The sequence below is a fragment of the Lissotriton helveticus genome, chromosome 2_1, assembly GCF_964261635.1.
Source record: "Lissotriton helveticus chromosome 2_1, aLisHel1.1, whole genome shotgun sequence".
Lineage (NCBI taxonomy): Eukaryota > Metazoa > Chordata > Amphibia > Caudata > Salamandridae > Lissotriton > Lissotriton helveticus.
Window position 1 is genome coordinate 335,115,254 of NC_136059.1, and position 112,456 is coordinate 335,227,709.

The 112,456-nt window shown below is 44.5% G+C and overlaps 1 protein-coding gene across 1 annotated transcript; it reads left to right on the plus strand.

Moving 5' to 3' along the window:
• The first annotated feature begins 12,433 nt into the window (after window positions 1-12,433).
• On the plus strand, window positions 12,434-109,337 carry TTC23L (tetratricopeptide repeat domain 23 like). Its single transcript, XM_078674930.1, has 11 exons — window positions 12,434-12,553; window positions 32,831-33,020; window positions 37,561-37,684; window positions 63,512-63,668; window positions 67,271-67,396; window positions 71,237-71,414; window positions 74,524-74,632; window positions 81,377-81,504; window positions 83,596-83,745; window positions 100,190-100,272; window positions 108,057-109,337. The coding sequence occupies exons 1-11, from the start codon at window positions 12,489-12,491 to the stop codon at window positions 108,091-108,093; spliced, it is 1,347 nt and encodes a 448-aa protein (XP_078531056.1). The 5' UTR covers window positions 12,434-12,488; the 3' UTR covers window positions 108,094-109,337.
• The last annotated feature ends 3,119 nt before the right edge of the window (window positions 109,338-112,456 follow it).

A 112,456-nucleotide genomic window follows, 5' to 3' on the forward strand; every position in this document is an offset into this window, starting at 1 on the left:
AATGGAGGTACCAATGGGTGAGGTGGACTGGCCTCAAGGGTCTTGTGACCTCAGCGACAGTCACAGTTGATCTAGGGTGTGCTTTTTCGGATGCCTGCTCGCAAGACTGGAGGTGAACTGCAGTATGGATTGTGGTGGAAAGGCCTTCAAGGTTAACTCACTGTTAGGGTCCACCTGCGGGTGCTAAGACACCAGGTCTTCTAAGGTTGATTGGGCCTTCTAAGGTCTAGCATCGGAAAGAGCTCTGCCAGGAGAGTGGTCTGGTCATGAAGGCTGAACATGGTTCTCCAGTTCCAAATTCAGCATCCCTGGCCAGAGTGCCACATCCTCTCCCACACTGAACACCATACTGCGCCACTGAGAGAAACTCGCACTGTTTTCAGCTACAACTCAATTGTGCTGCGACTAAATTCAAATTATGCACTAGACAACAGTAAAATGCTGCCTGAAAAAAAATGAATAACACCCTGGAAAAACCAAACACTCATAGAGAATACAAGAATAAGCAAAGTATGTGAACTGTAATCAGTAACAACATTGTTACCTTAACTGTTTAAAACTCATTATTCAGAAATCAGTAAGCAATTTTGACTGAAAAGTATAGGACATGGCTAAAGGACCAGGAAGGGACCCGTTTCAATGTCCATTGCTTATATCCTTACAAAATATAAGCAGTTTGGTTTAAAAAAGACCACATCTCCGAACACAGAGCCGCATGTTATAAGCTAAAATAATTAAAACAGTTGCAAACGATCATTTTAAACGTTTCCACTCCACCCATCAACATGGAACATCCTTTACAACGCAACTTTTACTCCGCACTGCCATTACGACGCAGCTATTGCAACGCAAGTCGTTACAACGACTTGCGCTGGAGGGCGCTGTAGCATAGGGAATAGTTTCATTTTCTATCCAACACCTTCCCTACTATCCACGGGGACTGGAGTTGGAATAGAAACTTAAACTATTCTACTATCCAGCGCCCCCCAACGCAAGTCGTTGTAACGACTTGCGTTGCAAAAGCTGCGTTGTAATGGCATGCAGAGTAAAAGCATGTGTTGTGATGTCATACATCCCCCATCAACCAGGTATTGCAGTCCCTTTAGGAATGGTGCACTTCCCCACCCTGGGAAAACAATGTTGTTCAAAGAAAGTAGCGCTTTCACTAGCAAACTGTAAAGTGGCGCTAATATGTGTGGGTGTAAATAACAATCTGGCCTGTCTGCTGACCACTCTGTATTGCTTTACTTGGGTAGTTAACTATTTTTCTCTCAGTCCTGAGGTTTTTCTTTTGAATAGAAAATGGTCAGAAAATGAGTGCATTTCAAGGCAAAGTGTTCCGCTCTGGTTTTTTTGGATCCATTTCACAGGGGAACAAATAAAAGAAAGGGAGAGGCAAGAGAGAGTACACGAGCTGTCTCTTTAAATCTAACGTAAGGAGGAGCGAGACAGAGACAGAACGAGATGGAGGAATAAAGAAAGAGAGAGGGGAGGAGGACGCAGACCAGGAGAAGTTGACACAGTCCTTGCCTTCTCTGGGCATGAAAGAAAAGAGACAAGGTTTTTTTCCTTCTCTGCCCTTCCCAGAACGCAGAGCCTTCCTGCAGCATAACAAAGGGCAGAGGGCGGGTGGCCTCTTTTACTCCAGGCAGGTTAAATGGAGGGCCATTAGGAAGCGCTTTCGCGTGCCCCTGCGACTAACAAAAGGGAGAGCGGAAATTCTTTTGTCCCCTCGTCACCCCCACCCTTGTCCCCGTGTCCCCCCACTCCAAAATCTGGGGGGATATGTCCCCCGCGTCCCCACACTTCCTTCGCCCATGCTCTAGCTCATGAGCAGCGCTCACTCGCCTTTCTTAGCACATAGTCCCGTTGCAGGCTAAAAAGCCCACATAGTCTCTCACCGTTCTTTTCCCTTTAGGCTTTGAGTCGCGATAGGCCTCCCGCAGGCGCGTGGAGGGCTCGTGCTGCTCAGTACCGGCTTGTGTCAGTCCTGCTTTGATGAGTTGGTGTAGGCCCATGGTGAGACTTCAGTGGGTGGTGGGAGGAGTGGTGATTTCTGGTATCGTCTCTTTTCTGGGCTCCAGCGGTTTCTCTGTGCTGAAGGGCTTTGTGGGCCTGCCAGGCTGAATCCTCCGGTGAGTGCATTTTCAGTTGCTCTGGGGAGTCCTGGGGACGGGTAGAGGCGGTTTCGAAGTCTTCTTCTCCAGATACGGACTCTAGTAACAACCGTCTTCTTCTAGGTGCAGTTGAGAGAATAATTGCAGCAGTTGAATCGGGCTCTGGCATCTTCAGCGCCTTCGTTCCTAAGGCACTAATTCAGCAGATAGTGTCTTGAGGCTGTGGCCTTGATCTTTAGAGCAGCGTAGTCGTCTCAGTGCCAAGCTAGGTATTTACTGGGGAGCACCCTTGGTTGGCACCGTAAGTTTGCAGTTTTCACTGGAGCCGCACAGAGTTGGCAGTGTCATGACCATGCCGTTCGGGGTTGCAGGCACACAGAGGGTGCCATCCAGATGGGCAAATTCTGATCCCTGCTTCAGTTGGGCCAACCAGTCAGGCACACTTCCTCATGTGCCACAACAGCGATGGAAGGGATGACACAGGAAGGCCGATGGGAACGCTTCAGAAGCACTGTGATAATCCAAGGATCCCTAGGACTGGACCTCTGCCAATGAGTCTCTGAATTGATGGGTCCTTGCACCAGGGCCAGCTGCTTCTAGGCCTTTCCAGCTGCACGGTCTGCTCACTCCTTTCCCCTCCCCCAGGCACGGTTACTTCAGTTCCGAGGACAAGTCAGGCAGTTCTTCCTCCAATTCAGACTCCAGGTGAAGTCCCCTCACCTCTGAGAACTGGCTGTCAGGCAGACCCCAGACCTGGTTGTCATCTGGATACTTTTTGGAGCACTCTCTTGGTCAGAGAGAACTTGGAACTGGAACAACAAGTGGGTCAGCATCTCCTACTTTTATATGGAGTTAGCTGACAACAATGTGGGTTCTCTGTCTGCCTTTGCAGAACCGGTTTGAGTCTGTTCCCATGTCATATATTCTTCTCAGGCTGCCCCCAAGCCTTCGCCTGTGTCTTGAGTGATTCAGTTCAGTGTAAGGTTGTCTCCAGGTTAGAGCACCCACATGAGAGGCACAAAGAGGTGTAAGTACTCTCCACCTGACTATCAACAGCAACGTCTGATAGTGATCAGAAAGAGAGACAGAGGGATTCTCTCCTGAAATAGAAACTATGGCCTAAACCCCCTCTCTTCTGTCATCCACCAAATAGCAGGTTCAGGAAGACATAAGCAGCAGCCCCCTGTATCATAAAGGACCTAATGGTATTTCAGAGGGGAAGCCTGTCTCCTCTTTCCCCACATGACTGACTGAGTTCCCTTCTTTTAAGCTAAGGAATGTCAGAAATAGGGTCCCACTTTCTGGCAAAGCAAACTCACTTCCTTCTTATGTAGATGTATAGATCAGGGGCTTCCAAAATTGTACCAAAAGGCCTGTGTCACTCTGGTTCACTCAGGCATTCATGAAATGCATACCAGACCACAGTAGCATAAATCCAGATGTATGGGATCTTGGCGCAAGTAGTTAAAGTTCATCATTAGCAGCGAAACCGTACCTAAATGGGTTACTATGCTTCAATGTACAATGCATAGGTAAAAAGGCCTTGTCTTGCAACATGGTCTGCTGCCACCTCTGCACTGAATGTGTGAACCCATGACAAGGCCAGTAGTCCTTTTGACATTACAGAGGGTTTGCTTGGTGTCTCCCATTAGGTCCAGGACCACTCATAAATCAAGGGCTGCACTAACCCATCGTGTGTATGCTGATTAGCTTCAAGCTAGAACCAAACACCTGAAAGCCATGACACCAGATACTTGCAGTTGGGTATGCAAGGTTGGGGTCACACCTGTACTCCTTGCAGGGAACATTCCCGTCCCAATAGATGCCCCTCGTTGATCAAACTACCAAGCACCTTACTCTATTGTTGGAGCGATTGAGTAGTCGGATCTGTAAAACTGAAGGAAAATTCCATCTTCATTCCAGTTGTTCATTCTGCCTTTGTGCTTCACTGCGAAATCTAGGCCTTGCAACCAGATTGACCATTTCACCAGTTTGGGATTCCCACACTTCAATGCCGTCAACATCTTGAGTGGTTTGTGATCTCTTTGGACCACAAACCTAGCAAAAAAACAGATTCAAATGGAACCTTCTCAAAGCCCACACTAAGTCAAAGCACTCATTCTCAATCGTTGCTCAGTTATGATCCCTGGGTAGTAAGGGGCACAGGATACTGTCACCCCTTTTCACCATGTTTAAACAGTACAGCTTCAACTTCTTTGTCTGAGACATCTGTCTGTACAATGAATGGGTGACTCCACCTAGGGGCATTGCTTAGTGCTCTCTTCAGTTCCACAAATACCCTTTGACATCCCTCAGTTCAGATCAACTTCTTAGGCTGTTACTTGGATCTCAAGGCTATCAAAGGCACCACTGCAGTTACATAATTATCTACAAAGTTCCTGTAGTACCCGTAACCAGTTCATCCTCAAAGGCTCTCCCCTCCATCTGAGTAGTGGGCACCTCCCACACCAACAGACTGTACCTTTGCATACAACATTGCTTACAACAAGCAAATCTTCATACTCCTTACCTTATGCCCAAGGTAGACTACAGTGGACTGCTCCACACTGTACATTGTTGCCTTGATAGTCAGTTTTGTCCCCTGTATCCTGACAAACACATGTCCTAGATGTTTCAGGTGGCCCTCACATGAATTGCTAAACACCACAATATAATTTTGGTAGGAAACACATAATGCATCCAGCTAAGTAGAACATGGTTCACCAGGTGCTGGAAAGTGGCATAAGCATTTTTCAACCCAAAGGGCATTAAACTGGAGTTACCTCTCTAGTGTAGAAAATACAGGCTACTCGTTGTCATTAGGCGCTAACACTACCCGCCAGTATCCTCCGGTCAGATCAAGGGTGCTCAAGTATCTTGCAGCAGCCAGCCTGTTCACAAGCTTGTCAGCTCTGCGGCTCATATAAGCATATGTCTTGGTGACTTTGTTGAGGCCACAGCAGTCTACATAAAAGTGCAAGTCATTAGGTCCTTGCATGGACACCAACACAACTGGGATGGTCCAAGTGCTCCCCGAATGCTCAATCACCCCCAAGTCCAACATCTTGGCCACTTCGGCCTTAATGTATCACTGGACTCTGTGAGACATGCAGGAAGTCTTAATTTTCAAAAGTCTATCTCCTGTGTCAAGCTCATGGATACAGGTGGGTGTCAAGCCAAGAGTTAGTGAGAAATGGTGGAAAAAACGTCCCAAAACGGCTCTACATTCTCTCTGTTGTTCATGTGCCAACTCAGGGGCCAGCTGTAGCCCTTCCACAGACCCATCCCTCAAGTCACTATTCAAGAAGTCAGAAAGAAGCTCACTGTCTTTCTCAATTTCCTCTGGCACAGCACTGATTTTTGTGAAAGGAAGCATACGCTTGGGAAAGATCATAGAAGTCTAATGTATATTTAATGCAAAAATAGCCAGCAATCAACAAAAATATTCTAAGTGCAGATTACAATTTCAATTGTCCAGTTGGAACTCATAATGCTTAAATCTATACACTTCCACTCTAAATGTATGCACATTTCGTCAATGCAAGTAGCTGCAAACAGAACATGTATTCAAATAGAAGTCTCTGATAGACACTAATAAGCAGGTGCTTAGTTCTTCTCGAAGGAAGAATGTGCGAAGACCTTGAACAAAGATACATCAAGCTACTGAAAAGGCTGACTTTACTAACGCTGCAGTTTCTCACTTGGTTACGCCAACTTCAGTGCGAAGGTATGCTTATTTGGAAAGTCAGACAACATGTGTAACATACAACACGGGATAACAAAATGGCAGAACATTAAAAATGTGTGTTAATGTGCAACCGGGCATAAGACTCTGGTGGTACAATAAACATATATCAAAACAAATTCACAAATGTTATTACAGACAGCTGGGTACTCATATGTGTAAAAATATATACTCTTAGTCCCGCCTATTTCGCCATAAGGTGAAAACGCACAACAACTGTTTTCCAGCGGGTTTATCTCGATACCTTTTGTTTTTTGGCCTCCTGTTTTGGACCCTGTTTTGTTGGTTTCATGACTCTGGGCGCTTTACCACTGCTGATCAGTGCTAAAGTGCATATGCTCTCCCTGTAAATTGTATTTATGGATTGGTGATTCTATGATCGGCATATATGATTTACTGGTAAGTCTCTAGAACAGTGCACTGTATGTGCCCAGGATATGTAAATCAAATGCTGCTAGTGGGCCTGCAGCACTGATTGTGCCATCCACTTAAGCAGCCTATAATTGTAACTCAGATCTGCCACTGTGGTGTCTGTGCGCAGTATGGTACTGCCATGTCGACCTGGCAAGTGCACCCACTTGCCCGGCCCTAACCTTCCCTTTTCTTACATTTGAGTCACCCCTCAGGTAGGCCCAAGTTACCCCTGGAGGCAGGGGGCAGGGTGCAGTGTATGTGAAAGGTATGACATGCCCTGATGTGTGTGGCATGTCCCGATAGTGAAATCCTGCCAATTTAGTTTTTCACTATTGAAAGGCTATGTATCCTACAGGATAGAATGGGAGTATATTCATAACATCTTATAAATATAACTTCCCATTGGGACAAGATAGAAAGAGAGAGTTTAGTATGCCTGAACTCAGAATATAAAAATGTATATTTTAGTAAAGATGATTTTTATATTGTGTATTTGAAAATATCCCTTTTAGAAAGTGGGTATGTTCTTGCTTAGCCCTCCTGTGTGCCTCTGATTGGTTGTGGTTTGACTGTCTGGCTGTGGAGTGACAGGGGCTAGGGATGTGCATTCTCTCAGACAGCCACTGCGGGGCGGGGGATTGATGTGTGTCCTGCCTTTCCTAAATGAGTCAGGGCTGGGCTGAATAGATCTGGGCTGCATTTAGAATAGGGGGAGGAGATGTTTTTCACACCTGAATGGGCCTGGTCTGCCCTGGACAATGCTGTCTCCACCTCCTGCCAGGAAGCTGCACCAGAGAGGACAGAACGGGTTTTGGACGGGAAAAGAGCTTCTCTACCACTAGAGAACAAAGGATTTTGTGCTATAAAAAGTGGGGCCCAGACCCCAGACTATTAGATTACTGCTGAACTAAGCAACCTGCCAGGAAAGCTTAGGAGAACTACTGCCCCTGTACTGTGTGCTGTTAGTGTTAGCCTGCAGTGGTTGCTTCTGTCTTGGGGAAGGAAAGGACTGGACTGTACGTTCATTATCCTGCTATTAGAGATTTCTCTAAGGGCTTGAAGTAGAGCTTACCTTCTGTTGGAAGTCTCAGGGTGAGAAAATAATTCATAGATCACTTCTGGAATTCAAGAGGAACCTTTGCCAAGGAGAAGACCTGGAGAAACTGAAGGAGAAGTACTGCACCATTGCTGTGTGCTTTCTGGGGTTGGCCTGCAGTGGCTGATTCTGCCAAGGAAAGGACAAGGACTTTGCTGTGTCCCTTGCCTGAGAAAGATCTCCAAGGGCTTGAAGTAGAGCTTGCCTCCTGTTTCGAAGTCCCAGGGATGCAACGACTCTAGCCCCAGCTCCCCTGAACTTCCTTGCTGGGAATTCTGACCTGCCAAGAGGTGGCTCTTGCTGTTCTGGGCCTCTGGAGGTTGTTCCTGCTGTTGGGAACTTGGAAAAGTAACGCAACAAAGAGAAGCACGACGCACCCGCACCTGTTTCCGATGCATCGGCAAAGAAACTGACGCAGTGCCTGCCTGCGGTGGGAGAAATCGCCGATCTACGAAGTCAGAGATCACCATACCAATTCTGACGCAGGCCCTCGTGTGTGACTGCAAGAACCAATGCATCATGGCGCCGCGGCTGGTAAAACCAACGCAGTGCTGTTGTTGCCGCCGCATCTAGAACTAATGCATTTCCGATCCTCACACATTGCACCGGGGCGCCAAGTCTACATCAACGCAGGGGCTGCAGTAAGAAACCGCCGCATCACCTCCTCGCACAGTAAGAAACCGACACATCACCTCCCCTTCAGTAAGGAATCGACGCATCACTTTCTGGAGTAAGGAACCGACGCATCACCTTCCCTGTGCATAAGGAACCGACGCATCACCTTCCCTACGGCTGTTTTTGTTTATGATTTTGACTCAGCCAAGGTACTTTGTGTTGAAAGTGTCACATCTATAGTTTGCTATGGACAGAACGGGATCTACCTTTTAAAAGTCATATTTTATTTACTGTATTGTGGATTTTTGTTGTTTTGGTCTTGTTTGGTTTAGATAAAGATACATTGTTTTTCTAAACTGGTGTGGTGTGCATTAGCAGTGTGTTCACTGTATTTCTGTATGTGTGCACACATGTTTACACACTGCCAATGAGATAGGCCTGTCTGTTCGTATCAAGCTGCCAATGGGCTGTTTTAGGAGTGTATCCCCCTTACTCTGACTAGGAAGAAGGGTCTCTACTTGGACAAAGGCAAACCATTGCCAACTAGAAACCTCCATTTCTAAGAACAACTCTATAGCATGTAGCCTGATTACTTCAGTTTTGAATTCTTTATTGCTACATTCTTCATCATCACCAATAATGTTTTATAAAGCACATAAGCATGGGCAAAACCTTTACTTTTGCAAGCACATTGGATGATGCATAGGCTCACTTTAATTGGAACATAAAGGTTAGTATGACAACAGTCACTGCTATAACTATTTTGAAAATTGTCATTCCCCATATCCAACAAATTCCAGATATCCAAGGTCAGTTGTCTCTTCTGTTTATGTCCAAGCCACTTTTAATTTTGTCCAATTACTTTATGCTAATTTTATTGTGATCCATCTGTTCACGAATACTGAGAAAGGTGTTAGAGATGAGGTGCAACATTCTAACACTAATATAGCACAAACCCTCTGTTTGGCCATGAAGAAATAACGCGGGGCTTTTCTGTTCTGCAAAATAATTGTTTACTCAGTGTCTGTCCTCTATCAGGCTTAAGGAATTACTGTATCATTGGCTGTTTTTCTAGCATTTGGGCATTGTGTCTAGTTTGTATCATATCATGCTTTACACTATAGTTGGAAAATAACATAGAGAACAATACTGAGTCACCACCATTGATGAAAAGAGTGTTCTGTGATGTATCGGATGACATGGACTACATAACCTGAATCACAAAGCCCAATCTTGTAGAGCCCAGGAATAAGACTTCTTGCCACATATGAAATGTGCATTCTCCTTATGAAACACCATGTCAGTGGGGAAATAGCGTTTAAAGGGGGTGGTGTGGTTAGATACAGCTAGCCTCAACCACAGTCTCACACTTCGCTTTGTCTCACAAATATGCTCCAGTCACTTGATTTTCGATGTCCGCAAAATGGTCACTGTTAGAAAAGGCAAGATGTATATTGTTAGATAAATAATAGCTTTTCAGATTATGTCTTGGAGTACTCAGGTTAGGTGCCTGTGCATTCAGGCAGAGGGTGCCAATAGTAGAACAAATCAAGGGTAATTTTGTTTTTGCTGATGGTCACTCTGATCAAAAGCAAATCCCCCAGACCTCGGTGGGCAAGAGAGTGCAACTCCTGCAGAAGGAGGGATTTATCATTTAGTGGTACTTCTATAGCAACAGCAAGTTGGAGTATTTATCATACACAGAATGAGGTCTCTATTCAAGGATAGGTGTAGTACAGTTTGAATTTCCAGCACCTCCCCATTCCACAACCAAGAGGTATTCTACCAAGAATTAGAGACTGAGGGCTCCTGAAGAGAGAGCAGGCCAGACCCACACATCCATCCAGTATCCAGAAGACAATAGCTCACCTCAGACAGAAGTGGTAATAATGGGAGGCAGGTTGGGTGGGCTGTCTCTTTTCAGGAATCAGAGTTGGCTGGTCTCAGGCTTTTAGTCCAGCTGCAGAAGAAGAGGCAGATGCAGGAGCAGCTCTAGCGGGTAATCCCAAACTGTCACCCGAAGCAGGTCCAGAGATGGGCACAGGTGGCCTGGAATCTCAAGGGGTTGCAGCATGCTTACAATGGAAGAAATTGACCCACGCTGTCAGTCCGTCACACTTCACAGCTGTGTTGTTAATGAATAGCACAAGTTACGGTCCTCAGCAATGAGTTGCGGCCCAGTATCCCCTCTAACAAAGTCTTACACAAACCATTGGTGTAATTGGCATTCAGGAGCATAGTAAAAGGGACATAAATCAATGATTCTGTGTCAGGATTGCATTTAGTTTATAGAACAAGAGATAAGGAGAAGGCATGAGGTTCAAGGATGGATCCTGAGCAGGAACATTGACCAGCGTTTTATTCCAATGCCCATCCAGGGCAAACCAATTAAGTCACCATACAGAGTTGCCCTTAATGTCTTCTCCCTTACCCTGGATGTATTGACCAGATGGCCTGGCAGCAAAGGTCCATTAGTAGAAAAGAACCAAGGGGAAAAGGGGGCAGCGTACTTCAGTCCTGTGATCTTCAAGGCAACTTGAGGCAACAAGCCGAGATTGGCTAAAGTAACCCCAAGCAGCCTGCAAGGGAAGAGAGCAGCAGACAACACAAAAACCCCATTGTGCCTGTGGGGAAGGAAAAACTCATCCAGCTAGATATGGATAGTTGGGGGAATGCTGAGATGTTTTAGAAAGTATGAGGGAGGCAGTTGATGAAAATCTCACCACTACCCACACTGGAAAAACCTTTTTTGTGTGTGTCCGTCTTCTAGTATCTAAGCACAGTGAGGGATTTTCTTATCCAGTCAGTACTTCAAGTGGCATACAATAGGCTAACAGGTTAATAAGGTTGGTCAGAAGGTGTTGAATGCTATTGGGCCTCCATGTCTGGACTAGACTTGAGATTTGTATCTGGTGCAGTATTACACATAATACATCCGGTGCACTTACTGCATTCAATGATCGTTGTGCAAGGGCACGTGTGTGCTTGATATTGATGTACATGCATGTCTCCCCTTGCTCTCAAATGGTATGGGCAACCCAAAACTACCAGGCACCTCACGCCTCCTCAGAGAGAAGTGTTGACGCGTGCTCAACTCCATTTTGGGTTCTCCAGACTGTGGATACTGTTCAGTCTTGGAATCCGCTGGTTCAATATTACCACAATTTGTTAATCTTTTCTTCACAAATGTTCTGGTTTTCCAGTAGCGAGGGCAGGGTCCTGAAGAATATCCATGACACCTCATTTGAGTGCATTTAGAAGGGCAGAAACATGCTAACCTTCCACATGGTCCGAGCTGTTCACCTGATTTATAAACCTACCCACTGGGAGGACCATAAATCCTTTGGTCCAGGAGATTAGTTTCCCCCTCTGCCTTTATTCTATCAACCCACAGGATTGTAGGCCACACTGATAGCAAACGGGTTCATGCGAGTACCTTCACTTACATACTAGCTGTACCAAACCCCAATCCTCTACATCGTAACATTTTCAGAGCTTTCCAGTTACTGGGATCCCTAATCTGGTACACCTCTGGAACCAGGTAAGAGTTGATTCTCATTTACTGACGTTTACTAGGAGCGGAAAGCTCATTTTTAACAAACTCAATAGCTCTGTCACTTGATGACAGCCTCAAATTTTCATTCATACTCAAGTAACTCATCTCACCACCTGTACTCTTATACCAGTTGGTGGTCGCCAATCACTGCTCTAAAAATACCTTGTGGAACCATCCACCTGACTTCATGACCCTTGTTCTGGTATCCCACTGCCTGAGAGTCGCACAGACGCAGCAAGTGATCTGGCCAACGGGGCCATGGTGATTCTTGCAAAAAGGTCTTTTAAAATAAGGCGAGAAAGTCCACCCCCTTCTTAGCAGCCTTCACATACTTAGATTGACTAACTTTGTTGTAATTTACGCCATTTGTTTATCAGGTCTGCAGTGTCATCTACATAGGTTTTACTATACCCTCCCTCCGGTGAACCTGGAAATTCTTAAATAATTTCCATTTGGCCAATGGAATCACAGTCAATACTTCTTGATCTGGAAGCTGCATCTTGCTGTTGGTTGCACCTTTACTGCTTCTAAGTAGAGTGTCTTTTCAGTTACCTGCAAACCTCATAGACTGTAGTTTAACTCATCAATTTTTGGAAGCTACATGTTCCTGGAGGATGCTCTTCCTCAGCTCTAGATGTGTCACATAGTCCATAGGTCACCCAGAGGTTAGAAGCTTCTTCCTCCAGGAGGCCCCACCAGGCAATTGCTACTAAAATGGTGGTAACTACTAACCTACATCATCCCAGCATGTTCCCCATCCCCTATACACTACCTCTTCCTGGTCTCACTACTGCCACAACTTACCTACTACCTATTTACTATAATCTACAACTCCACCTACCTTAACTTAACTTCTCATTTGTCCTTTTTTTAATCTTTTACTCTTCTTCAATCTCCTTAGCTAGATAATAAGAAAATGTTCTTTCTCTTTCTATCAGGGGAAAGATGCAGGCCCATCCAATTTATATCCCCACGGAGACAATGAACTTGGAAGCAGACTCGCCGACCATGTAAGTTTTCAGCCAGCTATACATTGTGGGGATGGCTAAATATCAACTGAATGTCTCCATTTTTTTTATCTATGTCTTTGCATATTTACATGATGATGATGAAGATGATGATGAGTGATTTATAAAGCACAACAAATACCCTGAGGTGTCTAGGCGCTGCCTTTGGTATATGTTACTCGGGGCAAACACAGAGGTACAGTTAAGCTGAGAACAACCAAGACTGGGCTTTTTTTTCAGCAAGATGGGTAGAGAGTTCCATAGGCTGGCAGTTGTAGCCGTAAAGCTCTTGCTGCCCCATCTGGCCCTGCTGACTCTAGGAACAAGTAGATATCCCAGGTTGGTGGATCTGAGGGCTCTGGCAGGTGAAAAGGTTTTAAAAATGTTGCCGGATGGGTTGGCCTCCTGTTATTGAGGGATTTAGATGCAATGCACAAAGATTTAAATTGAATCCTCTGAGCTACAGGTAACCAGTGGAGTCGGGCCAAGGACGAGGAGATTGAATCAAAGTTGGAGATGCCCAGCAATATTCTAGCTGCCACATTCTGTACCGTCTGTAGCTTATTAATGCTATGCTTTGGGGCGCTGGATAAACGGGAATTACAGTAGTCCAGTCTTGAAGCTATAAGCACTGTTACCACCATCTTTCTTAAGTCTAAGGGTATTGCCGGAAGTATTTTCCTCTGCATTATCAAGATGAAAAAGCATGCTGAGGTGGTTGAATTGATTTATGCCTCAAATAACAGCTTGGTGTCAAAAATTACACAAAGATTTTTGGCTTTAAGCACTGGTTTGGGCAGGGTTCCATATTGAACTGGCCACCAGCTATCTGTCGAGAAAGTTGGATTGTTCCCCAGCAACAAGACCTCAGTCTTAGCTGAGTTTAACTTCAGGCCATTATCTGACATCCAGCTGGTGATGCGGCTCATACAATTGTGAAACCTAGTGACTGCCTGATTGGCTGGGCTGCTTACTGTGACGATGATCTGAGTGTTGTCTGATTATGACACATGGGTAAATCAAAAGCTTCTAACTAGTCTGGCCAAAGGGGTGACATAAAGATTAAAAAGGGTTGGGCTCAGAGAAGAGCTCAGTGGGACTCCACAGGTCAGTATAAAGGGAGCTGATACAATGTTACCCAGGCCCACCTCCTTGGAATGTTCCGACAGGAAGGAGCCCAACAGGGACAGCGCTTTTCCCCTGATCCCAATGGAAGTGATTCGCTCCCGCAGCACCCCATGATTAACCATATCAAAGGCTGCTGACCGGTCCAGAAGGATCAGAGCTGCGTTCCCCCCACCATCTAGTATCAGCCTGAGTTCCTCCGTGCAGTTATAAGGGCCAGCTTAGTACTATGCTAGGCACGAAAGCCGAACTGAGAGGAATCAAGAATGCTGTTATCATTGATAAAGACCAAATGTTCAGTGTTCATCGCCTTTTCAATCACTTTTGTAGGGAACAGGAGTCTAGATATCGGCCTGTCATTAAGAGTCTCCTTGGCGACCAGGTTCAGTCTCTTTAAAAGAAGAAGAACAGAGGCTTTCTTCCATTCCATGGGAAATTTACCAGTTAAGAACATTGAATTAAAAATCGCTGTTAGTGGGATGACGATGATTTCAGGTGATATGTGCATGATTTTAGGAGGGCATGGGTCTAATGGGGAGCCCGATTTGGTCATCGCGATGTGTTTAGCGGTTTGTTCCACAGTTGACGTAGAGAAGGAGTAAAGAGTCAGGGTGACTGATTCAAGGGAGTTTTGTGTTAAGTCCTGATGGACTGCTTGCATTTGTGTTAAGCTGGGCCAATGTCTGGGCCGACTTCTTGTCCTGTTGTGCAAACAAGTCGAACTGAACTTTATGCTGAAAGGAATCTGTTAGTGAATTGCAGAATTCTTGACTGATATTGATGTCTGGCGCTTTCGGCAACTTTGCAAGTTTTTTTACAGTGCTGAACAGCGCTTTTAGGCAGTTATTAGCCGCTGGGATTTCCTCCGCGAAGTATGCGGCCATTTCCCTGAGAATGAGTTTCTTATAGTTTTAAGCGGGAGGTCTTATATTCCATTCTGGTCTTTGTATTATTTTCAAGTCTCCACTTCCTCTCTGATTTGCGACAGAGTCGTTTGTGGGCTTTCAATGTGTCATTATTGAACCAGGGTTCTGATGGTAACCTCCTGGATTGGAGACATTGTTTTGGGGGGCGCTAGTTGTATCATGGCCGAGTCAAGCCATGTGTGATATTGAGCTGTGGCCTGATCGGGGTCAGAGGACAGGTCAGGTAAGATTTCTGAAAGAGTAAGGTTAAGGGAGTTAGCTACAACTTTTTTCCAAGGGCGACTGACATAGGGTTCTCTAGGAGTTTTGAGGTAATTTTTGAGCGGCAATGAAATGTCAAATATGACTGCTTTATGGCCTGACCAGACCAAGCGCAACACTCCAGTCGAATTTAGAGATGGATTATCTGAAAAGACACCATCTAAACAGTACCCAGCTATGTGAGTTGGTCCTTTAACCAATTGGCGTAATTCTGCACTGTCCATATGGTCTAAGAGTGCTTTTGTCTCAGTGTCGGCAACTTTTTCCAAATGGAAGTTAAAATCCCCTACCACTGTGAAATTCTGGTGCTCTGCTTTATGTGCTAGCAAGGTGCCTAAGTTGTCAAGAAAAATTACCTTGAATTTGGGCGGTCGATAAAGTCAAATCCCGCTAACAGAGTGTTGGCCATTCAATTCAATTTTAAAATTAAACGATTCACAGTCCTTAATGTCCAAATTTGTTTTAATAGAAGACTTAAAACTGGATTTAAGAATGAGGACAATGCCCCCACCTTTTTTCTCTAACCGGTCTAGCTTGTGAGTTTATATCCTAAAGGTAGGGCCAATAAAAGATCTGAGTCCGATGAGGCCTCTGTCCAGGTCTCTGTGACAAAGGCTATTTCGATCCGGTTTGATTCCAGAAGTTTTCGAAAAGCAACAGCATTCTTTATTAGTGATATGGCATTGATGATGATATACACATTCTCTTTCATTTGGCATTCAGTGTTTGAAAGGAAATTGCACTTTGGATTGAGAAAGAGTACCTTGACATTTTTGATAGATGAATTGAAGAGAATGAGTTAGAGATGAGTACGCTTTTTCAATAAATTATTTCTAGTTACCCTTTTTATCAGTCACTGATTGCTGAAGATCTTACTCCCCAGATTTTAATTTCCTTGCCAAACAGTTAACACCGAAATGTGTTGTCCATCTTTTTTTTCAGTATGCAGTTGAATGTTTATTGCTGTTTAAAAAGTACTCTCTTCTTTTAGTGTCAAGTGTTTGGCGCTGCAAATCTTTTGATTATATTTGAGGATGCAGTCGTGGGTTTGGGTTTGTCCCTAAATAATGCATCTTCTCTCAATTAATACAATGTTACGAAGAAATGGCCAAAAAATGAATAATACCAAATATGACTGTAAACTAGGTTTCTCTCTGGGGCTCTATCTCTGTCAAGATGCCTCTTTGGTGGTAATCTATGGAAACCGGTAAAGGATTCAGTCTGAACTGAAGCTGAGAGAGATTACCACAAATCTAACTATATCTGATTCTTCCAATATGATTGTCAGATATCTTTCTACATAAGATAATTGAGTCAGCTGTTAATACACAGTTTAAAGAATTGCTTTTTAAATTGTGCTTTATTTACTTTATAATATTGTCAATTGTCTCCATTAAACATCCACATTACATGCATGATTGTTAGTTCTTATGACTATCAAAAAGGTCCATCTAGTAAAGTAATATCACAGATATATATATTTTAATGATAAACAAGGTTTTATTGTTTTCTACAGACAACAACAAGTCACATCATTAGTCCATAACACGCTCCATTTCGTGACAAGTATAAGTAACAGTAAGCCCATCCTAGCTTCCAATCTAGCATACACAAGAATAAAAGACATAATAATTGTTGTGTTCTTAGTCTGGATCGGCATCCTCACCTGATATCCCTAGCCATTTACCCCAAATCTTAGCACGTTTTGCAGGATATTCCCTGCTTAACACACAGGTTTTGTCTTGTTGTGAGCACCAGTAAGTAGATCATATATATATATCGCCATTGGGACGAAATCTGGAATGTTCATGGCACCCTAAGATGGCGTTTGGCTGGTTTGACACTCCATGGAGCAGGATTGATTTGGATCTGCCATTCATATGTCATCCAATGGGAGCGCTTCAGTCCCTTTAAAAAGTGAACATGTCATGTGGTGATTTACGCGCTTCATCGCCATTCAGAAAGGCAGCTTCTGCCGGAACGCGTCTTGCTAAAGAAATAATAAATCAAGAACCTACTTACCTGTGAGTGCTCCATTCCATTGTGAGATTTGATGGTGAATATATGCATGGTGTGTCCACTGCCATGGCGGAAGCACCCGTTCTACGGTGTTCGGCAGCAAGTGGCATTTGGTGGAACATTAGTATAACTGCCAGAACTGCCGCAGCCCAAGAAAAGTAAATACCAGCCAAAATGGGAAATTATAGAATGTAGAGATGTATGCTACTAAGCCAACACCTCCTGGATGTTTACATACATGGAAGGTTGTTTGCGGTAACAAAGGTAAAGAGGTCAAAATGTGAAGATTACTTCCAAATACATATCTACATGACTACTGACTAGTAAAATAGAGAAAAATCAATTGTAAGACTTGTGCCTAATATAGCTTAAAGAGCAACTAAAGCCTGAATGAACTCACGAGTATCGCCATCGGGACGAAATTTGACCTGTTCATGACACCCAACGATGACGTTAGGCTGGTTTAACACCCCATGAAGGCGTATTGATTTGGATGTGCCATTCATGATATATCAGCCAATGGGAGGACTTCAGTCCCTTTAAAAAGTGAACAGCTCATGTGATGATTTACGTGTTTCATCACCATTGAGAAAGGCAGCTTTAGCCAAAAAGCGTCTGGCCAAAGAAATAATAAATCAAGAACCTACTGTCATGTGAGTGCTCCAATCTTTTGGCATTTTAATGGTGAATATATGCTTGGTGTGCCACTGCCACGACGGAGTGCTCCGCAAACAAATGATGGACAGAATGCTACATAAATCATACATTCACCCTCAGTCAAGAGATCTAGGTTAAATCTATTGTTCTTTTGCTCACCATGCCACCCCAGTTTAGACCCAGCCATATGCAAATCAGCCTTGACCCTGTTCTTCATGGGAACAGTCCAGACCAAACTGCCAAGCCAGGTCCTCACTGGACCGTAAACAAGCATCCTGGGACCAGTTTCCGGGCATTACCCTTCATCAGCCAGGCTAGCTTGAATCCAGTGGCACAGTGAGCAAGGGACCCACGTCTGAGCATTCCCATCCAACTCAGGGTGGAAAGTGCTATGCAAACAAATGATGGACGGAATGCTGAATAAATCATATATTCACCCCCAGTCAAGAGATCTGGGTGTAATCCATCGTTCTTTTACTCACCATGCCACCTCAGTTTAGACCCAGCCATATACAAATCCTGGCTGATGAGGGCTGAAAGCCCGAAACCGTTCCTAGGATGCTTGTTTCCAGTCCAGGGAGGACCTGGCCTGGCAGTTCAGGCTGGACTTTTCCTATTGGGCGCAGGGCCAGGTCTGATTTGCATATGGCTTGGTCCAAACTGGAATGGCATGGTGAGCAAAAAAACTATGGATTTAGTCCCAGATCTCTGTACTGGGGGAATGTATGACATTGTCCTGCATCCTGTCCATCAATTGTTCTTTTTGCAATTGTCACCCCGAGTGGGATGGGTATGCCCAGACGTGGGTCCCGTGCATTGGGCGCAGGGTCAAGACTGATTTGCATATGGCTGGGTCCAAACTGGAATGGCGTTGTGAGCAAAAAAAAACGATGGATTTAGGCCCAGATCTCTGTACTGGGGTGAATGTATGTTCTGCATTCTGTCCATCAATTGTTCTTTTTGCAACTGCCATGACGGAAGCACCCGATCTATGGTGTTAGGAAGCAAGTGGCATCTGGTGGAATATATATATATCTATATATATATCTATATATATATATATATATATCTATATATAGATATATATATATCTATATATATATCTATATATATATATATATATATCTATATATAGATATATATATATCTATATATATCTATATATAGATATATATATATCTATATATAGATATATATATAGATATATATATGGCGGTCGCCAGTAGGTATATATAGTTAGGATTTTTTCTCTATGGGATTTTTGAAAATTCTATGTCTAATACCTTTGGCGTTTGTGGACGGAATTGGCTGAAATTTTCAGGAAAATGGAAAATTTTGGGGGGGTTCGTCAAGGGGGGGCCGAGAAAAAAGGGGGGTCCCAAAACGCGTTTTTCCCATGTTAATTTCCATAGGGCGGTTGGCCTCACTTTTAGCCCGAACGGCTGAATGGATTTGCACGAAACTTGGCAAAATTGTAGGGACTGTAAGCCCGATGTGCCTTTGCTAGGTCTCAATATATGTGCTCCAGTGGATTTTGAGAAATTAACGTTCAAAAAAAGATATATATCTGTAACAGCGCTCCGGGCAGCGATCCGGTTCGCGTACTTTTCGCGTTACGGAGCTTTGCGAAACGAAGCTGATTGGCTCTCCGGTGTCTGTAAACATTCCAAACAGTCCGTAGCGGCCGCCATCTTGTCTCTCGGTAGGATCGAGAGACAAGAGGAGGCCAAAGCGAAGGGGCAAATGACCATAAGGGGGCATAGTAGATCCTCCCTGACCCCCTAGGTTTGATGTGGAGGCTTTAAAAGGGACCCGCGGGGCAAAAAAAAAACAACAAAAAAAAAACGTTTTTTATCGTGGGGTGCGCCCGGTACGCGTAACGGAAAGCGGACTGGGGAGCGTACTACAAGGAAACAAGAATGATTGACTTTTAACTTATTGTATGTTTATAGACTTTTTTTTTTTTTTTGCTGAGTGACGTCTCGGCCTATCTCCACGGGATGCAGTCCCTACCATCTCGGCGTTTAAGCCCAGGGGGACCGGTAGTGTGGGAGAGATAACGTCTGTTAACGTTCAATTCGAAGGAAATCAGGAAGTGTTGATAAACATTGTCTGCGCCATCTTGCCTTTTTTCAAATGCCACACTTTTGTCGTGCACGGCAGCCATTTTAGATGCCTTGACCAGACCCACTCTCTGCACGCTGTCGATCCTTAGCATGGGTCCCCACCCTCGCAAGCATCTCCCCCAGGCACTGGTCACCCCCGCTCTCTGTCTTATGCATGGGCAATAAACCTCCCCCCATCTGCGCTGCTCTTCCTTGAGAATCACACCCTGTGCCCGCCCGACACCTCCCTTTCGCCCTATTCACTACCGCACCCTCTGACACTCCTCTTCCTCTGTGTCCGATTGTCCAGGCCGGTCCCAGGCTATCACCTAGCCATGCAGATGTAGTTTATGGCCCCAGCTGTAAAGAATCACCCCTCTTCAAAGGAGTTACAGTAGATCAAGGCCCCCACCCGATGAGATCCGTCACACCACACGCGTTCCTACTATCTGAAAACCATCCTGTATTGTGATTGGGGAGGGGACCGAGCCTGAAGCGGAAGATTCCAGGGTTGCCTCTTTGTACATCAAAGTTTTTACAATTATGTGTCACATTAAAAATATATAGCACTCCAACAAAGTAGTAGGATTATAAAACTTTAATAACTTATAAATATATACAACGCAACAAAAACAGTAAATACATTTAAACATTTTTTTTTAAAAAGAAGCAACAATGGTCAGTAGCTGTGTTTTGTGCGAATAGTCCCAAGGCAGCACAACGTGCTGAGTTTTGGACGGCACCCAGGTGATGTTACCTTGGTGCCGCACTGGTTTTTGGTATCCTCCGAAAAACGGCGTGGGGCGTCCCGGGGGGTGCGGGGGGAGGCCTCGTCAGTAGCGGTCTGTTGTGCGAATAGTCCCAAGGCAGCAGAACGCGCTGAGATGTGGATGGCACCCAGGTGATGTCCAGTAAGTTGCCGCACTGGTTTTGGTATCCTACAATGCTGCTCCGAATAACGGCGTGGGGCGCCCGGGGGCGGGGGGGCGTGAACGGGCCTCCCCAGGTGGAGGCTCGTCTGCTGTAGTGGGGCGCCCCTTTACCGTTTCAGTTGCCATTCCGCCCGCTTTTGGTACACTGTGCCAAATCCGCCATTCACATAGTCTTGCACTCTCGCCTGTGCAAATTGAGGAGGGGGCATGGGTAGAAGCTGCAGCCCCACAGCCTCCTGGGGAGCGGCGAGGTCTCCTGCCCCAGGCCAATCCAAGTACTGCTTTAGCAGTACCTGGATTGGGCCTGAATTGGCTGCTTGTCTCTAGGCAGTCAGAGGGGGCATGTCCAGGAGCATGGGGCATTTTGACCAATCACTGCATGACTTTATTGTAAAGCAGTGCAGTGATTGGTCATGGTCATCATTTGCTGCCTGCCACCTGCCTGCCCTCAAGCCCACTCAGCCCCGCTCTGCTGCTCTCTCTGCGGGCCGACCGACACATCCCCGCAGGGGACACTCATAAGAGGGCGGCCCATTAGTGCCACAAGATGGCACACGGGGCAGCCCAGTGCTCCATGACCCTAAGGGGTCCTGGTCGTCACTTCCGGCCGTGGTGGGAGGCGGGGAGAGGTATATATTCCTCCTCGCCCACCTGGCGGCCTCTTTGTCCCCTTACCCTGACGCCGTTTGGGTGCTCTCTGGTCGCTCCGTCCAGAGGCCTGGTCTGGCGTCGGGGTAATGTTTTCGTCTGGTCGTCGGGTAGTCTCGCTTGCGGTGAATCGTCCCCTCTCGGGGATGGGTTCTGCTGTCTTTGTTTTCTGGCGAGGGGACTGTGGGGGTGCAGAGGCATAGTCGCATGCGCAAAGCCCCTTCCACGGCCTCGGTTATCTTTGGGGGCATGTGGGGTCGCACGTGTGATCCACTTTTAGTGACGTGGTTTTCGCTTCTCAGAGAGGCCGTGGGACCGCTGGAGGTTATAAATTATTCTGTTTCTGGCATCGTTCGTGGAGGGGGCGGTCGCGGGACTGCTGCCCGTGTTTCGGCTCCACGTGTGAGTGGATCAGAGGCAGGCTTTTTCGGTGGCTTTTGGACGTGAATACTTGGGACCCTTTCGTCTCTAGCATCATTTATTTGTGTTGTGTTGCCACTTTATGCGTGTTAAGTGTTTGAAGTTAACATTTTGAGGGAGGGAAGACAATTACACCCCCCCGCCCCCCCCAAAAAATGGTATAAGCGGCTTGGCTGACTTTTGGGGGGGTACGCCGGAAGAGGCACTTAGCGTGTGGGAGGCCCTGGGCCCCAACCACCTGTAGCACTAGGAAATTAGCAGGCGTCCTGGGGGCAGGGCTGAGGAGGTCTTGAGTTGAACGAGGACAAGTGTCGGGGTATTGAGCGCCACTGTTGCGGCTGGCATACCGTGAGAGATGAATGTATTATCATCAGAGGCGCATGTTGCTCCAAGCTCTTCGGCGAGTTCGCGATACTCAATCTTGGGGTGTTATATATGTCCCTGCATTAGGTTAATGCAGAGAGCGGCAACCTTTGTCTATAGGTTCCCGGTTCGTTCCCGGGTGCAGGAACGGTTGCTCATATAAGTGCTCCGAGGTCTTACAGTCTAGTTCGCACCTTCCTATCTGGGAGTCATCTGTTTGTAAATATCGTATTACCCCGTGCCTGTTGGGATAAGCAACCGTTGCCCATGTAATCGCGCCAAGACTTTCGGTCGAGCTCGTGCTATATATTTTCTATTGATTGGGAAGCTGATTAGAGGCCCGAGTTCGCAGAGGAGCTGGCCAACAGCTAGGGCGCTCGACCTCGGAAGTGGGGGAACTGGGTTCGTATCTCGGTAATGACGCTAATACATCCTGTGATTTTGGGCATATCACTTATCTCCCAGGGCCGGGTGGCATGGCCCGGTTTCCCGGCGGTTTGTGAGGTTAGTGTTGAGGCAGGAGGGCAGCATACTGGGGCAGAGCAATGCTCCACTTTGTCGGGCAGCCAGTTCCTGGAGCCCGCGTTGGTAGGTGTGTGGAGATAGATGCCTTGGGTGGAGAGCGTGTGCGGGGGCCTTCCCATTCATCGGGCTTGTGCCTCGTAATTAGTGGCTGGCCTCGTCGGCGTGGTTGCGGTCTCCTTTGTTCGCGGGACACTCTGTCCACATCGTGCTGTAAGGCACGTTTCCCTGGTATCGCCTGGAGCGAGCCGTAGGGGGCAGCGAGAGACGCGATGCAGTGGCCCTATTCAACAAGCCAGCATTTGCGTGGAGCGTGCCACGACAGACTTTTCCCCCTCCCCCCCGCGCCACTAACAGGATGCGCCCGCCCCAGCTTCATCACGCTGGGGCGTAGCAGAGTATCAGTTACGGTTTTGCGGGTGGCAGGTTGAGGCAGCTGAGTGATATTATCACCATCAAGCCTAGCGCGACGGGCATGTGACGAGTGGAGTCCAATGGGGCCCATTCAGACCCGCACTGAGGGCTGTATATAGAGACTATTTGAGGCAACAGTTACGCTCCGGAATTAGCCCCTGTCGGTGTTGTGGCGCGGCGAGCCCGGGTGTTACTCTGACGCGCCGGGTATTTCAGTCAAAATGTCATTAACGATGAGGCGCACATTGCTGGTTGCGACCCCACCCGCCGGTACATTAGCTAATAGCCTGCTGCTCGACTGAGAAATGGCGATGTGAGTTTGGTGCAAGCAGCAATGGGGGTCAGAACTTTGATATCTTGCGGCGCACATGGCTGCTCGCAGTTCACCTGAAGCAGGAAACTTCAGACCGCTTTAAAGGTGCGGGGTCACGGTACTGGGAGGCCCACACCAGCCGCCTCAGCGCTGACTGGCAATCATAACAATACCCGGCACAGTGCATTTTACAATTTTAGGAAAGTTGTTCACCTTGTTATCGGCTATTCGAAACATTGTATGTCGGTTTCTGCGTTCTCACATACTGAGGTCTATTTAAACCGAGTCTTCGTTGCTTCTCACCTATGAGGGAGCTCAAGCGGTTGGAATGTGGCACTTAGAATAGCCAGGTTTGCCGGTTCGAGCCACAGGTGGGTCATGTAGGGCTACAAGTCTGTTGTTATTGGGTTGTTTTACAGTCTTAAAGTCGCTTGAGAGTAGCAACAAGTTATTCAAGTCCCACCTGACAAATGATATTCAAACCATTTTATTAGTTTGTTTGTGCCTGGTCAAAGTCAGAATTATTACCCTTTTGTTCTCATTGGCTCTGGGGGATACAATGGTGCGATATAAACAAGTTTACAGGTTCGACCCTCTGTCGGAGCGGTCATCGATGGTGACACAGTTACATACTACAGTCATGTTAGTACTTCTAAGGCTGTCTCGATGTTATGGCAAGTTTGGTGTTAATGTCTTAGGATAATATTTTGAAATGTTTCAATTGAAAGCTCAGATCCCTCCACATGCCTGCCATTTACATATTTAGGCCGGGATAGCAATGCTACTGTTTTTGAACCATTATCACAGACAAAGCAGATCACATGTTATACAGGTTCACAAGTCCTCGTTTGCACGACTCCAATGTCATTCGTGAAGGAACCGGGGGGGACTTTGGCCTGCGCTTAAGCTAAAGTATGTATACACGTGTCACAACTGGTTGCAAAAGCAATTTAGTTTTTTTGTCCGGTGAATAAAGGGATTATGCCTGCTCTCAAATGTCTCTTAGGCTGGTGAGTATTTGGCTTGAATTTGTGTTTTGTTTCACACAGGTAGTAGCACAAATGGTTACAGTGTGGCGCCAAGACAGTGGTATTAATCACAAGTGGCTTTTACAGGGGCATTAGTAGACCTACGAGGAAGGCCTTGACACGTAGCGGTGTGCACTTCCATTTCTACCAATTCTTTATAATTTACAGGGTTGTTTTGATGCACTGTGAGGGGTAAGCCCCAATCCTCGAGGGGGTGCTGTATCACCAGGTGGCACTATCCCATGGTTTGTGTTTTACGTTCGGTCAAAGGTGTTAACTGCTTGCCATGTTGGAGCTTAGTGATCCTAGTGGGGCAAACCGCAGCAGGAAACTACGGAGTCAGGCGTGATCTGATTAGCCCACCTAAGTGCAGTGGCACAATTTAGAGGCTTTCCGGCAAAGGTAGTGTGGATTTGTGCCATAGCCAAAGCAGTAACAAAGGACACCCAATTCCCCCGGTGTGCCTCAGCAATTGGTTTAATTGTTAGGGTTTTCGCGTTGCCCAGGCACAGAGTGGCGCAGGACAGGCAACGTCATTCGGATGTACTGGGAGCATTTTGCTTACAAACACGTGCCCACTTGCCAATGGATACTCATGGGTCATTTGTATGTTTTCCCTCATGCAGACTTTATTTAACTGGTTTTCCAGGCACAGGATAGTGCAGAACAGGTAGCATCCCAGTATATGGACGGCGGGTCAGGTGCCTGGGGGTGTGATCTGCGCAGTGGATTGGTTGGTGGGTGCTTTTCCTTGGAGTTGGGATACTCTGTACAAACCTCGGCTTGTCCCGTTGGTGCCTATGAGGGCATGTCTCGTAAACTAAGTGGTTTCGCTTTATTGCATTGTGTGAATACTTCGCTGGTTGGCCAACAAAGTCCTCGTGCCACCAAAGGTTGTGAAACACGTGTCCTTTGCATAAGGTCTAATGGGTGTCAGTACAGTTACTGGCGGCGGTGGGCAGAAAGGTCTGCTTGTTGCATTTGTGGTTGGGTGCAAGCATTGATTTCAGAGCTGCACATCACTTTATTGTTGCACCGGCGCTTGTGACAGTCTGCCACGAGTTGGGCGCTTTCAGTCTAATTTAGAGATGACCAGAACAGGCCTTGATTATTTCAAGTTACATTAGAATTTCTGTTGCCTGCTGCCGAAGCCATTCCTAGCTCTGTGGGATCGGAATAGGCGGAATTGCATGCGTGCATGAGTGTCAGGGTTTGTAGTTTTAGCAGTTCGGCATCAGTAGATTTGGGTTGCGCCCGACCGTTTCCTGCGTAAGGGCTGTGACTCCCGGTTTAATTTTGAGTCCATAGTCCTGCTTGCGGTAACTGGAATAATGCGTGTTGATTACATAACTGGATGCGATGACTGAGGAGGATCCTGGTGAATTGTTTTGGTCCAACGCCGAAGTGAGCCGCTAGTGCAGGGCCAGAATCATTAGGTGACTGCAGCGCGACAAAGGTCTTCTAAAGGCACAGCTACAAAAATGGTGCAAGAGAAGTAGTCCATAAGGACCACCCCTCGCAAGGAGAGCTAGCAGGGGTATCACTCAGGGTACCAAGCTATTAGCTGCCAGTGTTTTGAGCAAATAACCAGCAGGCAAAGTTTGAGGGAAGCTGTTGAGTTGCCTGAGATTGTTGCTCTTCCCGGGGCTAGTGATGGTGACTTTTCAGGGTAAGGTTCGAATTATTAGTTGCGTTTGGATACGTTGACAGGTTGCTCTTACTCGTGCAACACAGCGATAAAGTTGCAATTTTGTGGAGTGTTGAACTAGGTTGGACTTGGAGCAGTAGGACTGTGGCCCGATTGACTTAGTGAATTATGTATTCCAGAGTAGTTAAATACCCTGGATTGGAGTCCCTCTAGTGTGCGGTTAGCACTTTTCAGATACACTGCCCCTGGGCTAAGTCAAAAGCTCTGCCTAGCCACCTAGGGGGTGGGCTGGGTTCAGCTTAAGAGTGTACTCCCTTCTCCTGACTAGAGAGGTGGGGTCAGCCAGGCTCAGGCACTTTCCCTAGCCTACCAGAAACTCCATTTACAACATTGGTAGAGAATGCCTAGGATTTGTTTGCAGTCCATTTGCAACCAGCCCACAGGGCGAATGTTTTAGGCCACTAGATTTGTGGAGGGTTCTGGTGTTGGAGTCTGTTGAATAGCTACGGTCAGGCTAGGATGTCTCGCGATTTCGCTGCACGGTTGAGTCCCAGCCACGAATAGATTGTATTAGGGTTAGCTGGCTGTGGGTCAGTAAGCGCTGAGGCATCAGTAGCACTTAGCGGTTACAGCCAGATGTGGTTTCCGATATATGTGGCATCTGTTAGACTAGAGCCCTACTCGGAGGTATTGCCTTAAGCGCTTGGAGGTCTGTTGCCATCGTCTTTCAATGGAAGCCATTGTCTAGCGGGCTGCTCTGAGTCAGATTATGTTAGTTGTCATTCTGGATCTAAGGTGGAGAGATCGTAGGCAGTATCTCCACGCCGGGAAGTACGCAGTGTGAAAATAGTAGTGTCCCAAATTGCCCAGCTTGATATATACAGCTGTCAATAGCCGCCTTAGGTCCAACGAGTGCCTTATCGGGATAACTAGTCAAGAGACAGACATTAATAGTTACTCGGCACGGTGTCTAGAAAGGTGATTGCCTAAGAAGCCCCAACTTGCCTCATACGCATGTTGGAGACAATTAGGGCCATGCCTAAGAGGTAAGCCTTGTGTTGTAGGGACGGGATGCCAAGGGAGGTAGCTTGGTCGGCCTACACAGGCAGGGGATTTCCGCAGTAGCTTGGCTAAGTTTGCGGCTAGGCAGGGACCTACACAACCAAGGTGATCACATTAAGGGCAAGCACGCACCAAGTGATGGATGCTCAAGTCCATTCGAGACAGACAATAACACCTGGCAAATGCCAGGGAACTAGGCAGTGGTGGTAGCTGCCAGTTAAATTGTGGGATGCGGTGCGAGAACAGGAGGAAAACGTGGGGTCAACATATTTTGGCATTTAGGTCTCCCTCCTCGCCCTGCTGACTCTGCCAAAAGCCTTGGGGTGGTCATCTGTAAAGATTTATCGATGAAACCCCAAATCAACGCGGTGGTTTCATCCATTTTTTTTCACTTATGCAAAATCCGTAAGATAGCTCGATTTCTCACTACAGAGGCCCTCACCCTGGCTCTACTGGCCTTTGTAATTTCCAGGCTAGACTACGCCAACTCCCTCTATGTGGGCATTCCCGCCTATCAGCTGAATCGATTACAGCTGGTTCAGAACCAGGCGGCTCGACTGATCTTTAAACAGCCCAGACACCAACATGTCCGTCCGCTGTTAAAGGCCCTTCATTGGCACCCTGTGATCGAACGGTGTAATTTCAAGCTGGGCTGCACCATCTTCAAGGCATTGGCTTGCCTTGGTCCAGCCTTTATTTCCTCCCTTCTCCATCATTACGCCCCCCCCGGAATCTCCGGTCCTCCCATCTTGCTCTACTCAAAACTCCTACGTTCAAACGCAAGAAACACGGAGGGCTCAAATTCTAGTTCCTTGCCCCCTCCTTTTGGAATGCACTTCCTCTTGAGCTTAGGCTCACCACTTCCTATCATCACTTCAGGTCTCTCCTGAAAACACATCAGTTCCGCAGGGCACATAACTAGTTTCCTCTTCCGTTGCATTTGCCTTGTCCTTCCGGTCTCCCTACTGCCAATAGCGCCATGAAACCGCTGGGTGTAAGCGCGCTCTATAAGAATTTTTTACATTACATTACAATGTTTGTAGAAGGTTGTTTTGGCGGTCCGACTGCCCATCAAAGGGTCAAGTGTTTGCCTTCATGTGGTTCCCCCTTTCTACGACAAGGACACATGGAAACCCGTTTCTATGTCACTTATCCCATGGCAGGAGAGTCCCCAGGTGGGAAATGTCCGTGTTGCGCCTTGCCAGGACAGGGATAGCCGCTCACACTAGCTGGAGCCTTTTTAAGGAGATATAGGTTAGTAACATAGAAGGACTATGCTTGGCCCTAAACCCCCTCACAAAGTCAGCTGGGGATTTCAGGTTGTAAGGTGTCTTTGAGGGACGGGCTAGGGCAGTTAGAGCTGAAGTGGGGGAAACAGCTTTGGCAGGGACACAGATGGGTCCCAGCGAATCCACCAAAAAGGACTATAGCGAAACAGGTGACAAACCATCTGGTAGTTTGACTCCTTTACTGGTATAGGTATCAAGGGTCACAGGTGGATAACAGGGTCCGGGCAATTGTAGGTTGGCACTTCACAAAGTGATGCAGTGTCTAGTGATGGACACCTTACACTTATTTCCTCGAACCTGTTGTGACACCATTGCTATGGGCACCAGGGATAATTTGTAAATACCCATGAAGTTGTCTGGTCAATGTGGCAAAGTATGAACCGGGGATGAAGACCACAATGACCACACGGGGCAAATTCGCAACCAGTGGGCGATAGGTAATCCTCAGTGGTCGGAAATCACCCCTGGCTTCGGTGGCAGGGAGCTTGGCACGGGAGGCGATGGAGCCTGCGCGCAGGAAGTTCTGCGCTATGCGTAAATTCGCTGGGCAGAGGAGACTTTGCTGCATAAGCATGGGTGCTACACGCCAAAATCACAGGGTATTTGGTGAAGTCTGTGCGGTGGACCATGGGGTGCGACGGCGCCCCGTCTATCCTACGGGTGGTTGGAAACCTGAACAACCGTGGGTTGCTTGAACGCTCTGCCCCTCGTAGGGGGGGGGGGGCGTGAGCAAGAGGGTGGACTGATGGTTCACCGGAAGTGGGAGTGGCTATCCCCTCCCACAACCGCTAAGCACCGATTGGCTAAGGCCACGATGCGAGTTGGCCAATCATGTGGTAGGCCGCGAGGGGCGGCTTGCCTTTGGATCGTCTGTAAGATAACCCACCTTGTTGGCATTTGTTATGCTAATAAACCTGCAGCTATTTTATCCCAACAAAAAGTTGTCTTGTCTGCTTCTTTATGATACATGCATGTTGCTGCGGGAGGGCTGGTGAGTGGGCCGATATTGGCACTATGCTCCGGGTTCTCCCCTCTGCCCTCTGTGCGTGCCCGCCAGCCACACGCAGAACAGGGAGTGGCTGAGTGAGAGAGAGACAGGACTAGAGCACTTCCACTGAGTCAGTCATGCTCTGCTGCCCTGACCTCGTTGCCCCTCGGAACGAGGCGTCCAGTCCCTTTCGTAGTAGTTTCTCTGAGCTGAGCAGAGCTGCCTGCCGGTGCCATGGACATCGAGTCAGTAGTCGTTGGTCTAACTCGTGGAAAAACTAAAAAGGATCGACACGCAGTGAGTTAGTCGTACTACTACTGTCTATATTAGCTGTTTATATTATTGTTGACTGTGCGTGGGTTGGTGGTTTTGCATTCAGCCCCAGCCATTCATTGCATGTGACTAGACTGACCAGCAGGCAGTCACTGAAACCTGTTGTGCCCGCGCCCGGCCCCCCAGGCCCAACCATGACCGACCAGTACTGTATTAAACTGTGTGGCCAGCCAGAGCAGACCACAGCAGTTAGGAGCTGTGGGCTTGGCTGCTGTGCACTGCTCTCTTTCTTTAGTTGGGAACTTGGGACTCGGGAGACGCGACGCGAGAGTCGAGACTGCTGCGTCACGTCACTGGAGCTGGTTGAGGCCTGGGCCTGCTGCATAATTTGTCGACGGGGCGGCTGAGACGTTCCAGACCTGTGCCAGACAGTGCCAAATCAGCACCAAATGACCACGGTCTCATCCGCACCGTTCACCGTCAACGAATTATGCAGGCCCAGGCCAGGGCCTCAACCACTGCCAGTGATGTGACGCAGCAGTGCAACAGACAGCAGATCATCATGCATTGCCAGCCAGGGCCTGGGTGCCGTGCTACTATCAGTATCATCATACAGTATGATGCCTGTCTTGTTCTAATTGTTTGTTGTTTCTGTTTTTATTGCGACAGTGTTTTGCGTGTTTTCCTGAGCCTTTATGGATGCGGCCCTGGTTCTCTGCTGCTGCTTCATGAAATAGAAATAAAATAAATGCTGTGTGCTTTTGCATCACACTTGTGAAATACATTTTGGATGTGCAAACTCTGGCTGCTGCTTTTTGTGGCCCGCGCGTTCCCGTGGAGACGCGAGACTCGAGAGTGCTGCGTCACGTCACTGTGACTGGTTGAGGTCCTGGCCTGGGCCTGCTCGCCATGGAGCTCACCCACAAAGTTTACGCGCCACCACTTTCAAATGTCACCAGCCACCACTGCTCAGGTGAACTGGCATTCACATAGAGGGGGCCCCCAGTCATCCTCTCACACCATGACGGAGAATGGCGTCACTAACTCTTAATGGGATCAACACATACTACAACCCACCTCTCAGTCGATATCCCATATGATAGGTGACAGCCTTGACTTGCCCTCGCTTAATTGGGATGCCCTACATTATGTCATTGCATTATTGGATTTGCTTTTGGCTCTTCGGATCCAGTGCCTGATGCTTTGCTATATGCGTCTGCTGAAATGTGTGCTTTATTTTTATTGTTCATTGTATAATGTACTAGGCAAATGGCGCCATTGAAATACCAAATAAAGGGTGGTTACATTTTTTTTTTAAAGAACTCGCTTCTGGGCATACCCATCAGTTTTGGCTTTCCTCACTGTGCCACATGACTCAAGCTAGACCTCAGTGACAGGTGTAACAAGGCCACAGCCGGTCTGGGGATGCTTGGGTCCTTTTTAGAAGACACCTAACTTGGCTGATCGAGGTAGACTGCTCCCATGGAGCAGGGCCAAGGCTTATTTGTATGTGGTGCTTTGCTTCTCAGGTGGAATGGTGGACAAAATATTGATGGTCTTGGATGTGGCCAAGATTAATTCTAGCATTCCGCCCATCACTTTATGTCCCTCTTCACTGGGCATTAAGCACTGGGTGGCTTTGGTTTAAGTCATTGTTTTCTTCAAGCTCTCCTATTGCATGGTGGCCTGTCTCAATGTTTATCAGTTTTTTATCCATCGGGATTGTGCATTGGCTGTGGAAGTATGATCTATACAGTATTTTTTATATATTCCAACAGCTACATCAGCTGTCTGGCAGTGTGCTCTAAAGAAACAATGCTGAAGGAGAACTGTAACAGGCTGCCCTGCATCACACCTGGACCCATGGAAGTAAGCAGTGCCTTTCTTAGCCCAGCAGCCTGCTCTGCACCGTCCACTCTGCATAGACACATGCATGCCAGAGCCAGGAAGAGACACAGGACGTCTGTTATGCTTGATAGAAAACACTCGAATAAAACCAATCAAGGAAACGTGTTTAACCAGGTGGAAAGTGTGATTTGGGGATGGGCGTGGACACTGCAACCCTGGGGACAAACTGTGAACACACTGGTGTGCGTAAGAAAAGGCAAGCACTTGAGAGCACCGGTGCATACAACTTCATGTCATCAGCACAGTTACTCTTTTACTGCTGCTCACTTCACGCTAGAGAATCCGCTCACGCGGCTGCTGCTTGTTCTGTCCTAGTAAAACCATCAACAGGCAAGGATTGTCTGCCTAAAGGCACGCCCTCTGTCCATGTCTATCAGATGTTTTAGTGGCTTTCTTTTGAAACACGCAGAATCATGTAATCCTCTTTTTAGGCACACCTATGCAAAATACAAAATGCAGTGGGTGCTCTCAAAATGTGACGGACAACTCAGCAAGCCAATCACATAAAGGGGGTGGACCCAAACCACCTGATGGCTAGCAGGGACTGACACAAAGCCCCTCTCAGTGTGTTATGTTGAGTGTTGTGCTGACATTAGCACTGGCAAAGAGCACAATAGCAGAATAGCAACCCTGGCCCAAAAAGATCTACACACTTAGAAAGGATATCATATCTTCAATTCACTTTGGAAAAGTCACACCTCATTGGTTCTCCATTTTTAAATAACATAATGTCCTTGAATTGATCCTCTAATTAAGGAGTGTAGCTTCCTTAAAGAAAAGCAGCTCAGAAGTTACTATGCAAATGTATCCAACCTCTATAAGTTAGCTGTTTAAGAGTAGACACAGGAGTGTGCTACCGCCAGAACAATTACTTAGTATTTTTGAGGTACTTGAATTAGCCATAGAAGTTTGGCCAGAGGTCTAATGAATTTCCTGGAACCTATGAAACTTAACAGTTCCTGTCTAACATTAGGGAGTGCTCACATGGTTTTCTGAAATTCTGTGATCTGTTAGCAAGAGAAAGACTGCCATGCTTCAGGAGAGTTCTGTAAAATCATTTTGTAAATTATCTTCCTGCATCTAAGCTCTGAATGAAGTATACAAATATTCCACAAACAGTTACGTCGCATGACCACTACGGGCAGGCCTTCACACAATGGGGCTACTTTCTTATTTTCATTATATGGTACCTTTATAATGTATAGTGATCATCTTAAAATGCTCAACAGTGATTTCCATGCCAAGTTTAAGAGTCTTAAAGCTATGTGCCCCTCATGTGTCTGTATTTATTAATAAACATCAGGTGCCCTAATCTCTCTATTGGTATCCGACGCGTGTAGAAAAGAGACAGCCAACCAATTATGTGTCTGTTTTTTTAGGTTGCATCGTATAAATACATCTTCCACTGAAAATCTGAATGAATCTGTGGATGGTAGTACATCAAGAGAAAGTTGGCGCGAGACCAAACAATCAAGCAGAAGAAAACAGTATATCGACGGGGATTCTGGACCAGAAGAAAAATTAACTCATGCACTTTCAATGGTAGAAGAGTTTGTTAAAGAAAAAGAGGTATACACAGTGTTTAAAGTATATTCCCTACATCTGTTACATTTACTCTCCTTCCTGCCTGCTGGATTTGCAGTAGAAGTAATGTGCATGATGGCCATTTTTCACATGGCTAGGCACAAACTGTACACCAAAAGGCATAATGGTAGCAAAATGTATAGCTCACCTCTCCATTATAGGCCTCCCTACCCCCCAGAAGGGGTTGTTTAACTCACTCTGCAGGGCAGTGTCACTATTCCCACTTATGTGTAAATCCAGACTGGAGATATTTGTTTTATTGAAATTCTCATGTTATGTTTTTCTTGGCAGCTCATTGGTGTTTAATGATTTAAAGGACCATGGATGATGCAAAGTGTTACAACGCTATCTCCAGTGTTTTGTTGTCCAGTTGACATCTGAAAGCTATGGTCTCTTTATCAAGTCTCCTTGTAACGTCCACTACTACCCTGAGCTCTTCGCAGCTCTCTCAGACTTCCACCAGCCATGCACTTCTGAGATCATGCTTACTCTACTTTCCATGTTGCAGCACCCTTTCAGGGCTGCAGCCCTTTGATTCAGGGCTGAGTGGGTACCAGAAGCATCTCTGAAAAAACCTTTCATACAAAGCTCTGATTGTGCTGAGCAAGTACATCAAGCAACTCTGATGCTGTCCTGGCGGATGGCGGAAGATCCTCCTACCACACCCAGTACTATCTTTCATTGACCTATTGCTGTCTCAACAGCCCCCAAAAATCGTAGCAAAAATGCACATATCTATTGAGCACATATTTAGGTATATATGTTGATCACATCACCCCATCCAGATGGGACTCCATTGGCTCCTTTACCAGTCTGCGCAATATTTAATACTAGCTGCATTACTTAGAAAGCCACCATGACCAGCACACACCTGCCCCGTTTTATTCCAGACAACCTCACCACCTCTGTGCACACACAGCCAGGACATCATCAGACTGCAGATTAGGAAGTGTAAAACAAAAACAAGGCATGTGAGTACCTAGGATCAGGAACAATATCGCTATATCCATCAAGACTTGCCCAATTCTGCTTGAATTTAGGAAAGAGTTGAAGACTTGACTCTTTAAAACACACTACATCACAATGCATTAACCATCAAAAACTCAGCTTCCTCCCCAAAGTTCTTGCTGTTGAGCAGCAGCTGTTGAGCCTTTTGGATAGGTTTGCGCTATGTAGATAGATAGATAAATAGATAGATAGATAGATAGATAGATAGATAGATAGATAGATAGATAGATAGATAGATAGATAGATAGATAGATAGATAGATAGATAGATAGATATTAGAGGGCTTCTTGGTGAGCTCTCTTCATCAATTGCCTTGCTCAAGTGTTATTTCTCTTTTCCTTCAGCCCACCAGAGCATGCAGGCTGGGGTAGTGTATCAGCTGACTTCACCATTGGCTCTGTTCACTGTGAGTGACTACAATTGAAAACATTTGGCAATAAGATGGATGTAAGGACGGTCAGATGAACATTGGGGGACAATGATGGTTGAGACCGCGTTTCGTTGTCTTGATTGTTCTTCTCTTGAATGTCAAGTTAATGATGTTCGTAAAATAGGGGCTTAAGTGATGAGTTTCATACATGTTGTGTAATGTTCTTTTGTCTCCTGAAAATCATTTTCTAGTGCTGTCATCACTTCTCCTGCTCTGGCTGGCTCACTTGTTGTCTGAGAACTCTTTAGTGTATCGGGACTTAGAGCATGAAGAGGGTGGATCACATGCAGTTCCAGCATGAATTTAAAGCTATGTGGTTTCTGTGGATGGTTAGCGGTAGCTGTTATGGTGATCAGATTCTACTAGGTTTCAGTTTGATTGTGAAATGGACATTCAAATCCCATTCTAAAGGCAGGTGGCAGGGTTGACCTGGTTGAGTAATGACGGCCTGAGTGTTGCCTTTGAGATAATACCATGTTGTGAGATGTTAGTGTTCTCTAGCTGGTCAAGGTTTTTTCCTTCAGGGACCTGGTGGTGGTGTTTCCTGAGAATGTGAAGTCAACAGGCAAGATGTTTAAGTAGTTGGAGGATGCTGTACTTATTATATGCTTAAATGAGACATAGTTTGCCCTGGTATGACATCTGGTCTAAGATGCCGTGTGAGATCTGTAATAATAGAATTATGGTTTAAGCCTAGTGCAGCTTCTCAATGACTGCCGGGGGAGGACATATTAGGACACATTAGGTCCTACCATAGTGACTGCTGATGCTTGTCAGGCTTCTCATGGCTTTTGGCAGAGGTCCTGGTTGTATCTTGGTGAAGTATCCGATGGTGGCAGCCAAGTGATGGCACCTGACCTCCTTCCATAATGGCTGCTGGAAGATTTCTGCATAACAGCCTATCAGCAACAATATGATATACCTATCTAGACCTCTACTGCTCAACTTTATCTTCCTTTCTTCTTGAGGACCCTGTAATCCTCTTCTCCAGTAGGTGCTGTTTCTGAAGTGGAACCTATTTTGTTTGACAGTTTGCCACTGTTGTGCTGCTAACACATGCCGCAGTCATAATTTCCCCCTGGCTTTCTTACAAGAAAAGTATATCTGAGATGGATCCTTTTTAATTAGAGTTCATCAATTATAATTATTTCTGATGTTCAATGAAATTCACCCTCCTCGAAATACACCAGCCCAGCAGCAGAGGGAGTTAGGATGTGTCTACCAGATGTGGAAAATAAAATATGCTTCTCCAATCATCAGCATTCATAGTGCATATTGTATACGTGTGATGTATGGATGTGGCAGTTTGGTCTTGGGAGGATCAGCATGTTCATGCAGATTTTCCTCAAAGTAAAATTGTACATGCCCTTCCCTTTACTAGAAGAGGTCAGTCAAATTTCCAATCCGTTGATTCAAGCATCAACCGATTTATCTAATTTGTTTCTCAGCTTTCAGGGCCATTGTATCTGACCTCATATTATATCTTGTTATAACATTCTTTCCACTCTTCAACGGAAGGTTTGTGACTATTTGAAATATGGACTGATATACTGCATGACAACAACTCTGAAAATGTGTCCCTCTAATCCATTTGGGCGATAGAAGAACATCAACACAAAGTGACTATGAATGGCACTTCTGGACAGCTTACTATGCTATTAAATTTTTTTTGTAGCATTTAGATGACGCTTGAGTGGTTTAAAGATGCCATTAGGTCATGGTTTTCAGGAAGGAAAAGGGGGGCTTCTGATCATAGCATGCAGTATGGGACCTGGGGAGATGTGGGCAAAGGGGACTAGATAAGGGAATATTGAAGAAGAATTGGTAAAAAGGTACTTTTTCAGTTTCTAGCACAGAGGCATGGAAAATGGCTTTGATGGCCATGTGGTAGCAGGATGTCCTTTGGATGGTATGCTGGCTTGCAATGTATTCCCCTCACCGCTCTAGTTTCTTCAAACATAGGCAATAAACCTGGAAACTCTACTTAGACCGTAAGTTTCTTTCTGAGACCTGTTTGTGGAATATTTTCTGAAGTTAGGTGGATATTCTTTATACACATTTGCAGTTGAAGGGTAGGATATTTAATTGGATATGTTGCTTTGTAATGATCTTCTGGGGAACTTTGGGGCAGGACACATGTAGTCAGATCAGCAACAAAAAAGCATTGTTGCTGAAATGAGATACAGTTATAACTTGTTAAATAGAGTGTGAGAGATCAGTAGTGCATCGAGGATACCATGCAGAAGTTGGTTACTGACACATTTAGCAGTTGTTTTTTTCAGTGAGTAGAGCTTGAATGTGGTGGTTGTTGTGTAAACATTGTGTACATGAGGGATGACTGAGATATGTTAGTCATATATCATTTGAAGATTGTGATTCTGAACCAGAGGTTGGATAAGCTCATGGTGACCCTTCAGCTACTGTCCAGTCCTCAAGCTCCCATCTTAATTGTGCACAGTGGCTCTTTAGCACCACTATGTGGCATATATTACATCGGGTTTAGCCGAAGAGGGTTAAAGTGTTCTGCCTTCATTCATGAGTGCGCCCATGCACAGTGCATAGTGGTGTGAGCGTGGCACATGATCATCTTCTATGTCAATGGAGGTGATCCCCTTATCTTTGGCTGCAGAATTTAAGGAGAGGCTTTGTGAAAGGCCCACTCACATGGCCACTAATCCCTTCTGCCAAAACCAAACCTGTTTGAAGCAGTAGCTGGGTAAGCTGTTTTAAACACCAAGCAGAAGAGTGCAACTGCAGCTCAGGAAGCTAGACTGTAAAGTGCAGAGCTATGTAGAATATCCCTAAAGGAGGCAAACACAATGCTACCTTAAAACATGCAGAGCAAGTGTGGGCAAGTGTGGGCTCATGAGTTGGCTTGGTGATGTAATTTGCTAAAAGCCCAACCTGTGCTCTAGTGCATAGGAAGTCAGGGATAGGGGAGGGGTCACATTGCCTCTTTCCAGCTCCTGAAAGTATATACGTTCACATTTACTTGAAGACCACTTTTGTTTCATATTAAGCCTTTATATTCCTAATGAGATTTGTTTCTGAATATGCCTCATAACGTTCTTCTGACTTTATCTTTAGATATATGAAGCAAACAAAGAATTGGTCCGATGCGTGGCTCTCACTAGAATAATCCATGGAGATGGACACTGGAGGCTCGCCCAGTCCTTTGCCAATCTGGCATTTGGCTACCTGACTCTCAGAGGTACTTCCCAAAAAATGTAAATTGATACTTGTATAGCGCACTACTCACCCGCAAGGGTCTCAAGGCACTTGTACGAATACCGCTGTGGAACCCATCCTGGCTTTCTCTGTGAAGTGTCCACTCCTGGGCACCCCCAAGGTGGAGACCAGGCATCCTTAGCGTTGTGGGGGCCGTTGTGGAGATTAAGCAAGCTATTGCCCAGAGTTGCAGAGTGGGACTCCATGATTGGAATAGGCACTGAGGCGAGAATTGTCAGGTCCGTGGAATTTTGAGCCCAAGACCCGCCGAGGCGGGGAATTGAACCCTGGTCCCGGGCTAGACCTCTGCATCAGGGTCTGCCGCTCTAACCATTGAGCCACACTTCTCCACCCAATACAACAATGTAAACCACTTCCAGTGATGTCAAGCCTTTTTTACCTGCCAACATTGTTAACGTGCTTTGGAGTTTTCCTCTATGGATCCACAGGAGATTCTTTTTTATCTTGTCTCTATTACATTTAATGTCGTGAAATTTAAAGAGATTGAGGGAGACAGTGATACCCCGGGTTCAAAAGGTAAATGTGAAGGCGTGGGGTGGGACTGTGCACGGCTTTATGTTGAAACACTATTTGATTTGACAAGAATGAAGGGATTAGAGTCACAGTGAGCACTCGGCCACTGATATATTGATATTTGTAAAACCAATAAAAATGTTTAATATTATGTACTGAAATTGAGGTTGACGCTTAGCTCATGCATGTAAACAAACTGTTTAGTCTCATTGTCAGGTTCACAGTCTTTCTTCTTCCCTTTCTAGAAATATTTTTATTTTTTTTATTAAAATGACAGCATTTATATCCAGTTCTGGCCTTTTTCTTCTGTTATGCATCCATCCATTTCTAGTTTTTAACTCCTCATCGGATTCTTACTAGGTTGGTCTACTTATATCACCACTACTAAGTCATTAGGACGGCTGCTCTACAGCACTTACTCTTTCAGAGCGGTCTTGAATGGTGACAGAAAGGTTACAGCCCATGTGTCGATGAAAACTGATGTGCAGTATAAGGGCATCAGCAACAACACAGACCAAAATCTGCATAAGGCGTTTAATGGTTTAGGGAGGTCGGGCTACGTTTTATGCTATTTAACCATAGATTGGTTAGTATTTTGCATCCGGTTGGGCAAATACAAATATACATTTTTCCACTGCAATCTAGTCGGAAGTGGAATTCCTCTCTGTGTCCTGTAGACACAGGCACAAACGTTCTAAGAATTCATCCTGGTGGGAGACTGGCTCATGTAGGAAATATTTTGTGGGACACATCTCCTCAAACCAGTCTCCTCATGGCATTTTGCAACTTTGAACACAAGGGATAACATTGTGTTGAGTTTTCACTTGATGTAGCAGTAAGTGTTTTTTCAGAACTGTAACCCAATCTTGGTTCATTTTCTTGAAATTGTGTGAAAAAATAATGATTTTGCACACATTTTTCCCACTGGTGTGTACACGCACTTTGGCATGCCTTAAACAACTGGTTGATGTGTGTCTCTATTTTGTTGCTTTACTTTTGTCAGAGTATACAGAATAATGTTTTTGCACTTATATGATCTGCCAATGAAGGATGTATGGCCACTGGGGGGATGTGCTAGGCACTGTGTGGTTACTACATGGAGGATTTACTGTTGAGGTGTGGCATAGAAATAAGTTCTAAACATGGAAATGTTTTGTAGAATTTTATTGGCACAAGTGCAGAGATAGCGGACCACACAACCTTCAACACCATCTACAGCCCACAACTGTCCCAACTCCACGTTTCCATGATTGAAGTCACCAATAAACGTAATGCCCTCCCCTCCATAATGTTTATGCCATTGCTGTTCCTTTACCATGGTATAGAGCAGTTCGCAGCCGGCATAACTTGCGGGTGGGTGGGCGGGCGTGGGCGGGGGTGCGTCCCACGAGGCAGGGGTTTTGCGGGGGGGTAAGCAGAGCAGCCCCGCCCACCTGCCCGCCCGCAACGCAAGCATAAAATTGTAATAACTAAAAGAGAAAGCAGTGGGGTGACATTCCTCCGCCATGGCGGAGGAGCCGCCCCTGTTATAGGGAGAATCTGAATCCATTAAAACACTCAATGTCACTCCACCAATGACCAAAGCATCTTGGGTATTATCAAACTACCCTCATCAATCACACAGTCCTCCAACACAGTTAACCCCACAGTACCATCAAGTTCTGTGTTTTCGTCCACAGCACTCACAATTTCCCCCCTACACACCCTAGCATAATGGTCATTTCCCCACAATTCTTTCAGTAGGCATTTCTGATAAAAAAACTTGAGACTATTAGAAAGATGTGCAGCACCTGTAGCATTTGAATTCTTTGTTCTCTGTATCAGTTTGAGCAGGCTTTGAATTAGACTTAGCCCCGGACCCCTTTACAGTCATCTCACTTTTCTTCCCTACAGCCGAGCTGGCTCCATCAATTGCACTAATGTGCTCATCCAATTGTGTCCCTTGCAATTCCCGAACCCAGGTCTAAGCATTCTCCATAGCCCACACAATGTCTAAAGCCTCCTTGAGATCAGAATCCTTAGCTAACAATTTCTTCTGCACTCTCCGATTATTAGTTTCATCCCACCAACTGGTCTCTTATTAATGAGTCTGTTAATTTCCCAAAGTCACATGTATGAGATTGTGTACTTAAAGAGGCTACATAGTTCCCCACTCTCTCAGTTTTAGCCTGAGCTCTTAAAAAAACAAAACATATGTCTTACAAGAACAACATTAATCCTACTACCAAAATGATTCTCCAGCATCATTATGGGCAATTCATACTGATCCCTAGGGTCTCCATCTTCACTGCCCACTGGTATTCCCTCTAGGTCCTCATAAATTTTTCTTTCTTCTAGACCAATGTTAAACAACAATATAGCTTGCTTCCTAGCTATGGAGAACCGTTCTTTATCTATAGCAACCAGGTAGGAGTCAAATAACTTCCTCCATTGCTTCCAAGCGAGCAATGGCTCTCCCTTCTTTAAAAGAAATGCTGGTGGCTGGGACATATTGGAGGTCGTTGCAACAGTGAGGAGAAAAATACAAGAATAACAACAACTTCTCAAAATGGAAGAACCAACCTGGCCAAAGTCCTGAGACAAATTGACTTTCATTGCAAGCCCAACACATATACTGCGTGCCCCGTCACCACTTCCTGCAAGGCAACGATGAGTATTAATTATTAGGTGTGTGGATCACCAATTCCTCCAACAATTCATAAACAATGAGAAGATTGTGACATGCGTAAAGAAAAAGGTGCACGTGTCACTGATCCTTCCAATAACTCAATTATGAGGAAATTGTGACACACATTGAAAAACAAGGTGTGTGTGTGTCACCGATCTTCCAAACCACTCAAGTATGAAGAAGTTGTGAGACACATGTAAGGAACAAGGTGTGATTGCCACCGCAAGCCGAGACCAACAACTTGCATTGCAAAACTCTCCCCTGACACATAAGCTTGATCAATGTGCTTATCACTGTGAACACCGAGCAAAAGCTCAATCAAAGATGGCCGGCCACATGCACATCCACGTACGTGAGCAAGCCTTCAATTGCCGGTACACAGAATAGGCAGGCGTCACTGACCATGCTCGAGCCACCAGACATCATAAAATTCTGCACGAGACCGCAGAAGGCACAGTTTGAAGACCGCAAAAAACAGTAACTCTTATTCTCTACCAGTTATCTTTTAAAGTATGCAGCCACAGTTAACAGTGCTAATCCGCCCAAAATACCGTAAAAGCACTTCAGTGCTTACACACCCACCCCGCAGCGCTGAACTCCAGGACAGAGGTATTGGAAAATTCTGTTGGAGAAATTAAAGAAGAGCTGAAGTCGCTAGGACAGAAATTACACTCCTTAAGAGAGAAGAAGTATTGCTTCGAGACAGACTCGAAATGTTAGAAAACAACTCACGGAGGAACAACTTGCGCCTCTGAAATGTCCCGGAGGGGAGTGAAGGGGAGGATATTAAGTCCTATATTGCCACTCTCATAAAAGAGTCTATCCAGATTGAGGAATCGGTTGAGTACTTGAAGAAAGACATACAGAGGATCCACAGGGACCCTTACCGGAAACATCCCAATCGGACAAAACCGAGGAAAATCCTTATAAACTTCCTTACGTTCTCTTTAAAAGAGAAGATCCTCAATTGTGCCCTAAAGCAAAGGTCCTTGAAATCCAGAGATTTTGCTTATGAAATCCGCTCGGATTTGGCACAAACAACCCTGGATAGACAATGGGAGCTGGGTAAAAAGATTGACGACTTCAAGAGATTGAGTGCGTTCGCTCAGCTGAAATTCCCTGCTCTTCTGAAAGTCATGTATAACAACAAGATGTACAATCTTAAGACAGTGCAGGAGACAGAGGAGCTCCTTGAAAGTTTAGGTAGAACCATCACCACTAAAAAGCTGAGGGAAGTCATTTTAAGAGATTCTCACATATATCAGTTTCTCTCACGTTAGTTAGAGTTTGGGGAGGAGGAAAAGGGGAAATAAAAAAAAAGGGGGGAAATAAAATACATGTGTAATGTAATGCTCAATATACTATTTCTACAAATATATTTTGGTTTAAGACAAGGGAGACATTTCTTCTTTAGCACACTTTTTAGGTGATTAGTAATGAAGTGTTCTCTCTTCAGGGCCTCCGCTCTTGTTTCAGTTCTCTTTATGTTATGTAATGAAGGATCGGTGTAGGTTGCCCCGGCAGGCAAAAGCTGGAATAGCAGCCCAGGTAAATGGGGGTAGGGTTCTCCAGTGGAGGAGCAGGGGGGGAAAACGGGGTGGGGAGCACATGGGCAGATAAAGAAAAGAAAAAAAATCCTCATTCACCTTTTAGGTCAGTTCATGTATTGTCGCTCTGTTTGGACCGAGTTTGGTACTCCGGCATGTTCAAAGCTCCGCTGCTTAAACAGCCATGACCTTGATACAGCTTATATCTTGGAATGTCAATGGGCTGCGAGTTAAGAGCAGGAGGGCAAACATTTTGCAATATCTGAGAGACTCTCTGGCACAAGTTATCATCTTGCAGGAAACACACCTCCTAAAGGAGGAGATGGTTGCAATTTGTAGCAAATTGAAGTGGGTAGAACATCTTATTGGAACAAATCAGAGAACCAACATTAGAGGTGTTGTTATACTGGTTAAAAAAAAAGCCAATGCGTGCGTTCTAAAAACAGTGGTAAACCCGGGTGGTAGGTGGGTTATTGCTAGTGTGACTAGTCAGGGTTTTGTCATAACAGTGGTTGGTTATTACGGACTGAATCAAGATGACCCTTCTGCCTTGAATTCTATCTTCTCAAACTTGCTCGAATTTCTAGAAAAAATCATCCTGGCTGGGGATTTTGATATAGTGTTAGATCCTTAACTTGACAAATCTCCAAGTAGTAGAGCAAATGTCCTGTCTAAATCGCAGGTGTATCTGCAAACAATGATGGTACTTCGGGATTGTGCAACGTTTGGAGGGAAAGGTCGGGCTCTCTGTTAGGTGTTTTCTTTTACAATAACAAATACAGACATAGGTCGAGGATTGATTATTTCTTAGTGAGCCATGACCTAAGGGGTAGGATCAAGGACATCGGATATCTGAGTCCTCACTTGCCAGACCATGCGGTTGTTTGGATGGATTTGGTTTTAATGGAGAAAGATCAATCAAGGGTATGGACGTTCGATCGTTCACTACTTCTAGATACCTTGAGGTAAAGCATCTATTCTCAGAAACAGTATGCTTTTTAAAGACTAATATTGGCACGGCCAGAACCTCAGTAGTGTGGGATGCTTGGAAGGCTTGCTTGAGAGGCTGGGCCACAAGTAGAGTATATTATAAGAACAAACAATATGGGGAAGAGGTGGCCCAGACGGAATCTAAGATGAAGGAAATCAAGCTGAGCCTGAACAGAGAGATCCTCCCTGAAAAACGGCAAGAGTATATTGCGGAATTAAAAACCCTGAAAGATCAGTTAGATACCACCATCCAGCTGAGGATCACAAAAAAAAGGGGGAGGCTAGCAAAATGGCCCATTTTGAATATGGAGAGGGGGCTAGCAAACTCTTAGCTTAGAAAGCCAAATCCGACAGGATGCGGAATATAATAAAACTTATAGACAGTGAGGATAACACTGCGTCAGTTTCCACAGATGAGGAGATTGGAGAAACTTTCCTCTCCTTCTACCAGGAATCATATGAAGAAGACAGAGAAGTAGACAGAGTCCTGGCCATGGATTGGCTTGACGGAAAATTGTCTGCTTCATTAAGTACCCTTCAGCGAGAACATTTGGAAATGGATATATCCGAGCATGAGGTCAGGAAGGCCATCTCTGCTTGTAAGGGGGTAGAGCCGCAGGGCCCGAAGGGCTTCCTGCGGAATTGTATAGATCTTTGGAAGAGGCCATAATTCCGTTTATGACTGTACTTTTCAATAATATATTATCGGAAGGGGCTAGTCCTCCTGGTCATGGGGGGAAGCTACTATATCAGTAATTTTGAAAGCTGGAAAGAAGCTGTGGGTCTTACAGGCCCATTTCCCTTCTAAACGCAGACTATAACGTTTTTACAAGGATTCTCGCGGATAGGTTGGGCACAGTGGTAGGCGGACTCCTGCATTCAGACCAAAAAGGCTTCATAAGAGGTAGAAATCTATTCGACCTCACACACGATTTTATTTGAGCTATAGATGTGGCATCCACTTTTTCTCTACCGCTACCGTTGGCAGCGATGACATTGGATGTCACCAAGGCTTTCCATAGGGTAAGCTGGACATATCTCTCTGCAGTAATGGGCTCAATATACTATTTCTCCAAATATATTTTGGTTTAAGACAAGGGAGACATTTCTTCATTAGCACTAAGCATGGGCGGATTTTGCGGATCCACGATTCACGAATTTGCGAATTCACGGATCGTGGATCCGCAAAATCCGCGGATTTTGCGGATCGGCGGATTTGGGGGCGGGGCTTCGTCGAGTGTGTGGGCGGGGCCAAACGGACGGGGCTTCCATGCGAGACAAAAAATTTAAAAAAAACTTCATGAAACATCTGCACCTCTGTACACAGGGTTCCACTTTGATTCCAAACTAAATATTTTGCATCTGTATGTGATTCTTTGTGGAGGGAAATCGCAGACACAGAAGCAGAACTAGTCTGAACGTCTACTTTTTCATAGGAAAAGGGGAAACTAAAGTGTTGATCAGAAGCTCTAACGTGGACATCTGCACTACGGTGTTTACTCTTTAGCTGAAGGGCATATGTTCCTTGACTGCTTTCTTCTCGAGGAATCATTCTAACGGTGCATATCTGTCGCGCAAGGATTATTGGAAAGAACTGCTTTGTTCTGTTTCAGTCTCGTCCTATTTCCAATTGAATGTTTGTACTGCGCGTTATTCATTCTACCCGATTTTATTCATGAAGTTGTATTGAACTGTACGATTGCAGGGTCTCTCCAGCTGAAGGTTGCCATGGAATTGCACGTCGAGTGTTTTGGAGTCCAAACTTGAAGGAAAAGTCACCATAAAAAAAAAGTAAAAAATCAATGTAAAATGTAAATAAATTATACTAGCTGTATGAAATACTGCTTCGTGCACGGGTTTCAAAGTAAGACAGTCATACTAGTCAAGATAACGAGAAACACATTATTTCACGTACCCCCCGATAACGAACACAGTTTTGCCTCGACCATTCAATATTGAAGAGCATATAATGTGGTTCAAATGTGCGTCCACTTTAAGTGCTTTGCCTCATTTACTTTAACAATGTGAACGTGCTCTCATTATCATGTTCAACTTGATTAGCGTGTGGTGTAATATTTAAAAGCACACTTCAAGTGGAAGGATGTAGAAATGCATGATTGCTCCGTAATACATTGAGAACTCGCTAAAGCCCAGCGAACCGTCGAGGCTGGAAATATCAGAGCAGCAGATAAAGATACACAAGCTCCTGGCCACAGGAACAGCACGAGGATTGCGCTCGTGAAAGTCAAGGATGCAAAGGCCGATGAATGAGTCACTGAATTTAAGCTTCAACTAGGGCACATGCGTAACGGATATCTGTAAGTGCTTGCTGTTGAGGTTTAATTTTTGTGCCAGGACCGTCGTGCCAGAATGAACCCTGCCCTTCATATTTATTCAAGAAGACACCACCGTTTTGTGCCCCTGCTGTAAATAATTTACGATGGCGCCGGCAAGCTGCCAGCGCCATCGTAAAAAAGTTACTTAATTAGCTTCAACAGGAAGCTCCAATTGGTAAAATAAAGCAGGCGCTCGAGCCCCTGCTTTATCTTATCTATTAGAGCTTCCTGTTGAAGCTAATTAAGTACCTATTTGAGGATGGCGCTGGCAGCTTGCCGGCGCCATCGTAAATTAGGCTTGAACTTTTGACCGAGGAATCCGCCGCTCGCGGATTGCGGATTTTCGGTAAATTCGCGAGAGTTCACGGATCGCGAATTTACCGAAAATCCGCAAAATCCGCGAGCGGAGCGGATTTTGCGCTCATGCTTAATTAGCACACTTTTTAGATGATTAGTAATGGAGTGTTCTCTCTTCAGGGCCTCCGCTCTTGTTTCAGTTCTCTTTATGTTATGTAATGAAGGATCGGTGTTGGTTGCCCCGGCAGGCAAAAGCTGGACTAGCAATCCAGGTAAATGGGGGTAGGGTTCTCCAGCGGAGGAGCAGGGGGGAACACGGGGTGGGGAGCACAGGGGCAGAAAAAGAAAAGAAAAAAAAATCCTCATTCACCTTTTAGGTCAGTTCATGTATTGTCGCTCTGTTTGGCCCGAGTTTGGTACTCCAGCATGTTCAAAGCTCCGCTGCTTAAACCGCCATGACCTTGATACAGCTTATATCTTGGAATGTCAATGGGCTGCGAGTTACGAGCAGGAGGGCAAACATTTTGCAATATCTGAGAGACTCTCTGGCACAAGTTATCATTGTGCAGGAAACACACCTCCTAAATCGCGGGTGTATCTGCAAACAATGATGGTACTTCGGGATTGTGCAACGTTTGGAGGGAAAGGACGGGCTCTCAGTTAGGTGTTTCCTTTTACAATAACAAATACAGACATATGTTGAGGATTGATTATTTCTTAGTGAGCCATGACCTAAGGGGTAGGATCAAGGACATGGGATATCTGACTCCTCACTTACCAGACCATGGGGTTGTTTGGATGGATTTGGTTTTAATGGAGAAAGATCAATCAAGGGTATGGACGTTTGTTCGTTCACTACTTCTAGACGACCTTGAGGTAAAGCATCTATTCTCAGAAACTGTATGCTTTTTAATGACTAATATTGGCACGGCCAGAACCTCAGTAGTGTGGGATGGTTGGAAGGCTTGCTTAAGAGGCTGGGCCACAAGTAGAGTATGTTATAAGAACAAACAATATGGGGAAGAGGTGGCCCAGACGGATTCTAAGATGAAGGAAATCAAGCTGAGCCTGAACAAAGAGATCCTCCCTGAAAAACGGCAAGAGTATATTGCGGAATTAAAAACCCTGAGAGATCAGTTAGATGCCACCATCCAGCCGAGGATCACAAAAAAATGGGAGGCTAGCAAAATGGCCCATTTTGAATATGGAGAGGGAGCTAGCAAACACTTAGCTTGGAAAGCCAAGTCCGACAGGATGCGGAATATAATAAAACCTATAGACAGTGAGGATAACACTTCGTCAGTATCCACAGATGAGGAGATTGGAGAAGCTTTCCTCTCCTTCTACTAGGAATTATATGAAGAAGACAGAGAAGTAGACAGAGTCCGGCTATGGATTGGCTTGACGGAAAACTGTCTGCTTCATTAAGTACCCTTCAGCGAGAAAATTTGGAAATGGATATATTCGAGCATGAGGTCAGGAAGGCCATCTCTGCAGGTAAGGGGGTAGAGCCGCAGGGCCCGACGGGTTTCCTGCGGAATTGTATAGATCTTTGGAAGAGGCCATAATTCCGTTTATGACTGTACTTTTCAATAATATATTATCGTAAGGGGCTAGTCCTCCTGCATCATGGGGGGAAGCTACTATTTTATTCATTTTGAAAGCTGGAAAGAAACTGTGGGTCTTTCAGGCCCATTTCCCTTCTAAACGCAGACTATGACGTTTTTACAAGGATTCTCGCGGATAGGTTGGGCACAGTGGTAGGTGGACTCCTGCATTCAGACCAAAAAGGCTTCATAAGAGGTAGAAATCTATTCGATCTCACACACGATTTTATTTGAGCTATAGATGTGGCATCCACTTTTTCTCTACCGTTGCCAGGGATGACATTGGATGCCACCAAGGCTTTCGATAGGGTAAACTGGACATATCTCTCTGCAGTAATGGGAAAGTTTAACCTATGACCCAAATTTTGCCGTACTATACAACTCATATACCGAGACCCACAAACAAGACTGCTAGTAAACGGGAAACTGACCAATCCTTTTAAGATTACCAGAGGTACCAGACAGGGCTGCGGACTCTCTCCCCTTCTCTTTGATCTATACATTGAGCATTTTGCTCAGTCTTTAAGGGATGAGCCGAGCATTACGTCATTCAGGTTTGGAGGTTGGGAGAAGAGGGTAGCCCTGTACGCGGATGACGTCCTGATTTTGTCATCTGACCTAGAGACGTCTTTCCCTCAGGGTATCAGACTCGCACAAGATTTTGATTGGGTGTCTGGTTACGAGATAAACGCAGAAAAGACAGAGATTATGGTGTAGAATCTGCCGGAGTGCCAACACCAGACGAAGAGCGAGATGAGATATTTGGGATTCAGGATAGTACAGAACATAGACAAGATTGCTGGGACCAATCTTATTAACATCTCTAAAGATTGCCAGAAACTTATAAAGTTCTGGGCCCATCTTCCATTGACTACCCTTGGCCGGATTAACTCAATTAAAATGATTATACTACAGAAAATTACATTTCTCTTTAACACTATTCCCCTACATTTTGAGAAACAAGCGATTGACAAGCTACAACAAGCTATTAATTCATTTGCTTGGGCATACAAGGCCATGAGGATAGCATGGAAGAAGCTCAAGCGTAGATGGGAGAAAGGGGGTCTCACCCTCCCGGATCTTCAGTACTATGCCTGGGCCTTTCAATTATCACATTCTAGGATGCTCTTGAACTCCCCAGATAACACAGATAGGGGAGCTATGTTTTTTGCTATGATTGAGGGAGGATTGCCACTGGAGGGGTCCCTTTTTAGGTCTTGACCAATGTGATGCAGCGCCATGCGCTGCTCGCATAAGCGAGATCTATTGTTGCCGCTTTGCTTAGCGATGCGGGACAGGATAGGTGCACGCGCCTGAGACATCAGCTGTGCACACGTACGGCTTGGCTCGCGGCATTATCACAACGCCTGCTCGCACCATACACGTGCACAGCTCCCGGCGTCTCTTTCAGACAGCCGATGTGCACGCTCAAGGCGTGTCCTTTAGCGTGCGCCTTACAGACAAGGCGTCAACACCAATACCACCAGAAATGGTGGACTGGAATAGGCACCTAAAAACAGAGTGCGCAGCAGGGGAAAGAAACGTGTACAGCAACTCATGCAAAGCACATATTTAACCCACATAGAACCTTAACATGTATTCCATTATGCGTATTGTGCATACGACCACATGCTCCGGAGCATGTGCAGCACCCATGGGGTGCTAAAAGTAGATGACTCAAAGACCATCTATGAATAGCAAAACTTGGGCACTGGGCAAAATAATGGCGACCCCTACCGTGCCTTCATGCACTGGCGAGCTGTTGCGCACCACGATGCTGCGACGCTGACACCGTACAGTTTTCCTCATTCATTACCCTTCTGCTCACAAAGGCATTCATCTGAACACGTGAAGGATACCTTTTGCGTTTAGGTTACGAGGGAGAGGCATATTTAATTATTGATTGCATTGAGCCAGGCTCATAGAATACATTATGCATGGAAGAGAGCAGCACAAGGACAGATTATTCTCCTGCACCCGTCTATTTAAATTCCAGCTCTTCTTCTACTAATTCATACTGTTCCACTTCTTGATCATCAATTACTTCTGTGCCTGATTCAATCATATATTTATTTTAATTTCCGCCTGTGTCCTCTGGTGTTATTGTTCATTAGCGTGCTTTCTTTCTGTTCCAACAGGCAGCCCCCTCAATTCCCTGCCTAGAACCAGTCACATTCCCTGTGCGCTCATCTCACAGTTACTTAAGTATAACCACTGAAAGCCGAATACTAACCACAGAAAGCTGTGGAGCAGATAAAGCAACGGAAAATGGAACAAAAACAATTATAACATCTCAAAATTCGAAGGCAACCAGAACACAGAAATTTAAAGTGATGGAGACGTGATTTTTTTTTGTTCCTACTCGCCCACGTGCTACATTCAGGAGTGTCAGACAATGGTGTGAACTTGAGCGAGTGACATGGGTCACTCACAATGGGCGCCGGCAATGCACCCATCCAAGCTCTCACTCACCGGCTCACGCTGCATGGCTCTCCTCACCACTGAGGAGCCCCGGCAGTCTGCCTCGCATGGCGTCTGACTGGCTCACGCCATGGCGCTGTCCTCACCACTCGGGAGCCCCTGCAGTCTGCCTCGCATAGCGTCTGACCTGCTCATGCTACGGGGCTCTCCTCACCACTCAGGAACCCCGTCTTGCCTCTGACGCCATACAGTCTGCATCGCTGTTCATCCGGTCCCTCTAATGGGGCCGGGACTTCAGCATAGAGCCTGCAGAGTTCCGGCGTCCTCGCCCAGACAGCCGATGTGCAGGTTTATGGCTCCTGACGGCGTTTCTGCAGAACACACACATGGCGTGCTTTCACTTTCTTTACTCCCTGCTAATGCTTTCTGCGCATGCACCAAATAGGTAACCTCCCTTATCCCCCGTGCCAGACCAGCTAATACGAAGCAGTAATCTAATCAGCTATAGTGACGCCGAAGTAGAATAGAATACGCACTTATATAGTGCATGGCTACCCAAGGGCATCCCAGCGCTTCATGTGACACCATTCTGTCCCCACTAATTACGGAAAGAGGAAAGTCTTTATCTGCTTCCTGAATCTGAAATGATCTGGTTCAAGACGAATGAAATCTGGAAGCTGATTCCAAAACTTAGCTGCATTATAGGAAAACAGCCGATATCCAGACCGGACCCATTTGATCCTCGGGACTACAAGCAGTCGCTTATCATTAGATCTTAATTGACGCCTGGCGCAATAAGGTTGCACCATAGGCTGAATCAAAAAGGGGCCCTTACCCGAGATGGACTTATGGACAATGCACATGGCTTTGAACCGAATTCTTTCTTGAACAGGGAGCCAGTGCAACAGACCAAGCGCCAACTTTACAGACTTCCGTTTAGGGATGTTCAGCAGGAGACGGGCCCCACAGTTCTGGGCAATCTGTAATCTCTTAATGGTTCCCTGTGGTGCCCCCAAGTAAACTGCATTTGCATAATCTAACCGAGACAGGACGAGGGCCTGGACCAACATCCGCCTCGCATCAAATGGGAGCAAAGGAAAGCACTTACGTATCCATCTAAGAAGACCACAACATGTCCCTGCCACTTCACATGCTTGGGCCAAAAGGTTCAAATTGCAATCCAGCCAAATGCCCAAGCTCTTAATTTGTTTCTTTGGGGCAGGCAAAGCACCCAGACAGCTTGACCACATGAGGTCCAGGTTACTCGGAGATGCATGGCCCAGGATCATAATTTCTGTCTTCGCGCCATTCTGCTTAAGAAAGGATAGGTCCATCTATTCAGATACCTTAGTCAGGCAGGCAGCTAAACCTGGCACAGCTTTATCTTGCTGACTGAGGGACACCACTAATTGGATGTCATCAGCATAAGTCACAGCATGGATTCCCCAGGGAAGTACCACCCCCGCCAAAGGCCTCATGTAAATATTAAACATGGTAGGGCTAAGTGATGAACCCTGGGGAACTCCATACTGCAAAGGTCTTTCCTTAGAAAGGGCTCCTTCCTCAAAGACGATAAAAAATCTGTCTGTCAGAAAGGACTGTAGCCATTCCAAGGCAATACCTGTAACTCCCACCTCCCTTTGAATCAAGATTTGATGGTTTACGGTATCGAAGGTGGTGCTAAGATCTAATAAAATAATAGCAGCGCAGCCTCCCTCGTCCAAAATCTTTATAGATTCTTCTACCACAGCAGGAAGGGCCGTCTCCATGCCCTGGTAGCGCCTAAATCCCGTCTGAGTTGGGTGAAGATAGTCATTCTCCTCAAGATGAGCTGCCAAAGCAGAGTTCACATGTTTTTCTGGTAATTTACTAATTGTAGGAGGCAACGAAATGGGGCGATAATTGGCCCAATCCTCAGGATCCAAATTGTTCTTTTTTAAGAGGGCCCTGACTCTCGCTTGCTTCCAAAGACCGGGCACTTGACCTGTCAAAGCATTTATTACATCCAGCATAACTGGGCAAATCATCTCAGAAACCAAATTTAAAATGGCCGGAGGGGCAGGGTCGGCATGAGATCCAGATTTCAGCAGCTTCAGAAGATCCTGCAACCCACACAAGGATAGCAAAGGAAACTCTTCCAGCATAACCTGTTGTGAAACCAGCGACAGAACAGTCAGACATAGCCGCAAACGAGGAGGTGATTTTGCTGTATTTCATACCATTAAGTCATTGACTTTGTTTAAAAAGTAATCTTTGAACATGCAGTTTAGATAACATCCATAGGATGGTGTTATAAATGGAAAAATTCTATAGTGGGTCTAAGGGCTTGTTACCAATAGGTGGAGCTCTTACACTAGCTGTAATTCATCTGCACGGTGCTGTCTACCAATGTTCCCTGCGTCAGATTACACTTTATGTAACACGGGATGGCTGAGCTCCCCTCCAGGTACGTGCATATATCTACTCACATTGCAAAATCGCCCACCACGTGTTGCAATTGTGTTTAACATGAGCTTAGTGCCTACAAAGGGAGCTTACCAGGGCATCGTGGTGATAGTATAGGTAATTGATTAATCTGACGCGGACAAGCCGTCCTATTTTGACATTCAGGCCGTAGACGCCGCGTGGCTCCTGCCTGCTCTCGTATATTCCTCAATTGCTCAGAGTCCAACCCTTCAGAGTGGCATAAAACGAGGAGCGATGTATGATTCGATTTCACACAGATTATTTTTATGTACAAGAACAGAGAAGACAAAGTTTTTATTGTTGTATATTGTGTAATATGTACTTGTATGCAAAATTATTGTAATCAATTTATTATTGTCTGATGAACATACATGCATTTGTTTTAAGTTTGGTTTTTATTATAAAATAAATGATTATTAAGATACACACAAGTTTATGGTTTAATCAAATTTATATATAGGGTGGCAAAAAACTATGAAAGTGGTCTAAACAAAGGGTTTTGTGTAAATTCATTTACCTTTAGGAGTTTAAAACACGCAGAAAGGAATTTCTTTTGTATTGTGCCATTTCCCGGTCCTTTCTGGGTTTAGTTGGGAAAACTCTCTCTTTTTTGGAGTGATTCGATTTCATGTACATTAGGCCTATTCTCAACACCAGTTATTAAAGTTGGTACAGAACATTAAAAACAGGATTACGGTTGTCTCTCTCGACGGAGGGTGGCGGGCCGAATATCCTGTATATGACCTGGGCTCGCGCTGAAAAATTCACTTATCATCGGTCTTACCACAGGTGTTGCACAAAATAACATCTCTTCACGCCGCATAAATGCAGCGATTAAGGAAATGTGAGCTGCAGAGTGTGTGAGAGTGTGTGAGAGTTTACCCCCCTGTGCCTGTAATAACAAAGTTTCTCAAAACACTCTCCATCTTGTACTATTTTGCACTCTGTACAAAGATCCAAGAAACCGTTATCAGGCCGGTTTTGTTATCCCTTGGAACCCGTTATTATAAAGAGGGATATGACCATTTACTCTCACTTTCAACCCCAGCAATATGCAATGCCGTGCTTAATTTTATTAGAGTGGCACTTACTATCAGAAACCGATATTGATTATCATCATGGCACACAAGTTGATTTATAAAAACATCATATAGATTAGCATTGATATGAATTGCATTGTACCGACTGAAATTTTATCTGTTTTTATATATGTGACTTCTTTGTATCTGTAAAATATTTAGTGGTAATATAATAATGATTAAGGATGTAAACATAATGGTATCATGTTTTTAAACTGTGTAAATGTCTGAACTTTTATGATTTGTTTCTACGAATCGAAATAAAGTTATTATGACTGACTGTGACCTGCAGAGGGAGGAGCAGTAGGCGGAGTGTGTGCACCTGCAGGTACGGGGGCAGCATACAGCTTTCCGGGCAGCAGGGTGGAAGCTGGTCCGGCGTTACTGCGGTGTCCGCGGGTCTGCGGTGGTATACGCGTATGTAAGTAGCAACACGACCTACAGTGATGTCATTGTCTTCAGAGACACAGATGCCTTCAGTGTTTGTGGCAGTATCAATGTCTGCTGTGACAGCGTTCATATGACAGCTTGTCCTGTAGAGACACCACTGCCTTACGTGACATCACTCTACATTTTGTTTAGTATCTGTGGTGACATAAGGGTATGTCGAGACTCTATTACCTACAGTTTTGGCACCGCTTTCTGCAGTACCTTCAGTATGAACAGAGATATAAGTGTAAGTAACGTTATTACAGTCTATAGTGGCGTCACTTTCGGTGTCATCGTCACCTGCAGTGTCTGTAGCAGTATCATGAGCGTTTATAAGGACACTTTAACTGTAGTCATCACATTACGTCTTCAGTGACTTCCTAGTACGCAGCGACGATCTTGCCTCTAGTGGCATCACTTCCTGTAGTAGCATAACTCTCTTCAGTGACGTCATCGCCTACAGTAATGTTATTACCCGTAGTGCGCTATCACTGACGGCAATGGCACAGATGTCTCTCACAGGGTTAATATGTTCAGAGGCACAATTTGGTAGTGATATTATCGTCAACAATGGCATCACTGTCTGCTCTGATATCTCTGATGACCATGAAATCACTGTATTGCACGAGGGCACCTGTTCGTTGTAAAATGGCAGTGGTATCACAAGCTATAGTGACATCATGACCGCCACTGTCCTCACAGCCTTCAGTGACATCAGTGTGCATGGGGGTTAGGGGAGCAACGTCACTCTTTGAAATATGATAGAATCGACAGGTAATGGCAGTCCATGCAGAGATGTTACCCTGAGATGAAAAGAGTTAAAACAAGCATTTGCAATGCAATAGGTCTCGCATTTATGCGAGTTTGAGCTATTGACATTCCAACTAACAATGCCTTTTATTTTTTTTTAAACATAAATAAAAGGCATTGTCATTTACAGTGCTATTAGCTTAAAGTAGGGTAACTGCGAGACCTATTGCATTGCAAATGCTTGTTAAATATGGTGACCAAAATTACTTTAAAAAGATCAGGTTGAAAGTTCTATTGGCAGCGGCCCAAATGTGGGCCAGATTAAAGCAATGCACGGGCTTGAACTACTTTTCAAGTTTAGCCCCTTTATGGGACTCCCCAGGGGCTCCAGAATGTCTGAAAGATAAGTTAGCCACATCACTCAGAACAGCTGGGCTCACTGTGTGGAGACATTTGACTTCCGAAGGGTCACTTTTACCATGGGTATCTTTACATAATAAGCTGGAGGAGGGCATGTCTAGGTTTAAATACCTACAGCTGCAGAGTTGGGCACAGAATCTTAAAAATCCGATAGGCATTGGGAACACCCTTGAGGAACAATTGGTGTTAGACCTGGGATGAGAAAGGAGGTTTCCTCCGTCTACTGGTCCATAGAGGAAGCCATAGATGGAAATTTTAAATTGGCGGAAGATCTGTGGAAAACTCATATGCCAGACGAAATCTGGGAGGATGTGTGGCAGACTTCCTTCCAAACTCTGTTTGTCATTGTAAAACCTGCCTGGTTTAGGAGGAACCACTATTTCACCACTCACAGAGCCTATTACTCTCCAGCAAGACTTTCCAAAATAACTAACGGTCCCCCATTAATCTGTAAGAAATGCGGTCTAGCAAACGCTTCCGATATACATATGTTCAAAGACTGTCCTGGGCTAACTGAATTTTGGAAGAGGGTAGGGGCAACTTTGGCTGATAGTATGGGTACTCCAGTCCAGATCTCCCTCACTTTGATCATTTTTCGAATAAGCACCGAAGTTACAGGTCCCATAAGGGGTTTTCTATTCTATGCAACTTTGTTGGCAAGGAGAGAAATCTGCAGGAGATGGGTAGAGGCCTCAACTCCCATGCACTCAGAATGGCTGTCCTCTTTACATCAGACCTCAAAGATAGATTTGGGCAGATTTCAGAATAGAAAGGATAAAGCAATATGGGACTGCTTGCTCAACCCGGCTCTGCGTTAGTCTGGTTTGGGGTGGGTGAACTATAGGGTCTTAAAACTGTTTAAAATTGTGTTTCATATTATCAACCTATTCTCTGAGTCCTATGATTATGCCTCTTTGGAAACTCTCAGGCTGGGTCTGGCTTCGCTTGTTTTGTCTGGTTTCCATCATCTGCAAGCCCGTGCCAACAGCCTTCGGTACAATCCACCTGCTCCCCATCTATAAAAAGGGGGCCAGTGGCATTTGGGGGGTTAAGACATACCAGTAGGCGGGCAGCGCCCAGGTTTCCAATGCGATTGCCTACTTCTCCTTGAAACCGAGAAATGGTATGGACAACCCACCTACAGTCGACTGTGATCTGCGGCAAATCAGGACAAAAAAAATAATTGCAAAAAATTGTGGATTACGTAGACTTTCCCAATAATTTTGTGACTATTCGCTTTCTTATTTTAAGTAATATTTGAAGGATATGTTGGTTTTCACTTGGGCATCCATCGACATTATCTTGTGAATTATAACTTCAAAAGTTTTAACTTTTTTAGGGTGGATCTTTACAGACCCTACTGTAAAGCGAGAGCAATTTAATTTTGTCTCTTATTATGATTGCTCAATCCAAAATATGAGCCTCATTGAGGCTGAGTCAGTGCCTATTCCCAATTGAGTCTGGGTAGATATTTCTTCAACATTGTTTAATTCTTTATTGACTACCTTAGACAACCAGATAACTACCCTTGGTGTCATCTGCATAATGATGGAACAACACCTCGTGGATGTGAACAGATCTTGGATGGTGTGGTTTACCTTCAAGAAGTGGAGTCGTCAGGAAACTGCATTAGGAGGCACGCAAGGAAGAGTCAATGAAACACCCAACAGGGACCTTATGATTGCAAGCTCAGGGTTTACTTCCTGTTTCTATTAGTGGTGCCACTAAATTCTGGAATATCTCGAGTCAAAATCAGCTATCTTTGCTTCCTGGACTACATCTTTTCCCTAACACTACAAAACGAATTCTAAAAGAATAAGTGAAATCAGAATGTCATCTGCCCTTTTTACATTTTTCATGTTTACTCTCAGCAAATGAGCTTTTTCATGTTCTATGAGGTTTCCAGTATAGAGCGGTTAGGTCTAGCCCAGGGGTGGTCTACTCAGTGAGTGGGCTGCTTCCTGGGTGGGTGCTAGAAGAATGACAATGTTTAACATTTGTTGTGGTACGACCTGGGCACAACATGCTGGTTCCTCCTCAGCTTCTTTTGACTGAGCTGCAGTGCTTTTGTTTTGCTTGTCTATTTATTATACTTCCCATGTGTGACAGCACTCACTGTTAGTTTTACGTGATCAGGGTGGAGATACTGCTTTGATAGTTGCTCTGCCTGGGTTCTGGGTCCTATTCTTTCTCATCATCAGAGTCATGCATCTCTCAGTCCTGGTACAGATCACTTGCTCATCCTCCCTCTGAAGTCCTTGCCTCCAAGGGTGGTTCACCCTCAAGTACAAGTTCTGTGGCAAGAAGGAGAGACAATTTGATAATGCCTTGATTACTTCCTGTATTTCCTCATAGTCCAGCATCCGTCCTGCCCACCCTATTTGAATGGATAACCTGATCATCTCTATTTCCTAACTGCTTGGCATACCACTGGTTTGATGGAAAGTGCTACGTCTTTATTCCCTCCCTCCTCCCCATGGCCTAGAGAAACCTTTTGTAATTTTAAGCAAAGTGCCTGTATATAGTTATGGATCAGGCTCAAGTATAAAGATTGGCAAGGAAGAAGGAGGCCTAGATAGTGCTTTGCACTGTAAATTTACAAGCATATCAACAATGTCATTGCTGTTTTGTGAGTTTTAAATGGCATGTTCGATGGGTACAGCGGTGTGGGATTGCTTTTGCAAACGCTAGTAAAGTTTGTTCAGGCTTTCAGAACTTGCAATAAAACGCAATGGTGGTGACACAGCCTTTTGTTGCTATTGAAAGGAAGTTTGGCTGACAAAGTGTAAAAATGGATAACGAAGATCGATTTGCTTTGAAAAGCCTACACATGAAGATGGCCTCCAGTGAGTCAAAAGCCCAATAGCAGTGCAAAACCCGAAGGGGATACTACTACTCCATGCTTCAATTTGCTCAATGTTTCTCCTCTAGGTATTACTGGGAGTGAGGACACTGGGCCTGATTTTACCGAGTTTGGCTCTGCATGCGGTAAAACTTCGGCAGCTCGTGGCATGGGCTGAGGCAACCCGCCCCCCATCACCCGACCACCTGCAGCACCACTGCAGAGGGAGAACACAATACTTCATCCAACATTACACAAGCCTGCCCTGCCCCCTGATGCCTTTCCCTCTCCACACACCGTGGCCCTCATTGTTCCAGTAAAAGGAATGGAAAGAGCCTATTATTGCGCCCCATAATTTATTTATTTATTTATTTATATCATTTATAGAGCGCCTGAATCACCCCAGATGGGGTATCTCTGCGCTGAGGACGTGAAGAGATGAGGACCAGGAGCTAGCAAAGTGATGTCTTGAATTTTTTCCTGAAGGTCAAGTAATTAGTGCATTGTCTGATATCTAAGGGTAGTTGGTTCCAGATATGAGGGTCTTGGTAGGAAAATGCTTTGCCTCCTAGTCTGGTTTGTTTTATACGCGGTACGCTGAGAAGACCTTTCCCTTCAGAGCGAAGGGAACGTGGAGGGGAGTGTCTGATCAGTTTATCGGACAGATATGTAGGGCCCATCTGATTAAGGTCTTTGAACACCAAACAGCATATTTTAAATTGTATTCTTTTCCGTATGGGAAGCCAGTGCAGCTTGTGGAGAAGGGGGAGTGAGGGGATACGAGAAGGAGCGCTGGTTACAAGGCGCACTGCTGTGTTCTGCACCACTTGTAGACTATTCAAGGAAGTTTCCTTGGCAGAGATCAGCAAGGCATTGCTGAAATCTAGGCGACTGAGTACCAGGGCGTGTATCAGAGTTTTGCGTGTGGAGGAAGGGAGAAAGAGGAAGACTTTCCGGAGCAGGCTGAGTGCATGGAAGCAGGCCTGTTTGGTTGCGATTATGTGCTCATCCAGTTTTAGTTCATTATAAATTGGGATCGGCATACATAAAAGGGCCCAGTAACACCAGGTCTGCATGTCATTCCCCATTCAGGTCTAAACAAAGTAAGTTTTGATGGGAGAAAGTGTCTGAAAATGGTAATTCCATTCCTCTTATAACCACTTTCAATCTTGGGCATCTCTTAATGAGGCCTTTAGAGTCTGTATTCCTGCATAGGGACAGGAATGGGATGTTAAGCAGCCACACAAATTCTTACCAATACCAACCAGGTTCATTCTCATCCCACTAATGTTTTACATTATAAAAACACAAATATATTTCTCATATTTATTTGGTGAGGAGTCTTTAATCTCCTAACTAAAACAATGAGGCGATGAGACTTCCAAGACGGTCTGAAAAAATAGATGCACGTATTTCATTTGAAAACATGCAACCATTAGCAGTATTTGAACACAAAAAAAAGCGTTCTGTTATTTCTAACTCGCAAGACATTACATCTCCCCCTCTGTTAAATGAAAAACTAAAAGCACTACAATATATATATGTATATATATATATATATATATATATATATATATATATATATATATATATATATATATATATATATATATATATATATATATATATATTCACAGAAAAAACCATAGGTTTGACACCAGTTATAGTTAGCTGGAAATTTTACTGACATAAAACCATTGAAATTCCCACGTTATAGTTAGTTGGACTCACTATAACTTGCGCGCCTGCAATGCACTGCTGATGACATCACATATTACATCACTCATGACATGGTCAGTGACATCACTCATGTCAGGTTTTTGCCACCTCTTGTGTCTCGATCCTAGCGAGACACAAGATGGAGGCCGCTCCGGACTGTTTGGAATGTTGACAGACACCCGAGAGCCAATCAGCTTTCCGCTCGCGAACTCGCGTAGCGCGCTGGAGCGCGCCCCGGTGCGCGTACCGGGGTGCGCATATAGATATATATATTTTTTTAACCTAAATTACTCAAAATCCACTGGAGCACATATCTTGAGACATAGCAAAGGCACATCGGGCTACCAGTCCCTACAATTTTGCCAAGTTTGGTGGAAATCCATTCAGCCGTTCGGGCTAAAAGTGAGTCCAACCGCCCTATTGAAATTAAAATGGGCAAACACGTTTTGGGACCCCCCTTTTATCTCGGCCCCCACTTGACGAATCCCCCCAAACTTTCAGGGAAGGAGCAGAGCGGAGCAATTCAGCCAATTCCGTCCATCAACGCCAAAGTTATTCCCAATAGAATGTTGCGGATTTCCTATGGAAAACGATTCTAACTATAACTACCTACTGGCGACCGCCAGTAGGTAATATATATATATATATATATATATATATATATATATATATATATATATAATATATTTATATTTACATATATATGTGCACTTAAATCTCTTCAATCAATCTACTTGGCACTTTAATCGTTGGACCTGATCTTGTCATTGGATACTGAGAAATGTCACCATCAATGTCCAGGATCGGTTTTGACGGTGGAGAGGCAACAGCAGTCACCGGTGCTTTAGAACCAGTCTCTCCTTCAACATGTAGATCTCGGAATAGACGGTATTTACCACACCAGTGGTATCAATATGTCCTGAATGTGGTAAATACCTCACCAGTTTATCAGTCAAAAAGATTGTTTATTTAGACCTTAGGTCTTTAAACATGTACAAACATAGCGATCTTCGATTTAAAAACCAACTTGAGCTAAAAACTATATAATCCCTGTATAAATCTAAGAATCCATAAAAAAATCTTCTAAAAGGAGAATATTCTATAACAATTATTTAGATTCCAAGAATCATCAATAAAGACTGGAGTACAGTTAATCAAATCAATGCTGGTAATAAAACATCCCTCTACACATTTGTAAACACTTTTTAACTTCAAGCATAAATTTCCCTGTTGCACATGCTACATCTAATTAGTGCATATCAGTTAACAAGTCTACTGCCTGTGCACGATTCCTAACCTCATATTTTAAGAAGATTGGTCGTAGCTACTGTTTTCGTGCATCAAAAACATTTAGACAATCTAATACGATCTGCAAAGTATTGTATTTTGGCCCTCCTAATCTTATCATTCTCATAACATGGATTAATCCCAATCCTTATTTTTAATAATTCCCTCCTTAACCAACGAATGGGGAGAATATCCACATATGGGAACTTTTGACCGTTTTGGCAAGATTTCATCATAAAACATACAGATCTTTTTCCTTCCAAGTATTGCCTATCCTGGTCCCATGATATTTCTTTCCCTACTGTCCTAAATTCCTTCTTACTTATAGTTGGATGAAAATTCTGCTGGTATATCTCAATTCCCTACACACCATAAAAATTGTTTCTCTGACCCCCTTTGCCCACTTCATTTCACTCTGTAGGATCTCACATTTGCACCAAAAGGAAACCTTTTGCTCCTCTTCACAGCCCAGGCGTTGCCAGAATCTTATGAGTGCCATTCATGCCATTTTCTCCCATGAAACCATTCCGGTTTCTAATCCTATTGCCTAGATCATGGAGGATCTGGGTAAGGTCAGTAATTTTTTACACATTTCCCTTCTTCAACATCCCACTTCCTCTTACCACTGAAGAAGAGCAACTCTGCATCATATAAGAACTGAGGAGGTACCATAGCTGTGTAAGCTTTCAGAACTGGTCTATCCGTCTTTTCACCATAGATGTTATTAAATTTCATTAGGCCACTAACTGAGCATAGTGCCCGCATTCCTAATGCATCCAGGTGTACTTTCCACTTCATAGATTTCTCAAACCAGATTCCTAGGTATTTGTACTCCTTAACTATCTCCAAATGTGTGGAGCCTAGGACCCAGTTGAAGATCTTCCTCTTTTTGTTAAAGCATAGAATCTTCGTTTTTTCCAAGGTTACTGTTAATTTCTTATGACTACAGTAGTCACCAAACACTTTGAGCTTCTTTGCAGATCTATCTCTCTATCTATCTCCACAATCGCCAAGTCGTCTGCATATAGTAAGCATGCAATATGTTTCCAATATATTTGTGGGCTGGCACCCCGTACCGTTCTCAAAATGGCAGGCAGATTTGCTATAAATAAGGAGAAGAGCAACGGGGCCAAGACACATCCTGTCTTAACCCAATTTCAATTAAAATCTTCTGTGACAGTGTACTCTCTGTATCCTGAATAACCTGGGCTCAATTCTGACTATGTAACCCTTGTATTATAGACAGAAGGTCCTTAGGGTATCCAAATCGCCTAGCATTTCCTATAGCCAATCTTGTTCTACCAGGTCAAATGCAGCCCGAAAGACTACGAAACAGCAGAACAGACTACCCCCCCCCTGTTTTATCGACTTCTGAGCCATTGCCCAAAATGCAAAACAGTGATCAATTGTGGAGTGGTCCTCCCTGAAGCTATCCTGTTCTGGAGGCACCATTTGGTTGACCTCAGCCCACTTCTTACGTTTTTCCAAAATTAATTAAGAAAATATCTTTTCACTGATATCCAAGAGATTGATTAACCTATATTTTTAGGGCATCAATATATCTCCTCGTTTATGGATAGGTTTAATAATTGCCCCTCTCCAGTTTACTGCAATTTTCCCAGGATCAAGGATGCTATTGAACATTTTTTTTTTTTAAATCTGCCCACCAGTCTGGTCTAGTTCGTATGATTACAGCCGGAAGATTATCTGGACCCGCTGCCCGGGGGTAGTGTTAACTTAGATATAATTTGTCTTACATTGGGTACTGTGAAGAGAGACCTAATATCTTGTTCCACCTCTATCCATGATCTATATTTCTGTCTTTCTTGTCCAACCCCTTTCCCATACAATTCTCCCAGGTAATTCTCCCAGGCTTCTTCAGTCACCAAACAGTTCATAGCTCCCTGTTTCTTACCAGTGCCTTCTTGGACTAATTTCCAGAACATTTTTACATTTCTTGTTTCTATAGCTTCCAGTAGTCTTCCCCAGCACTTCTCTTTAATTGTTCTTTTGTGTTTTCTAGTAGAGTTTTTATATTGTTTCCTTAGATTCTGAATGCTATTGAACGTGTATAGATCATACTTTGATCTTAGATGTCTTTCCTTTTTTCTTATATTCAATTTTAGCATCCTACATTCCTCATTGAACCAGTTCTTATTTTTGCACTGAGTTCCCCCCTTTCTATGGTCCCTACGGCTATTTCTTTTTAAACCATATTTACCACACCAGTGGTATCAATATGTCCTGAATGTAGTAAATACCTCACCATTTACCAACCATCTCATGAGGAGGTCCATTGAAAGACAGCACCTTCTTTACAAATGTTCATGTTTTTGCAAAAAGGACAATACACATGTGCACATAGCCTTTATCAATTTTAAACCCAGATTTTATTTTGTTACTTGTTTTTCATTGCAGCACTTCCCGTTCAGGCTTTGCAGCATGCGGAATCTGCTAAAGAAATTCTGCTGAATGGGCTTGACATGTCGAAATCCGAGGAAGAAAAGAGAGAGATATTGGGAACCCTTGTGACCATCTACTACACTTTAGGAGCAGCGCACCTGATGCAAAATAAATATCCTTTCATATTTCATATATTTACATACACTTTACAAGTGCAAATGTCTCAAGTTAGTGTGTGTGTCTGTGTGCGTTTCTCTCTGGGCAACCGCTGGCACAAGCAAGCATAACGCTGCTTATAAATCATACCACACAACTATTATAATTAAAGAAACAGTGGTCCCTAAGCAGTAGATTAGAGTATTTTCTGGAAAAATAATAATTCCCATGAAATATTTCATTGACTATACAATTCCAATTTATTTTCAAAGATAAAACCAACAAAGCAAATTTAAGGAATGTGCCACCACCGGGGTAAATCCAAAGCAGGTGTTAAAAACAGAGTAAAATTAGACAACATACAATCAAAAGGCAAGGTGTGACCAAAAATCATATACAAAAATAGGGTCACTTTTTTAGAAAACAGTTTACTTCTCCACCCAAAAAGGAAGTTTATACATGATCTAGCCGGTCAGAGTGTGTGTCAACGGGGTTTCGAACCTGTGTCAAAATAGGATCATCATTCGTCAGAGTGTGTGTCAACGGTGTTTCGAACGCATATCAATATGGGATCATCATTAGGACACCTAATCATACGCCTGAGACAGAACTAAACAGTACAATGATACATTGAAAACCTGAAATGAAAAGGAGAAAGGAAAAGAAAAAGGACATTTATTTACTGAAGATTCTCCGTCCAGGAGAATTATCAATTAGGGCAGTATGCGTCACATGCATGGACTAGAAGATCATGAAGAGGGTTTATGTGAACGTTTTAATATTGATTTTAAGTGAGAGGCTTGAGCTGAATCTGTCAAGTGACAGGTCAGTGAGTTGTGAGGGCCCAGATATATTAACGTGAGCTATGCGTGGTGATTTTACGTGTACCAACCTAGTGAGTATTTGTGAAACATGATCTTCTAGCATGTGTTGATATAAGGATGGCATTAATGGACAGACCAGGAAAATATTAATTGACACACACATGCACTGATGCATGCACGCACACACACACTACTTTGCCATTTCTACAGCGCAGCCTTCAAGCATAGAATTAACTCAGTGCCATCCACCCCGAGCTGTAAAATGACAAAAACCTTTATCACTCTAGGCACAGTATTATAGCTTTGGATTGGTAAAATACCATCCCGGCCATCCTGGAATGAATAAAAGCAACATCTGACATGTGTTACACTATCATTATAGCTCTTTAGAGAGGTTCAGCTTTGTCCAGACACAAGGGAGCACCCAGTATAAGTCAAAACAACACCCTTTCAGGCTTAGAGTGCTTCATAAATTATGCAAAAAAGAAGCAAAGAACTCTGGATAGTTCCAATATTTAGGTGGAGAGCAGCTCCTCTATAGAGCACCCTACAAAACCAGCGACCCTGAACCTGCCCACATGAAATGTTTTTGTTTTTTTTCTAGCATAGTTTTTAAGCATAGGATTAGCACAGTGCCATTCACACCGAGCTGGAAAGGGACAAAGTATTTTGCCATTTCTACAGCAAAGTCTTTAAGCATAGAATTAGCACAGTGCCATGCATGCAAGCTGTAAAATTACAAAAGCCTTGTATCACTCCAGGCACAGTATTACAGCTTTGGATTGGTGAAATACCAGCCAAGCCAAACTGGAATGGATAAAAGCAACCCCTGGCATGTGGTTTGCTATCATTATAACTATTCAGAGAGGTTTATCTTTGTCCAGACACAAGGGAGAACCCAGTATAAGTCAAAATAATAACCTTTCAGGCTTAGAGTACCGCATGCATTTTCAAAAAAGAAGCAGACAAATCTAAGTAGTTCCCAAGTTTATGTGGAGAGCAGCTCCTCTATAGAGCACCCTACAACACAAGCAATACTCTGAATCTGCTCACCTCAAATGTCTTTTTTCCTACCAAAGTTTTTAAACATAGTATTAGCACAGTGCTATCTATGTCGAGCTAGAAAGGGACAAAGCCTTTTGCCAACTCTACACCAAAGTCTTTAAACATATGATTAGCACAGTGCCACCCACACTGAGCTGCAAAATGATAAAAGTCTTTTACCAGTCCAGGCACAGTATTACAGCTTTGAATTGGTAAAATACCATCCAAGCCAACCTAAAATTATTTTAAAAGCAATCCCTGACACACTTTTACTATCATTTTAGCTTTTTGAAGATGTTTAGCTTTGTACAGTCCCAAGGTAGCACCCAGATTTATATATTGAAGAAGTAGTTGGGGTCTGGTGGCTGAAGTAGCCTGTTACTGTATCATAATGTAGTGCTCTTTGAAGAAATGCATCTTCAGCTCTTTTCTAAATTGGAGCAAAGCTGGGATGACCCTGGAATATTTAGGGACATTGTTCCAGATCCTATGTGCATAGATGGCAAAGGCATCTTACCTTGTATTTTTGTTGCTCCCAGTCTGATGGTATCCTACCTGCGGGTAAGTTGAGATACACATGAGATGGTGAGCTTGTCATCCAGAAAACTGTGTGCTGGCTGCGACACTTCTGAAGGCACTTTCTGGGAGTAACAATTTCACTGGAAAGAGTTGGTTCCAGGTTGTCTTTCTTTTCTTGCCAGGGTATTCCTTTAAGCTGAAGTTGTTATCCAAGGTGAATCCATGTGACTAATATAGCACATGGTCAAGAAAGTGGTAATGCGCTAAAAACTGAAACAGCAGTGCTAGAGAAAGGCTTGTAATACCATATCTGCCACCTAGCATGGACATTAAGCAGAGATAGCAAATTGTAGGAACTGATACCCTAGACTTGCCCTAAAAGTGCACTTGGTACCCCTGTTCTCGTAGGGCACGTAGGAAAACAAAAGAGAAAAAAGTAAAAAGTATAGTAAGAGCCATTACCGTTCTGTTGCCTCTTCTCTGTGGAATCCCCTAAACCGACATAAAAAAATAGGAGTCTGTTTGTCAAAGGGTGTTTGCTGTCACTTCCACTGCCCCTAGCATTTTGGTGAATCAATGTCCAAGCCACTTAGACAAGTACAGCAATGCTAATCAATGTGACATGCTGATATGGAAAAAGCATTGATGAACACAGGAACACAAATGTTGCCACGATCAGCCTAGCAATGCCAGTGAATCTGAAGTGCAGATACTAATATGGGTACTAATATGGGTACCAATAAAGAGACCAGGAAAACACCATTGAATTCTCAGGACAATGTAGCAAGGCCACGGAATCTGGTATATGCTGATATTGTTACTGCATTGACATAGAGACCAGGAAAACTCTAATTGCTGAAACTAGTATATGAAAGCCAACTGGTCAGATAGGTGATAATGCTAGATATATCAGAAAAACATAATCGATTGCTAAAGCCAGTCTGTTAAGATGTTAAGGAATCTGGTATTTGTTAACACTGGTATTAGCAATGGTGGAGAGACCAGGAAACACATTTGATTGCACACAGGGGTATAGAAACGCCAAAAAGTCTGCAGAAAATGAGAATAGACTATAATAGAACATAATTACCATTCCATCATCCTTATTTATAGTGATAACATACTACTCAACATTTGAAGGTTCAAATGAGTGATGTTTCTCATTTTCAAAAGATACATAATCTATTTTATGTTTTATGTCTACAACCTGTCTTTTCTTTGACTGCCAAACTGGAAGGGAATCACTTTACAACCTGCAGAAGGTAGAGAAAATCCTGGAGGAGCTACAGGCATTGGAGGGACAGAAAGCCAAAGGATTGAAAGTCACAGAGATAGATCTTGCTCTTTCACTGGGGAGGTAAGGCTGGTTTGTGATATTTAATTACTGTTCTGATTGCACCAAGACATGTAAGAGGTGACACCCTACTTCATTCTGTTGCAGGTAGTGTGTCCACCATCTCAAATCTCTGTAAAGTGTAGCTTGGAGTAAATAAAAATAAATAACAAACGGAGTAGTTGAATTGTTATAGTCCAAAGGATGATCCAGTTTTCTGAGCCTGTGTCAGCTGATCTTATTGAGTTGAATAATTGTCCATTTATACTTGTTGGTAGATTCAGTGAAATTATGAATCCTCTATTAAGAAGTGTTGCTGTGTTTCCATCTGACCAGCATAAGAGTCAGGAGGTCTCATGTAACCTAGAAAATATAATTGGCCCTTGGATATTTTTGTTATCCTTTGCCCCAAAGAACTAACCAGTTTCATAAATCTTACTCTCCAATTGGCTTCCAGTTATTTGCTTTTCCTCTATTCATTATTTTGTGACATCATTCAGGTTTCCATGTTTGGTCTCTTTCTGCTTTTATCAGTACAGATTTCTAACCGCGCTATGATGTGTTGCTACTTATCTATTTCTGACCTTTAGTTCCCTCACTCACAAAGTTAGATGAAGACAGTGTCGCTCTGTTCCTGGATAAAAGGAATTTATTTCAGGTTTTTTTTACCTCACAATCGTGGATGCAATTCATGCCAAAGAAGAGTGGTCAATTCTACTATGCATTAATAATGAAATTGTGCGGTTTGGGAATGCAACCTCACAACCTAGCACAATATATATCTCATTCATGAACATAATGATATTAACATGTAACTTTATCCTTTAGTTGTAGTGCTGAATATATTCCTGTTATTAAGAAATCAGTTAGGCTTGTGGAAATGATTAATTTTGGGCAACTGGTCATTCAGGAAAAGGTGTTTTTCAGCTCACTGACCCATGGAGTTCACTTCTTTGTCCTGGGTATAGGAGGGTGCAAATCCAATCCTTCAGAGCTCCTCTCAGGTTACAGAAAGCAGGGTAAATCCTCTTCTGATCTTCTGCAGGTCCAGAAAGGTTTCTCGAGAGGGAGCCTTGGGTGCCACATTTAAGGGATTGCTCTAGCTAGGGGGTGGACGGTGAATCCTGACTCCTCCATAACCAATGGGGTAAAAATTCCTAAGGGCATCCCTCCCCACTTATGCAGCAGTTCTTGTTTATTCTACTGCAGAGAATCCAACCATGCCTTTTACTCCTTCAACCTAGGATGGAGAATCCCTTTCTCCTTTGGGCCCATTCTGAAGTATGCCTGTTGAAATGAGTAGCTTCCTCCTTTGTGGTCACTCAGAACTGGTTCTGGGGTAGTATCCCTCCCACAGTCTGCTGGTTGGGGAACAAAGATTTGCCTTCCCCAGGTCTCACTTTACATTTAGTTTTGAAAGAGCAGTCCATTTATAAATCAATAATGTTTCTTGGTCCACCCTAAGTGGGCTTCCTCCAAGGGGAAGAAAAACACCTCCTCACAAAGCAGTCTGTAAATCATTACTTGTTTAGTGTGTTTATCAGTGGTTGTGCAGCCTCTAAAACTCACACAGGCTTAGAGATGAGAAATATATTGAATAATGTGGAATAAAAGTTATTCAGTCCTTGAAATGAAAATCAAAAGAAAGTTTGGCTGTATTGCAATAGGAGTCATTGTTGGTTCCACCTAACGCAAACTCATATATCTCATAAACATAAAACTTTATGCCTATAAAATAAAATGTACTGTGCAAGACTACTAGATAGATAAATGTTGGAAATTAAATTTATGTGAGAAGCCCATTGTCTCTTATTTTTTTATGAAAAATGTGAGTGAGTTCTGGAATAGTGACTAGAAGAAATGTGTAATATTTTTCCAGTTAAGGATTTGAATTAGAAAATTCTGGATTTTTTCAGGCCAGAAAAAGACAAACACATCGACAAGGTAATGGAACCATTAATGTGAAAACTTACAGTGCATTGTGTAAACCTAACTTCTAGATGTGAAACCTAAGAAGTATTCTTAAAATGTCTGATGTCAGTTTCTCCCCTGAATCCTTCCAGTGATGCAGGTTGGCTCGTCTAATCTGTATTTTCTCTGGTTTAGAGTAAAAGGGGTACCTTCCTGCACAAAACCAATCCTACAAGGCATTTTCCTCTTTCTACGTCTGTTGCAGAATGCAGTACGCATAGAAAGAGGAAAAAATGTGGCGTCGGATTTCACACTTTCCGAGGTTTACATCGCTTTGTAAATCTAGAGTAGCTGTAATTTCCATGGGTGTTGCATGGGAAAACCCACTGTGACGCCCATGGAGGGCCTCCTGGGCGCAGAGTTTTTTATTTTATTTATTTTTACTTTAAGAGTTTTATATAGCGCTGGCTAGACCCAGAGGTATCAGAGCGCTTTACATGAGTAAGATGATAAAAAGCAAACATGGCATACAAGTAGATAAAAGATAATGAAACAACATGCGAAATATACCAATCAAAAATAGATAAACAGGTGCAAGAGCTATACACTTCAAGTAATTAGGCAGGTGATGTTAAGGAAATGGACAAATAATTAGACAAATATAACATGGTAATGTGGGATCAAGTGCAGGTCACAGGTTAGGACCCCCAATAATAATTGGGCCAACATGGCATACAAGTAGATAAGGAATAATGAAGACAACATGCGGTATAGACAGATCAAATAGGTAAACAGGGGCAGAAGCTAAACATTTCAGGTAATTAGGTAAATAATGTTCAGTAAATGGACATGTTTTACTGGCCAAATATAACATGATGATTGGAGATCAAGTGCAGGTCACAGGTTAGGATCCCCAATAATAATTGAGGAGGTGGATTTTGAGATCTTTTTTGAAACTGGAATAGGAGGGGATACAGCGCAGTGTAAGCAGCAATTTGCGCTGCCTCGCCTTGCTCATGATTTATGAGGCCACTCAAAGCCATGCGGGGTGGCTTTGTGTGGCTTCATAAATCTTTATGAGAGTCCTGCGTCACACACGTACCACTTTACATGATGCGAATGTGACGCTGGGGTCTCATAAATGAGTCCCTAATTATCCAACGATATCTAATAACAGCAAATTGTGTCAAATATTGAAGCATGACTTTTTGTGACTCCCTTTTTAAAAAAAGCCTTGCTCTCTCAGAGCATTTATGTAAAGATTTAGGCCCTCATTTACTAAATTTTTTTCCTTATGCAGCTCAGCAAGCCTTCCTGCTGCTCTGACCTACGTCAACAGATAAGGCCAGGATTGTGCCTTATCTATGAGACACGGAGCATTCCGCTCCTCTTTTACTAGGCTGGTACTCCATTGTTGTAGGGATGATTGTTTTTGTGCCGAAAGGGACACTTTCCTGCACAAAAACAATAAATGGAGGCAAATTTCTCTTTTTTCAGAAAGAGGAAAAATAAAGAGAAAAGACATAATTTCTCCTCGTTGCACCTCCCCCATGCCTCCCCTGGGGAAGCAGAGGCTGTCGACACATTCTCAGGTTTACAGCATGTTGTAAATCAGGGAATGTGCTAAAAGCCATGGGTGTTACGTGGGAACACCTACCATAACGCCCATTGCATGCTTCCCCGAAGCAGTGTGAGGCAATCCAGCGACTTGCGCTGTGTTGCCTTACACTGTAGCTAGGGGGCCATGAAAAACCACTGAGGGGGGCTTTCCATGTCCTCGTAGAAATTTCTAATCCCTGTGCACCACTGGAACTTCCCAAAAAGTGACGTTCCAGCGGCACACATGGCTTGTAAATACACCTCTTGATATCCTCTGTTGGATGAGGACTAGCAGGGTGCCTTGGCATAGCGGTACACTTCTTTGCTACAAACAGGCTTGTCTTTTTCTATTAGGGCCTGTGTGCTGCAGAACAAACTGAGCTTGGCTGCTGGCTATTTTGAGAATGCTGTTGATGGTGTGAACATGACTGAAGGAGATCGAGTGCCTCAGCTAATAAGCATTTATCAGGAGATGGCTAAAGCGGAACAGCTGCGGGGCAAGCATGACCGTGCCATTGAGCACCTACTGCAGGTAAGCTTAATGGGACTGCATATCTCTATTGATGGTTGCTTTGGTGATACAGTCACTGAAATCTTTCCAAAGGAATTAGTATTACACATTTCTTCTGTTTATGAGCATCTGGCTAATATAAATGCAATTCAATTAAATTGCATTTATGTTATGTAAACCAAATTAGATATATACATATTTCCATTTAATTTATAATTCATTTTAATTCTCCTAAGCTGTAGTAGACTCTTAACAGGGGCTAGCTAAATTGTGGCCAAACCAATAAAATATTTATAAAAACAAAAAATTATGAATCCTGTTAAGCAAAGTTTAAAATATACCATTCAGGTCAAATGTATTTAAACGTTTTGTTCTTAGACTCGAAAAATGCATAAGCCCATTGCTAGAAATGTAAAAGTAGAAGTGGTAATTTATTGTCCCACTTGAATTACTTTAATTTTTTTCCAATTGACAAGCAATTTAGTATTAGGCCTGTAAGGCTGCTCGAATCACAGGATTCCAGGCAAATCTATGCGACTTTTTTAGTCTTTGCCATTTGCCCAATATGGAATTTTACAAACAATACAATTCCTCATTGTTGTTATAGTGCAAATGCAATTTCACAAGCTCATGGGCTAAATACTCCTTTCAAGGGGGAATAGGTGAGCTAACTTTTGTTAAGGTCCTTTAAGATAAGGTCATTTCTGTAATGACATTCAAGTGGATCCTGTGTTGTGGTTTGGTTGTCTTGGGTAGCTCTGGACCTAAACGCCAAATCTAATGAGTGAACTATTTCCAGAAAAACTTTCAGTTGAGACGTTATAGCTATCTTCTAAAATGTAAAACCCTCAGATTCCCCCAACAGTGCCCATACACTGTCCTTAAGCTAACACAACATCACAAATGGCCTCAGTATTAACATTGTACGAGAAAGTCATCCTTTCTGTCCTGATCACCCCCATTATTTTGACTAATACTTGTGGTACCCGACTCTGACTGCGCCCTAGGCCCTGCTAACCAGGCCCAAGGCCAGCCGCTAACCAGACCCAGGGCCAGTGCTCTGATTAAAAGGTATATGGTAATTAGGTGTAATTACAAATGGCACTCACAACCTACCTGTAAGTCCCAAGAATATGGTAGGGTTTTTAGGTGTTGAGGCCCAGGAGCCTTGAGGAAATTAAGTGTGCACTGCTGTGTTGCCTGCTGACATTTTAAAAGTCAGCACTGCTTTGCAAGCTGCTTTCAAATTGAAACGACATGCAAATTCGACTTTGCATTTAAAGGTATTTCCAAAGTATTAAGCTACCTTAGTTTTACATATAAGTCATCCCTAAGTTGTTTTATACGCCCTGGTTAGGGAAAATCTACCAATCTCGTTTTTCCTCACTGTAGCATTTTAGCTCCATAGGCTAACATGGAGATACTGTAATACAGTGTAACTGTTGATAGAAATGAGCTAAAATAATATTTCAAGAGCCTCAAAGATTGGTAATTATAAATCCAACAACTCATTACTGTTGAATTTATCATAAATAATACAGAAGAGAAGTTATAGAACTTTCATTTCTGTGAGCCAAAATCCAGGCTTCTGACAGCCTCTCCTGATTGGCCAGCCTTAACAGACTTAGCCCAACTGCTTCGATAAGGTGATAAGTGGCCTGCATAGAGGCAGAGGTTATCTTATGGGGGAGCTCTGCAACTGCAGAGAACAGGCCAGGAAGCGGGCCTGGTAAAACAAATTGGGCTTCAAAGAGAGCAGAACAGTAAGGAATGCCAACCATGCTTACCCCTCTTCATTTAACCCCCAGCCAGATGGCAGCCCCAGAAATTGAATTTTCAGGTGGTGTGGAAAGGGAGTGCTAAGGGAAATGAGCCACACCAGTGGGTTGGTTAAACCAGCTCTTACTCCCAAGGAGTGAAAATCTCCATCTTGAATTTTGAAGTGCAGTGCTTTGTGGGACAAGAGTATGCTACACTTTGGAGGAAGCTGTCATGCTTTTGGGTGGCACTCTGTACCACATTGGCCAGGGTTGCCAGCCTGCATGTGGCCCCTGAACATTGGATATATATGTGAGAGCTGCATAGCAACTCAGATCTGCTGCCTGAAACTACAAATAGAAGAAGATCTGCCCGGGTGGAACCCTGGCCTGCACCAAGAGGTCTGTGCTCTAAATGACTGCGCCTGTTGCACACTAAGGAACTACAGCCCCAAGGACTTCAGCTTGTTTCAAAAAGAGGAGTGGACTCCCTGAAAGCAACAGGTTAAAAGGGCTCCACCTGCATCATCACTTGCAAGAAGAACCTCGCTGACCACCTTCAGCTGGACTTTAAAGGATTTAGCCAGGTGCACTGTGGGAACTGTAGTTCCAACTTCCAAGGCGCAACTCAGAGACTCTGGAACTTTGGAATTGTGTTTGGGATACTTTGAACCCTGAAGAGGAGCTTCGGGAAGAATTTCCAGAAGTTTGGAACAACTTTTGGAAAAAGCTCCATAAGATTACCGACCTACATCGAGAGTTAAGCTGACTACCTCACAGCACGACCCAGCATAGATTTCCATTTTTTTGCGCTGAAAGCTGCGGAGCTCAAGACTTTTAGGAGTTGACAGGGGATTCCCCCTGAATTAATCAGCCGAAGCCTCTGCGAGTCCAGCCTGCTGGAGAGGCCAGCTCGACGTCAAGAGAAAACACGCACATGATGCCCAAAAATGGAGCAGATTGAGTTCTTCTACTAGTACAAACTTGTTGTGATAGTCCCGCTCCGACAGCTTTCAACCTTTTCATCCTCACTTCTCCTTTACCAGCAGCCATGTATTTATAGAGCACAATCCAGATTGTGCAGTAATTTCTTATTCGAGATAAGCAGTCTGTCAGTTAAACTAGACTGGTTCTTATTTTGCTTTGGAGCTAACTATATTAACTATTCAATATTGACGTCATATGTGCTTGGATTATATTACTTTTGCATATTCTTTCAGTGATGGTACCAAAAATGTTTGCAAAACATATTTTACAGTAATTATTTTACAGTGAAATTAAGGTCTTCGGTCTGTGAACGACATTTTAGGAGTGTGTCTATAACCAAACACTGTTATTTGTGATTGTAATTTTGACACTTTCTCTTACTCCAGGCACATTCAATTTCCAAAGCACTTTATAATAAAGGCAGTATTGAAGCAGCTGAGACAGCGTTACTACTAGCAAAAGCATACGCCAGTTCTGGAAACTACCAATCTGCAGGTAGGTAAGGATGATGAACTAGGACTCTTGCTCACATACAAAGGTATTTTGAAATATCAAGATAGTGTTTGCATTTTTAGCAATGGACTTTATACGAGAATTCAAGATGTTGTGTAGTTTTAAATCCTTGTCTCAGACACACAAGTCTACCTCGAAGGTACCTGTTGAACCTCTGCTCTCCTCAAGCACTGCAATCTCTGTGAATCACAAAGGCGTTCTCCATAAGCATCATAGACTTTCACCATGCCACTTTGGCAGTGAAGGGGAGGAGCAAGAAGGGCCGGTAGTTCTTGAGGTTGGTGGGGTCAGCTGTGGACTTCTTGAGCAGGGGCCTGACTTCTGCGTGCTTCCAGTCATCTGGGAAGGTGCCTGTTTTGAAGGTGGTGTTGATGGTGCGTTGTAGTTTGTGCCAGGGGGGAGGGCCGCAGGGGCAAGCATGACCAGGTTTGGGGCAGCCATCAGGTAGTTAGACATCTCGACTTACCAGTATCCACTACATACCTTATAGTGGCTGTCCTGCGGTTTGTAGGAGTACCTCTGCTCTTGTAGGGGTACCCACACACTTAGCTGAACTGAAGGGCCTCCCTTAGGAGTAACTTATAGGTTTTAAGTGCAGTGACCGGGGTATAAGGGAACCCTTATATCTGAAGAGAAGGGTGCATGCATCCTGTCACGCAGACTGCACTGGCAGCTCTGCAGACACAGTTTGCATGGGCTCCCAGGGGTAGCATAATACAGGCTTCATAGGGGACCAAATGCCATGGGTATCCCAGTACCATATACTTGGGGCTTACAATGGTACCCAAGTAAGCCAAGTGTGAGGTGCACAAAGAACTTACCAGCAAGTTTAGAGGAAAGAGGACAGTCACTGGGTCCTGATTAGCAGTATCCCAGTGAACTACAGTAAAAAACACTGACACCAGGCAAAAAGTGGGGGTATCCATGCCAGAAAGATCCTACACAATTAAAGAAGATAAGACTAAACTTGCCCAGTTGAGTCTTCATTTTATAAGTGAAAATATCTGTAAAGTCCACCTGCGTTGGCGTGGTTACTCCCAAATCCATGTCGCACTGAAAAGTCCATCCCTCTGTAGGGAAATTGCCCACCTCAAAAGTTTGGGCTTTTTACCCTTCATCTGTTTTAGCCGTTCAAGGGGCTTATGGTCTGTCTGAACAATTAAGTGAGTGCCAAACAGGTATGGCCTCAGCTACTTCAAGGCCCTGACCACAGCAAAGTCCTCCCTCTCCAATGGCCGATCTTGGCCTCCACCTACCAGGTGGCCCAAGTACACAACCTTGCTCTACCCTATCTGGCACTTACTAGCCTTGATAGTGGGGGCTGCCTTCTGCAGGACCTAAAGTACATTTCTGAGGTGGACCAAGTGATCCCCACAGGTAGACCTAAATACAGCTATATCATCAAGATTTGCTGCACCAAAATCTTCCAGATCTGAGAGAACTGTATTCACTAGCCTCTGAAATGTGGCAGGTGCATTATTCAAACCCCAAAGGGCATTACAGTAAACTGAAAATGCCCTCCAGGGTCTGAGAATGCTGTCTTAGGCTTTCCACTCAGGTCAAAGGTGCTGATATACTTAGCCAAAGTCAAAGTATCTATCAATTCATCTGCCCAGGGAATCAGTCTTCGTGACTGCATTGAGGCCTCTGCAGTCCCCACAAAACCTCATCTCTCTCTTTCCAACCTGGGAATGAGGTTTTAGCACAAGGACTACTGGATTAGCCAACGGGCTGTCTGAAGGCTCAATTACCCCCAACTCCAGCATCTTCTGGTCCTTTGTCCTGATGCAATCCCTGACATGGGCAAGCTGCCTGTAGATGTTATTCTTGACAGACAGGCTGTCACCTGTGTTCACCTCATGTGCACAACAGGTAGTCTGACTGGGTGTCAAGGAGAAGAGTTCATGGTATTGACTGAGAACCTGTCTGCAGTCAGTGTGTTGTTGTTCGGAGAGTATGTCTGCCAAGACTACTCCTTCAAATGAACCATCAGCCGAAGTGAGAGGAGATCAGGGAGAGGGTCACTTTCTTTCTCCTGTCCCTCATCATTAGCCATGATCAAGTTCATGTCAGCCCTGTCAATGTAAGGCTTTAGGCGGTTCACATGAAGCTCCTCGTGGGGGCTTCTAGGAGTACCCCGGTCCACCATGTAGGTGACCTTACCTTTTTTTCCAAGGATGGTATGGTGCCACTACACCTCACTTGGAGGGTTCTTTGGCCACAGACTCCAAGACCCACACTTTCTGTCCTGACTGGTAAACAGTCAGAGCAGTCTTTTGGTCATGCTATAACTTCTAAATTTCTTTTCTGGCCACCAGGTTTTTGCTGTCCTTCTTCAAATACTCAACCATGTGTGAACGCAGGCCCAGCACATAATCAACAATGTCTTGCTTAAGAGGTTTGATAGGCTGCTCCCAGCCCTCATTCACTAGAGTAAGGGGATCCCTAACTGGATGTTCAAATAAAAGTTCTAAGGGACTGTACCCAACTCCCATTTGTGCAACTTCCCGGTAGGCAAATAGAATGCAAGGTAATAAAACATCCCATCTTCTCCTAAGCTTGTCAGATAGTCCTTTAATCATACTTTGTAGGGCTTTGTTGAACCTTTCAACTAACCCATTGCATTGTGGATGGTAGGTGTGGTACATTTGTAATTTACTCAACACTCTTTCCACATAGCTGTCAGGTAGCCAGACATGAAGTTTGCACCTCTGTCTGACACCATCTCCCTGGGAAAGCCCACTCTCGTAAATATTCCCAGGAGGACATTGGCCACTGCAGGAGTTGTACTGGACCAAAGGGGAATAGCTTCTGGGTATCTGGTGGCATGGTCCACCACCACCAGGATATAACTGTTCCCAGATGCTGTAAGAGGGTCTAAGGGACCAACAATGCCCCTTTCAAAGGGAACCCCAAACACTAGTAGTGGGATTAAGGGGGCCTTTGTAGTGGCATCTATTTTACCACTGGCTTGACAGGTGACACAGGAGCGACAAGATTCCTTTGCGTCTTCAGACACATGGGGCCAGTGAAAGTGTGAGACAAGCCTCTCTCAAGTCTTACGTTGCCCAAAATGCCCTGCAAAGGATATGTCATGTGCAAGGGTCAAGAGGTCCTACCTCCTGGTGGTACCAGGCTTGGGGTCCTTAGCCTCATAATAAAGGAACCCATCCTCCCAATAGACCTTGTGGGTACCATTGACATCCCCTGCCTCTGCAGCAGCTTGCTACCTAAGGCTCTCAAGACAGGAGCAGGATTTCTGCTTCCGAATTCCTCCCAGGGGAGTCCCCCTGCTCCCAGTATCTCTGCCAAGTGAGGCCCCAGCTCCTCTGGGGCAGTTTCCTCACAAGGGGCAAGATCATCTTCCTTAGAAGACTGATCCTCACATGAAACCTGGGGGAAGGGTAACATCTTACCCTTCTTCCCTTTCTTGTTGGTAGCAGTCTGGGCCATTATTCCAGGCTCCACTCCTTCTTGATTTCCCTGCTTCTTGGCCTGTGCTCTGGTCATCATAAACATTTAATCAGAGATCCCAAGTATGGCTGCATGAGTCCTCAACTCAACTTCAGCCTATTTTGATGTTTCCATTACATTCCAACAAACTTTATTTCGGTCGATGTGCATAAAAAGTAGATGATAAAAACCGTTGCAATAAAAACAGATAACAAAAACCAATACATTACAGATAAGGTAAAAACACAAGTTGCATATTTAGCAGCATTAAAGTACATCACAGGGTGGGAGGTCCGTGGGATTCGAAGCACTTTCTCGACCTCGCCCAACTACCAAGTCAAATACCCTGAGTGAAGCCACAACAATCATACAAAATGTACACATATCATTTTAATGTAATCAAATTTCAGTTCATCATTAATGTTGATTGTTAAAATATGGAAGACGTAAAAATAAGTTAAAAGGGTTCAAATGTATCAATGTATGCACTATGGGAATTTTGTAATTGCGGTGGTGGGTTTAACAGCACCCTATGACTATGCCACATGGATTTTAAAAATCGGGATACGGCAAAAACAATGGGTGGGTAAGTATCAGATTTCAAGATTCTAAATGCCTCCATACAGTGCATACACCCCTAAATTACTGTAAAGTGGAACCTGCCAGTGCTTTCTGGCTGTTTTATAACCGGGACCAAAGAAGAAAACATGAAGCTCTGATTCATCGGCACAATTGCAAGTGGGGCACCCAAGGGGAGTGGCTTTTAGCCATTTGTTGGTGAAGGCACGGAGCGGCAGGGTCCCTATTCTGAACTGGAAATATAATTTCCTTGCCATGGTGGGTTGGATATCATCCAGAAATGGCTCAATCAAATACTCTGCTTTGATACTTAAAAAATCTGCCGTTCGGTGACCAAGTCCACAGTTCCCCTGGATGTCTGCTGGTTTGAGCGACCTTTAGGCTCTTACTAGTTCTGAGCGTGAGGTTGCCGGGCACGCTTCCTCAGGGTTGCTCCGTAAGCTTGGATTGCCCAACCTACAGCATACATGCCTTATATATGAAAGCCATGGTAATTTACCTAGACCCAGTAACTCCTTTAGCTCTGACTGGTAGACTGCTAGTTACGGGGTCACCCACAGTCTGTGCCAAAAGGTTAGTCGTCTAAGTCCAATCTCCTCCGCAATAAGTCTAATTCCCAAGTCCAGACGTAGAGGGATGAGGGGGTACTTGGCAGGATACCTAATATCAGTCTCATAAAGTTATTCTCTGTTTTAGTCAATCCGCCAGAGGGACGATGGCCCCATAGTTCGGCCCCATACATTGCGGCTCCCCTAGCTTGCACTTTGTCGATCTCAGCTACCGGGCCGGCCGGTTTGTGGGAGGAGTTCCTATATATTTTTGCAATTCCCCCCACAGTTTGTGCTAGCTTGAGACTTGCTTTGGCTAGTTGCGGGTCCCACTCGAATGTTTCGGACAGTGTAATGCCTAAATAGTCAAAGACAATCACCCTCTCGAGCAAGGTACCATTTAGGGAGGGATTTGGGCGGGATGTGCTGGCTGGATTAAAGACTATGAATTTGGTTTTGAATGAGTTGATCTTCAGTCCCCTGTTTTTACAGAAAGTAGCAAAGCTATCAAGAACCCTCTGGATGCCCATGGGCGATGTAGATAGTAGCAAAGTGTCGCCCATGAACATCATTGCTGGCACCTTGCTACGTGCCAGCTTTGGGGTGTCGTTATCCTTTACCTCGTTTAGGTGGGCAACCAGAGCGTTGCTGAAAAGGCAAAACAGGGTAGGGTCACAAGTGATTCCTTGTTGGAATCTAGCTGGTTTCTTAAGAGAGGAGAAAAGAACATGTGTGAAATGTGCAAAGATCAGGGGGCTTATTTATGAGCCCCTTGCAACACTTTTGCGCCGCCGTTGAGTCACCTTTCTTGACGAAGCGGCGGTGTAATTAATGCGCCACTGTGCTTCATATTTACAAAGTGCTGCATCTAGGCAGATACATCATTTTGAAAACCCCGGTGCCACATTATACCTGCGTCAGTTATAATGCATGCAGGGTGGGCGTTCCCCCGCAAGAAAGCCTCGTAGAAGTGGCGCATTGAAATCTATTACATTTCACTGCGCCACTTCTAGGACACCACAGCGTCAAATCCTTATGCCTGCCTCATAGCAGGCGAAAGGGTGACGCAGTGTAATAGTTATAGGCCACCCCATGCATTGCTGGAGTTGCGTCATGCTTACGACACAAATGTGTGAGTTTTGTGCTGACAGATGTGTCAGGATTCCTAACGTATCTGTAAATCTTTAGTAAATACGGCGCAGCCATGGTGTCGCAAGGAGGGAGCAGTGAAAAGTGTTGCATCTGTGTTTTATCGCAACACTTTTCACAAATGATGTCCCAAGTTCTTACTGAGAAAGTTAAGGACCAGCAGATGGCTTGTAAGACTTGGTGGCAGATTTTTTTTAAATACACACAACGCAGCACCCAAAGAGACTGAGCTGCATTGCGTGACAGGGAGGGAGCAGGAGAGCGCCATATCTTCAGAGATATGGCTCTCTCCTCCCCTCTCCCTAGCACTGGCACTGATTTCAGCTGCCGCGTTTCCACGCACACACCTAAGCGCCATAGCGCTAGGGTGAGTGCTTGAGTCTAGCATAGGTACCATTCTTAGACAAGTTTAAAAGCTTTTATGTGTGCTGCACAGTGCAGCACGCATGCAAAGTCAGAAAAGAAAGTAGAAATAAAAATATTTTCCTGTTAGCGCCTCCTTTTAAGTGATGTTAACTTTTGGTGCTAAACCCTGTCTACATTTCTTTGTAGATAGGGTTTTGCGTCAAAAGGCATTGGTGGTTGCATGGTAGCACCCATGTAACGCCCTCTTGGCGCTTAGTATCGCAAAGCAGTGCTTTGTGCTACTTTTAGGTTACTTTCTAATGCAAAAGAAGTAATTTCCCCAAAAACATTTTGTGCTGGTTAGCGTCACTTTTGTGATGCTAACCCAGAGCAAAATGTTTGAAAATCTACCCATTGTTATGGTAGTTTCCGTGATGTCAAAGATACTGCTGTAGGACACATCGTCAGGATCACATTGCCAGAAGGGACGAGGAATGTTTGGACCAAAAGAAGTTACTGTGCAACTGAAAAAACTATTAAGGTGTTGGTGAATAGTGGAAGGAAGAACAAAGATTCAGATATAATTTTGCATATTAAAGTTAAAAAATAGTATTTGACTACTGAAAGACATTGTTTCCGTTTCTTATTTTAGATGTTGCGGAAAAGTACTTTGCGGAAAGTCTGAATGCATACCAGACAGCACTGGGTCCTGATGATTCTCAGACTCTCAGGATTTTAGTAGAATACAGCAAGTGGCTTGTGAAAATTGGAAGAAATCAGGTAAGATGCTGCTAACACTAACTGACCTGTCTTTATTGAGGTTTTGTTGCTGTGAGTAAATGTTCCTTTTCTTTGCCTGGTTTATTTCGGTTTCCCTTTTGCCTTCTGTGAAGGGCATATTAAAAAAACAATCTTCAAAAGCAGCAAAATGCTAGTACATGCCTGATTAATGCAGACATGAACAGAGAGACCAGGCATCTAAATGCTAAGATTGGTGCATGGACTCCAGAAGAGACACCATGCTTCTACGGCACAATGCTCCCTCCACTAGCTGCCTGTTAAAGCCATAATATATTCATGTCACGTGCTTAAATCTGATTTTACTCTATCGAAAGTCTCAATACCTGGCTTGTTTTTCAATGCCAAGGGAACGTTAGAAAAAGCTGATGAGAGGAAAAAAAATACTTTTTTTCATTCTTTTGGGGTGGATGCTTATATATATTTAGTGCATTATCTGAACCAGACAATGGTGAAGCTGGCAAGGTCATAGGTTGTATCACAAAACTTTGAAGCAGCTCAAGTAACCTTTTGGACCTAAAGGGTTCGTTGCATCGAAGAAATCTAAATTAGCTTCCAGAGTTCAGGGTGCATAGCAGCCTACTGGTAATTGCCACTCTTTGGAGGGGTCTAATGTTTTCTTGTGCATGTTTGCAGACGTTCGTCATGAACATTTGTGAGGCCCGTTAATATTGCACAGTTTGAATTGCCAGATATGGGAGAATTTGTGACATGCGAGAAATCCTACACTGTTTAGGTGCTGGATGTAGCCAGAAGGACAATTTGGTTATGGGTGGATGTAAAGTGGCTGTGGAGGTGAGAGATGTACAAGTAGTAGATTACAAGAGAAAATCATGCAGGGGAAGAATTAAAACAAACCCATGACTTTATGGCATTGTTGACTGAGAAAGGGACATTTTCCCTGCCTTTGCAGAAATCCCAGTAAACCAAGGGGCTTATTTATGAGAGGCGTGCGCCGCTGAAGGGTCACTTTTTCTGATGCTCCGGTGGTGCAAACCTCTCAACCATAGCTATGAGGCCACACAAAGCCACGTTGCATGGCTTTGCATGGCCTCGTGGATATGGAGTAAGGCAAGGCAGCGCAATGAGCTGGGTTGCCTCACTCTACGCCAGGCGTTCCCTGGGTGTTGCGGTGGGTTGTCCCACGGAACACCCATGGATTTTGACGCTGCCCTAGATTTAGTTAATCATGTAAACCTGGGGCAGCTGCAAAATGTTTTACTGCCCCAGAGCAGGTGTAACAACGAGGAATATTTTAATTTCTCCTCGTTTTTTCCTAAGGCTTCTCAGGATTGTTTCTGTGCAGGAAGGTTCCCCTTCCTGCATACAACAGACACAGGGTGCCTGCACTGGGGCTAAGTAGCAAATTGTGCACAAGCGCAAGGGGAAATTACAGGAATGCACCGTATTTCATAAATACGGGGCATTCCTGCCATTTCACGTTGGTGTAGGGCAGTGCAGCAAGAAGACTTGTGGTGCTGACCTACGCCAGTTCCCCATAAATGATGCTCTAAATATGAGTGTGTGGAGCACAGTGAATAAGATCATGATGGCATTAGTGCTGCTGTGCAAGTCCTTATTGATATGGAGAGGAAAGGATCACAGAATATCATGATCAAGTTTTGGATCCTGAGTATGCGGTGCTAATAGACTGGATTTGGGAGACATTATAAGTGGATTCTGGGCAATCTTACACTAAACCTCCTATCAAAGAAGCATAAGTTGAAGAAGTTGTTTGAATCCAATGCACTTGCATGAGTATTTTGAAGTATGCCCACAGCCTTAGTAGAGTATTATTTGTCTATTATCTGTGATTTATGTCCAAAAAATGATTTCCATTTCCAGTAATCAGCTCGTTAATATATTGAAATATCACTATCTTTAAATATAATATTATTTGCATGTCTCTACCTGCTAAAACTGGGTTTCCATACATCTATTGTTTGTGGTTTTGCTGCTGAAGCATGTTGGAGACATGTCTTATTTGATTTCCTCATATGCACCAAATAGGTACCATTTAAAAGATTTTTCAACATGTAAATATTTATAATTTTTGCTTGTCGTTTTCCCTAGGAAGCTTACAAGCTGCTGAATAGCACATGCGGTTCTCAGTTGAAGACCTCTGGAGAATTTAGTGAGACAGTGGCTGAAGTGCTGAATCTTATGGGAGCAATCTGTGTGGCAGAGGGCAAAATGCAAAAAGCCCACAAGATTCTGAGCAGGGTAAGAGTGTTGAATCACACTTTGGAACAATATACTGCTTGCAACCCATTTCAGTAAAAATTGCATATCGACCGGTTTTGGTCTTAGTCATTAAATATTCATTATGTCCTTTACTTGTGCAGCGTGATTTTATAGTTTCAGAAGAAAAAGTATAATGATCTAAATCAGATTCCCTTGTTAGTGCCCTGCGGTGGCTCCTCTGCACTGGCGAAGGAGCATCGCCCCCCTGCTGGTCAGCTGAGGGAAATGAAAAATAATGATAATAAAACAGTATTATTATCCTTTTATTTTTCCTTTGGGCGGAGCTGAGTCTTTGGGGGCGGCGCCATGCTATGATAGGCACAAAAGGAGAGTGGTGGAGAGCACTGCTGTCACTGCGCATTACGGTTTTGCTGTCTGTCTTCGGCCGGCCAAACCGTCATGCCTATTGACATCTCCTCAACCCGAGCTGCATTGCCGACGCAAGAGAACCGCTGGTGTAGGCTCCCAGTCCCGTTGGAGCGGAAAGCAAGCCTGCTCAGGCCAATTCCAGCACTTCTCCCATACTGGCCAGCATAAGAGAAGCGCTAGGATTGGCCTTGGGGAGTCTAAGTGCCTCCGCACGTACACAGCAGAAAGGAGAAGAGTGGCAATTGACGATGCGCAGGTAAGTTATTTTCTTTTTTTTGTATATTTTGTCATCCCTCCCCCGCCACTCTGCCACGAGACCAGTTGCTACTGTTAGTGTCATACATGGGTCACTGCTTTGTTGACACAGATTAAAGAATGTGCAGCACTAATCTTAGTTCTTGGCTTTCTCATTTTCAATTTAGGGCAACTCTGACTCCTAGTGGCGGGCCTGGGAACCTCCTAGTGGCAGGCCTGAAAACTGCTTCAATGGACAGTGTGTTGGTTTGCCCATGTGGCATATGCATGTGGCAACAGTGTGTTGGTATTCCCATGTGGAATATGCATGTGTAAGTCAGACACAGTATAGCTCTACTAATAACAAAGAGGGGTACTAATGGTCTAATAGCTTTGGGCTAAAAAGATGGATCCGTAGTGGCACATCCTGTGTTTTGTATGTATTACTGCACAGAGGAAAAGAAAAAGAAGAAGAAGAAACCCATCAGCCCACCCAATGGCGGTGCATCATCATCTGGGATTTTATGAAACAACTGGTATCTTATTTTGGGTATCTCACTAGTTATTATCGTGAAATAACCCAATGTAGATCCACCAGTGATGTGACAAGCCAAAGATAAAGATTCAAAGATACAGTGGTGCTGAGGATGATTTGCAGTGTTGAAAATGTGAAAAAACAAGATTTAAATGTGAAGCTAAAATTAACTACTATGATGCCAAAGAAAGCTTTATTGTGCGGTCATCATAGTATCAAGGTTAAAAATAGTGTTGGATAGTATGAAAAAATGGTAACTATCTTGTAATGGTTAGAGAGGTCAACATGTTTCAGCCATCTGCGGTCAATATGTAGACCAGTGGCTTTCTTCAGGACCGGATTCAAAAACACTACTGCAAAATGATGTGAAAAACTATAAATATGTGTATAACACAAAGATACGTCCTACCATATTTTGAGTTCCAAGGTGTAGGAGTGAAGTATCTGTGGTTAGATTCTTTTCCTGTGAAATAAACATAAATATACAAACACAAACAATATGTAAAGATGCCACTCTGGAGACTGAAAAATAGCCATTACAACGCATAGCGACACTGAGGGCCTAAACGATGATATCCCGTGGGTGATGATTAATTGAGATTCTCCTTATGTCCAGTATTTCTCGACCTATTTCATATTGAATCTACCAACATGTTCTTTATTAAAAACATGATCAACTGTTTGACAACGTACCCATGAAGAGTTGATCCATCGAAGGAAATCTCCATTTTAGAATTGGTTCTTTCTTCCCCTAAGTTGCCAAACGATCACAAACATCGGCAAGATCTAAAAACATCGGCAATTTAGGGTTATCTCTGAAAAGGACGACAACACATATACAAGAATATATGTATTTCATCTTGTATTCAAAATTATAAAACTGATTAGACACAATCTAACATTGTTATTAGTCACTGATGATCAGAGATTTACACTTAACAAATGTGTCTCTGAGGTGGCACTTACTTTGTCTGGACACAGGAGATAAGATTTTGTAGGCAATGATGAGATACGTTTTCATACAGGACCCCATGCTAAATATGCATGTTTGTAAACATTCCTATTCAGGCTCCCGTACATTATGCCATTATGATATAAATATAGCCCCCACTTTTTATGTAACTATTTGTCAGATTGGCTGATCGTGCAAGATACGGAAGACTACTGAATTATTATCAATCAACTCGGAACAGCGTTTCTTCTGGTCCGATACGCAGATATAGATATATCAGAATGTAATACAGCAAGGATGAACAACAAGGTTCGTTGCTCGATTTTCAATCTAACATGCTTGATACTGTGGTTTTGATTGGCCAGTCTAGTTAGACACATGGGATCAACGTGTTTGTGCGGACCTGCTCTTCCTTCGGTCCGTGATACAGACATACACATATTAGACTTATGATTGACTGCCCGAGTGAGACGGAAAATACAATTAACGAGTCTGATTGTCCGGCAAGTCAATACAGAGTAACCAATGAGCTTTATTCAATATGAATGCGGCCGAGCTTTGCCTAGGGTCTGACATATAGACACGTATACATTGCTTTAGTTTGAGTAAACCGGAAACACTACAAATTTCCGGTTTCCAAAACACTGGTCTCCTCTCTGGTCCGCAAGTTCATTACGGGCGTGGCAGAAACAGGATATAAAAGACGGCCGTTCTGTTCTGTTCGGTACCTCCCCCTCAGCTCAGGACGAAGCTTGGGGTACCGACGGACAGGTACAGCGGCTAAGATACCTAGATGGCGCATCAAAGGATTTGCTAACAACGAAGACATGTCCTCGTGCTTTTGAGACACTGGAAGTCTTCCAGAAGAGAACGCGTTCTGATCACCGCACCGCTTTCTTTTGAGCTTCAACTCGTACTACTTCTACACAATAGAGCTAGGTCATATCACTAACATATGCCCTTCTACATAGCTGCATGTACCTGGAACTTATACTATATAATCTAGAAATAAGTAGTCTTTGAGATCTTTTCTGAAACCTTCTACGAGAGAGGGCTCTTTGAACCCCCCTTTTTTCTCGAAGGCATCTTTCATTAAGATAGAGCATTGTCTATACAATCCGGGTCTTGATTCCAACTTATGTCCCGCCATTATTAAAAGACAACTCATGAGTCCATTGACAGATAAGGGACATCATACAGTCATTATCTAACGCATGATGGTCTGCTACAGACTGTCCTTCCTTATATTGCAAATGGAATAATTACCAAGGTTAATGGAGAAATATGATAAAAATGTTGGGATAACACTTGGTCCGATGTTTTCTTTCTCACATTTTCTTAGTGTGGGGCCTCATTGCCTGAGCGAGCGCCAGGAGAGGTGAGGCTTGATCCCAAGATTGTTCTGGGTGAGTTGCAGTTGGTATACTATATGGATACGAAAGCAAACGGCTAAAAAGACATTGTTTAATATAAAAAAAACATTGTTTAATGTACAAAGCCTAGCAAGCACAGTGGCTATTTTTCAGTCTCCAGAGTGGCATCTTTACATATTGTTTGTGTTTGTATATTTATGTTTATTTCACAGGAAAAGAATCTAACCACAGATACTTCACTCCTACACCTTGGAGCTCAAAATATGGTAGGACGCATCTTTGTGTTATACACATATTTATAGTTTTTCACATAATTTTGCAATAGTGTTTTTGAATCCGGTCCTGAAAAAAGCCACTGGTCTACATATTGACCGCAGATGGCTGAAATATGTTGACCTCTCTAACCATTACAAGATAATTGCTATTTTTTCATACTATCCAACACTATTTTTAACCTTGACACTATGATGACCGCACAATAAAGCTTTCTTTGGCATCATAGTAGTTAATTTTAGCTTCAAATTTAGATCTTGTTTTTTCATATTTTCAACACTGTAAATCATCCTCAGCACCACTGTATCTTTGAATCTTTATCTTTGGCTTGTCACATCACTGGTGGATCTACATTGGGTTATTTCACGATAATAACTAGTGAGATACCCAAAATAAGATACCAGTTGTTTCATAAAATCCCAGATGATGATGCTCCGCCATTGGGTGGGCTGATGGGTTTCTTCTTCTTTTTCTTTTCCTCTGTGCCGTAATACATACAAAACATAGGGATGTGACATTACGGATCCTTCTTTTTAGCCCAAAGCTATTAGACCATTAGTACCCCTCTTTGTTATTAGTTTAGTTAGAATGGGGGATAGAGTACTACTGGGTCTTTACTCTTATTCCCCTTGGACCCTCATGCAAGTTTTGGTTGTATATACATTATAGCTCTATCGATTCATGTCTGTTCACAATCACAAGATCCCTACTTTCTGCTTCTTTTGCATCATCTCATTCGTCCTTTGGATATGATAGCGATGAAGAAAGGGTCTGGGTTTATGCCATGCACATTGCGCCATTGGCTCTGTGCCGTAGCTTACTTGCATAAACTCTGTGTTTTGTACTTGGGAAGCAGTCACCTGGTGATCACCTGTTCTATGTGAGCTTCCATTGGTATGAGGTCTTTTTGTAGCTGCCTGGCATGAATGCAGGGCAGTGAGGCACTGATCCCGAAATAGACATTGGTTATAATCAGCAGAGTCAAGAGGTACGTACAGGATCTCACCCATCAGGCACCCCCCTCTCTGCAGTTGAAGCCCTGAACAAACCATAATGGACAGGCAAAAACCTGTATTCCATCTAGGAGCTGAGTCCCTGGCATATATAGAAAGACAGGGTTCTCAATGGAGGTACTTGTTTATTGTGGGGGTTACTGAGATAGTGAGGCACACTCCCAGGGACCCTCCCGCTCCAACTGGAGGTCAACCTTGCTGGCCGTAATCCACTAATTCATGGGATGGTGAAAGTACCAGTTCACAAAATCGATACCTGTTTCTGCCGGACTCTCTTGTCACAGTTCTGTTGTACGTCGCCTGCTCCGGAGACTACAGTCTCTGTTTTTTGGGTTCAGTGCTGCCAACCAGTTGCATTGAGAGGTTGAGGCCATCTCCAGCCCTTGGCATGAGTCCTGGGCCGAAGACTCCTGCTGCTCCAGTTACACCAGCGGTTCGCACCAGAGAGTCGCGCCCATCTCTTCTGCTTGCAATCTGTAGCAGTCTTAGTGGATTGTCCTTTTCTGATTGCTCCAAACTTCTCAGTGGTTGAGTCTGCTTCTGTGCTGGTCATGTGATTGTTGAGAAGCATCACCAGTCAGACACCTTGTGGTGAGCCTAAGTAGGAGAATACGACTCCGATGCCCCTTTGCTTAGTTGCACCAACAGTTCACTCAAGGCCCGGGTGGGCACAACAGGAAGTGGATGCATTAACCCTTGCTAAGGTTTGTCCACTGGAAGTCCCACTCCCATGATTGTGGGAGTCACCTTGACTGTCGAGCCACTGTGTGCACAGGAGTATGTGACTCTGCCACCCACTTTGCCATTTTGCGACTTTGAGAAGCATTACTTGCCACTAGGTTCTCTGGTGAAGCTGCTGTGTTGTAAGGGGTCTGTTTTAGTACCAGTGACCAATCTCTTCGTGACAAAGCCCCCAGTAGCAGTTCCTGTTTCAGAAGTAGTTGACACAATTTTGGATGATGAGCCTAATTACATGAGGGAAACGAGGCCCAGAAACACTTTTTTTGTTGCGGAGCCATCTTCCATATCTAACACATGGATCTTTTGACATGACGAATTGTATGAAATCTAGAAGATCATCTCCTTAGGTTAAGTATCCACTAAAGCTGGGTCAATGGTTAATCTTGTATATGATTCTCCAGAATAGTGTGCCGCCATGCTGTGCTGCTGTAGCAGATGAAATAATTGTGTTTTTGTTTATAGTCTTCTTTGTCACTCAGGCGTTCCCTGGGCTAGGTACAAAGGTACCCTGGGTAATCGATTCTATGTTCATCCTTACCAATGAACCACACCTACTCATTTTGACTGAAACATGGCTAAATGAATCGTCTATGCCCATTCTAGACATACTGGTACCCCCAAACTATGGCATCACTAGACTAGATTAAAGGACAGGCCAGGTGGTGGTATCGATTGCATACATCAAAGCAATCTACCAGCAAACCGATCCCACTCCCCATCATTATTATCTTCCTGCGAATACCTATACCTAGGTATTACTGGTAATAACAAGCCAATATGCTCACTACATACATTCTACCACCCTCCAGGAGATAACCTCACTTTCATCGAACACCTAATGGCTATCCTAGGTACAAATGTTGAACTTCATAATACTCAAATATTCCTGGGTGACTTCAATCTCCATTGGTATGATCTGAATGACCCAGGGCTCAATAGCCTCAAAGCATTCCTCACAGACCTTAACCTCACCCAAATCTGCACCAGTCCCACACACGATAAAGGCGCAATCCTCGATCTGGTAATTTCCAAAGATGACTCCACGGTGCTAGAATCGATCCTCCCATGCGACTGGTCTGACCACCTCATCATTACATTCAACATCAATGAATCAACTAAAGTACCCACTACACAACCCACAAGAACAAAAATTTGGAAGCAGGATATGAAAAACGCCAGTTCCAATGTACTCTCAAGCTCCATCCCTAACAGCTTGCTCCCCCCTGAAGGATCATCTGATGTTCATAGCCTTACCAATCACTACTTCCACTCCATGAACACGTTACTAGACAAACTAGCTCCGCTTCAACTGAAAAGAGACACCAATAAAGACTCAAAACCCTGGTATGATGGCAGGTTAAATGAAGGCAGAAGATCCCTCAGATTAATCGAACAACGGTGGAGATCTGTCCCATCCTCTGACCACCTCAAGGCTCTAAGAACCACAAGCAATGCCTATTTCAGAAAGGTGAGACGATCTAAAACTGACTTCTTCAGCACTCAATTAAACCTAGCCAAGAATTGACCCAAAAAACTATTCGAATTAATCAAGGTGCAAACTAAGGGTGCACCCCCCTCCACCAGGATAATCCAGACATTAGACCCAATTGTGAGGATTTTGACGTATTCTTTACTAGGAAGACGGCAAGCATAAAGACGGACCTGCTCAGCGACTTAATAACCCTCGCGGACACTCTCTCCAATTACCACACCTCTAGCCCACCCCTCAGCTCTTCAAAATTCGACCTCAAAAACAACGTGTCATGGTCCTCCTTCAACTTTTACAGTGAAGAATCTATATAAAATATTCTGATGGCTTTGAATCCCTCCAACCACTTCACAGACCCTCTCCCCGCAAACTACCTAAAAGACTTAATACCACTTGTACTACCTCTGTGGACCAAGATCATAAACACATCCCTCTGTCAGGTAACCTTCCCAGATATCCTTAAAGCAGGACAGGTATCCCCTATCTTAAAGAAGCCATTGGCGGACCCATCGGACTCAACCAATACCAATCTGGCTTCTGGGCAGGCCACAGTACAGAATCAGCCATGACACTCATAATAGACGACACACTAAAAATCCTTGACCAAAATGAAACCTGTTTACTAATCTTGCTTGACCTATCTTCGGCCATGACACAGTCAAACATGACAACTTGCTAGACCTCCTGAAACACAGAATGGGTTTATCAGTTCTGTACTTACTTGATTCACCTCCTTCCTTTAAAACAGATCACAAAGATTCACGGTCAACATTCCTTATCCAATCCTGTCCCAGTCACTCTAGGAGTACCGCAAGGTTCGTGCCTCTCACCCACGCTTTTCAACCTCTATATGGAACCACTCACCAAACTTCTCAGCGCATCTAGGGTCCACTATCACATGTATGCAGATGATACGCAACTCTACATAAAAATCTATTCCCTTGAGGACATCAAATCTCTCAACTCAACGCTGCAAAAACTCAATCCGGGCTGGCCGAAAACCATCTGAAACTAAACACCCTCAAAACTGAATTCCTCCTAATCGCTCCCCTAAACTATTCTCCCATCATTCACGACTGGCTGAATCACCTAACAGCACTCAAAGGTCAACCACTCATTGTTGATTCAGCAAAACCACTGGGAATAATGGTGGACAGAAACCTAAACATGCAGAAACATATCAGTGCCTCTACAAACAGAGCAAATTTTCAAATAAACACCTTGAGAAAACTGAAACACCTTTTGCCCGCAAATGACTTCAAACAGGCAGTGCAAGCCTTAGTAATCCCAAGAGTAGAATATGGGTGCGTCACCCTTTGCGGTCTTCCCAGATCAACGACAGACGCTATGAGCCACATTCAACACAGCGGCTAGACTAATCACAGGCTCCAAAAGAAACTGTCATATCTCCCCGGACCTTAGAGCTCTCAACTGGCTACCGTTCGAGGCGGGAATTCATCTGAAAATCGCTTGTATGACGCACAAGGCCCCACACCACAATACTCCAAGTCATCTAACACAAACACTTTCACTCTCATGTGGTAACAGATCCACCAGGAGCTCCAAGAATCTTCTTTTGAAACTGAAAAGATTCGCCAAGAAAAAACATAACCGATCCTTCTCAGGAATGGCCCCCATGATCTGGAATGCCCTACCCCCAGAAACGAGACCAAACCCCTATACTGTTTTTTTTAAAAAAAGAAGTGAAATCAATTCTCATGTCTAAGTTTACGTGAAATATTTTATATCTGTATTTTTTGTGACTATCTTGTATTGGACCTCTCTCAACAAGATTTGAACTATATTCTCAGGGATAATATGTTTCTAAAAAGTATATATATATAACCTGTAATGTATATGTTTGCTATTGTTAGCTACTTCTATGTACTAGACTCAATCATATATTTTTCTACTATATTTGTATCTGCTCCTTACATCTTGCTTGTAAAGCACTCTGATACCTGCAAGGTTCTTGTTCGCGCTATATAAAACTCTCAAAATAAAAAATAAATAATTAACATTTGTTTCTTATTTCAAAGTTTCATTCTTTAAATGGGAATCAGACTCTCTAGGTTTCTACCTACATTGTCGAAGTGGACATTTTTGGATTTACAGTCACAATGATCATGTGTTATTGACTGCAGGGGATTTATCTGTCACTATGGACAGTGGTTATGTACGTGCAGACCCTTTTCACTCATTTTAAAGGCCAGGTGCAATGGCATAGACAGAGGAAGTGATAGAACCAGTACTGAGAAGGTGTGACTGTCCGTTGTCTTTTATGACGGTCCGTTGTCTTTTATTTAGCGGTCTGAGGATATAAGGCACACCTGCCCAGTGGCAAGCATTGTGTCTAATGCACTAGGCCTTAAATTAACTTCCATCTAAAGCCAATACAACCTATTAACTATAGCAGCAATGGTTTATATCTTAATTTCAGGCATAAAGTGAAGTACCTCTTTGTGAACAGGGTGAATTGCCTTACCACACATCTACAATTCCAGCATAAAACCGTCTCTAATGTCCCTATTGCTGGCAACTTGTGATGCATCTGTTCTCCTGTAACAAAGAAGTACTTATCTGCTCAAATGTAATAAGTTATTTCTGTTGAGGTCTGATATCACAAAGCCTGCTGCCAGCAGGTCACGGAGGATAATTACACGAAGATCACGGCGGATAATTGCAGCTGCGTTTTAACAAAGAAACAGTAACATGCCTGTTCCTTCTGATATGTTTTTTGAAAATTAAAAGCTATTAGCAGGAAGGAGGTTTTTGAGGCAACATGACCTGATAAAGGACCTTAAAAGGCCTTCTGCCTCTTTAGTATATATATATATGATCATGAAACTCCATGGTGACGTTCAATATCCTTATAATATACGATAGGGCTACCTAATTCCATACAATAAGTAAACAGGATTCCCAAAAATACGGATTGTTCATAATCTTAGCTGAAGGAAATTGCCACACTTACCACTGTCCACTGAGTGTTATGAATAAGGAAAAGAAGAACCGTACGTTGGCGCTTCTAATGATAAAAGTGATTGAAAGATGCAGGATCCTTATGGTATAATGAATAAAAGATAAATAAATATTCCTATGAAATGCCCCCAACACACTAGTATTTCTCCCAATCTGCTTGGGTCAACTGAGACAAGAAACCTCCAAGATAGAAGTACACACATTCCATGCTTGAAGCTTATAATAAATAGTTTATGATAAATAAAAAAAATAGCTATTAACTATGCACAACCACCAACATACTCTTACTCCATTCAGATATTGTGGACAGCTTCTAACAGCCGAGCAGGGATACCAAACTTCTCATGGTCTAAGACATTCCTGGTTGCCCTTCATAAATTAGTGGAGGTGTCCTGATAACATGCATAATAGCACTGTTGGCTCACTTGAAGCTGCCCTTCACCTTTTTCTCCGCCATAACGTCCAAATAAGGCCACCAATAATAAGCTGAGGTAGACCTAAGTCTTGGTCAGGCTTTGCTCCGAAAGGACAGATTCATCATCTACTGTAAAGGTCTAGGGAAGGATGGGCTGCTCAGCCTTTGCCAGAAAGTAATTCTTGAATTGTAACTTTTCTTTTATAACTAAGTATGATCTAGCCTTATTTCCTTCAGCGAACTCGCTCTAAGATATGTAATAACTTCACTATAGTCTCTACTTTAAGCACCGCACCCACTCTGACTCGCTCTCCGCTTCCGAGCTGAGTGGTCGCTCCCCTGCTGCTGCGGTATCGTTGTATAGCGCATATGATCTGATTTGGAGTCTTATTAAGAACTACAGCCTGCTGTGTGCTCTGATTGTCGCTGCGTGCTTTGACTGACGCTTTTGCCCATTTGCATAGTTAAATTGCCGATTTGCATTGTTACATTGCCAGCGTGACTTTGTTTGCAGATTTTGTGCCTGTGCTCAATTCGCCGCTTTGCTCATTTGCATTTTTATTTGCTAGCGTGACTCTGTTGCAGCATTTGTGTTTTCCCCCAAGCGCTCTTGCCGTCCTGACCCCTCCGCCTCCATTTTGTTGTTATTGTCCTCCTCCTTAGCCCGCCCCGCCTCCCAGCTGAACCGCCCTCGCCCCTCCCCCTCCACTATCCATATATGACAGGAGTTCCCGCGCGCAGCGTTCACGCGCAGCGACCGCGCCCAATTCGCGCCGAAGGTGCGCCGAAGGTGCGCCGAAGGTAAGCCCGTCTACGCCCGTCCGCGCCTGGACCACGCCCAGCGCCATACCCCCTGCCCCTTGCGCTGCCCAGCCCTCCCGCATTACCTACGATGCCGCCACCCTCCTAGCCCTTAACCCCGGTCGCGCCCCCAACTGCGTCCAAGCCGCTCCTGGACACACCCATGGACCTTTCTCTTGCTACTCCTGCAAATTCATCGGCACCGACAACATCTCCGCTACGACCACACCACAGATTCCCGACCCCAACTACCTACAATGCATCTTGCTCAACACCCGATCGGTCCACAGGCACGCAATTGACCTATGGAATCTACTAGACACCACCTCTCCAGACATCGCCTTCCTAACGGAAACATGGATGAACGCTTCCTCCGCCCCAGACATCACCATTGCCATCCCTGAAGACTATAAGATCACACGCAAGGACCGTACCGGCCACACAGGAGGAGGAATCGCTATCGTCCATAAAAAATCAATCCACATCTCAACCAGCTCTGACGTCAATCTCGCCAACTCTGAACACCTTCACTTCCAGATCCACATCGACCCCAAGACCACACTCAGAGGCACCCTCCTCTACAGACCACCAGGACCCCGCGCAAAATTCAGTGAAGACATCACGGACTTCATCACTCCACACGCGCTCCCCTCCAAAGATTACATCCTTCTGGGAGACCTCAACTTTCACCTTGAAAAGAACAACGACCGCAACACCACCACCCTCTTGGACAACCTCGGACTTAAACAACTGGTCACTTCCCCCACCCACATAGCAGGTCATACTCTCGACCCTATCTTCACCTCCAGCAATCACGTCTCCTTCAGCCACACCACAGATCTCCTCTGGACTGACCACAGCTGCGTTCACTTTACCTACAACAAGCCTAAACTCATCAACCACCCCCAACCAACGCTGCAAAGAAACTGGAACAAAATCACCATCGACCAGATCTCCTCATCACTCCTTCTAAACACCCCAGCCCACTCTTCTAACCCAGACCAAGCCGCCGCCAACTTCGCCCTATGGTTATCCAACAGCGCCGACATCCTAGCACCACTGAAAAAACGTCAAAGCAAATCTGGCAACAAGAAGGCCTCATGGTTCAACGATGATCTTAAAAAGTCCAAGAAACTCTGCCGCTCCCTTGAAAAGGCCTGGAAAAAAGACCCAACCACTAGCACCAAGGACGCCTTCAAAAACGCCACCCGCATACACCACCAACTAATCCGAAAGGCCAAGAAAACAGCATTCAAGGACCGACTAGACAACAACGCCCACAACAGCAAGGAACTTTTCAACATCGTCAAGGAATTCACCAATCCCTCGGCCAACTCCAACGACATCACCCCCTCCCAAGCCCTCTGCGACTCCCTGGCTTTATTCTTCCACAACAAAATTGCAGACATCCACAACAGCTTTAACAACCAACCCGAAGACCAACCCACCCAACCATATGCTGAACATTCACCCCCCTTGAACACCCTTAACGACTGGAACCCAATCTCCACGGAGGACACCATCCGCCTGATGAACTCCATCCACTCAGGATCCCCCACAGACCCATGTCCTCACCACATCTTCAACAAAGCAGACTCCATCATAGCACCACACCTCCGAGACGTCATCAACTGCTCCTTCAACTCCGCCACCTTCCCGGAAAGCTGGAAACACGCTGAACTCACCGCCCTTCTGAAAAAACCCACAGCGGACCCCACCGAACTCAAAAATGACCGCCCCATCTCGCTCCTTCCTTTCCCGGCCAAAGTCATCGAGAAAGCTGTCAACAACCAGCTCGCCGCTTTCCTCGAAGCCAACAAATCCCTCGACTCCTCACAGTCCGGCTTCCGAGCCAAACACAGCACTGAGACCGCCCTCATCGCAGCAACAGACGAAATTCGAACTCTACTGGACAATGGAGACACAGTCGCCCTCATCCTTCTCGACCTCTCTGCAGCCTTCGACACAGTCTGCCACAACACCCTTTTACAACGCCTCAAAAACATCGGAATCCAAGGAAAAGCACTAGAATGGATCACCTCCTTCCTCACCGGAAGAACCCAGAGAGTCCGCCTTCCACCATTCAAGTCCGAGGCCACTGAAGTCATCTGTGGCGTACCACAAGGATCCTCACTCAGTCCCACCCTATTCAACGTATACATGAGCCCCCTCGCGGCCATCGCCCGCCAACACAACCTCAAAATCATCTCCTACGCGGATGACACTCAACTGATCCTTTCACTCACCAATGACCCTAGCACCGCCAAAACTAACCTACACGAAGGAATGAAAGAAGTTGCCGAATGGATGAAACACAGCCGTCTGAAACTGAACTCAGATAAAACAGAAGTCCTCATATTAGGTACATCCCCCTCTGCATGGGACGACTCCTGGTGGCCGGAAGCCCTTGGAAAAGCACCCATCCCGACGGACCACGCACGGAACCTGGGCGTCATCCTGGACTCCTCACTCTCAATGACCAGACAAGTCAACGCCGTCTCATCATCCTGCTTCAACATCCTTCGCATGCTCAAAAAAACATTTCGCTGGATCCCCACCGAAACCAGAAAAACAGTCACCCACGCTCTGGTCACGAGCCGTCTGGACTACGGAAACACCCTCTACGCAGGTACTACCGCTAAACTCCAGAAAAAACTCCAACGAATCCAAAACGCCTCAGCCAGGATCATATTAGACATCCCGCGTAACGAACACATCTCTGGTCACCTGAAAAACCTCCACTGGCTACCCGTCAATAAGAGGATCACTTTCCGACTTCTGACCCACGCACACAAGGCACTCTACGAAATCGGACCAGAATGCCTCAACTCACGGCTGTCCTTCTACACCCCCCCCGCCAACTACGATCCTCCAACCAAGCCCTCGCCACTGTACCTCGCATCAACAAGACCACCATGGGAGGTAGATCCTTCTCATACCTGGCGGCTAAAACATGGAACTCACTTCCCACTTACCTTCGCCTTACCCAGAACCACCTAGCATTCAGAAAGCAACTTAAAACGTGGATATTTGACAAGTAATCCTCCTCCCCTCCCTAAGCGCCTTGAGACCCTCTGGGTATGTAGTGCGCTATATAAATGTTATGACTTATGACTTATGACTCTTCTTCTGTCACACCTCCTTCCATAGAAAACATCTGTTTCAATTTCTCTTCTTCTCCTTAGTTCACTGCCCTAATAGATAAAAAGTGGGAAATCATTGCTATATAATTTGTAATGTTTGGTGAATAGTCAGTCCTCTACCTATGCTCCTGCAGATGTGCCATCTATCTGCAAATGGAACTGAAATGGCTGTCCCACCCCTTCAAAAAACTGTAATGGCTCCTTGTGAATGAGGCGAAAGAGCAGAATGCCGTCACTCGCAGCAAAATTAGCCAATGGCTGAAGTGGGCTAAGCCACTGCCTCCCTCCTCCCTAAGCCGCCTCCCCCCTTATGCTGTAGTGAGCAGAAGACCAACGGATGAAGAGGACTGGCTTAAAGCCATTACATTCAAGTATATTGTAGGTGATTTTAATTAAATTAAACGGTCTTGACCTAAAAGTGGAAGGCTTCTTTAGGCGTCAGGTAGCAACTTATCATCTTTCAATGAGGGAAAAGTGAATACAGGTTCCTGAATCCTCAGTTCTCTTCTTAAAGACTCTCAAGATCTATAACTTCTTATGCGTACTGTTGCTTAGTGCACATGTGAATAAGGTCATATATCTAAGTTGCTGCTGTATGTACAGATTCTATGGGAAGTGGTAACATTCCATGAGAGATCCTCGTGCACCAAGAGATCATGATGCTGCATAGGTAGATGGTACACAAAGCTATTGTATCAGCTAGAAGTTCAGTCACAAGTTGGCAACTTTAAGCATTATTCAAGGAAACAATTATTCTAACAACATAAACATCATCGTATACCATGTCTTAAAACGCTCCAAGGCACACAAAGAACCTGAACATTACTCAAACCCTATGGGTGGAATGGATCACAGTGCAGGCACTTACCATATAATCCCCCAGAACATAGAGTAAGTACGACTCTGAGATTCCCAGTGGAAAGTTCTTGATAGAAATGCATTTCCTGCTGTATTGCTCAGTGTTAAGCCTGACTTTGGAAAACAAATTCTCATGAGAGTAAAATTACAACTCATTAATGTTCAGAAAGGCAGAACAGTCCACTACCATGAATCTATTAAAGCACCTGTATGCCCCACATTGGCATCACCAGCATCAGATTTGTTCACTGACATCCTGCATTGTGGGTATCCTCTGGAAAAATATGGCTATTAGAAACACATAATTGATCCCTACCTTCCAGTACAGCAGAGGTGATTCAGTATTGTCACCTCTGGTTGTGGCCCCAGGCGAATAATGTTGGAAAATGCCTATTCAGTTTTCAAGCAAAGAAACTAGTAAAATTACCCACTGAAGCAAAACTCGCCCCCAGGATGCATTCATTAGTGATGATATGTCTACATCCACGTATAATTTAGGATTAAATTCTGCATCATGATTTACCCAGCCATGACTGATGAAAATGTCCTTTCGTAATTGAATTTATCAATATGGAAAGCCTGGCACTGTTGTTTTTTCCAGTATTTGTAAATGCAATAGCATGAATGCTGGCATTGTAGGCGTCAAGGTGACATTTAAAATTGCACTTAACAGATACTTACGTGTACATTAATTGATATTCATGGTCAATGTGAAGGCAGCTCTTTATCCTGGAAATGCATGCAGAAAAACTATTTAAAGATGGAAGTTAGTACGTCTTCATAGAAATAAAGAAACAAGATCATGCCCTTATTTGATACAGGTGTAGGTGGAAGGATTCCTCCATAGAGGAAAAATAAATTATGCAAATGTTTCCGTTATTTATTTATACAAAATCTTCAACCTGGTGGAAATCCCACATTGAGTCTGTTTTCAACTCACATAGATTTCAAAGCGTTCTTGTGAGTCTCATAAACGTCAGATTCATCTTCGCAGTAAGGCTACCTCATTGTGGGATTATCTATCTGTAGCAAACATACCCTTGCTTACTGCCAAATGTACAAGTAAAAGCAAGAATGTTTGTTAAAAAGAAGCAAAAACATGAAGTCTTCATAAATAAGCTGTTGTGTTAATTAATTGCAGGACCGATCAACTAGGTGCCCCTATCAGACTTACATATTTAACATTTTTCTGCACCGAGCTACATAACCAGATTAATTTTCCTCTTTTGTTTGCTACCACTCTAGTGTTTGGAAATCCAGACTGCAGTATACGGCTCTCAGCACAAGAAGCCCAAGCAGACACAAGAGCTGTTGAACATGTTACAGAAGTAAGTTATGTTTGAAGTATGTCTTCATGGTGCTGCCATATTGCTTTTTCAGAGCCTCAGTTATGGAAATCACCACAATCTGCTGCAATTCGAATGTAACTTCCACTAGTTAAAACAAAAACCTCTCTTAACTGATACCCTTCTGCACCATACAATTGCATTGATGATACATCCAGCCCCTTGTATTTTCCTCCACTACTAACTCATCCCACCACATCCCTCAATCACTGCACCCTTCAACTCCGGACCCAGCCATCCATCCTCCCTAGATCTTTTTTTGCTGACCTCAAACAACCAGTGAAGGAAGAACCTGTTATTTAATGGAGAGGCATTGAGTGGATGTATGGGTCTGTGAGTGGGTGCATGAGTCTGTGAGAGAGTGCATGAGTGTCTGAATGGGTTTGTGAATGGCTGTATGGGTCTGTGAGTGGGTGCATGAGGGTCTGAGTGGGTGTGTGAGCAGCTGAGTGTGAGAGGCAGTGTATAAAGCCCCCATTAGGATGGCGGACGGACTTTGCCCGCCCACCATCCTCGTGCAAAACGGGACCGGCTGCCATAGGAGCGGCGGTCCGCGCCTTGAGCATAAGGATGCGCCCACCACACTGGCGGGCGCATCCCGTATTTTTAACATTGCGGCGGGCGGTGCAGAAAGTGCCACCCGCCGCAATGGTAAAAATGCACGTTGTGCATTTCAAAGCACAACATGACAGGCACCGCGTGGTGCCTGCCATGTTGCACTTTGAAATGCGGGGGTACCATAGGTACCCCCATGTGCACCACCCACTCCCCCGGACTCCCAGGGGGCCTGCAACGGGCCCCTGCAGGGAGTCTCCGCATGCCTTGCCGCCACGGAAAAGCATGTCAGGAAGCCCCTCATAATATGGCTGGCGGTGTCTCAGAGACACCGCCACCATATTAAACATTTTCCGCCCCGGCCGCAAGGCGACCGGAGCGGAAAAGCGGCGGATGATGTTTACATCCGCCGCGGTCCCCCCGCTATAGTAATATGGCGGGGTGGAAATGGGTGGCGGGCGGGCATTAATGTCGGGCGGATCATCACCGCCACCATGGCGGTGGCGATCCGCCCGACATCGTAATGGGCCCCTAAGTGTCTGTATGAGTGACTCGGCTTCAAAAGATCTGCACCTGCCCTTGTATCCAACAAGAGTCCACTATTTTGCACAAAATATCTACACAAGTGAAGTCCTTTCTACCAGGTAATTACTAAGTGCTACCTCCTTGGGTAAATGTCCAGTACGTATTCTACACTACAGCTCCATAATGGAGCAGGAGTAAATGTCACCAGTGACCTTATGTGCGTTTTGGCAATGTGTTTGTATCCAGAAATATGTGATAATATGAATAAATCCTCCTATAGAGAAGACAACACGAGTGCAAAGAGGTAAATCTCCACAAAACAAGGGGCCTTCCTCTTAACTGTATGAGGCAAGTGTTTTTTTACTTGGTGAAGATGTCCTCATACTCCTCGGCATCAAGAACTCCTCACCAAGATCAGCAGGAAACGCACTGTGGGAGTTGTTAAGCTGCCCGTCATTCTCGCAAAAGGCAGGAAGACCTTTGGATACTACTAAGGAGGGCAGGGCCAAACTGGGAAGCATCCAAGTGAATTCCACATTAGCATACTCATAGAACCATGGACTTTGCTGTCACCAGTAGAGGACAAGAAATAACCCACTCATCACAGTCACTCGCTATGCTTATATGTGTAAGTACTTATAGCTAAGGTTTAATTTTTATACAATGAGCATCAGGGCCAAAATGGCCCAGGGAACCCCATCCCTGTGGGCCGGCCACCACTTAATAGGGCAGCAGGGCTGCACTGCCCCACTCCCTGGGCCAATTTCGGATCCTATCCCCCAGGGCTCAACCTTAATTGAATGGGGTAGGTGGGAAGGTAGGATTTCAGCCACTGGGACCCAATTCCCCAGGGCCCAACCTTCAATGACTGTGTGCCCTGAAGCTCAACGAGGGCCCCCAGCGGAGGGATCCTGAATGCCTCTGCTGACTCCCCGCCCCCTGTGGGAGCCGGCATTGCTTTTAAACACAGAGAGCTGCTAAACATGCATCTCCCTGTGTGTGAGGCAATCCTTTAATCTGTTTTCCTGTCCGCTTGACAGCGGGCAGGTAAACAGAAGAACGCTCTGCTCTCAGCAAGTGGGAGTGGTTTCCCAGCTCTCGCATGCTGGGAGCGGGGTTCATGTTTACTCTGAATTGACAGGAGCTGTCATAGTTCTTACCAAGTTAAAGCAAACAGCTATGTTCCGGGGCTGGGCACCGTGGTACATAGCAAGAGCTGGCCCACTGTCTTGATTACTGCAGTAGAACATGTAGGGCCACTCCAACTCAATTTCTAAATTACAAAGAGACTAAAAACATGCTGTTCGCTTCTTTTTAGGCCTGAAACTACAAGACCATATAACATCTTCTCTGAGATCCCTCCAGTGACTCCCAGTAATTAAAAGAGCAAAAATAAAATCCCCATAATAACTTCTAAAGCGCACAATTGCCAAGGCGTCTTGGTGCTGATGGAGGCACGAAAGTCAGGAAGAGCTAGATCACTGTTTGTGAGGGAAGAGCCAGGTTTTAATCTGGCTCCTAAACTGAGACCTGGATGATATGTGCCTAATATTTAGTGGAAGTTCGTTCCAGAGCTTAGATGCCAGAAAAGAGAAACATCTGCCCTCCTGACTCTGGGCACGCAAAGCAGAGCTTTATTATCAGATCTCAACATCCAGCGCGGCATGCCATTGAAATAATTTGCGGATGTCGTTAGTTGCCCCTCCTTACAGGGCTTTATGAGCAAGGCATAGTGCCTTGAACTCAATATGCTGCTCAACTGGGAGCCAAAGCCGATTTCTAATGGCATCCGAGATGTGACTATATTTTGGAATATTAGGCAGGGTACGTGCCGCCGCATTCTGCAAGGATTGGAGTTGGACATGTGACGTTTGTTGACACCTAGATACTGAGTGTTGCAGTAGTCTAGGCGAGAAAGAATGAGGGCTACCACCACTGTTTTCCTCAACTGCATAGATAGGAAGGGTAGGATTTTTCGAAGTATTTTTAAGAGGCAGTAGCAGGCAGACGTCAGTTGGTTGATTTGCCCTGAGAAATTGAGCTGGGCATCAAACAAAATCCCAAGGTTCCTGACTATGGTGGCTGGAACAGGACAGGCTCCTGCCTCTGCAGACCACCATGACAGGGTTCAAATAGGAGGCCTATCTCCAAATTCCATGACCCCGGTCTTGTTAGCCTTCAGTTCTAAGTAGTTTTTGTGCATCCAGTTCATAATGTGGTCAAGACAGCTATGGAATCTGTCTGCGATTGGATCTGCCATTGATGAGATGGAAAATTTGATTTGAGTATCATCTGCATACGATACAAGTGAAAATCCATGGTCCCTGATCAGTTTGGCTAGTGGGGAGACATAAATGTTAAACAACGTTGGGAAGAGTGCGGACCCTTGTGGAACTCCCACGGAAGGTAAAAATTGCCAGATTCCAAGTTGTCCTAGCACACCCTTTGTTCTACGGCAGAGAGGAAAGAGGTGAGAAGGAGGTTGCTGAAAACCCACCTCTCTAAGTAGATGTATAGGAAGAACACTCCATTGTGCATGCATCCTAGTCCCCTTCTTTCAAAGAGACCTTGCCAGTTAGACGTCTAAACCTAGCTACTGCTCATGTTCTTAGGTCCCCTTTGTCTCTGAGACTTTGACACTTTGAGGGGCCCAGGCTCCACACCCACCTGAACTGGTCCTCCGACCAGTCCAGGTGCAATCAGTGTAAACTTGGTCTTTTGTTCTGCTCTTGTTTGCCTTTTTGCTTTCGTTTCCCTCGCTCTCCTTTTTGCCTTCTGTTTGCCTTTTGCTGTCGATTTTCAGTTAGTTTGCTCTCGTATTTCTCTCATTCTTGCTCTGCCTTTGGTTGCCTTTTGCTCCTGTATTTCTCTCACTTTGCCTCTGGTTTGCCTTTTGCGCTCGTATGGCTCACTTTTCCTTTGGTTTTACATTTGCTGCCTTCTGCTTCTCTCACTCGATCTGCCTCAATTGCCTGTCTTTTCACCTGGCCGCCCCCAGCACGCTTCCTACTTTTCCCCCTTCCACCTCCCTCCACTCGTTACCTGCTCTCTTATGTGCTTCTCTGGCCTCTTCTTCCTACCTCTCCTAACCCCATCCACCTCACCCACACACCCCTCCCACCTCCCAAGACCTACTTAGTGGCGGCCTCAGCACAGACACGCAGCGGGTGTGCCACTGGCAAGCCCATCTGAGCCCGTCTGTATCTGGGCCACGCCCAGCACCAGAAACCCTGGTTCTACTCCACTCCACACCTACTCTGCCACTGATCTCCGAGCATTAAACATAGGACACACTAACAAACTTTGCTGACCTGCCTCCTTCCGCTCCACAGTAGGCCCTTTCTCCTCCAACACCTCCCCACACATCTTGAGCAAAACCATCTTCTTGGCTCCTCCCAGTTGAATTCCGCAGCAGCCACAGCACCAAGACTGCTCTCATCACACCTGCAGAGGATGACCCACATTCGGAACACTGTCATGCAATGTAGGGCATCCTCCTAAGAGGCTGTGCTGTGCTGTGTTGTGTTGTGTTGTGTTATGTGACAGGGAGAGAGCAAAGAGAGCACCATGTTCACAAAGAAATGGCACTCTCCTCCCCTCTCCCTAGTGCCGGCGCTGATATCAGCTGCTGGGCGCTAGGATGCGTGCCTGAGTGTAGCATAGGTTTCCCTTCCTGTACAAAATACTATGCTTACACATGTACAGAAGAATTTCCTACTTTGCATGTGCACTGCACAGTGCAGCACGTATGCAAATTCAGAAAGGCACAGAGAAATGTAAACATTTCTTCGTTTAACACCTGTTTTTCAGTTGCGCTACTTTTTAGCGCTAAACCCTTTCCGCTAATGGTCGTGAATTGGGTTTAACCTCAAAAAGCATTGGTGGCTGCATGGAAACACCCATGTAACACCGTCTTAATGGAAAGTAATGCAAAGCAGCATTTTGTGCTCCTTTGTGTTTCTTTTCCATACAAACCATAGCAAATATTTCTTTGAGTTGGTTTGTGAATCCCAAAATGGGTAAAAAAGTAACACCTACCCACGCTAAACTTTTCAGAATCTGGGCCGACTTCCGAGCCCTCCTGAACCTATCAGCAGCGTTCGACACAGTATCCCACCATACTCCGATCACCAGGCTACAAAACATCGGGAACGCCCTCAGATGGATTGCGTAATTTCTCACTGGAAGAACCCAAAATGTCAGCCTACCTCCATTCACCTATAAACCCAAGGAAATCATCGGTGGGATCCCTCCGGGATTGTCCCTCAGCCCCAACCTCTTTAAAATCTACATAACACACTTGGCCAACATCATCAGATTCGATAGGCTTAACATAACACTCAATTTATTCTCTCCTTCGCTAAGGACTCACCACCACCAGAGCGAGATTCTACAGGTGCATGACGTGCGCAGCCAACAGGATGAGAGAGAACTGCCTTAATCCTGGTTTCTTCACTGTGCGCATGCTCCAAAAGATCTTCAAGTGGCTTCTCACAAACACTTGATGCACCATCACACAAGCCCTTATCATGAGCAGACTGGACTACAGCCATACTACTGGATCTCTAAACACCTTCAGAGGCTACAGGCCCTCCAGAATGCTGCTGCCAGACATATCCATTACCTCCCCGGATGAACCCACAACGCCCCTTACCTCGAGGAACTCCAGTGGCTCCCAGTACAGAAGAGATGCCAACTCAAGCTACTGACCAATGCTTACAAAGTCCTTCACAGCATAGGACCACCCTACATCAACAACGGCCTGAACTTCCACCAACCTGCCAGACAACTATGCTCCACCTCCCTAGCTCTTGCCCACACTCACCACATCAACAGAGGCTCGAGCGGAGAACGCTCCTTCCCCTACCTCGCAGCGAAAGTCTGGAACAAACTCCATCTGCACATCCGTACCTCCTAATCTCTACCGGAATTCCGACAATCCCTCAAGGCCTGGCTATTCAACTGATCCCATTGCATCCTGCAAGATCCTGGATACCCTCTCAGGTGAGTAGCAGCGCTGTACAAATTGAGGTAATAATTGATTCATTTATCTCTAAGGCTGTACTGTCCACGGCTCAGTCACCTTGTTACACCATACAATAATGCAAAAGCTAAGAAATAACAATCGCTCCCTCCTGGCCATTCCCAGAATTAAAAGAGCAAGAGGCGGAGGCCGAACATATTGTTATCTAGTATCTAAGCTTTGAAACTCTCTGCCTAGTCACCTCAGAGCCAACAGCAATGTTAGGTTTCAGATCGCAACTGAAGACACACCTCTTCCCCTACAGTAATGCATTTCATAATCATGATTCCTGTTAGCGCTCAGAAGCCTTTCTCTGGGTAGCTATGAGCTTTACAAGACTCAGTAACATAACATCTCTTTATCAGTGTGCATGGACATGTACCCAGTATTAGCATACTATCCAACACTGTTGACTGACTGATTGTAATCAATCTAACTCCAAGATTTGGCCTTTTGGCTAGAGCTCCGTACCTTGGAACTTACAGACCAATGTTCCAGTCCAAACCTCGGCGCTTTGCTCTACATCATGTGATTCTGGGCAAATCACTTTATCTCCCTGTGCCTAAAAATTTGAAATATATTTGTGTAATCCCAGCTTGATGCACACGATCTATTAGATCATCTCCCAACCTCACATGTAATGTACAGCACTCAGTTGTTTCTTAGCTACGCTGGTGCTATAGAAATACTAATACAGAAATACATTTCCCCACGTCCATGTATCTGATCCCAAAAGTATTCTGAGTCTACAATAATGTGGTTCGAAGGACTTTACTACAACTGCAAATAAATAAATAAAGTCTAGTTCTTTGGGTGGAGAGAGAAAGGTTTTTGTTCTTCCATGTCTTGATTTCACGTGTGCATGATGCAGTATTTTAGTCTGTTTAATTTACAATTCGTTTCATCAGTCATTTTGCAAAACCACACACATTACTAACAGACGTTAAAAATTGTGAATGATCAAATTCCATCTTTAAATCAGTTTTACAGAGTTTCCGGATCAGAAAACTGATCATTGGTTGTATAGAACGATCCAATGATTGAAATAGAAGTTGCCACCTCAAGGAGGTGTATAGCCTTGCCTACTCAGTCACCATGACTGTGCCTTCAGTACTACCATCCATCATATTTCATGATTCAGTATTCGGACTACGCTTTGGGATTTCTTACTTTACCCCCTTTTATGTCTTCATATATTCTTCTACTAGGCAGAGATGGCTTAGGTATAGTTTACCTACACATAGCTGTGGTACATCCGGAAATCCGACTATGTCTGAGATGACCTTGGTGAGAGTGACCTGACCTGCATTCCCTCACATGACAATTATATTCACTTTAGAAGGAATTTTTGGAAAAGAATAAGCGAGGGAATACTGATCTGAAGCCGACTTTCATTCCCAATAGGTCATGTCAAGCAACTCATTGCAGTCGATGTTGTATTAGTAACACGAGATTCCCACTGAACACTAACACACACTGGCAGGCTTGACTTGGCCTTCATATTGGATCTCATCTCAGGCACGTGAGACCTCTGTACCTCACGCGAGACCGAGCATTCTGCCTGCATTTCATATATTTTTTGTCGAGAGTTGATCGTAACTGAAGTAAAGCCACGTGTGTACTGTAAAGATTCAAGCCAGAGGTTGTGATTTCTTTCTTGTAGGTCTGCAGGCACCGGCGAAGGCAACAAAACCAGATAGAAGAGGCATCAAGAGCATCATCATACGGGACCATGAACAGAGACCAGGGCGCAAAATAACCAATGATTTGTGCTGGTGCTAGGGCAATGCCCATTGGCAGCAGTAATGTACTTTCCAATTCAAAATGTTTGGCGTTGGAAAGGAGCCAAAACCACTTTGCACTGCTTTGTGTCAAGGGTCAGTACTTTGAGCATATCGACGCAAGCATCCATAAATGTTGACACAAATCCCAATCTACCTACTCCTACTAACCTGAATGGCCTTTGCATCAAAAATTAACACCTTCTGCAATCATGCTGAAACAGGGGAAATGCAATCATTTACCTCATTAACCGACGCATTGTATGACTGCAGCAGTGCGTGGCACACGTTCAACGCGCCCGACCCTTCTGTGAATGTCTCTGCATAGGAATCCATATTGGAGGAGTATGCCTCCAGTACCAGTCCTACCCTGGACGGTGCACCTTCGCTGATGGGCCCTGGTACAAGTCTGCGCACTGTGCAAGCTAGCCTGTTTGGATGACGTCAGAGGAGGCTACTCCTTATAGATCGGGCTCTCTTCAGCATCTTCCACTTGGCGCAATGCAGCGCAGGAAATTTGGGTGCTGTGCTCCCTGAACAATTTATAAATTTGGGCTCAGAATTCAACTGGCACCTACAACAACGAGAAGAACCCACATTTACACCAGCACCAATTTTATTTATTACAGGGACTGTATTTATATTAATGATGGGTTTTGAACTTTTAAAAACGAGCCAATGATTGTTGAATATAAATGATGGTATCGCATTTACAATGCAGAACTTGCAGATGTAAAATTATTTTCTTTCAGATTTATCTTTTTATTTTGAGTATGAAGTGCGATATATACCAGAATGGAAAACAGACGGTAAGGTTTCAATAGTCATTGCATTATTTATTATAATGGAATGAAGTAGGCAGCATTCAATTCTGGTATTTTCAATTCTGGTATTTGTGAAGCTCTGTAAACAAATCTTTTAGGAGTATGCACCATTGTTCTTAAAGAAAGCTGGAGGATATTTTCAATGTACCATTCTTGTTTATCCGGGAATGAGGGTAAAGGGTTGAAACCTCAGTTAAGCAGATTTACTTAAACTAAAACACAAATGCCATTGCTGGCCCAGAGATTACAAATTTCCGAGAAACTGCATTAAAACTTTTTACACATACGTCAGTTACAATGTACTGTATAGTAACAACGTCTCTGGTGAGACCAAACCACAGGGGGACATAGCAAGACTAAACCTTTACAGGGGGGAGCTTCGTGGGTGTGGAGGGGGGGGGGCGAAGAACCATCCAATAATGTAAGGAGAAGGGTTCCTCACTCTTCTGTTGTAGGACCAGAAGTAAGTATATTTTATCTGGACGCACGTGAGGCTATTTATCTTGTCATGCAGATGTGAAGTCACAGAACTCAGAAGGAAGTAAGGCTAACATCGTGGGAATTGGGAATGAACTGGTCAAGCTCATACCTGCAATAAAGAAAGTGAAAAAGCCGCTTTTCAAAGTTAGCATGTGCACTCACCCCAAAACCCAACCATAACGCAGCATAACTAAAAAAAAAGGCATTATACACAAAGCGTACATTCACAGTGGAAGAGTCTCATGGTGTTAATATGAAATGTATATTTTCTACCCAAGTCAATGTTTCTCATTTTATTGCCTTCAGACCGATGAAAGCCTGAGTGCACTTGCTGAGATTTGAACCTGTGACTCGGAGGAAAAACCATACAAAAGGTGCATTGGTCCACGAAGCAACTTGGCTTGTCTGGCTATAGACAAAAGGCTTTTCCAATGTCTACACTGACACTTGGCACCATGTTAAAGGTGCATGTTCATTGGGGCTCAAGTCGGAGTCGGTGGGAATGATCTACAATCTGCATGACTCCTGTTTGTAGGCAAACATGTCATTCCATTGTTGGCTCCTTGCTGCTAACAGGGCTAAACGGGACAGCCCTGGCAATTTTCTCGGAGCAGGACCTTGCCTGGCCGCAAGAGGATGGAAACATTTGCTTGCTTCTTTTATCCCTAGGGGCTCATATTGCAGCACTTGTGCAAAACCGGAGCTCACCATTCCAGCCTCCCAGGGAAACACCCGATGTCCATTATGGTCGGGCAGCCATCTCTTCACCAACAGAGCTTAGAGGTCCCCTTGAGTGCAGACACAATCAAAGATACATTGACATGGTTCACATCAAAGGGTAGTCTTTACTCATCAAAAGGGAAGGTCTTTGCTATCTTGGAGGCCTAAATTGCTTCTTCACCAAATATAAATTTACACTAAAGGTCAACCATGAACTGATTAACGTAACTTTGTGACCTCCATAATGCCTTCTTTTAGGGTGCTCTGAAGGTGACTGGCTTGCTTTTCAACAGGGCAGGCATGAAAGAGGACTTGCGAATGTGGCCATACTTCATTTCCGCCTTTAACGGCTCAGGACTGTTGCAGGTACATTGGCCACCAAACCAGCAAGCACACTGTTTCACTGGGGCATCCAATGGGAAGGGATTCAGAGCCCCTCTTGTTGTGCTTAGTGGTACCTCATATTGATGCAAGCTCCAGAGAATTGAACATCTGGATCCTGAAGGTTTCCCCAATCAAGTGCTTCTTTAACTCGACCAGCAGTTTAACCTGAAAGTGGTGATTTGGCAAGAAAATATGGCATCTCGGTTATGTACCGGTAATCTTCATTACTCAGTCACAGCCTTCCTCATTACACTCCTTGAACTTCAGTCTCCTCTACGTACAGAATTGACCCATATACATGTTTATTTGTTTGCCCCTACCAATATGGTAATACTCAGAATATCCTTTAGTGTGACCTATAAAGGCAGGGCTAACCATACACACATCCAGCTATCCAAACAAACTAAAACAAATTGAAGTTTACACTTAATAATATCCACAGTGTGTGTATATGTATATATTACTTTAAAAGTATGGAGGGAAATTAGGACTCGAAGGAGGAAGACTTACTCGGATTATTTAAGATTACTGGTAAATTATATGATCATTACCATCCTCATCCGTCTTTCTCATTCTAGTACTCATTGTAGGAGCGTATATCAAAACAAGTAAACACAGCAGTTACAAAAAACATAGCACCAATATAGATTGCAATACAAAGTGTCGGTTTATTTACAAACACTACAGTGTCGCTCTACCACTATGGTACTGCAGCTAGAACAGGAGTATGAAAAGATGAAGAAATGACCTCTCATATGTGATTTATAATGAGAAATACATGTACAAGACGAGGCCAGGACCCCGCAGCACATGTCTTTCAGAAAAGCACCCTTAAAAGCTGCCCATGAAGAGGAAATACCTCTGGCCGAGTGACGCTGAATTGTAGATGGTAAAGGCCGAGCAGCTTCTGATAAACTGAACTAATCATCCTTGTCCATCTACTTAAAGTGGAAGCACAAGGCTGGTGACCTTTGTTTGCTATTTTAAATGTAACAAACGAGGACTCCATCTGCCGAAAGAAAGGTTGTTGAGCACAGAACTCCCTGATCAGTCCCTAGAAGGGAAAACAAGGGGCCTGGAGTACTATTTTTCCATCTGCAAAAGTGGTTGCAAACTGTACTCTGAATGTTTTTTGAATGGAATAGTATTTTTTACACTCACTCATGTACTACTGGGTTGATTCACAAGATACCGAATGGCAGGAACTCACAGAATAACCTGCCTGATTAGTCCATTTGTAAGGTCACTATTCGCAACCTCAATTGGCAGTAATCTCAAGGATGGCGGCCTGCCAAGAGAACAGACCAACGATCTTATGATGATGATCGCAATCCAAAAGGAAAACTTTTGGAATAAAAAAAGTAGCTCAGATTTCTTGAAGGAACCAAAGCTTTCCAATTTGCAAAACTTCAGGGGGCGCAGGCCATGGTCCCAAGGGCCACTGCCTTATCCTTCGGAGGTTCCCAACATAATTCCCTAAGGGAAAGGGGCAACAAAGACTTCTTCCCTTTTGCAAATCAATTAGCACCACAATTCTGAGCCAGAACTAATCCCTGGATTACAATAGTAATTGCTGTCCTAAACCTTTGAAAAATTCCTTTCTGAATCAGAAATAGAAGGTGGACGCCCCTCCTATTTGCAGTTTGGTAAGAATTGTAACCAGGCTTTTGTACATAAATCAAAGCCCTTCTTGGTTGCAAAGTTTGTGATTTGCAATTGCAAAAAGAGCTTTGTACTTGAGGGCATAAGTCCTGTGTGAAGACAAGACCACCTTCAACACAAAAGACGGGTAAGGTCTTAACACCACCTTATCAAACAAACTAATAAAATGTTAATGAGAAAGGAGTCCCTATTTCTCCCAATCAATGTCCGAA

Bases quoted from the DNA above. Each gene is read 5' to 3' on its own strand.
- TTC23L (XM_078674930.1), top strand. From the start codon at position 12,489: ATGCAGGCCCATCCAATTTATATCCCCACGGAGACAATGAACTTGGAA. The intron at 33,021-37,560 runs GTATACACAGTG...CTTTATCTTTAG, and splicing joins AGTTTGTTAAAGAAAAAGAG to ATATATGAAGCAAACAAAGA. The intron at 83,746-100,189 runs GTAAGAGTGTTG...CTACCACTCTAG, and splicing joins CCCACAAGATTCTGAGCAGG to TGTTTGGAAATCCAGACTGC.